Source organism: Castor canadensis, chromosome 3, assembly GCF_047511655.1.
Source record: "Castor canadensis chromosome 3, mCasCan1.hap1v2, whole genome shotgun sequence".
Lineage (NCBI taxonomy): Eukaryota > Metazoa > Chordata > Mammalia > Rodentia > Castoridae > Castor > Castor canadensis.
The window spans coordinates 15,382,964-15,489,439 of NC_133388.1; the positions used below are offsets into that span (position 1 = coordinate 15,382,964).

A 106,476-nucleotide genomic window follows, 5' to 3' on the forward strand; every position below is an offset into this window, starting at 1 on the left:
AATGCATCAGTGGCCCTTCCAACTCAGCCTGGACACCTACAACCCAGAGGATCCCCCATACACACACTGATAGAGTGACTGTCCAGGTTAACCATCTCTTACTGGTCAAAATGACATGGTTCTCCTGACTGCAGATAGTCCCAACTCCACAGCCTGTCTAGGGGGGCCTGCACAGAACACTCAGCTCCCACCCCTTCTTCCAGATGCACCTCCGAGCCTCCCCCAAGCTCACAGAGGTTGCTCATCCTTCCCAGGACACCCCACTTTTAAACATGTTTTAAGGCCAAAGTAAGGCCACTGTTCCCGTATGGAATGTCCTCTTCCCCAAATCCTTCCTGGACACTCCTATATACCTTCCAACACCCAGCTTAAAAGAGTTCCTCAGGGAAGCTTTTCCAAACACTCCCCACTCCCTCAATCTGCTGTGTTCCCAAAGTCCCTGGTCAGCCTCTTGTGCCTTGTCAACAGCTGAGCTGAGCTGACCTGGCTGGCCAACAGGCAGTGAGCACCAGGAGAGGGCAGACCCCTTGTCTTTCTCACCACTGCCCAGCACAGGTCCGACAAGGGTGCCCACTAGCGGCTTGTTTGACAAATGACAGAATAAAGCAAACGATCTTGTGGCTTTACTGCTCATGTCTGACACTCTCACTCTTTCCCAAACAGTAAATGCACTCGGAGTGACCCTGAGACTCTTGCTATTTGCAGCCCCTGTCCTCCCGGAGGTTTCCTCTTCTACCTGGGACCCTGTCCTCAGGCTAAGCCCAGTGACTCTGACACTAGAAGCAAGAAAGCTGTCAATCCCAAGGATATTCACACCTCACCATCACCCACACCACGCAGACTTAAGCAACATAATACAGGCTTAGCATGGTGCCTGGCATACAGTACGTGCTCAATAAATGTCATGTAAACAGAAGAGAACAAACCTGGGCAGGGCATGGTGGTGCATGTCTATGATACCCCAGCTACTGGGAGGCAAAGGCAAGAAGATCACAGCCAAAGGCCGGCTGAGGCAAAAGCAGGAGACCTTATCTGAAACACACTAAAAACAAAGCAGACTAGAGGCATGGCTCAAGTGGAAGAGCGTCTGCTGAGCAAGTGCAAGGCCCTTAGTTCAAACCCCAGGATTGCAAAAAGCAAAGAACAAACTACACAGTCACCAGCATTATCCCCATGACTCCAGCAGACATCCTATTTAGTGGGTGAATCACTAACACCCCCTCTCTCAGACCCCCTACCGTGAGCTCCCCAGGTGTGTGAGGTGAGTAGGTGCTTAGGGCCCAGCTGCCCAACTGCTGGTCTTGTGAGTTCAGGGCAGATGGAAGGGCGGCGCTGGTGGTCTCACTACACAGAACAAGGAACAGAAGTTGAGGTCCCAGTCCATACTGCCCTGGTGTGCTCTCAGCTACCCAGTGGTGGCCAGAGGGCATGCCAGCCTCTAACTCCCGGGTGACTGAACCCATCATTACCCAAGCTCCGGCCACTCCCTGGCAGCTGATGCAAAAACACCTGGGCCACCTTCCAGGAGCAGCAGAGCAGGTAAACCCTTGGGCACCAGAAAGAAGCAGGAAACTGGTGCTTCCAGCGGCTCCAGAGGCCCCCAGCTACACCCCAGCAGGAGGCTGGCTCATCTGGGACAGCCAGGCTGCCCAAGCCACGCTCAGCAGGTGTGACCAGGTCCCTGGCCCTGAAGCATCTGGCAGTGGCAACCCATTTCCTGCCCAGGCTTGGGAGGCCAAGCATGAAAAATCAGGCACCTGTGTACACCTGTTTTCAGGATTTGGTCATCACAGTAAAGGCCATGACACACACTGCCTCATGGGGTCCTCACAACAACCCACAGTTGTGCAAACAAGTCAAGAGGAGGCGAAACTGTTGAGCCCAGGGCTATAACCAGCAGCCCTTCCTGGTCTACGAGTTCCCTGGAGCCCCTGCAGGACAACTGACCCCATGGAAACCTGGAAGGTGGGGTGATGTAACACTGAGAGCACTGGACAGAAGCCTGGGTTCACGTCTCAGTCCGAGTACCATCACAATAGGCCCTTTTCTTGCCTGGGCTCAGTTTTCCCACCTGCCCAAGTCCAAGGTTTGGTGGAGCTTACAGGGTCTCCGGGGCCCTTTCTGCTCAGCTAGGACTGGGTTCGAGGTTCTTCTAGTGTGCTTTCCCTGGACCCCTAACTCAAGCGCCTTACAGCTGGAGGCTGCCTCTCCACGTGGTCCAGACTCCAAAGACCTGTTGACATCCATCCGGAGATGGAGTGAATGTCCAGTCGCCCACAGGGACGAGCGACCTGGCCGCCCACGCATGCCCTGGGTCCACTCCTGGGGCTGGGACAGAGGAGCAGGAAAGGGTGGTCTTTGATGGCCAAGCCCACGGTGGGTGGGGCCGTGCGCTGTAGACGAAGGGTTACTTAACAAAGAGGGGGAGACCCTAGTCCTGGAGGCTCCCCATCCCGCTCCCTGCCAGGAGCCTACCCGGCGGCTTCAAGGCGGTGCCCTCGGGAACAACTGGGTCGGACCCTGCGGGCGGGGGCCTCGCGTCGAGCTGGACCTCCCCGCTGGGCATCCCTTGAGGACAGCGGGGCGCGTCCAGGGTCCCCAGCACTCGCTCAGACTCAGCGATCCCGGGGGGTCGGAACACCGCGGGTGCGCTCTGGGGGCTGAGCCTCTCGCCTGACCCTGCGATCGCACATGCGCCCTGGCGGCGACCCCGCCCCCGCATCCCCTTTTCCGTTCCCTCTTTGCGTTTTCGCCTGAGACCACTGACCATAGTGACCGGAGCCGTCGGGCCACGTCCCGCCCCAGCGAGGAGCGATCCGGTGCAGGATGATGCCACGGGAGGCGCTGGTCGGCTCCACTGTTGGGTCGGGCGGCGGGGGCCTCGAGGGCGTGGGGGCGTGCGGAGAAAACACCCGACCGCTCCGCAAACCAAAGGTTAGACCTCCACTGTGTCCCAGCAAGACACACGCCCCGCGATTGACGTCGGAAGCGAGCAATCAGAAGCCGGGACGTAGGACGTCACAGAAAGTGGGTGGGACTTCACGCGCCTTCAACCTATGCTGTAGGGTCCATTTGACAGGATACCGCCCCCTCTTAAAGACACAGAAAGCATTTAACAAGCAAAGGAGTTAGCCCAACCCAGAAAGACAGGTCTTCGTTTGTAAAGGCCGAAGGGCTTTTAACTAAAACTGCAAATTGAAGTCTTCTGAAAGATTGGCTGGCCCTCGTTAATTTGTAAACGAGGGCACATAAGTATAGTTTGCTGTAGATCAGAGGACAGGCACTTAGGAAACACGTGTCCAGTAAAATTAAGTTACCCACCAACCCATGTGTAGCTACTGAATAATATTTTACCCCTTCCAACTCGTGAATCAGTAGGTTGCCACGCACCCAATTAATGTTTGTTGAGTGAATGAGTTTTCAGGATCGTTTACTCTGTGGCTTGGAATTGCACAGCCCGATAGAAGTTACAGACTGAGAACTAAGGGTAGGTGACTCATCTTGTGTACAAGCTCATTATTACTGGACATCAAACAAGGAATATTTATCACTCAAAAATTCAATCACCAGCCCTTCAACCGTGGAGGAGCTACTGGGGAGGAGTGGGGCTCTGATACCACTCTGTACCTCGCACACCCATTTCACTCACACAGCTGCTTATGTGTTTGTTTCCATTTACCACGGTGTGAAAGTGATAGCATTCAGTAGAAACCTTCCCTTTGAATTTTGATCTTTTCCTGGGCTGGTAATATTCTGTCCCGTTGCTCATCTCTCCTCTCTCTCTCTCTCTTTCTCTTTCTGTCTCTGTCTGTCTGAACAAAGGGCAGCAGCGAGGAGCCCACAGCTCCCAGTCAGCCCTGGAATCAGGAGGGAAACAACTGACACTCTACTGTCTGGTGTGTTGCTAAGCTTAGCTAAGGCATTTGGTAGTTTGGGGTGTTCAGTGTGTTCCATGCATAAGACAGGCTCCGCTTCTGATAGTTTTAATTTGTGATATGTTTGCCAGGTAATGCCATCATAAGTTGAGAAGCATCTGTATTAATACTTCTAAGTTCCTGTATTAAGCATTTCTCCTCCACACCCTCCCTTACTTCCTTCACCACCATCACCTCCTCTATCCTCCCACCCCCAGGCCCCAGGCTAGGCTCTTGGGCAGACCAATATCTGTATCTTCAAAGCATGTCTCATACACTGGAGAGTGCGGGGTCAATAGGGGTTCAGAGAGCAGTTGCAATAGCAGCTAACTGTTGACAGGTATACAGTTATGATGAGCACTTACTATCAGACACTCCAGAATTCTCAGCATGTATTTCCTTACACCCAGTTTATCCCTGTTACTATCCCTGCTTTATAGATGAGGACACTGCAGGTGTCTTCTTGCTCAGGTCTACACCACACACAAATAAATTCATTTGGTCCCAGGCAGCTTCACTCCAAAACTGGTTTAGAATTCACTCTGCTGAGAAGCCATACACCTGGTTGTATGGTCAATGGACTCCTATCTGCTTTTTTAAAGACAGAAAACTCTGTGTCTGTGCTTTCTTCCTTTTTTTGCTTTTGTTTTGTTTTGTTTTGAGACAGAGTCTCACTAGTAGCCAAGTCTGGCCTTGAAATCCTGGACTCAAGCCATACTCCTGCCTCAGCCTCCTGAGCAGCTGGGATGACAGGCTGCTGTTTGCTTTTTAGTCAGTGAAGCCAGAGAAGTGACCAGAGCAGCCCAGGACTGCTGAGATGGAAATGGACCCCATGGACTGGGTGGATTTTGGACTCCTCATCCAGTACTTGGTCCAGGATGTAGCCCCAGGTAGGGTGTGGATGCAGAGACTTGGCCAGTTGAGGTGCCTAAGAGCCCTTGAGAGGAGCTGTTTAATTGAGCCCTGAGCCCATGGCCCACCCTCCCCATTCCCAGGCCACAGCAGCTCCAAGCAAGCCAGCACTGGAAGTAGCACCAGGCTGGAGTCCTAAAGGAATCCCGGGCCTCAGGCTCTAGGCCTTGCCACTCACTTCTGTGTGTCCTCAGGCAACTCCCAGGTCCTTTTTCCTCATTCAGTGAGAAGGTTGGACAACCTGAGTGGTTTAAGAAAAGTTTTTTAAAATATATATTTAGTAGTGAGGCCTTTAAACAAAGACACCTGAATGGCAGTATGTGTGATGTAATCTTTCCTAACTGAAAGGAAGGGAAAAAATGCAATCTCTTCTGTCTGTAATGAATCAGGCTTCTCCCTGAACTCTGTAAAGGGAGATTAGTAGAGCAAAAAGTTTACAAAGCATCCACTCAGTTTGTGAACAGTGCACACGTTCTGTCTGGAATGAATTGCCCTCTCTTCCTGCACCTTCTACATGGTGTCCAGGTTTCTGGATGGGGAGGTCGGGGATGGCAACTGTAGCTTCCCAGGTTGAGGGAAGAGTGAGGCCTCCAGCAAAGGAACCAGGCACCTAGGTGTGGCCTTTGGGACTGGGTTCTGCTGCCCACATGACTGTGACTCAAGATCTGCCCTTCTCAGATTCGATGCAGAGTTCTCCCAGGCTGACCTCATCTCCACAATGCAACCCCACCCACATTTCCCCTTCTCTCTTCCTGACTTGCCACCTTTCCCAGTGCATGAGCTTAAGAAGATGGCTTCAAGGATTCAGAAACTTCTCCATGCTCCCCCACCTCGAAGAACCTCTGCCTCTCCTGGAATGCCCTTCTCATAGGCTCTGCTTATCAGATCATGTGGAGACTTCCTGGACTGCCCAGCTGGTCCTGAGGCCCTCTGAATAATTCTCACCCTCCTGTGCTGTGGATGTATGGATGCTGTAATGGGGGTGGGGGACGCAGGGTATGATAATTATGAGTGTGGCACTGGCTTTGAGCACATATGTGCCACACTTCCCATGGCATTGCTGTTGAACAGGCCATACCTCTCTGAGCCTCAGTTTCTTCATCTGTGAGGTAGGGCGTCATTCCAAACACAGAGACTTAAAGTGACATGGTCATGGGAGGAGCTTGATATCTAGTAAATGCCCAATAAATGTGGGCTTTGCATTGGTTACTTGGGGCCTGAGTCTTGTTCATCCTGCTATGACAAAGCCTAAAGGAGACAAGGTAATATTGAGGCCTGAGACACACCAGCTTCTGCTAGCTGTGTAGATCTGCATGTGGCAGGAAGGAGTCCCAAAGAGGTCCGTATCTGGTGCTTGAACGGGGGTGGTTACCATCTCCCTAGATCAATGAAGCAAGGCTGTGCCAATGGGTACAGGCAGGCCCTGCTTGGGCTGGCAGGAGCCACAGTGGTACAGGACCCCTCTCCTGGTGGCCTTTCCCCTGTGCAATTTCCTGCACTCAACAAAGCCTTTCCCCCCTCAAGCAGAGTGCAGGCCCTGTGTGAGCCTTGAGTTTCCACTGCTGAACACCAGTGCTATCTTTCTCCACCTCCTAGCAAAAACCTTGAGATCTAAACTCAGTCATTGCTTCTCTGCAGGGAATATAAGAAAGAAGAGCTGGAACTGGCCCCTTCACCTCCCCCCAATCCCAGTCCCATCTTGGGAGCAGAGTTGTTGGCCCACCCTAGACTCAGCAGCTACCTACCTGCCACCTCCAGTGGCAAGGATGAGAAAGACTTTCAGTTTTGAGAAAATATCTTGCTAAGAAGAACGATGGGACTTGGAGGATTGGAGAATGGGGAAGTCGAGCTGTCTGAAAAGGAGAACTTTCTAGAATCAGGAAAGTGTAGAAGTGGTGTCCTGGAAGAGAGGAGACTCCTGATGTAGAACAGGCTGCTCCTCACTCACATGTCACCTTCTGGACCCTCAGAGGAAAGGCTGAGCTGCCCCCAAGGAAGTCAGGCCCCTGGCCTGGGGAGGACCCTTCTGTCTCTGCCCTCATAATACCATGTGGTTTGGGCAGGGACTGTGGCACCAAGACTGAACATTCTAGTTTTTCTGTATGGAGGAAGTTGCCCAGGATGACACAACCCCAATAGCAAAGACAGGAGGGACTGAGACTTATTTTTCCAGTAGCCTGGAGTCATGGGACACATGAGTGTCTACCTGAGCATAGAAAAACAAGAGGTGCCCTTGGAGAGCCCCCTGGGGAGCCAGCCACGCAGCAGGTGCTCTGGCTTTTCACAGTGAGACAAGAAAATCTGGAAGAGAAATAATTGTTTGAGTCAGCCTTGCTCCCTATACGGTTTAAACATGACCCACAGCCCTGAAAAGATAACAAATGAGCCAGTTCTCCAGCTGACTGCCTCCCCTGGGCTCCCAGGGCTGGGTTCTGAAAGCTAGAGCTTCTAGAGTTCTGATAGCAAGTGTTGTGCCAGGCACATCTTCCTGAGCTGGGCAGGACACAGCTCTGACTGCTCTAGAAAGCTGAAGCCAGTGGGAGGTTCCAGGCTGACTGCCTACCCCACTCCTATCCTGGCTCCCCTGGGGTGGTGACAAAGATCCTGGCACCTAAAGACAGCTGAAACATGTCCTCAGGAAGGTCATGTGATATCTAAACGGCCTCCAGTGGCCCTCCTATTACCCATGTTCACACCCTTGGGGGACCCTGACCCTTGAGGGTGGGCTGGCCCAAGTGACTTGCTTCTAACCAACAGAGCACAATTATGGCTCAGTACCATATCAGCATAGCCTGCCTTGCCCACCCACTTTGCCTACCTCTCCAAACATATTTATCTGTAAGAACAGGACACATGGAGGTTCTCCACGATAATCAGCTAGAAGCAGCAGGGTCCAAGATGGCTTCCCAGACAACCTCTGATAGACTTCAGACTTCTCTATCATCTAATTTCCATGCTGAAGACATACCTACCGGCACCATGTCAGTTTACAGTCACCAGAGCAGCAACCAGGAAGAACCATGTAAGGAAAGACAGCAGACTGCCTGGATTCCTAGAAAAACCTGATGAATATTCCTCCCCCTAGTTTCTGCTGCCCCAGGTCTACAATTCCACAGTGCCATGGGTTGAAGAGTTGATTTGTAAAGTGGGTTCCCATGTCTCCATTCTTTGGCCATTCGGTGAATAAAACTTCTGAGGTGATGTTCAACTTCAGTTTTGTTATTGGCCTCACAAACTCAAACAGGAAAAGACCCTGTCTTGAGGGTCTCTTCCTCATAAAAGGGGCCAGCATTTCACTGATAACACAATCAAAATGATAACATGTCACTTCCAAAATTAGGATATCAAGATTCTGTCTTGCTTGGCTTCTCTCATCCTCTTGCTGGCCATGTGTGAGTGGACCCACAAGTAGGAGCTGAGCAAGACCCTCACTATTAGCTAGCAAACAAGAGATTCTCAAACAGTCTATGAGCATCACATCTACCAATAGTCACATGAGTGAGCAGCCAGAAGCTGAGTCTCTCCCAGCCAAGCCTTCAGGTGAGAACACAGCCCTGGCCAGCAGCTCAATTGAAGTTTATGGAGAGCCCTTGAACCAGAGGACTCAGCTGAGTTGTGCCCAGATCCCTGCCACTCAGGAATAATTGTTCTACTAAGCTTGAGGGCAATTTGTTATGCAACATTGGGTGACAAATACAGCTTCTCTTGCTGTGAGCCTTAGTCTGCTCTACTGTGCTGTAGGATTAATGAGAGCAGTTATGTGGATGGATGCAACTCTGGGCTCACTTCTCCAAGCTCCTATAGGAGGCAGCCTGAATGTTCAACTGCACATCCCTCACCACTGTAAGTTCAGCATCTCACACATGACTGAAGCTGCAGGAAACCGAAGCATCTGCCAGCAAGGGACCCATAAGCTTGGGCACCAAAGAGCACAGAAAGTCAAGGTCTTCTGGAGATCCTCCTAAGGCATGTAGGCAAGCAGATAGCAGAGACGTTTCCATGGAGTGCCATGAGTAGGCTGGCACTTATAGCTGCAGAGAAAAAGTCCACTACATGACCTGGACCTTTCTGAACTCAGAGCAGGGCTGGGCAGGACATTGGCCTCCAGTGAGAAAGGGTGAAAGGGACAGCAGGATTGCTCAGCACCTTTCCAGATGGGCCTGAAGAGGTTTCCTACAATCCCTGTCTGGCCAACCTCCCTACCTGGAGAACTGAACTCAGGACACCAAATGTCAAGTCTAGAGACCAGTGGAGACCATTCAGGAGCAGGGGCCCAAGTGATGCTGCAGGAGTCGGGAGAACTACAGGAACCAAAGGTGATGAATTTTAAGACAACATGCAGGAATCATATGCCTTGTCCTCAGAACCCTGAAGACAGTTGTGTGGGTGAAGGATGTGATGATTAAATTTATTCTTGGGGACAGTAAGGGTTAGGATCAGTGATATTCCAAAAAGAGTTGGCTTCTGATTTTTTTTGTTGTTGTTGTTGTTACTGGGGTTTGAACTCAGGGCCTTGCACGTGCTAGGCAGACATTCTGCCACTTGAGCCATTCTGCCAGCCCAGTTTCTTATTTTTTATTTGGTGCCAAATTTGTTACCATGGCAGGAAAGAGTCCTTCCCCACTTTTATATATCCCAGCTTTTCTAGGGGACACAATTAATGCCCATCAGGTGGACTGGGTCCCCACATGAGGCTGACTGTTGTGAATTTCCCAGAGAGATGTAAAAGAAACATCTGCCTCCAAATTCAGATGGCACCTATGGACCAAAGAACACGTGACCAAGTCCATCTTGATAAGTAAGTAAGTTTATTAGGGGTTACTTACAGAGCTCAGGACAGCTTCCAGGCAGCTGTACTCACAAACTCACTCACAACCTTCAGGCTACCAAGCTCCTACCTTACAGAGCTCTAAGTTTATGCAGTGCCCAGCAGAGGGCAGAAACAAACAGGACCTAGAGTGGATCTAGGGGAGTTGGATACTCTCTGTCCTTGTCTTTATCAGAAATTTTGAAGGTCTCAAACACCGTCAGACCATGGGAAGGATAGATTTATTTTGATGAAGTTTACAATGTACAGAATATTTAAAATCGTGGCCTGTTGCAAAATGGCAATACTTTGGCTAGGATTCAGAGGACTGTTTGCCCTGCTGTGACTCTTGGTTTGGAGTGAGCATGGAATTTAAACAAGTAGGCAGGTGTACCAGACAGCCTGACACTTTCACCAGCTTACACTCACATGCATTTATCGCTCACTCATGGGCCTGTGGCTTGGCTAAGGATTGAATGATATAGGCGGATCCAAGTTGTAGTTTGAGTCCGTGTCTACTTCACGGACTCATCCTCCTGGAACTAAGGGCTTCCTATAATTCCCAACACAGTTAAGCTCATGGGTGGCAAGCTGCACTATGAGCACGTCATAATCCACTAATATCTATTGGCCAGGGCAAGTCACATGACCAGCCCAAAGTCAAGAGATGGAAATGCACACTGTCCACAAGGGGATCTGACAAAAGTGTGGGTGGATGCTATGGACACAGCAGGGTGGCAACTTGGGACCAATAATTCAATTTACCAGCGAGGTGGCTCTAATGTTTGCTACTACTTCACAGGCCCTACCTTCTCACTCCTCAGTGGCTCTACGTTCGTGGGTTCTGCACCTGGACAGTCAACCAAATGCCTCTGGGAAACATCCAGGAAAAAATGTGCCATCTGCACTGGACCTTTACAGACTTCTCGTCATCGTTCCCTAAACAATACGATGTAGCTATTTACACAGCATTTACACTGTGTTAGGTAATGCATAAGTAATCTAAAGAAGGTTTAAAGAATAGAAGAAGTGTGTAGGTTATATGCAAATTCTGCACCATTTTATATAAAGGACTTGAGCATCCTCAGATTTAGATATCTGTGTGGGAGTCCTGGAACCCACCTCCCAAGATATCAAGGAACAACTTCCTTTCCAAATATATATACACATATATATGTGTGTGTGTATTCTCTCTCTATATATGGAATGTTTTATATATACACGTGGAATGTTTCCATTATATATATATATAATGTACATTATAATTTTTTTTACTAAATTTGGCTTATGTTCTTTTTTATCCTTTTTTCACTTAATTTTGTACCCTCTAAATAGTTTTCCTTATATTAAATATTTTTGAACTGGGTGCTGGTGACTCATGCCTGTAATCCTAGCTACTTGGAAGGATCTTGGTTCAAGGCCAGCCTGGGCAAATAGGTTGCAACACCCCATCTTCAAAATAACCAGAGTAAAATGGACTGGAGGTATAGCTCGAGTCGTAGGGTACCTGTTTTACATGCATGAAGCCCTGAGTTCAAACCCCAGTCCCACCAAAAAATATATTTATGTATTTATATGTGTGTACATATAATTTCAATAAATACATATTTGAAAAACATGTTATGTAATGGTTGCAGACTCAAAGTTTTGGCATGAGTCATTGAACTCTTCCTCCGAGATATTTAAGTCTGTCCTGTTCTGGCTACTATAAATAACAGTGTGGTGAACATCTTTGTACAGAACCTTTATGCACCTGTCACCAGCTCCCTCTGACAACAGCACCCTCATTTCTCTTTGGAGGGATCTTGTTCCCCTTATTTCAGTCCACGGAGTTCATATGGTATCCACCATTGGCTCCAGGGTAAGAGTTGCTAGTCATGAAAGGTATTCCAGCTAATCAAATCTCAAAAATTGGACCCAGGCCTAGTTACAGAGATTAGTTCAGGTATGGAAGTATAGCCTAGGTCTGGCCAATCATCGGCTGATCTAAAGGGAGGCACATGAGCCTCCTGGGATGATCTGATTGGTGGTGGCCCAATCAGAGTGAATCCTGGGAGTTGTTCAGGAGTCCTGGGAAAAGACGTTTTATCATCCTTTGACTTTGTCTTTAGAGGTTGCAGGGCCAAGACTGTCTATGCTGAGCCTAAGAATAAAGCCCCAGTGCAGGCTCATGGAGCTCAAAAGCAAAGAGAGAAGTTTTGACCTTATACTCTAGCTGGACCTTCAGCTAGAATCTCTGGTCTTTTCAGTATCATAAGCCAATGCATTACTTTTATTTTTTCTAAACCAAGTTGAGTTGGGTCATTAATTTGAACCAAATAGCTCTGGTTTTATTAAGTTTTTCAGCTGGACTTAATGAGACAAAGGACATTAAAAATCTTTTAATCCTCGAATCTCTCACCAAATTGCTTTCCAGAGAGTTTATACAAACAGTATCACAGTGTTAGAGAACCTGTCTTACAAGCATTTGTACTTTGGCTTAATTTTTTTTTTTGGCAGCACTAGGGTTTGAACTCAGGACCTCATGCTTGCTAGGCAGGTACTCTACCACTTGAGCCACTCCACCGACCCTGCTTTAATTTTTTGATACACAAAAGTTATATGGTTGAAACATTTTTCATGTTTATTTTGTGATTCGTCCAAAATATGAATGATCTGTGTCAGTTTTACTTTTTGCTCTGTAGGAGCTCTATAAATCTCAAAGAGCATTGATCCTTTCTCAAGTTCCTCACCATTTCTCTCCAGCTTACTACAGATATCTTGATGTGTCCTGACATAAATGCTATTCTTATCTTTCTGTGCTCAAATTGTGGCTGTCGTTCTGTTTTTATGCTTCCAAAGCCTTACCCTACTGAAAACCAGGTAAATATGGACCAGATTTTCTTTTCGGTGTTTAGATATGCAGTATTCCCCTCTCTGTGATTTGGCAGCCATACATCCTGAAACCACTGGGAGCTTGTTAAAAATCCACATCTGGTCCCCCTGAAGAAGCAAAACCTCTGACAAGAAGCCTAGGCACTCCATGTTCAGCAAATATCACAGGAAGTTTTAATGAATATTAAAGTGTGAAAATGACTATCCAAAGAAATTGGGATATATTACAGTGTATAGCACGGAAAAGGACAGTTGGATTTTTTCCCAAAGTAGCCAATTTTCCCAGCACCGGGCATTTGCTAAGCACCCAGCTCTCCCAGGATGGTCTGTGGGAAGAATGTTCTCACACTTTATGTTGCTTAAAGCTGGAATTCACTGGCAGGTAATGAGCTCTCTGTCTCAGAAACTGTCCAAACCAGAACCGGGGCGGGGGGGGGGGTGTGGTTGGAGGTCCCAGCTGGGAGGTCAGGTGAAATAACACGTGAACTATCTGCACTGCTGTTTTTTCCTCAAAAAACACTAGAGGGCCTTTGTCCAGCTAAGATGGAAAGCACTTTAAAGTGCAGAGGGAGCTGGGCGCCAGTGGCTCACACCTATAATCCTAGCTACTCAGGAGGCAAAGATCAGGAGAATCTTGGTTTGAAGCCAGCCCAGATAAATAGTTCACGAGACCCCCTCTTGAAAAAACCCTTCACAAAAAAGGGCTGGTGGGATGGCTTAAGGTGTAGGCCCCAAGTTCAAGCTTCTGTATCACAAAATAAATAAAATGCAGGGGCAGAGCAGAGAGGGCTTTCTGTTTAGCCGAATTCCCAGAAGGCACAAACCCTACGTGTTAGTCAAACCAGCCATCACACAGCACCTTCCCTGCTCTTAAAACCCATTCAAGCCAGTTTTCAGGACACAGGTACAAAATCCCAGGATGTGTTTTAAAATGAGCTCAAGGGTCTGGTGGAAACTGAAGAATGAGAACAGGGCCTTGTGCATCTAGACAGGAGGCGAGGAGTGCTGTCAACAACTGCAGGGTGGAACAGAGTATCGGAGAAACCAGAAACTCCCCAATTACAAAGTGTCTGCAGGTTCTATCTGTACCAGAGGGCACATAGCTGGGAAACAGACTTAAGCATGTCTCTCTCTTCTTTTTGGTCAACTTTCAACAAAACTCTTTTTGCAAAAACCCAGAGTATCAGTTTCTATGTGTGGCAGGCAGAGAGCCCTAGCTTCTGTCATCAGCTGCTTGGGACAGCACCCCTAAGCGCAGTGCTCTGCTCATCACTTTCAAGGCCCCAGCCTACCCAGGGGAGGGAGGAGACTCTAGGCTGCCCTCTACCACTTGAGCCAATGGCCCCAGCCCCTAGAAAGAGGTGCTTCTAAAAGAACCAGCTACCATCTGGGAATGTGAGTAGATAGCTGGACCAGTGTGATATGGGATTTGTTCACCACCCTCAGGAGTGTGACAAACATCTGAAGTAGACCTGTAAATACACAACAGGTGCACAGCCAGCAGATGACAAATGGACAGAAGGACAGCCAGCTCTCCATAGAGCCCCAGCAGGCACAGCTACGAATCCAGTCACACTCTGTGTGGAGTAGATGGTGTTCTGTCCAGCACCTTGCAGGAGACCAGATGGGTGGGGTGGCCCCATCATGCAGTAGAAAAACTGAAGATCAGGTGGGGGAGTTGTTGGCCAAGGTAGGGCAGGACCTGGCTTAGGCAGACAGGATTTGCTATTGTTCTAAAGTGACTGTTCTTACTTTGCGGTCTGAGGACGTGTTAGAAATGCACACAAAGGTTCACCTCAGGAGATGAGCACACCTCTGTGCTGTGACAAGCCCTCCTGACACATGTTCACATCTGAGAACCTGGCCCACCTCTTCACACCTGGGAAGCTGAAATGGACACATTCCTTAGATCTCTTCAGTAAGAATACCCTGGACCAAGTCTAAACCTTGTATGTAGCCTGGTCTTCCATGGCTGCCAGCTCACCTTCTTAGACTGCATGTTAGGATCTTGGGGCTCCAGTCCTCCTGGAAGTCCTACCCCTGGTGTTTTGTCACTTTTCTTCAGCCTTCCTCAACCTCTTCCTTCTGAAGTCTGCCTCAAGTCCTCCTTAAGATGCTATCTCCTCCCAAGGTCTGAGACATCAGAAACTCAAGACAACAGCTCCCTCCTTGTTTATCTAATCTTGACCTGACCAGACTCAACCTCCTTCCTTGTGTGTAACGTTCTGATTAAGTCAGGGACCAAGTCCACCCTTCTCCCTCGGCCTCTCCTTTCCTCCCAGTAGCCCCCAGTGTCCTTGACCAATGACAGCCCCATTCTACTGCTCCCTTCCCAAAGGGGAGGAAAGGAGCTTGTTCACTCCTTTCACAGCTCTTCAGCTGCTCTTAATTTTAACCTTCACCTAAACATGCTGATATCAGCAGACCTCCAGAGATAAACCATCTAGGACCACAGTGGTGACTGGCTGATTTTCCCTGGCCAGTGGCAGCAAAATAAAGCCAAGCCAGTGCCTTCTGTGTAGACTTGGCTTCTACAACCTTGACCTACAAATGTCAGGCCTGGGGGAGGCTCTCTTGGACATCCTCTCACCTGACATTACGGTTAGGAAAGCCAGCTCAGAGAGGGGCGTCACCTTGCCAGGTCCGCCTGAGAGTATTATCTGTTCCAAGCATCTCAAGGGCCTCAGGATGGGCAGTGGCACTGACCTGGTATTCATTCAGCTTCCCAGTGTCTCCCACAGATCTCAGACCTTCCTGGCTCCCTGGGTCACTGCCAGCCAGGCAGGCTCCCACATGACCTACGGCTGGGAGACTTTTTACAGACTCACTGTGATGTGGACACTATCAATAGCCATGCACCTGCTGGACCCACCTCAGGCTCAGAAGCCCACTGTGTCATTGAGCAATGCAGTCCCCCTTTTCCAGGATGCAAGTGCCAACCAGGAACTTCCTGTCCAGCTGCTGCCACCAACTACCTGCCCTAGGCAATCTCTTCCAATCTCCCTGAATGGATAGCAGCAACCCCCATTCCAGCTGGCCCAGACCCTACCCGCTCTCTCACTGCCCCAGATGTCTCCCATCCCATTGGGGAGGCAGCAGTAAGGAATGGAGGCAGAGTAGGAAGGAGCTGGTCATGATTCCTCTGGGCTGGCCAACCCAGGCCATCAGTACAGGCTGGCACATTCTGAAGTCTGGGCACTGGGAAAGGAGCCCCTGGGGAGCACGTCTTGGCGCCTCGGACATTTCCTGGAGGGTCTGGGGTGCCTTCTGATTCCCTTGTTCTTGAGGTTGTCCCCTGACCAGCACACTCTGGGCTTCAGGAGCAGCGAGCGACTTCTCATGGTCTTCATTTTGTCTAACATAAATTCCTAAGAAGGCAAATAAATCTCTCACTTAACTGCCCCTGGATACCCCTTCCCAGGACCAAAACACCATCAAAGGTTGACCCGTATCTCCTTTAACTTCACAAGGGCCCTTCAGAGGAGTGGCATCAATGCCACCTGACAATTGAGCAAACTGAGGCTCAGAGAGGTTAAGTAGCTTGCTTGAAGTTGCACAGTCTAGTAGTGGCAGAAATGGGTGATTAGGAGTTCAAATCTGCATGTGTTTTCCTGAATATGTCTGCCTCTTCTCACTGCTTCCTCCAAAGAGCCCACTCTGACTACCTCCAGGCTCCATCTCTGAGGACATTCATTGCTTAAGGACCAGGTAAGCTTTTATCCCTTGCCACCTCCAGCTCTGCTCTTAGCATGTTGCTGAGCACATTTGAGTGACTCAGTTATTGTTGAATGAGTGACAGATGTTGACCCAGAGGCCTGATGTGATAGTTGTGGGAGACACTTGGGACTGCCTGACATCATCATGCCATCTTTTTTTTCTTGGAAAGAAGATAAAATGAAGACACTGTGGCTACTTAGACAAACACGTCCTTCTCAGAATTGCATCATTCCTGTTGCAATGCTAAGGCGTTACAAGACTTCGAGTTGATGGTACACTGAGCCTTGGGTCACGCCATGCCTGAGATCCGCCCGGGCACCAGACTTCCACTAATGATACAACACATGCCCTGGTAGAAGAGCCAACAACCTTTGAGAAGGAAGAACAAAGCTGGAGGACTCACACTTCCCAACTTCAAACCTTCTACAAAGTTACATCAAGGCAGTGTGGTACTGGCATTAGAATAGACATATAGATCAATGGACTTGAATTGGATTCCCAAAACAAACTTCATGCTTATAGGTAATTGGTTTTTGACAGAGATATTGAGATAGTTCAATGAGGAAAGAATAGTTTTCTTAACAAATAATCTCATGAGAACTGGATATCCTCACGCAAAAATTTGAAGTTGAACCCCCTATCTCACACCATATATAAAAATTAACTACAAATAGATTTGCAGCCATCAACAGTAGTGTTATAGCCATTAGCTTCATTTGCTTTTAGTTGAGGCAGGTTCTCACTGTGTAGCTAAGGCTATTCTTGAACTCAAAATCTTCCTGCCTCTACTCCTGAGTGCTGGAATTACCAGTAAGCACAAATAACTAAGGTAAAAAATTGAATGTCATCAAAATATAAATTGTTGTGATTCAAAAGACACCATTAAAATAAAGACTAAAAAGAAGCCAGGCATGGTGGTTCATGTCTGTAATCCCAGTACTTGGGAGATGGAGGCAGGAGGATTACAAATTCCATGCCAGCCTGGGCTACATAGAAGGTTCCAGGTCAGTCTTGGCCACACAACAAGACCCTGTCTCCAAAAAAATAAAAGGTAAGAGATACAGAGTGGAAGAAAATATTTGCAAATCCTTATTTGATAAAGGAACTGTATCCAGAGAAAATAATTTTTACAACTCAACTACACGAGATAAGTAATCCAAGTTTTTAAATGTGCACAAGATTTGAATAGAAATGTCTCCAAAGGAGACAGACAGATGGCCAATAAGCACATACAAGTTCAACATCATTAGTCATCCAAGAAATGTGAATCAAAGCCACATGGTATGACACACTAGGATGGCTAAGTTACAAAAGCTAGACAGTACCGAGTGTTGACAAAGATGTGCAGAAATTGGTGTCCTCATCTGCAGTCCTGGCATTGTAGCCAGCTTGGCAGCTCCACACAATGTTCGACAGGACTGTCATTACCAGCAATCCCACTCCTAGACTTGTACCCAAGAGGACTGGAAACGTGTCCAAATAAAGACTTGGACACCAATGTTCACAGCAGAACTTTTCATAATAGCCAAAGAATAGAAACAGCTTAAATGCCCATCAACCGATCAAGGGACAAGCAAAACATGGATTCTCATACAAACAGATATTATTTGGTGAAGTACTGAGTCAAGCTACAACCATGGGTGAACTTTGAAAACATCATGTGAAGTGAAAGAAGCCAGATGCAAAGTACATCTTTTTGGCGTGATGAAAATATTCTAGAATTAGATAACGTGACTATTGTGCAATGCTAACAATGCTGATAACACTGAAGTGTATATACTCTTGAGGGGTAAGTGTTATTGTATGCAAATTATATCTCAACAAGGCTGTTATTTTCTTTAAGACAAGTTCTGTTATCAAAGCTAATCCGATCATGTTTTTCATTGCTGCAGTGACGGTGCCCTGACTGATAGGAGATTTGGTCCTAGGAGACAATGAGGAGAGGCAACACAGTGGACGTGACCAAGCACCTGACCTTGAAAAGCAGGACACTGTGCAGAAGGCTCCCTCAGCCCCTGGCATGCCCTCTCCAGCAAGCTCCTGTGTGCGTATCCTTGCGTTTGCAAGGTGGTGACTTTGTACTTATTTGCAGGTGCGCCTGTGTATGTTTCCTGTATATTATAGCATGCAGCAGGGCCCAAGGTGTAGACTGTGGGCCCTGGCCCTGACTCTGACAGGGAGACTGGGGCTCTATGGTGACCACAGCACATTCCTCAGGCCAGGAAAGGGCAGAGGCAAAGTGTTAAAGACTGGAAATCCCAGGTTCTGGACTTTGGCCCCATGCTAAGCACAGTTGGTTCATGACCAGGGAGACACAGGGTGCATGGTAACTCACCCAAGTGCCATGATTTCATTTCACCATAAGCATTGCATAAAACTTGACAAGGTTCCTCTCATCACGCCAGGACCTGGGACCAGGCTGGCGGGACCCTGCTCTGGTTTTTGTACCTCAGTGCTTAGCTATCTGTGGCTCAATTTTTCCATCTGTAAAGTTAACATCTGCCATCTTTGAGAAGCCCTATGAAAGCAAAGGGGTGCCCAGAAGGAGCAAGTGGTGTGTGTGCCTCTCTGTGTCTTTCCGCAGGTGTGTGCGTGGCTGTTTATGCATCGCTGTGTACCTCTGTGTATTTGTCTGTGTGTGTGTCTGTGTGCATGTCTGTGTCTATGAGTGTGCACTTGTATGTATATGGATGCGTGTGGCTGTGAGTTTGTTTCTGTGTGGCTCTGTATGTACAGCTGTCTGTGTGTGCATGCGTCTGTGTGTGTCTGTCTGTCTATTTGTGAATGTTGGGGTGACTCTGGTTGAAGAGGCAACAGACCCTCTGGCCCCCCATAGTAGACTGGGCTCACATTGTCATTGGCAGTATATGGGTGTGTGTTGAAGCTGGAGTCACTCTGGTAGGTAACACTGTGCTCCAGCTGTTGCCGCAGCCACTGCTTGTGGTGACACTTCTTCTGCAGCTGACACAGAAGGATCTTCAGGTTCTGGAGAGAGGGGCAAAGTCACCATGGGACGGCAGACGCCAGGCATCTGGTGGCTGGCTGGAGGAGCCCTGCCTGCTGTGGTCTGAGGGTTAGGTGCTCAAGGCCCCATTGGAGCAGGTGAGGGCCCATTCAGGGCCACTGCCCCTGGCCAGATCCAGAGCTGGCACACTGCCTGTCCAAGGCCTGGCTGGCTGGGCACACTGCCTTGTCAGGCCCGGGCTGTGAATTGAGAAGATGCAGTAAGTCACAAGTGACCTCACTTCTCCTCCTCACCTCCAAAATGGGAATAATAGCTTAGGCACAAAATTTAATGGGGACCAAAAAAACTCAGTAATTAAGATGAGTAGGACTTTCAGGCAATGCTCTTAAAACATGGGAATTAATGGCAGGGGGGGATCCATGAGAAACAAAACGTTGATTAAGAACAGGCTCCAACTTCACACTTGCACGATCACCTGGCTAACCTCTCCATAGTCCAAGCCCTGGGAATAAAATCTCCTGCCTCCAGGTGCTGGAGTGACATTTAAGTGAGACAAAGCAGGGAAAGCTTTGGTGGCAGGGAGGACACAGAAGCTGACCCACTCTCCAAAGGAGAAAAAGCTATGAGGTGATGCAGTTCTGCAGCACTGCCACTAGGGGCAGCAGCTTCCCAAACATCACTCAGCAGCCTTTTGCCATGACCCTAGGAAGAACCTGTCACCTTCCTTCTCTGTCACCTTCCTTCTCTGTCACCAGGTTCCCTGACAGTATGCATCATGGTGCCATGCCTTTGCCAGGCTGATTCCTTTTTGTTCACAAGCAGAGCAGTGAGAAACCACGAGTCAGCCATGAGAAGAAGGATAGAGGAAAGATCTGGAGGGACATCCCCGCTCCATCTCCCCTCTGCTCTGGGCCCGCCCCTGGTTCAGAGAAAGGGGCTCCCAGTGCTCTGGAACAAAGGGAGTGGTCCAGGCTGCAGGTAGCACTTACTGACACCAGAGCCCTGTGGCCTTCCTCTAGAGACTCTAGGCTCTGGTGGACAGTCTGGTTCATCTGAGAAAAGGCCTCCAGGTGCTTCTGGGCATCCTGGCAGGCTGTGAAGAGCTTCTCATAGTGCTCCATCATGGCCTCCAGCAGGGCCACCTCTGGCTCCTCTGGATCACTGCAGTCTGTGGAGATGAGGTGACATCATGGGTGACAGAATGTGTGGGTGTCCCCTGCAGTGGCAATACTAGCTAGGTGGATGGGCTTCTGCTGTGCCTAGGAATTCTGGCTGCAGCACTGGAGTTGAGAGGTTCCAGACCATCTATGCGAGCTTACTCCAAGACAGTAGAAAGGGGGCCTGTGGCTCCACCATCCACCTCCTACCTCCTCCAGAGAAGCCTGGGTCTGAAAAGTGACTGAGGACCTGGCTGCCCAGGCAGAGACAGCAGACTCAGGGAGGCCAAAGGAAGAGCATAGGACTATGTGTCCTGAGAGAGCAGGTCCCCAGGCCTGTTGGCTATGCATTCTGGGTGAGATAAATAGTGAATAGGGCTGAACTTCTGAATTAGGAAGGCACTGAACTTGAGGTCCCCTGAGCAGCTCTGGGTGCTGGGCCTGCTGCAAGCCCACACCTGACCTAGAGCCCCGCACCCTCTAAGGCACTAAGCCTTGCTGGCCACATCTCTCAGCAGCCACCGCAGCTCCAGCACAGGGCTCACACTCCAGACTTGCCTGCAGGGTGACAACTGGCCCGTGTGTGTGCATGTGCGTGTGCATGTGTGTGTGTGCATGTGCATGTGTGTATGCACATGTGTGTGCGTGTGCGTGTGTGTGTGCATGTGCGTGTGTGTGTGTATGTGTGTGTGTGTGTGTGCTCTGCACGCTCTCCCTCAGCCTATTCCTGTGCTGGACTTCATTTGAGTCCCATGAGCGGTCACCTCCTCTGTGAAGCCTTGTGTGACTACTGGGCAGTGTTGAGTGCCCCATAGCCCCATCCTGTACACTCAGTACCTTCCCTGTAACACTGAGCACAGTGGCTATGAAGTCACATCAGAGTCTGAGCCTCAGCCCCCACTTCCTGGCTGAGCAACCTTTGGCAAGGTCTTTACCTTCTCTGAGCCTGCACAATACAGCATCCCTGAAGCTCATAAGGAAGGAAGAAAAAGATTTATTACAGAGCTTAAGCATGGAGTAGATATTTAACAAATGGCATTCATTATTTTGCATTTTTGATGATGTTGAAATAATGATATAAATTTGTATTTTTGTATATATTTGTATGATGTAAATATGCATGACACAAATACACATTTTTGTCTTCCCTTTTTCTTTCTTTCTTTTTTTTAGCAGTACTGGGATTTGAACTGAGGGCCTAGCCTCTCCTCCAACCCATTTTGCCTTAGTTTGTTTTCAGATAGAGTCTTACACTTTTGCCTGGACCAGCCCCAGACTTCAATCCTCCTACTTCTGCCTCCCAAGCAGCTGGGATCACAATTGTGCAGCACCATGCCCAGCTTGTTTGCTGAGATAAGGTCTTAAAACCCCCTGCCTTGACCCCAGGCTGGCCTCAAATTGAGTCCTCCTCTCCCTTCCTTTTTCTAATAAACTTCCAGCCTTTATACCACTGGACTCTGGTACAAATCATAAGACAAAAGAAAACCAATAACACCCATTTCAAATGTCCATTCTTAATAATAGCCAAACAAACGGAAATAAATAAAACCAAAGATAAATAAAATCAAGTCTCTACAGGTGATTGGTTCCAGGACCCCCCGGACACCAAAATCCAAGAGTGTGCAAGTTCCTAATATGGAACAGTAGTGTCATGTTTGCACAGAACCTGCACACATCCTCCCGTAGACTTTAAGTTGTCTCTACATGAGTGTCTAACACAATGTCAATGCTATGTAAATAGTACACTGCATTGTTTGGGGAAAAAACAACAAGATATTCAGTACAGATATAATTTTTTTGCATATTTTTGATCCAAGGTGGCTTGAATCTGCAGATGTGGACCCCTGGGACAGGCTGATTAGGGCCGGCTATAATAACCAGCCTGGCTGACACTGGGATCCATGCTTAAGAGGATCATTTATTTAGTCCATATAACTATTGCCATTCCCAATGTACAGATAAAGAAATCAAGGCCTCCAGATCTTGCCAGAGGCCACACAGTTGCAAGGTAGGGCCTGGGTTGGGCCCAGCCAATCTGACTCAAGCACTTGTGCCCTTCTCAGCCATGGCTGCCCTGGCCTTTGTGTGTCCCCACTCTGTAGATGAGCAGCACAGGCTCAGTGAGGTCACACACTGTGTCCCAGCCACAGAAGGGACAAGCTATAAGGAAGCCACCTACCTTTGGGAATCTTCCCAAGGACCTTCCTCAGGTAGTCTTCAAAAAGCTTGTGCTCCTCCACCTCCTTCTCCAGCTTCCTGTGCCTGTACAGGTGCAAGAACACAGCATGGAGTCCCCAGATCCTGCCTGACCTTTCTCCAGGGCCACCCTGTGCGGATCTCTGCTCAGACCTGCACTGGGCTGACCACTGACTCGTGAGTCCCCTGTCTTCCCACTGAGCACAGTGAGCTGCAGACAGATCAAATGAACGCATGGCCAGGCAGCATAGAAGGGACATGGGGAGAGGGATGGCCAGGCTGCCTGGGACTGGGGTCTATGACACCCCTCCTGGAGGCAAAGCAGGTGGTGGCCAAGGCCCACCTGGGAGATAAGCTCCCCCTCCTAGGCAGTGACAGGGTCAGCTGCTTCACCTGTCTGTGTGCCTGGGTTGTTCACTGTCACAGGGGTGATGACAGACTCTCCCTGTGGCTGGATGGGATTACACCTGGATGCCCAGGTGACTTAGGAACCTTAAGGGAAATTCCTAAGCAAGACTAATATCAATAGGCTGCCTGCTCTGGAGTCAGAGGTCAAGAGTAGAGGGCCAACTGGGGGCCTGACCTGGCCTCAGCTGCGTACCCTCTACTCACTGTGCCCACAGGGGCTATGCTGGGATAGCTAATGACTGCTGAGTGCCCAGGAACAGCTATCTGTTTTCTTATTCTTTCCCACAAATACCTGCAGCTTGAGGCCCCAGGAGGGGGAGGACCAGGCTCCACCCAGAGCTAGGGTGGCAGTCTTGCAGAAGGACATTATGGGTCTGAGCTGACAGGTGGATAGGGATGGCCACTGCAGCCCCTCCTGCAACTGGACCAAGTTCTGAGGTCAAAGGGGAGCTGAGGTCAAAGGATGTAGTCACAGCTCCTCCCTCCTTACCCTGGGGTTTCCTCCCAGGCCTCACTCCTCTCCTGTGTCCTCCCTGGCCTGGCCTCCGCAGGGCAGTTTTGCTCTGTCCCAGCTTTTGGCCCTCCTGAGGGTGGCATGGGACTAGAGCAGGGCACAGCAGGGCCCAGGACACCTCGTACTTGGCCTGCAGATGGCAGAGCTCCTGCATTAGCACCTGCAGGTCCTCATCCTCCTGGCCAGGACTGCTCAAGTCAGCTCCCTGGTCTGTGTCCATGGCCGCCAGTAGTGGCCCTCACCACCTAGTCCAGACAGGAAGCAGACAGACCGAAATGGAACAATCACAGCAGCGGTTTCCTCTTTGGGTCCTCCCAACAGTCTTCAGAAGCCGGGGTTAGCATGCCCACTACATAGAAAAGGAAACAGAGGCTCAGAGAGGGGTGGTGACCAATTCAAGGTCACACAGAAGGACTGGGTCTGAACTCAGGGGTCACTGAATCTGAAGTCTAGGGCCTTTGAGATGTACCCCAGCTCTGGAGGGGCTGAAGGTGCCCCTCTGCAGTGCCATTTTTGCCCTCAATGCCCCATCAACGGTATAGCACCATCACCCAAAATTGTAGTTCCCAAGATCCAAGATGTCCAGGGGACTCCCAATAGGTGTTGGCTTCCTGTGAAATTCAAAAAAGAGTCACTGAGTCAGAGCAAGGGCTTGTAGAGAGCAGCTGGGAGAGGGAGGAGGGGTCTGCCTCATAGCTCCCTGCCCCCACCCCCAGGACTCTCATTCATCAGTGTCATGCACTTGGAGCCTGTGCAGGGCTTACAGAGCTGGGCTGGAGGCAGACACCAGGCAGGGACACCTGGAACAAGATTCTGGTGGCGCGTGGAAGATGGCTCAGCTCACAGGGATCTTAAGCCAGCCTTGCAAACAGTTCCTGGGCAGCTGGCCAGGGCTGGTTCCCACTAAGAGAGCATGACCCTGGCCATCTGCTGGCCAGCCCTGGTGCCTGGGGGAAGCAGAGGAGGAAAGTGAGGACTACCTGCTCAGCTATGAGCATCAGACAGGTTCAAGAGCACCAGAAAAGGAAGGATCCCAGCCAACTCACCCACAGCTCTGGACGCAAAGCCACAGCCAGGCAGTGACGTCACAATGCTGGCTTCTAGACTCGGCATGTCCATCATGCAGGATGCCCCTGCAGGTGGAGGACCAGATGTTCCACGGCCCTAGGACCTTCTCTGCCCCTGCCTGCCCCCAGTTCAGTTCCCAAAGGGAAGGGACAAGGAGGCTTAGGCTGTGTCATTTCTTTTGAAGACTGCCCACCTGAAGTTAAGGTGGGGTGGTTCTTCATGCCCTACCTTGCAAGCTGCCCAAACTCCCCTGACCTGGCTCTCTCCCTTCCTCCCCTCCCACCTGCTTTGGTGACTGCAGCTGGGGGAGCCCTAGAGGGATCATCTCCAACCATGGCCTGACTCAGAGCAGACTCCACTTGGGCAGAGGACCCAAGTGGAGAACCTGTCCCTGACTTACACACCCTATACCTGCTAGTGTAGCTGCTGGACCTGTGTCACTGGAGCAGGGGGGAACTGGGCTGGTGCCCACCTATATCCCACCCTATCCCATCCCACCTCATGCTCTACCCCTCTGGCAGACAGGCCTTGCTGTGAGAGCCACAGCAAGAGGTACAGAAGGGGAATGTGAAAGCAGGGGTGACTTGAGCAGAGGCTGAGAGGATTGGCAGCAACAGAAAGTGATGAGGCAGCTATGGGCAAAAAAGGAATATAGCTCAGTGGTAGAGCCAGCACCTGCCTGGAGTGCTCAAGGCCCTGGATTTGTCCCTAGCTCCATAATAAAACAAACAAACCGATGCAAGGCGGTAAGGAAGGCGAAGAATGCAGAGACAGCTGAAGACCCGGCTCAGGCCCATGAGCCCTAGGGGCAGACCTGCAGAGCCAGGCATCAGGGACTCAGGGGAACCCCCCCTAAAACAACACCCCCACCCCCTTCCCCGCATCCTCTCTATTCTCAGGAACCAAGAGAGCGCATCCAGTTGTCTGGGCCTCGACCATGTGCCCACCCCTTGGCTTGACAGTCCATCCTGAGAGCTGCCCTGGGGGCTGCAGGTTTCCCAGAGCCAACCAGGGCTGCTCTTGGGACCAAGGAACACTACACAGCCAAACTACATCCGCTTACATGTAGGCTATGAAGCAGGCTCAGGCTGTGCGGCTTACCTAGCAAGAGCAAAGCCTGGGGTTCATCTCTGGCATGATGAGAAAACATGGTTCCCTGAAGGCAACAGTCAGCTCCCCAGGGCGTCCCCGAGGAAATGGAGGGGGTTGGTCACCCTGGCGGTTCTGAGCAGGCTCCTTGGCTCAGTGGAGGGGAGTCAGGAGGCCAGCAGGACACTTGTGCAGCACACTTCCAAATACCCTCCATGTTGGGGACAATTGAATCTTCAGACAGGCCAGAGTTGTTCTTTCACAGAAGGGGAGCTGAGGCTCACAGAGATTTTAGTAGCTTGTCCAAAGTCTCACTGTTGGGAAACAGCTGAGGCATCAACCCAGGAAATTGGGGTCCAGAACCCTCCTGGGACCTGAGTTGCCAGGACTTAGAAATTGACCAATGAGGATTTATGAGCCCTGATATGGAGGGGGAAGCTGCTTGGAGGAAGGGCGGGGGACCACAGCACTGTGGCTTTCAAGGCCTTCATTCAGGAAGGGCAGATCGCTGACCCTACTCTGGTGTGGCAGATGCTGGAGCAGGATCACCAGCCCATGTCTCTACCTAGGCTCCAAAACCCCAGAACCTCCCTGTCCTGCTGCTGAAGGCCTAACCAGCTCAGCCCCAGAGGGCACAGGCTTGGGGTCTGGTTGCTGATGGAACTATCTGTTTCCCAGAGAGTCTACCTGTGGCCTGAAGTGTCCCTTAAAGTGTCCAGAGAGCTCACTCACAGATGAGGCTGGAAGGGACGCTGCAGCTGTGAGATGTTTCTCCCCCATCGGGCCCTGGAGAGTGATTGACAATTACCAGGGCCTGGCCCTGCTATAGCCTCACCACTGCCTGGCTCTTTACCTGGAGCCTCCTTGGATTCTCAGACAACCTCCAGGGCGGTGGCATTGGTGCTCTCTTTGCAGATGAGACCCGAGTGTCTGGGAGAAGCAGCTGCTCACAGTCACATGGTTAGTACCTGGTGGCAGGGCCAGTAACATCATTTGTGGGCCCCATGCAATCTGAAAATGCTGGGCTTTGGCTTCAAAAAGATTAAGAATTTCAAGATGCAGCCACAGACTAGGAACCTAAAAACCTGTGCAACGGTGCAGGACCCACACTGGGATCTGAATCCAGGCCCAGGGACTTCACTCCACCCGGATGCTTGCAACCTCAGAGCTGCCTCAGAGGCCTCTTCCTGCCCTAGTTCTTTCTCTTCCTCCCCTCCCCCAGTCAGCCACAGACCTGCCCTTCCCTGATTAGGGGAAGCATCAGGCACTTACACTGGGGTTGAAAAGAACTCTATTTCTTTACTTATTTTGCAAGACTGGGGATGAAACCCAGGGCTTCCAGCATGTTAGGCAAGTCTGAAAGGAACATTAGAGAGGAGAGCACAGCGCTGAGAGGCACAGGCTGCCGGGGTGCACAGCGGGGGAGAGCCAGTGTCATGCCCTGGGCCTTGGTGAGAGAGACCATGGTGAGACCATACCCAGGCAGTTCTGTCTGCTGTGCACAGCTGGGAGCTAGGGAGTTGGGAGCCCACTGGACAGGCAGAGCCACAGTTCAGTGGCAATAGACTCCTTTTCAAAGGCCTTCACAAGGACTGTGGGGTTGGGTTACTAGGCACAGCAGAAGGCAGGGCTGCATTGGGTTTCCTGCCTCAAGTCCCAACTCCATCTGCTCTGCAGCCTCAAATATCCCCGACAGGAGCAAAGGCAGCCGAACCCCAGCCAGAGAACGTTCAGGACACAGAGGCTGCCACCATGGAGCCAGCCAGTACTTTCAGGTGTGTGACTTTAGGAAAAGCCCATAAGCTCTCTGAGTTTTAGTTCAGGCAAGGCAAAGTGGGGACAATGACAGCACCCAGGATTTGATGAGGTACTCCCTGTGAAGGCTCACTTAGCAGCATTCTGCTTTTGTGAATCTGTGGTCTATGCGTGCCTGTGTGCCTGTGTGTGTGTGTGTGTGTGTGTGTGTGTGTGTAAGAAAGTCTGAAAGGATGTGAGTGAATCTTTCTGATCTTATCTTAGGGGCAAGGAAACGAATAGGTATATCTCTTTAAGAGTGTGTGTGTTCCCAGCTTCTAGGAAAGAGGGTGAGCCTGTGTGAGCCTGGCACACAGTAGGCATTCATCTTGGAGAAGTTTACTTCCTGCCCTTCCTTTCCCTCTCCAAGGATCACATAGCTGGTTCCCTAACACAAGGAGCTGGGGGTGGCTGAAGCACACAAGGGGGGTTCACTGGGGTTGGCTGGCAGAGGTGGCCACTGGGGAAGAAGGAGATGTGAAGCCTGGGGGAAGACTCTGCCTGAATCATGCTAAGACCTAGCATGATTATCTGCAACCGCTCACTGAGAGAGAATCTCAGTGGTCCCTACCCATCCCCTCCCTCCATGCCTGATGCAGAGGATCCAAAGCCCACAGCATCCAGTCCAGCTATGGCTCCTCCTGGGAGCCCCAGCCTGGTCCCTCCCTTCTCATTCCAGGCTTCCATCCCTGTCAATTCCTGCACCAGGGAGACCCCAGGTCCCAAGTCTAAGGGTTACCCAGACAGATCCTGAGATGTTAGAAGCTATCTCTGACCAAGTTTTCCTGTGGGAGGCCCTTCCTGGGTCGGAAAGCAGAGGTATTGGCCTTGGTCAAGGCTTCCTGAGGGGACAGGGCCTTTCAGTGTCATCTTGGCCCCTCATCCCTGTCCCCTGCAGTATCTTGGAGGAGCCACCCTCCTGAGAAGAGGTGTGAGAAGCTGTGCTCTGAGCACAGGGAGCTGGGGCTGAGGGTGGCTTGGATATCATGGCTCCTCTTGCCCCAGAACCTGAAAGAACCTTCTGGCAACTTGGGGCAGCAGTGAGGTGTGGGGAACAGGGGGATTTGGAAGCCCAGACCTGGGTTCTTGCTCAGGCTGCATCACCTATCTGAATTTCAGTAATGGAAGCTGCCTGAGCAAAACCACTGGCTCTGTCTCATGTCAGCAGTCCATGGCTTTTCTCTCCTACTCTCCTCTCTCCAGCCTGGACCAATACAGAGGCCTCCCCTGTTGGCCTTCCTGCTTCTGTACCCTCAACAGCAAGAGAGAGCACTTTTAAAAGGAAAAATTGAGTCTCCCTATCCCCCTGTCAACAACCAGTGATGTGCAGGTCAGTGTTTAACCATAGTTTGTGGCATTTGCCTATTTCCATGGTATAAATTCTCCCAATTTGAAGCTGCTAACGGTTCGACAGTCTGCTTGCAAAATGTCTGAACGTTTAACAGGTGTCTCTCTTGAGCTCCTAGGGATTGGCTGTAGCATGCCTGCTTTGAAGTTCAAATCCTGTCTAAGGGGGCCCTAACTGATCTGGCCCTACTTTTGTCATTCCTCTTGTGTTGGCTTTTGTGTTCCCCTTCCTGTTCCCCTTTCACTACCACAGGACCTTTGCACCTGTGGTTCCCTCTGCCCACTCTCTACAATGCTTTCTCCCTCTTGCTTTTTAGACCTCAGCTCAGAAGTCACCTCCTCAGAGTGGCCTTGCTTGACCATGGGGACGCCCCCCCACCCCCCCACCCCAGCCCTAGTATTACCTCACTCTGATGGATTTCTGTTTGCACACTCATCACTCTATGTGGTCTCCCTCCCCTGATGGAATGTGACCTCCAGGAGGGCAAGGACTGGGACTAGGCTGTCCCTGCTGGGGTCACTGTGTCTAGAAGAGTACTCAGTAGATGTGTGTTTACAAGCAGTGCTTTAGACAAACACAGCTCTTTTCTGGGGGGCAGGGGAGGTGGGACTGGGGTTTCAACTCAGGGCTTCATGATTGCACAGCAGTCACTCAACCTCTTGAGCCACACCTCCAGTCCATTTTGCTTTGGTTATTTTCGAGATGGGGGTCTCATAAGCTATTTGCCTGGGCTGGCCTCTGTTAGCGTGAACAAAAAGAAGCCACCTTAGGATCGGACCCCCCCCCCCACCCTTGCAGGCAGTTTACTGACACCCCACTCCCCACTGGAAGAACCACATCTAGCCTCAAGGAAATGACAAGTCACCACCTCGCCAGGGGGTCCGGAGTGCACTGAGCAACTTATCTACCTAATTACCACTTATCTCCTCTCACTTCCCAGTAGCCATGGTTGACTCCACTCCGGAAGAATTTTCCCACCCAGTGGGGTTTCCCCTGGAGACCACTCCCCTATATCTACTCCAAGTCTGTAAGCAGTTCTCCACTGTCACAGCCTGGAAAGCAATGGGTAGCAACAGCTCGTCCCAGGCTCACTCTCAGACCCATCCCTGCTGTCTCTCCCTTTTTTTTCCCACTGCTCTCCCGTCCTCTTATTTTATACTAAAAAATTGTTTTTGAATTAGAATTTGTATGACAGGCTAGGAAAAGGGCAGACTGCTGTGGTAAAAAGGATCAAATCTCCACTGAAACTGGTGACAGTAAGCATGGAAAAGGTAGAATGAATTTAGCCCCTCAAGAATTAATTTCAGGTAAGGGACCTAATGAAAAAAATCCACATGCCTTACTGAATCCGTAGCAGACCTCAATAAAGCTGCCCTTTTGCCTTTAGCTAATGTCATAACCTTGAAAACTGAGATTTTTAATTTTAAATACATGGGGCATTTTTAGACAGAAAATTGAAATTCTATCTTGGTCCTGCCAACCTGTGTGCATGTGAGGTGGAGGGCATGGGTCCATAATTTCTACCACTTGGTGCCTTGGCTAGGACAGCAAATGGGCCAGCCCAGGGTCACTGCCTGCAGCAATCTGGATGGGACCTGATCTCCGTCCTGGTCTTGACACGTCTACAATGGGAAAACCACCCACCTCAAAAGCAGGACTTAAAGGAGACAACTGTCAGTAGAGTGTGTAGGCAGACTTAGAGGCTTAGTTTTAGGTGGGAGACCAGGAGCCCAGGACAGAAGAGAACCTCTAACCATTAGCCACACCTTTTAGATTTCCAGTTGATTTTATGCTTGTAGTCCTTGATCGTCCTGATCTCAGCCTCCCAAGTAGTGAGGATTACAGACGTGAGTCACTGGCAGGCACCAGGTTCAGACACTGCTTTGGTTTGAGTCATGACTCCCCTCACTAAACAGTGTAGGAAGTATGAGTCACCAAGTCTCTGAGACTCAGTTTGCTCATCTGTAAACCGGGAACAACAGTGTCTGTGAGATGGTATAGGCTCAGAACACTGTCAGTGAGAGAGACCTCTTTCTTCATAGGCCTACATCTAGTGACAGCTACTCCCTCTCTTCCAAGGTGGCCCCATCAGCCTGTGGGCCACTCCCACCACTGGAACATCTTCAGCCTTTTCATGTATCAAGCCCAAACACATCCTCTGTAGTGCTCTGTGATCCTAGTCCAATATCCCTACAAGAAAGTTTCACACAATTGCATCTACTTTAAGAATGTTGGAACGTAGGTTGTGTTAGTTTTCTGTTACCATGACAAAATACTGGATACAATCAACTTACAAAGAGAAAAGGCTTATTTTGGCTCACACTTTTGGAGGATCCAGTCTGTGACCAGGTTGTGCTATTGCCTTTAGGCCAAGCCACCTGTTGAATGCTCTCTAGCCAAGCTGTCAAAAGGTAGAGTTCTGTCCTGGTCACCCAGTTCCCACTTTCATTGACAGTCCACAAGAGGGCGACTTGGTTCCTTCCAAAACCTCCCAAGGTGGTGGTGGTGGGGTGGTGGTGGGGGTCTTTCCCTCTGCTGAGCTGAGGGCAAGAGGTCCCCTGCGCCTGGGAAATAAGCTGTGAGCTGGAAGACGCCAGGCCACTGGGGTGGTTTCTGACATCTATGTGGGTGGTCCAACCCAGACCTCATTCTTATTATCATTTATTTAGGGATCCTTGTGTCCTTAAAATGCTGACATCAGTGGTGGAAGGAGGTCAAGTAGGATCTGCATTGAGGAAGGAGGGAAGCAACAGAGCAGAGTGTTCTGGAAACAAATTCTATGATGCCCCATGAGTCTCCCCAAAGTCCCTGGGCTGTGAATGTAATGAAGGATCGCACCTGTGCGTCTGTCCCTTTCATGGCAACAGGGGTTTTGCAGATGTAATTAAGTTGAAAATCAGTTGACCTTGAGGTAAGGAGATTACTCGGGTCTATCTGAACCATCCCAGTCCTTCAAAGGCAGAGCCTGGGAGACACACTAAGAATTCAAGGGGTAGCTCTTGGGGGCTCTGGCTGGCAGCAGGGAGTTGAAGTGTGAGGAGTCAGGGAACAGAGAATGGACTTTCTCCATGCTGACATGGGAGGAGTGGTGGGTAAAGACCAGAGAAACCTCGAGAGCTGAGAACAGTCCCTTGCCAACAGTCAGCTAGAAAGCAGGGACCGCAGTCCTATGACTGCAAAAAACTGAACTCTGCCAGCAGAGAGAGTTTAGAAGTGGATTCTCCCCAGAGCCTACAGATAGGAGACTAGACCATGACTTTGGCCTTGTGAGAACCCGGTGGAACTATGCAAGACTTCTGACCTTCAGCATATTTGATCCCGTCCAAGACAGATCCTGGGAGACACACTAAGAATTCAAGGCAGCTGGGTGCCAGTGGCTCAAACCTATAATCCTAGCTACTCAGGAGGCAGAGATCAGGAGGATTGCAGTTTGAGGTCAGCCAGGCAAATAGCTCATGAGACCCTATCTCGAAAATACCCAACACACAAAAAATAAAAGGGCTGGTGGAGTGACTCAAGTAGTAGAAAACCTGCCTAGTAAGCATGAGATCCTGAGTTCAAACCCCAGTACCAGTTGCTACCCAAAAAAAAGAAAGAATTCAAGAGCTAGATCTTGGAGACTCTAGGGACCAAGATGCATGAGAAACAAAGCCGAGGTGAGTTTCAAGGCCACCATTTGACCTGTCCTAGTTCCAGATATTCCAAAGCCAGGAGAACACGTGCATCTGGATAAAATCCTGAGGGCTTCCTGGGAGAGGCACAGGGCAGGAGGAGGCCATTCACATGGTCAGCCGAGTGTGCCTGGAGTACCAGGAGCTGCATGTATGGGAGCCCCACCCACTGAGCAGCATTCACCCTGGGGAGAGGCTTGGGACCCGGCAACTGGGTAGCGTGCTCCGGCCCCAACAGGCCTCCCATACTACATGTCACCATGTGCCACACAGCAGCCTGCCATTCTTCTCCAGTCTGGGCTTCCTACCCTAGATCCAAGGCCACCAAAACCTCTGATCTGGAACAGGGAACTAGGCCTCAGCTAAGGTCATGGGGCCAAATTTGAGAACAATCTCTCTAACTCCCCAGGGTCTACAGCAGCTACCAACTCTCTCAGCCACTCCAGCTGAGGGTGGGTACCATGTACAGGAGCTTTTTCCAACTCCCCCAGCCCTCAGTTCATCCCCATCTTCACAGAACCCTTTTACCAGGGGACCTCGTATCCATGGTGTCCCCTGCTCAGAGACCTTGCTTTTCATCATGCTTACTGCTGTTGCAGTATTGAGGCTCTTAATGCCTTCTGAGCAAGGGGCCTACACGCATTTTGCACCAGGTCCTACAAGTTGCAGAGGCCATCGCGACCTCCCCTCCTTCTCCCACAATCTCAGCAGAAGGGACCGCGTACAGTGTATAGACAGGAACCTGTGGGCACCTCCAACCTAGGGCGCCCCTGCACCTGTGTGTGGTGCAATGCTTGGTAAAGATTCCTTCAAAGAATCTTTATTTGCCCCCAGAGACTGGACTGGGAGTCCACCCACCCAGTTTCTGACAAACCAGAGCTGTAACTGCCTATACTGTGTCTGTGTCCTGTTTAAGCTGGGAGCCTCAGAGGTCTAGACCACAGCTCTGCTCAGCTCATTTTCAGTATCTCTAAGGGAGAGAAGATGATCGGCCGAGGTCAGCCAATATGCAGCAGACCTGGGCTCCAAGGGAGCTTAGTGGACTCCAATCAAGTGTTCACCCTTTGGTCACACAGTGACTTCCAAGCTCTGTGGCCCTGCTTCTGGGAGTCATGGGACCAGGGGCACAGGAGATGGACACAGACACAGGCCAGACCCTGATCTTTGGCCAGTTTCTTCATGGGACCAATCAAGACAGGGAATCAAGTGTCGCCTGCACATTTGATGAGTGTAGCAGACACTGGGTGCCCTGTCTCTGTCCCCTCACCCTGACCACTGGGGACAAACCTCCACTCTCTTAGCTTGCCTGACCTAGCTTCCTTCACCCCACCTAGAGGCCACAGGTGCCAGAGGGTAAGCACACTGTCAGGCACAGCCTTCAGCCAGCAGCTGGAGTACCAGTGCCCAGCTACCACCCGCTTCCTTTAGGGACAAGTGTGAGGCCCTAGTTCCATGTGGGCTCTCAGGCTTTCTCAGCAAGTGCCAGCATCCATAGCCCACAGTGTGGCTGGAGTTCACACTCTTGCTATCTGACTCCCCGCCCCCCCTTGGATCTGACTCTGGTTGGGTGTGGTTTGTTCCCAAGGGTTCATGTGTCAGTGGCTTGGTCCTCAGTGTAGCAGTACTGAAGTGGTAGAACCTTTAAGCAATGTGGCCTAGTGGGAGGTGGTTAGGTCATCGGGGATGCCGTCCTGGGAAGGGCTTAAAATAGCTCTCACAGGATCCAGGTTAGTTTCTTTGAGAGTGAGTTGTATAAGAGCAAGTCTGATCCTTGAATCTCTCTCTGGTTTTCTGTCTCACCACATACACACACTCTCTCTTGCCATCATGATACCATCTTCCACAATGTGAGTCATCCCAGAGGCTCTTACCAGAGGCCAATTCATGGGGTTGTTCACTCTTGGTCTTTCAGCCTCCAAAACTGTAAGCTAAATAAATTTTTTCTTTACAAATCACCCAACCTCGGGTGTCTTGTTATAGCAATGAAAGACAGACTAATACAAATCTCTTCCAAAATGCAGAATGAGAACTCAAGTCTCTGTATCAGGGTCTGTTTGTGGAGAGCCTACACTAAGACACTGCCTGTTTTTTCACCATCATGGTCTCATTTGGGGACCACCAGGAGTGTTCTCCTTCTGGGGTCTCGTTGCTTGAACACTTCCTTGGGTGCTGTTAGTGGTGTCAGTTCCTGACACAAGGTCCAGTGTTGTCCACCAAATCCATTGCTCCTTCTTCCTGGAAACTGAGCCTGTCTGAAGTTAGAAGTGCCAGTGACAAGTTCAAGGCCAGGGGATGTGAGGGTCAGTGAAATCGACCAGGGCCAAGCCCAGGAGATGAAAACTGCCATGCCCACCACATTCTTCTTCAACTGAGCACACATGAATGCTGCAACCTTGGCAGACACACATTTGTGAGATGACAGAGCCACCCAAGACATGGGCTGGGCCCTGGCTCACTGGGAGGAGGCCATTTCCCGATGGAGAACACTGGCTTTCATTGATTGAATCCAAGAGAAAGGACAAACCTCCTGTCCTTGCGTCATTGCATGTTTTGAGATTCATTTGTTACAGCAGCAAATCAAGGTGAATTCAGAGAGCAGAAGATTGCCTCTGGGACTTATTATCTGAGTGCCATGAGCAGCCTGAGCAGGTCTCCTAATCTCACTTCAGAGTGCTCATATTACAGACGAGGAAACTGAGGCCCAGAGTCACATGGTTAAAAGGGAATTCCATGTGACTCCAAAGCCAGCTTACTGTTCACAGGGCTCCAGACCTTTCTAATTTTTTCTCCAAATGTCCTTATTCTGAATCCCAACCCTTCAGGGCTATGTCATACCACCACCAATGACCAGGTCTTATTTATGATCTTCCCACTGTCCCAACCCAAAAAAGAAGCAGCTCTGAATTCTGCCTCTGTGTGGCCAGGGTTGGGGCTTCCAAATCCACATAGTCAGTAGTCAGTGGCTGGAAATGCCCCTGAGCTAAGGGACACACTAGTCATCAGTCAGGGGCCCTGAAAGTAGGACTGTCAGATTTAGAAAGAAAAATGCAAGACACCTGATAGATGTGAATTTCAGATAAGCAGGGAGTAATCATTAGCGTAAGTATATGCCAGGCAATATTTGGGATATACTTATGCTAAAATACTATTTGTTGATTATCTGAAATTCAAATTTCACTAGGCATTCTATATTTTATCTGGTGAGCCTATCTGCAAGACACCGCCAGCCCACGTGAAAGAAGAGAAGTTACTGAAGGGACAGAGATTTGGGCAGGGTCAAGGGTACCAAAAATGTTACCACCCCAGGCCCAAAAGGGAGGGGAGGAAGTGGTGACCACCAGGGAGCTTGGTGAGAATGTGCCCAACATGCACGGCAGCCCATGGAGAAGCCTGTTAGAACTAGAGGAGCCAGACAGAAAGGATCCGCCCTGTCTCTTGTCCTGCCCACCTGTGCCTCCCCTTGGCTGGACCCAGACAGAAGGCAGAACACAAGGCAGCCTGCCAATGTCCTGAGGGCTGGGCAGAGCCTGTTGGGGGGGCGGGACACACCTGGCATAGCCAGCATAGCCTGGAAGAGGGAGCCAGGCATTCTTAATCCCCGGTGGGCTCTGTCCTCTTGGAGATACTTACAGAGGACTGTCCCTGCCAGGCCAGGTGTGGACAGGGGTAGGGGAAGAGTTCCACTCACAGGTTCCAGGGCCTCCAGCTGCCTCTGCTTTGCAAGAGGCACTAGGTCAAGTCAAGGCCTGGAAGATGTGGCCAGATATTAAGGGTGCCTGTGATGCTTTAAGGTCTTGCTCCAGTTAGCTGTAAGGTCGTCAGGTTTCTGGCTCCTCTGCATCAGGAGCCTCTCCTAGGATTCCTACCTACTCCCGGGTTCTTCTTCCCTTGTCTGAGTCCCTGCTCCAGCCACTATATCTCCACACAGACTGTCCTGATCCCATGGACTCCAAACATTTACCCAAGACTTTCCCAACAGACAAGTCTAGACTGTAGAAAGAAAGAAAAGAGGTTCTTAATTCTAACTGCTTAAAACTCTCCCCTTGCCTACCCTAAGACACAGCCTAAGCATCAGGCATGACAAGCCGAGTCCTCTGACCCAGCAGCCAACTTCCCCAGCCCAAGTCAGGTCCTTCCCTGCTCCCTGCACTCTGGCTAAGACCAACTCCTGTGAGTTCTCAGGGGCCACACGCTGCAGTGCCACAGGCAAGTGTTGGCTTGGCTTGTCTGGTGCCCTCGGCAGTCTGCCAAGACTCAGGGTAACCTGCATCTCCTCTGCAGGGGCCCTCCCCTTCCCCGTTCCCATCTGTCCTCCCTGTCTTCCTCAGTCCCCTATCCCTCCTCCCTACCCCTCCTCCCTGGTCTCGCCCCCTTCCTCTCTGCCCCAACCCCTGCTGTCTGTGGGGTAGCCCCTCCTGTGGGCAGGGGGTACATCCCAGCAGCTGACATTGCTTCTGGCTCTTAGGAGGGCTCATGGCATTTAATTTGTGCTTTGAGGATAAAAATAATACCAGTTCCATTTATTGGGCACTTGCTGGAGCTGCTTCTACCCTGGACTTACTCGGCAGGCCAATCAACAATAAGGGCAGGCAGCCGAGCAAGGGAGGGGCGAGGGGCAATCAGGCTGACCCAGAGGCCTCGGAGGACCAACGGCAGCCTGTTTTCGTGCTCATAAGACCAGCCTTTTCCTCAGGGAGCACAGCAGTCCTTGTGCCTGACAGACACCTGGGTCAGAAACCAGGCCACTGGGCACTTCAGCCTGGAAATTATCCCCAGACTTGTGGCACAACAGACACTTGATACTGTTGGGCCAGAAGTGACACTAAACATGGGGCAGGGCAAAGACTGGGAGGCCAGCTGGCCAGCCAGGAGCACCCAGAACTGGCCCTGTATCAACACCCATCAGCCTTGGTCCCAGGAGTATCCTGGCAGCGCCTTGAAGATAGCAGGACAGCCACCCACGGAGCACGTCCTAGCTGTATGGCGGCCAGGATCTGGGTGTCCCTGTCACACACTCTGCAGGGCCAGGCCAGGGACTATGACAGTGCAGTTTGCAGGGGACTGGTCGGCTACAGTGGGGAGTATAGGAGGAAGGGAAGGAAGGGAGAAAGACATTTTAAAAGTCCAGACCCTGCATGAGCCGAAGGACCTTGGAACAGTCCAGGAGGCAGAGCCTTTGAGCTTCCATCTCATTAGCTGTGACGTGCAGACCACCACCTCTGCCCAGAACAGCAAACAGCAAATACCCTCCTCACCCAGCGTCCGCTCACACCCCGGGCCTCTCAGGGAGTGGGAGTGCGTGGGAGAGGCCCACACTGCTGAATGTGCACTGTTCAAAGTAGCTATTGTGAAATTATGTGTGATAAGTTTGGATTCCAGGATGCACAAAATAATTATCTTCCAACAAATTTTTCCCATTTGTTTATTTCTGTTTTCAAAATACTTAAGTGCCCTTGATTTGAATTCCAACTGATTTACAACCAGAATTTTTGTTTTCAGAGAACAAAGCCACAAGGTCCCAGAAGCTAGCAGCTGCTCGGCTGGTTGGAGATGCTGGGTTTGTGGTATTTTACTGAACGGCTCTGCAGTACTGTCCACCATTCCTCCATTTTTCAGGGCTCCAGAGAGGGTAAAAGGTTGCACAGAGTCATGCAGAACTTTCCAGAAGGGCTAAGACCAGCTAGGTAGGCTAGGCCCAGGTCCTTTCCCCTGCACCAGATGCTTCTTCTTCTGCTTGTGTAGTTGTTGGCTTACACATCCCACATGTGCACACACATGCACATTCAAGAGCCCCACACATGTGCATCAAGAAAGAAGGGAGAACTACATTTTTAGAAAACAAGAGACTTAATCAGATGCTTAACACTTTCGTAAGATTCACTCATTCATCTGCTCTTCTGTCAACTGGTGGCCTCAGCCCCCCTTTTCTTCACCTGAAAAAGATAAAATGTGTATGTGAGATGTGTACACAGTGGGGTCCATTGCCACTTGTGTACATGCATCAGCTGCTACAAAAGATCTGGTCCTAACAGAGCTGAGACACATCTAGGCCCTCTCCTGTTTAAAGAAGAACCCCCAAGCTTCGTGGTGATCACTGTGGTGGGTCCTTCTGCCTCGCACTAACCATGGCTGCATTTCCCTTGCCGGTGACCTTCAGCCTGTTCTGCAAGCCTGTGGATAAGCCATCCCATTATGTAATGGTCACAAGGCACTGGAAACACAAACACTCAGCTCTCCGCATGGCAGGGACTCCCATCATCCTCCAGGAGCAGACAGGCCCATCCCTGCCCCCATCTCGGCTCAGTGCAGACCTCTTTCTACCACCCACTCCCCAGCTAAGCTCCTTGGACACCATGCCAGGGTATTTGGGTCCCTGATTCCATGGTTGGGGGTATTGGCAGCACCCCCAGCCTCTGCCCACCAGATGCACACCTGCCCATCCCCCAATTGTAGCAATCAAAAATGTCTCCAGAGATCGTCGACTGTCCACCAGGGGAGTGTTCCCTGTGAAGAACCACACCCCTTCTGTCTGTATTAGAAAGTTTAAGCTAATAACATCCTCTTACATTCGTCTTTATTTTAAGGGATACGCATAGACACATACATACATATATATTTTATACATATATAAAATTATGTATTATAATAAAATAAATTATACATATGTATATATGAATAATATATGTACACATGGTATGCATGTGCATATACATATGTGCATATATGTATATATGTACACTTTATTATATATACATAATGCATATGTAAATTTTAACACTGAAGCTTTCCTATGAACTATGGTTAGTCTCCTTTTTTCCCTATTTCATAGATGAGGGAATCAAGGTTTAGAGGTTAAGTGAATCATCCAAGATCACACAGCTAGCAAGTGGTGGCTGTGTCAGATAACTCCAGAGTCTGGGCTCTTAGACAATGGGTTCCACAGAGAGATCAGGAATAGTCACCTTACAAGTGATTTTGTACTGAAAGTGGCCCCCAACCTGCCCTCCTGTGGGTGGGAAACAGCAGGACACAATGACAACAACCCAAATAGCTTCAAGGCTCCATCCAGTCACTGGGGCTTATGCTCTGTTGCAAACTGCAACTTCCCCACCCCCAATCATTCCTGGGTCTCCATTATGGAAGTCCAACCTGTCTTTCAGGCCTGGCCCCAAGTGCAGTGAGGTCCCTGCCACTTGCCACCTTGGGTTTTAGAGTCCATGGCAGGATGTGACAATCATCCTCTAAGACAACACTGCAGGTGTGGGAGGGAGCAGGGCACAGAAGGCTGGGGCCATCTCTCCTATCAAGCCCTGGCCAGCTCCTCTTACACTCCAAACTCAGTTTCCCCTTTCATGGCGTGTGGAGTGTGAGGCTCCTTCCAGCCTTGACAGTCTTAGCTGCCCTGCTCTCTCTGTTCCCTGTGGGACAGAGGCTGTGTAGCTAGGGGCTCACAGTCATTCTGTCTGGGCAGGTCCCATGAGGGCCTTGGTTCCTCTCTGTGACATTGGAATAATAATGCCTCTCTTCCAGGACCAGCAGGGGGCTAGAAATGGGAGCCCCCTGCCCATTCCCTTCTCACTTGTAGGAAAAAGATCAAACAGCCTGCCTTCAGGATACTGAGACCCTTGCTCACACCAGAACCCTGGCCTCTTCCACCAAGCAAGCTCAGGGCCTTCCTTGGAGCACCAGGTCTATAGGGTCACATTGCTGGCCCCTTGGATTCCCTGAGGAGCAAGGCTGAGGGTGGAAGCTGAAGCCAAGAGCAGTTGCCCTATGGCTGGCTGTCCCTATGGAGGTGCCAAAGGGTGACAACTGAGTGTCTGGAGTCTGTTCCCTGCAAACCTGACACCAGGGTGATTAGGACAGGACAACATCTTCCTACCCCCCTCTCCAAATGAGTTCAGATGGAGGAGACAGGCCCAGATTGCTAGAAGCTGTGGGATGTAGAGGGTCCACGGAGCCTAGCCATGCCCCAGGGAAGGGACTAAGCCTGATGGGCTGGGGGGCCTCTCCCTCCAGCTGCAGGGCAGTAGAGGGCTCCCAGCTCAGCTCAGAATGTATTTCTGTTTATGGAAAACCTGTCGCCAGCAGCTAACTTGGGCCTGCAGGCTGCTTAGGGTTTAGTTTTGCTCTTGAGTTCCCAAGTGTGACTCAGGCATAGTGAGATCAAGTCTTGGAGGAAGCACAGTGGCCTGGCCAGCCAATAGAGCCAGTGGCCTCTGCATGGCCCCAGACCCACAGGCTGCCTATGCCTTTCCAACTCTGATCAGTAGTGATGTGTCTCTTCTACAGAGGCTGCAGGCAGGAGGAAGCAAGGGAATGAGGGCTGCTTGCTGGCCCTGGTGGCAGTTGGTGTTCTCAGCTCCCATTGATTCCTGGACAACTGTGGGAGCCATCATGCCCCTATTGTCTGAAGAGGAAACAGCTTGGAGACTCAGGGCTGCAGGGTGCCCATCAGGTGAGGACTGGGCTGGGGTGGCACACAGTAGCCTCTGCAGCAGGCAAGGTCCCCATGCAAACTCCTGAGACACGATTCACTTTGCTGCCAGTTGGGAGACACCTTCTCTCCCTGGAGTTCACCTTGGCCCCTGAGGTTCAGCTCGTTCCAGGGGGAGGGTCCCAGTGCTCCAAAGAGAGGAAAGACATTTTGGAGACAGGAGGAAGGGGCGTCTTGTTCCCTTGTCCTCTTGCTCCTTCTACCCTCCCAGGACTGGGCCTTTTTCTGCCCTTTCCCCACCATCTCCTAAATGCTGCCCAGGACAAGGCAGGAACTCTTGTCTGTCCTTCATCTGGTCATATGAAACCAAAATAAATGATACAGAGAGGGGCCAGGGCTGGTCATCAGGATCCCCAGCAGTGCTTAATTCAGAGGTGCTCTTCCATGGCTGGGCCCAGCAGTCCCAAGGCTGAGCATTAACCACAACCCAGCTTTCAGACTCTTGGCCAGCCCTTCCCCCTCTCAGGCTGCCTCCTTCCCTCCTCCTGGAAGAGGGGTCACTGTCAAAGGACATGTGCTGCTCTTCACTCCCCCTCTGGGCCATACTGGCCTGGGGCTCTCTGAATTGCCTCCCCAACATTCATATACACACACACAACACTTACATGTATGCACGCACACACGAACACACACCATTATTCATGGGAATTCACATTCTAATAAATATATCCGTATGGATGAAAGCGTTTTTTTCTTTTTCAATTTCTATTTTATTCATATGTGTATACAATGTTTGGGTCATTTCTCCCCCCTTCCCCCACTCCCTCGCTCTCCCCCGCTACCCCCTCGCTACCTGGCAGAAACTATTTTGCCCTTATTTCTAATTTTGTTGTAGAGAGAGTATAAGCAATAACAGGAAGGAACAAGGGTTTTTGCTGGTTGAGATAAGGATAGCTACACAGGGAGTTGACTCGCATAGATTTCCTGTGCATGTGTGTTACCTTCTAGGTTAATTCTTTTTGATCTAACCTTTTCTCCAGTTCCTGGTCCCCTTCTTCTGTTGGCCTCAGTTGCTTTAAAGTATCTTCTTTAGTTTCTCTGCGTTGAGGGATGGATGGAAGTCTTCAGGAGAGGCCTGGTGAGTGTAGGGGTGTGTGTGTGTGTGTGTGTATGTGTCTAGGACCCTCCCAACTTTGCCAGGGGCTGTGTGGCTTGAGTGTGAGGAAATACAATTATTGAATGAACCCCTACTGTGGGCTAGGCACCATTGTGGGTACCAAAACAGTATACAGAAAGATGAAGTGTCCTTCCTCTCAGGTAATAAACACATGGCAAGTAGACACCTAGAAGGTAAGCGGGTGGTGAACTGCTGCAGAGAAAGGAAAAGCCAGGGAGGTGCCAGGGGTGATGGGAAAGACCCTCCTGGCAGTGTGTGCAGGTCCTGGGGCCTCATCCTGTCGTGACCATGTCCTGCTTCCCGCCCCTCTGCAGGTTGACCAGTCATATGGTTTCTGTCTCTGCATCTGCCGCCTTCTGCTCTTTTTTGTCCCTGCGGAAGCCTTCCTGAAAGACTGTTGCAGGACCATCACTGGATCTTGTGCAAAGTTGGGGATCCTGGAGGGGTTCCAGAATTTGCTAGGGCCAGGGACATGTAAACTCATGCGCTGTAGCAAAACACCACTAATACCCTCAAAACGGACAATACAAACAAGGGTGGAAAATTCAAATGTTGGTGAGGTACGAAGCAAACTGGACTGTTACTGTGGGGAGTGGAGTGTGAGAAACCTATGAGAACTTGACATGAGCAGAGCTGGGATCGGCACAGCCCCCAGCTGCAGGAGTGAGCGAGAGCAAAATGCAACACAGCTGCTTTGCGTAGGAACAAGGATGTCTACACCACGACCAGTACGTGCGGAAAGTATCGATCGCAGGTCCCCCTGTTTCCGATACCTACAAGGTCACACCCCTCCACCCCACCCCCCCGAGAACTGGTGCTCTGCTGGCTTTGCTATCCCACTTCCTCGTTTGCCGCTGTATATAATAAACTCGCTGGAGGTGGTGGAGGCTGTTGTGCGTCTCCACCAGAGCGCCCAGCCCACCTGACCCCAGCTTTTTTGCACTTTTGTCTTTTGTCCTTTCTCAATCTCCCGTCACTCCCACTTAGGTTCCTTAGGACAAGCTTGTGCAGGTCACGAGAGTTACACATGGCATACAAGTCAGCACAACTTTGGAAAACTGTGTGACAGTGTACTAAACTGCCAATGAACATATCCCTAAGCTCGGACCCAGTGATTCCAGTCCTAAGTGTGCATCTAACAGAAATGGGTAGGAATGATCACTAAAGACATACATTAGAGTGTTCACAGCTACTCTCCCTCATTGCCCAGAAGTGGGAGCTGCTCAAATATCCACAAATAGTAAATAGAAATGGGTACATTAGATAGATGATAGATAGATAGACAGATAAAGAGCTAGAGATAGAGATGAGGAAACTATTACACAGCAATGAGAAGGAACCATTCAGCTCCATAGGGCTCTCTGAGAAGCCCTCACAGAGTACTGTTGAGTGAAAAAAGAAACAATGGTTCCATTCACACGCATTCAAAACAACCTATGCAGCTGGCAGTCAGGAGAATCCTTGGAGGAGGTGAGAGAGGGGAGTGTAAACTGAAAAGCACAAAGGGAACTATCAGAATGTTCTTTTTTGGATTCAGATGCTGGGTTTGTCTGCTTTGTGAAAGTGTATGAAAGGTGTACTTTTTTTATTTATGAAAGGCATACATTTCTGTGGGTATACGACACTTCAATAAAATAATTCAAAATCAATGCAGTTTACGCCTCAACTCAGATGAAGTGTATCTGCATCTGAGGGAGAGGAGGAGTAGGCCTGGGTACGGACTGGGATCCACCCTAAAGGCTTGACCTTATTTTGGAGGTGAGCAGCCAAGACCCAGAGAGAAAGGAGATGGGTTATGGTCAGAGAAGAAGCCACCCATGGCCCAGACCCTGAGCCCAGCACAGTTCTTACAGAACCACACTGCCTGCCTTCCACATTGAGTCAGGTGCCCAAACCCTGTCCTTACCCACGTCACAGGACAGCTTCCACTTTGGGACATTGGCATGTAATCACACCGATCATGGTTTCTACCGGCACAATTTTCAGTGTGAATTATTCTGCCCTGATTTGCTGGATGACCTCAGAGAATTCACAGCACCTCTCTGGGCCTTCTCTGGGAAATGAGGGCTCGGACACCACAATAGCCAAGAACTCCTCCAGGTTAGAGGGGTCATAACATTCCCTAAGACATATTCTCAGGCTAGGGAGCTTATGGTCTGATAAACCCAAGAACTGGGAAGTGACTTAGAATTACATTCTTCCATAAACAAGGGAAAATTAGATTGAATCCTCTTAAAAAAGACAAGTGTGCAAACTTGGGGAGAAGCCTCTGCTCTAGCACCCTGCTGCCCCTCAGGAGACCCTTTGAGAAGCACTCAGGACTGGCAGCTGGTTTCTCAGTGATGTTTAATGACAGTTCTGCCTGACTATCATGGCATAGCAAACAGCCCAGTCCTTGGAGCATAAAAAGACCGTTTTATTACATTGCATGACTTTGTGGGTCTGGAAAGCACAAAGAATCCCACTGGGTGGTTTCTCTCTGGTCCACGTGGCATCAACTGGAGTAACTGACTGGGGAGAACCCATTTCCAGGACAGGTCCTCCTCACTCACATGTCTGTGGCTCTCCCACCCCATCTGCCAGGGCCCTGGGTGTTCCTGAACATCCTCCCAGCATGGTGCCAGCCCTGGAGATCTCTACATGTCACTTCCTCTGCCTTTTATTGGTCACTAAGACCACCTGCTTCCCCCTCCCCCCAGTACTTAACTCATTCCAGTCCTAGGGAGCTTGCCACTGCCAGTAAAGTTTCACAAAACCTGAGGCCAAGACAGCATTGGCCTGTCCATTGACATCACAGAAGGAATGACCAAAATGGACCCCAGGCAGATACCCCGGGAATAGGGGTCCATCTTTGGGAGAGCTGGGCCCTACAACCAACCACACACTAAATCCAGTCAATCACTTGAATGGTCTTTTTCTACATTTCTATTGCTAAAAATTTTGAAAACACAGAGATAACTTTTATTCACCTGTTACATTTCCTTCCAGATGCTTTTCTGTGCACAACTAAGAAGAGAGGAGATTTGATTTTTTCCACCTGTTGTGATTGTTTCCCTGCATATTTCATTTTAATTTAGTAAGCACTTTGCTGTTTCTCCCCAGGTTTTGTTCCAATCTACTCATTTTAGGAAACCCCTGCATCATTTTGGGTACAGCTGTGATTCACTAGGGATTTGGAGAGGCCACAACTGGGAAAGGTGTGACCTGTGGTTAGATAAGCTGGTGAACCACATTCCTTCACACTGGAGTGGGCTTTAGGGTCCTGGATCTTGGGCGATGCTGGTCAGGGTTCAGAGACCCACCAGAACCTCTCAGGGGTCTGTGTGCTTTGAAAAGGCTTAGGTGAAAGAGGTGGGGCTAGGGGTAAGGGCCACTGGATTAGGCCTTGGCTGTGCTCCCATGGCAAACTGGTTATGCTCACTTACACACTACCACCTGATAGCAGGTCATCTAAGTCTCAGGTGAGGAGAAGGAAACAGGCCTACTTCCTCATGCTTGAAAGGCTGGCCAGTGCTGGTGATTCTGAGCAGGGTTAGGCCAAGAGAGAGAGAATGTGGTTCTGCTAGATTCCATGGCATGGGGTGGGGCGGAGGGAGCACTGTCCCCAGTCTGCAGGGCCTCACATATGTGTGACCCTATTCACGCATGTTCTTCTCCCAAAGGAGCCGTGATGTAGCAATCCGGCAGTTTAGAACTTTTCTGTACTGCCTGTGTGTTTACTCATTTTGCCATGATATTTACCGTCCCCTGACCCCCTTACAGGCTGTGGCTTAACACATTGGCCTTTGTGTCAGAGACACCTGGTTCAGATTGCTAAACCATCACATATGCATTGTGGGATTATGGACAATCTACCCACCCTTTCTGGGTCTCGGTTTCCTTCTCTATGAAATGGGGTGATGACAGCACTGCTTGGAAGGTTGCCATGTGTAGGGCAGAATGATATTTCCATGTGTCCATCAAAGGGCATCTGTCCAGCCCCCTGCCTTGTATCCATCCCAAGGCATTTCTTGTATCCTGGGACTCTCCATTCACAATTTGGGTTCTTGGGTTTCAAAAACTGAGGACAGCCATATGGCAACAGGATGTCAACACTGAATTTCTCTAATTCTTGACTACTGAGGTTTGTCTGGACTGAGTAGGCAATTGGGGGCAACCAAGGAAGGGTCTTAGGGATGCTCAGAGCCCCCTTCTTCAGCCAGATCTGCAGAGCGGGTGGGTGGTAGTTTGCAAGCACAGCTCCTGCAGAGGATCCCAGAAAAGCTGCAAGACCCCAGGGAGCTGCGTCACAGTCTGCTAGGCTCTCTTCCTGCCAAGAAAAGTATCCAGACAGTAAAGGGCATCAGACAGCTGGGTGCAGCGGCTCAGGCCTGTGATCCCAGCTACTCAGGAGGTGGAGGTAGGAGAATGGTGGTCTGAGTCCCTCCCAGGCAAAAGCAAGAGACCCTATCTAAAAAGAAATAACTGAAGCCTAAAGGGCTGGGGGGTGTGGCTTAAGTGGTGGATCCCTTGCCTACCAAGCACAAGGTCTTGAGTTAAATTCTCAGTAATTCCTCCCCTCCAAAAAAAGAGCATTCTACAGTCCCTCTCTACCATTCTCCACACCCTTACTGTGACTCATGGGGCTGGAAGGGGCAGAGCTTAGGATAACTTGAGGCCACCCAGTGGCAGTGGCCTGGGAAGACTGTCCCAGATAGGGGGATGCCCAACTTGGCCAGTGTCACAGTAGCTGGGAGACATCGGGGAACAATGATGTCCCTCCCACCCTCAGCACATGTCAGACCCCCCTCTAAAGCTTTGACCCACCCCCACCCCCACCCCAGGGCACCTTGTGTTCTCCAAGCTTTATTTCCTGGTAGAATAGTGGAAGTGAGTATCAAAGCATCCTGAGACCTCCCAAGCTTAAGCTCAGAAATCACACTATGGTAATCCTAAATCCAAACTTCGCAAGAAGTAATGGGCCTTTGGAAAAACCATGGAAATTATTCTCCATTTAGAGGAAAGGACCCAGTGACATTTTCCTGGGCCTGAGATCTGACATACACAAGGGCATGTGAACACGTGGCAGTGTTCCAGGCACCTCCTGGATGTGCTGCAAACACGTGCTGTCGTTTTCCGGAAACGAGGACACTCCTCCCTAGACCAGGAGGAGGGTCTGTTCTCCTGGGGTCTCTGCCCAGGACTTGCTCCATGCTTGTGTGCTTGGTGGCTGGTTGAATTGCACCCCACCCTTTGTACCCCATTCTGCCCTACAGCATCCAGGGCTGGACATCTAGTGTCTCCAAATGTCAGGCTGGGCCACCTTCTGTTGTCACTGCTGAGCCTTGATTTCCCTAAAGGCCTTTCACACTGAGTCCTTCACCTCTCCCATCCCATTCTCTTTCCTTCAGACCACCTCCCTCCTGCCTTCCCTTTCTGTCTTTTCTTCTCACTGTCCACTCTCTTTCTCTTCTTTCTTTTCCAATTCTGTGCCTCTCAGTTCTCCTCTGTTTCTCTGCATCTCTCTCCTCTCTCGCTCCCCCCCGGGTAGCTCCAGAAACATACCCATATATGGCCTCCATGTCAAGGATCACAAATGATGACATCACGTGAGGGCCAAAGCCTGAGATGCTCTCTGAAGCGAGTCTGTCTCTTGTGCACCCAGAGGAAGAGAAGGAGGGACCACGGCTTGCTCTGTGCAGTCTTCAAGCAGGAAATCTGAGATTCCCAGTATCTTATAGTTTGGCTTGTCATCGTTGTCATGCGGTGGGCCCGAAATAAACTCCCTGCTTCAAAGGAGAGCATTTCAGAACTGCCTGGCACAGCGACCAGAAGATCAGGGCCAGGGCAGAGGGAGAACGCAGGGAGCCCATTCTGAATTCAGACACTCTCAAGCAAATCCTTCCTCTCACCCCTGAACCGTGCCCACGTTGCAGAGCCTGACAGGTATGCACACTTTCAGCTTCCTTACGCAGACCTTGAAAAAGAATCGCCTGGCTGCCTGGGACTTGTGTTTCAGGACTCACTGGAAACCTCTCCCTCTCCTCCTGTCCTCTGGAGTTCTGCAGCCCGCAGGACACTTTCACTTTGGGTTTGGGGACAACTTGCATGTGCTTGTGCACTCTTCCGGAGGACTCTTGCTTAGAGTAATCCTGCCGGGCACTTCTAAAAATGGAAACGTGAAGGGAGCGATCCACAATGCTATTGGAGTGTCTCTAGGTCTTGGGTAGTATCTGTGGCAGACAGTTGACTTTCCGGAATGCTTTCAGGTCGGGCAAACGCAGACATTAGCATGCATGGGAGTCAATTTAATGCAGTGTTTACAGACGGCTGCAAGTGCACAGTGTCACGTGGTAAATCACAGCTAAGGTACCAGGGACTCTGTCTGCCACTTCTTGGGTCTTAGGAGAGGAAATAGACTGAGAAAGGTTACCTGTGGAATAGAAATGCAAAAATACCTCATGTGTAGGTGTGCATGTACATGAGGACACATTCAAGAAGGCAATGACCTTCAAAAAGACAAGTGGGCCAGGTGCCAGAGGCTCAAGCCTGTAGTCCAAGCTACTCAGGAGGTAACGATCAGGAAGATCATGGTTCAAAGACAGCCCCAGCAAATAGTTGGTGAGACCCTATCTCAAAATACCTAACACACACAAAAAAAGGGCTGGTGGAGTGGCTCAAGGTTTAGGCCATGAGTTCAAAAACACAATACCGCAAAAAAAAAAAAAAAGGGATGCTGTTAGGGTAGGGCAAGGGGCCTCCAGGTGAAGGATCAGCTGGGATAAAGGCAGAAACATCGGGTGGCCAGGGGTGATGACTGAAAAAGCAATGAGGCCTCAGGGGCAACAGTCCATGGAGTGAATGGTGGGGGTGAAGCTGGATGGGAGACTGGAGAAGGAGTGGCTCATTCCAGGCCAAGGGAGAAGATGGAACTTCTGAAAGTGTCTGAGCAGAGGACAGCCAGGTAGGATTTTACTTCAGGTGGCTCCTTGGGAAGCCAGGGGGCTAGATGGGAAAGAGGAAGGAAGGAGGTAGCCATGCTGAGGACAGGAAAGCGAGGAAGACCTGAAGCAGGGCAGAGGCAGAGCCCCTGCCCAAGGTAAGAGAACCCTCCTCAAAACAAAAAGCCCCTCTCATGAGGCAAGGGTTTGAGGGAATTCAAAGGGGCTCAGACAAGCAGGTGAGCACCCAGCCTCAGTCTGACCTCTGCCACGAGAGGCCTGGGGAAGTGACACAGTGAGACGGTCAGAAGCAGATGCTCCAGTTACTTGCAAAACAGTCCAGGCCTGTGCCCACAGCTCCTCTGGGGCCTGGCATTGACTTCCATCCATGCCATCTGGTTTGCATCATCCTTTCTTGCATAAGTAGGCCAAGTGTGAGTGCCAGCTTCATGGCAGTAATGGGGGGCACCCTCTTCGTCCTCCCTGGAGTGGAAGCCTGCTATGATCCACCTTAGTGGCCCTACACTGAGTAGCACAGTGGATTCCACGGAGCGCTCACTGAGCACTTACTGGATAATGTCCATTATCAACCCCTCTTAAGACTACTGAGTTAGTCTCATGTTGGTTGTTACTCCCATTTTCCAGATTTGGAAATTGAGTGTAGGTGAGGTTAAGGGTCTTGCCTGAGGCTGAGCAGCTACAAGGTACCAGAGTTAGGAATCAAACCTTAGCCTCCAGGCCTCAGGGCCCATGTTGGAAGCCACAGCCTCCTGTGGTCCCCCTGGGGCTGGGCAGTGGTAATCAGCACCCAACAGAAATAAATGTCCCTGGCAACACCAGGGCATTGTAAGGTGCCATATATTGTGCACAGGCCAGATCCAAGAGTTGTCCCAAAGGAGGCACAAAAATACCTCTGGGCCTGTTCTATGGCCTCCATGTCTGAGATGCAAAGGACACTGTCACCAGAGAGCTGTGTCTCTAGTTCTCTTCCTTGGTCCCCTTTTCCAGAATAATCAATGCTCAGGAACAGAATGGAAGTTGTTAAGAGCTTTGGGGCAGAGAGGAATGGCTTGGGGAGGTGGTGGATAAGAAAAAGCAAATAGATTCCAACCTGCTTGGCTTTTGTCTCTTGGTTTTTAAAGTAAGGGACATAGAGGAGAGAAGTGCAAAAGAAAGAAGGAGACAGGGAGAGCAAACAGGAGAAGAAAGGGTTTAATAAAGACAGGAGAGAAGAAAAGATAAACCCAGAAGGAGAAAGGGGAAAGAAAAAAGGAGGACCCTGGTGATTGGGGTGGATCTAAGTTAAAAGATTCCCAGCCAGCCCCACAGTGGAGGGGGGCTGGAAGAGCACCTCTGGATTTAGTGTTTCCAGAACCCCATGTATTCTGCAACCCAGGACCAGGTTGGGGGTACATGGCCAGATAGGGCTGCCTTTGTTTGGGGCTCTGGGAAGGGGTGGAGGCGGCTTCCACTAGAGGATCAGAGGTGTATAGGCCAGTCCCCCACCCATCACAATCACCCCAGGCCACTGGCATAGATGGCAGAGCCTGGCATTCCTAGAACCCTGGCAAAAACTCGGCCAGGGGCCTGGAATTCTGTGTCCAGAACTGTGTGTGGCTAAGCCACACTGATGGGCCTGGCTGCAGTCAGAGAGCAGGGCCTGGGACCTGGGCCAGTCTTTGCAGGGCCAGGAGGCAGGGAAGGGACCCCCTTGATCCAGGAGGTTGGGATGAGCCTAGAGACACAACAGCTTGGGGATCCAGAGGAATAAGAGGAAACTTGGCATTCATTGATGGCTTTTTAGGAGCTGCTTCTCTGGGGCTATGCAGAACTTATGCTTCTCTTTGGAACAGAATATTTACCACAAAGAAGCAAAAAGGGAGCTGGGCACTGTGGTTTACACCTATAATTCTGGCTACCCTGACATGTTGTATCAGTATCTCCATCACACCACGAGAAGCTATACTCCCCTGGGCACTTGGAAGGACAAAAGATCCCATGTGTGACAGTGCCCAGGACCCACAGCGCCAGCATGTGTGTTGCTATTTAGACTTTAGGGCAACAGGGCCCAGGAAAGGGGTCCTTTCATGTCTCTGGCTATAAGCCCCCAGCTGGGAGTATCCCCGTTTCCTAGGGCCCATCTGGACTCTGGAGGATGGTGGAGTAGGTAATGCACTGTGTTTTCACAGCAGGTGGGGGAATGAACAAGAACAGCCATGAGCCCCCCACCTCCTCCTGTGTTCCGAGCAGCCCAAGCAGCCATTTTTCAGGGTTGTCATAGGCTAAGGGGCCTATGACATTTGGGAGACCCTGAATCTTTTTGGAATTGGCTGGTAAATGCTCTGTACACATGGGTATGCTACTTACAGTTGTCCTTTGGTGTAGTGGTGGTGGAGGGAGTCCAGGAGACTCCACGAACACCAAAATCAGCAGGTGCTCAAGGTCCTTATACAAAATGGTGCAGTGTTTGTGTATCACCTATGCACATCCTCCTTTAGAGGATGAGCTCTAGGTGACTTAGGATACCTACTACAAAGTCACTGCTATGCAAATATTTATTATACTGTATTGTTTAGGAATAATGATAGGGAAAACATCTATTCATGCTCCAGAATGATTTGAACACTTTTTTCTGGAAATTTCAATCCATGGTTGATTGGATCCATGGATGTAGAACCCATAGACAGAGACAGTTCAAGCTATAAACATATGTGAAAGCATAAGTTAATCACATATGTATCTGACAGATGTATATACACAGCCCTTTAACAAATATGTACAGTCTCTATATATAGTCTTCAGTTTGACTCCAGCCTCTCCTCAAATCTTAAAACCTAGCAGGAGGCTGCTGTTGGTTACACAAGGTGAGAGCTTGCTGTGGTGCACATGCACCTCTAGTCTCTCTCTTGTCACTTTCTCCTGGGCATGCCTCAGTTTCTCCATCTGCAGGAGAAGAACAATGTCCTTGTCTCCAACACAGCACAAGTGAGTGTGTGAATTGCTGCACGGAAGGGCACTGTGGTTGGGGTTCTCCTGTGGTCAGGAGTGAGCTGAGAATGACAAATGGCTCTGCACAGTAGGGCTTACTAAGACCTACATCGATCGGCCCACACTCCATTCACCCTCAAGTGACCCAAGCTGAAACCCAAATGGCACTCACCCTGTGCCTTGCACTGTAAATGAATGAAGTGTTCACTTAACAGTCACTCTGTCATCTGCAGGTGGTCACCTCCTATAGAGAGTCAAGAAGGATTGAGAGGGGTCGGTGGACTGGGCTGTGGGACCTTCCGAAGTTCCAGAACACAAGAGCTGTGAGCAGGAAGGCAGAGAGGCAGGAAAGGCACTGGGCTGGAGAATGTGGACTGAGTGGGCCGAATCCACCCTGCCCCCAGGCTGGTTTGGGGCAGGGCGTGGAGCTCTCTCTCTTTCCCAGGGTCTGTCTCCATCTTTGACCCATGGCTGGCTCAGCAGTGTTCAAGGACAGCCTGGGAGCTGACAGTCAGCTGTCCCCAGAAGGCTGGCTTGGGACTGCTTTTACTTTCACCCTCCCTCATTCTAAATGAGGAGGACTAGAGACAATCTGCTCTCAGACAGCCTCCCTGCAAACTGCCAACCAGGAGTAAGTCCCCAGGGAGCACCCTCCGGGCAGGAATGGGTCAGGGCCGCCTCTGGGGTCAGAACAGAGTATCAGTGTCTTGGAGTCCTTGAGTTACACAGCAGATTTTTATATTCCACTGGGTGCTGTTCTCCATGTTTGCACAGCTACCTCACTTCAGCTGACACCACTGCCATAGGCCACATGCTATGATCATCTCCCTTAGGTGGATGGGCAGAGAGAGGGCTAGAGTGAGTGAGCTGCTCTCCCTCACACGGCCAGCAGGTGGCAGAGCCTAACCAAATGCAGGCCATGGGGCACGGAGGCTATACTCTGTCCTGCCCTGGTCTTTATGCACCTGGGCTTCCTATGAATTGAAGCCTTATGTGGCCCTATTCCTAATTCACCTGTCTATGCAGCACTTATTAAACACCTCCTGTGTCCTGGCCTTGGGTTAGGTCCTGGGGTTATGACACACATGTGACACGGTCCTGCTCCTTGGAAGTTTCTGGACTCTTCAGTGAGGCAGGCCCCTTGCTGTCTGTCAGTCAGGACAGCTGAGAATAGGCAGGCTGAGGAGTGGGGTCACTGGCTCCATCTACAAACCCAGCATGTGTGTCCCCCCACTCCTGACCCAGACCCCTGCCCAAAGGGGCTCAAGTGTGGAAGGATGGGTGCAGTGCACACTCTCGCCCTGCCCTTCCTGCCATGCCCTCTTCTTTCCTGCTTTGTGATAGGACATCAGGGAGTGACCTCTTTGCCCTGTAGTCCCCCAGTGTCGCCCCCCTCCCCCCCATCAACAGAAGCCTGGCCCATGCCAGTGCCTGGGGCACTAAAAGGACCATTGTTCAAATGCTAGTTTTCATCAGCAGCATGACCCTGCCAGGGACCATGCTCCCTCGCCCATTTCCCAGGTTTGAGACTGACTCCCACTTGAAGTGCACAGGCTGTGGACGACCTGGGTACTGTTTGGAGCCCTCTAGATGGGCTAATTCAAGTCACCCGGCACAACCACTTCCCCATTTTACAGAGAACGCCTGAGAGGGGATTCCCTGGAGCTGATATTTAGGGTATTGCAAAGAGGGCAACCAGGAGTCCTGGAGGCCCAGGGATGCCCACTTTCCTGTATCAAGCAGGGCTGCTAGGCCAGCCCTGGTCTAGCAGGTCAAGGCCCACTGGACCCTGTTGTCTCTGAGAAAGGGGTATTTTTATCCCCATCTGCCTCCCAGGGGGCCTTGGGGCCTCTGGCCTCCCTCCAGGACTTGGCTGGCGATATTACCCATGCCTGCTCAGGGCCCACTGTCTGAGCAACCGGTCCACTGTTCTGGAATTGCCAGAAAGATGTCAGATCTGAGGTTGGAAGTTCAGGCTTTGAATTCCAGTTTTCCAGCTGTCTGTCCTGAGGCAAACCCATCCCACACCTCTGAACCTCAATTTCTCTGTCTGTAAAATGGGACCAGTAAGGTAGAGGCAATGAGTTCCTTTTTACTTTATTCTATTCTTTTTTGCAGTGCTGGGGATGGAACCCAGGGCCCTGCACATGCTAGGCAAGCACTCCTCACTGAGCTGAGCCTCCTGGAGTTGTTTTGGAAGGAGCCGGGCTTGGGAGAATGAATTTGAGTCAGCGAGAAAGTGTCTTCCCTGGTGGGGCAGTTGTGAGGGCAGCGATGGGCGATGACTGAACTTGAAGTCTCTGGATAGTGTCCAACCAGGGCAGAGGCTCAGGAGGGCCCATGAGTCTGGAAGCAGCTGCAGGATTGTTGATTCCAGGTGACTGCTCCAGGAAGGCATGCAATCCAGGGCTACCCAGAGCCTCCACTGGCCACTACCAGGTTGCAGGACCAGCCACTGCCCGGAGGTGAGGGCTGCAGGGCTTCCTGTCATAACAGCCTTGCCCTCTTTGAAGTGACTCACATGGCCTTGGACACAGAGGGCTCCCTGGGTTGTGGAGGTGGCTCCTCTCCTCATTCCTATTTTACTGATAAGGAACTGGGACCCAAAAAGGGGAAATGACTTGTCCTAGGTCATACAGTGTGTGAGCTGCAGAAGGCAGATCTGGGACAACCCATACCTGGCAGGGACCTCATCCCAGGGGCTGGGTCCCACTAGCTGGTACAGAGAAAGCAAGGACAAACTAGCTGTGGTTCTCAACCCTGAATGCAGATGGAAATGCTCAGAGACAGGTGGGGCATGTAGTGTTCCCACCCCAGTTCCAGGGAGAACTTTAACATTGACTTCAGCCCCAAAGATCTCCAGTCCTCCTCCTCCTCCTCCTCCTCCTCCCCATCTTCAGCCTTGAATTTTCAGTCTTTACCTAACAAGTAGGCTAGGGTAGGCAGACTCAGCATTTGTTCAGCATCTCAATAATATAATGAAGAACCCAGAAGACCTATCATTACTTCTGTCAAACTCATTGGAGCATTCACTGTCAAACTCATTATATCAACCTATCATTTACTGTCAAACTCATGTTCAAAAGATGGTGGCCACTGCTCCAAGCATCAAGTCTTCTAAGCACAAAGCAGGAGCTTGGGTAAGAAGTCATCTTCTTCAATACTCTCTCTTTTAGCAGGAAGAAAGTTCTTCTTTGGAACATCCCAGCAGTATTTCTGTAGTATCTCTTTAGACAAAAGTAGGCTACATGCCTGCCCCTAGACTAGATTGTCCCAACTATCTTGGAATAGTCATGATTCATCCACAGGACAGGGCACACTATTGCCCAGACAAAGCCATGTTCTGCTGTCAGAGAAGATGGTCATCACAGGATCTACCCACTCTGTGGTAATGGAGTTGTGTGCTCAGCCCTACAGTGAACTTTAACCTCCTCACATAAGGCACTGGCTTTGGAAAGGGGGTCTAGGGTCAAGTTCACACCTAAACCACTGACCACAGCCCAGAAGGAATCTGGGTAGAGGTCCCAGAAGAGGGGCACTTGCTCAGGGCCTTGTGGAGTGAGGAGGAGTTTAAAGAGTGCAGAAAAGAAGGAAGTGTGTCAGGCACAGCCTAAGCAAGGGCACTGGGGCAGGACCCTCACGTTTGTTGGAAGAAAATGTGTCATTCATCTTGGCTGGAAGGTCAGATGTGTGGAGGAGGATCATGAAGAGGTGTGAGAATCAGATTTCAAAAGGTAGAAAGCCAGGGCAAGAGCTCTGCTCTGTCAGGCAGAGGAGGAACTTGCTGAGGTCTGGGAATGGGGCATCAGTCAGAGCAAAGAGTGCAGGATGGGGGACCTGGGAAATCACCATGGAGGCCATGTCCAAGGCCATGCAGGAGGAAACGAAGGCCTGAGCTGGGCAGGGTAGAGTCAGGTGCTGGGAGATGATACCAGGAAGGCCCTCAGCACAGGACAAACTCAGCGTCCCCACTGCCTTTCCACTGTCCCCAGGGTCCACAGCCCCCACCAGCTGTGTTTGGAAGAGTGCGGAGTTGTTCAGTAATCGCTCTCATGAACTGGGGCTTGAAAGCAATAGGGCTGCTGCAGAGATTGAACCAAGGAGTTACTCTAAGGGGCTCGTCAGTGGCCCCCACCTCCCACATGTGTCTGTCTGTCTGTCCCCGTGCAATCCTACTTCTTTCCTGAGGGATCTCCCACCTCTCCCTGTGCTTTCAAGGCCCTCATTCTGCAAAGTGGCAGTTACCAGTCACCTGGACAGCTCTCTGAATGAGTCTAACACCTGGGCTAACTCCCTGGGACTCTGAGGAGGGGTCCGAGAACTTTCTGAAATGGATTTTCTATACTTTTTAAGTATAAAGTTACTGCAGCAGAATGTACTCACATGGAAGTGCACACACCCCAGGTGAACGGTGCCAGCGACTCTGACAGATAACCACACCATGTGACCCTGGGTTGAAGGAACACAGCCCAGGCCTCCAATGCACCCCTGCCAGCACAACCTCTCAGGGGCGGCTTTCCTGACTGCTCTCACTGTGGGCACTTTGGCCTGTTTTGAGTTTTACATAAATTCTTTCGTGTCTGGCTTGTTGGCTCAGTACTGTGTGAGATTCATCTTTACTGTAGACGATCATGGTACTGTGTTCATGGTACACACAGCTGTCACACCGCCACACCACAACAAGTACATGGGTCCTTTCAAATGCTGGTGGACATAGGTCCTTTCCAGTTGGGTTTATTATGAGCAACACTGGCTGAATATTCTTGTCCTTGTCCCATAATTCTTTGGGACATAGAGCAAGGAGGGGAAATTTTAGCTTATAGGACTTGTGTATGGTCCGCATTAGCAAACACCAAGGCGGCTTTACCATTTTATACTCCTCCCCATGTTGGGGAGAATTCTGGTTGCTCCACCCCTCCCCAACACTTGGCATTTTCCACCTTTTTCATTTGAGCCATGCTGGTGAGCGTAGAGTAGTATTGCTTGGGATTTTCATTTGAATTTTCCCAAAGCACTAACGAAGTGAAATACCTTTCCTCTTGGCCAATGGCCATTTGGATGTTCTCTCTGTGAGGTGCCAGGCTAGCTTTGGGGGTAGCATTTAACTAGAACCACAAGAGCACTGCCTACGGAGCACCTCATATCAGCATCCCACCCGTGCTCTGAATGTGCAGGCCCCACAGATCATCTCCGCCTCCAGCCCAGCTGGGAGACTCAGCTGCAGGCTGCAGGCCCTGCAGGGCAGGGTTCTCTGGGAAGGACAACTCAGCGCCCAGGAGGCCTCTCTCTGGGGCCCTGGTTGCAAGGCTGCAGCTCCCGTGGGAAGCTCTTCCTTCTCCAAGAAGACCAAGAGCAAACCCCGTCACACAACGTGTCACGTGTCTGGTTGTGTCATGTCCAACAACACTCACTGGCCAGAGCAAGTGCCATGGACTTGGGCCCAGTATCAATGGGGGAGGGAGGGGAAGGTCTTGGGGGTGACATGCACATTTGCTGAGCAAGCCAGAGTATAGTGTTGGCGTCCGGGGTGTTTTTAAGAGACCTAAATGACTCAAGTGTTCAGTTAGGGCTAAGAGCCATTGATCTGCAGTCACACTACAAGTCAGCCAGACAAAACAAACATCAGGCTGAGTTGATTTTATTTCATCTCTTAAAAGCCATTCACTTGACCAGCTTTTTCTCTTCGAGGCATTCTTTTAGAGGTGGTTGCTGTAATTAACACGGCAAGCTATTGTAATGATTGATTTTAACCAGATCGTGCAATCTCAAATAGTGAGCCTGAGTCTGGCTCATCGCTAGTATTCTCAGCCCTCCCGCAGGGAAGAGGAGCGGAGAGATGCCACAGTGGGAGGCTGGTGGTAACTGGAAGGAAGGAATGTAACACTGCTGTGTAAGCTCCACCAGGGCGGGAGTTTTGGCTGTAGGATGGTGGTTGTATCACCAGTGTTGCATCCCCAGAAGAGCACCTGATGCAGAGTAGTTGCTCAATAAATAATCTTTCAGCTGATATATGTATAGAGAGGCTGTCTGGAAGGGAAAATGAATGGTGGGTGAATGGATATTTGGATCTATAGATGTATAAGTGAGGGATGAGAGGGTGGATAGATAAATGGACAGATAGAAAAGAAGACAGATATTGGAGAGATGGATGTTTGGTTGTATAGATGGATGATTGGAAGGTTAGAATCAAGTAACTAGTTATGGATGGGAGAGTAGATGGATAAGTGGTTGAGTGGATGGGCAGACAGATGGATAGGAGGATGAATAGATGGGTAGGTGTTTGGATGTTTGGATATGAGGGTGGATAGGAGAATGGCTGGGTGGATGGATGGGGATGTGAGTGGGTGGGTAGACAGATGTATGAGAGGATGAACAAATGTGTGGATGGCTTGAGGGATGGGTTGATTGAATAGAAGCGTGAGGGAATGGATGGGTGGTTGAGTGGATCATTTGGCCAAATGAGCGAATAATTGACTGTACGATTGCTAGAAAAAAGTACAGCCTTGCATGTAAACACAGCTGTCTTATAAAACATTTAGTGATCAGGCCAGCTCTGGTCTCCTCGCAGGGCTTTCTGATCTGCTGTTTCCTTCTCCCTGCTAAGTGTCTCCTCTGGAGGCGGGGAGGTGAGAGGTGGAAGAGATGGCGACTGAGATCAGTGCTCGGGGCAGACCAGCCATCGGACAAGAGGAATACAGCCTGTACAGCAGCCTGAGTGAGGAGGAGCTGGTCCAGATGGCCATCGAGCAGAGCCTGGCAGACAAGACGCGGAGCCCCACTACTGCCGAGGCCACTATGTCGACACGGGCCACCCCCCAACCCTCCCACTTCCACCCATGGACCAGGTGAGCCAGGCAAGGCAGATGAGAGGAACTGGGCTTCCATAAGCTGCGGATCACAAACACTGTTAACTCCTGAACCAAACTACCCTGGGCTGTAGGATGCCTTCTAACGCCTTAACTCGCTAAGTTCAAACACTGCTGCTTGCCCTTGGTATCCAAGGGAGTCTAGGACAGGACAGTCCATGGATACCAAAGCCCACGGATGCTCAGGTTGCTTATGTAAGATGTCATAGAGTTTACATATAACTTATGCAATCCTGTCAGATACTTTACAGCATCTCTAGGTTACTTGTAACACCTAATGCAATGCAAATACTGTGCAAATAATTGTGATATTGTGTTGCTCAGAGAACAATGACAAGAAAAAAAGTCTATACATGTTCAGTACAGTTCCAGATATTTTTGATCTGAAGTTGGCTGATTCTGGGAATGCAAAATCTAGCATACTGAGAGTGGACTGTGAACTTAGCTTCATTTAAACCTCTCAAGGACCTTCTAGGAAGTCTCTATGCTATAGTCCCATTTCAGCTGAGTAACTGGTCCAGGGCCACACAGTGAGGAGGTGTTACTGTGGAGATGAGAATGGTCCAGCTCTGGAGCCCAGGCCCTGACCGTGCACCTCTGGCTTTACACTTGCATGCAGGGGAACAGACACTCTGAGTCAAGCCAGCACTTCCAGCCCTATCTGTAGTCCCAGGAAAACACATCCAGGAAGCAAAGAGCATATGCCCAGCAAAGCAGTCCTGCCCTGCATCCTGGTTCTGGCTCCCCTATCTCAGCACCACCTCCTCATCCCAGCCACTAGGCCATATAAGAGTAGCACCACCCAGTGCAATATGAAGTGAGCCATAAACAAGATCTGCAGTGCTATTTTATATATTCAAGAGTTACATTTAAAAAAATAGAGAAGACAGGGCACAGTGGCTCACTGCTGTACTCCCAGCTACTCAGGAGGATCAAAAGGTTGGAGGCCAGCCCAGGCAAAAAGTTAGCAAGAGCCTCACCTTGACCAAATAAACTGGATGTAGTGAGTCACTCCTGTAACCCCAGCTACTTGGGAGGCATAGGTAGGAAGATCACAGTCCAAGGCTGGCCCAGGCAAAAAATGTGAGACCCTATCTGAAAAAAAAAAAAAAAAACTAAAGACTGGGGACAAGTAGTAGAGCACTTGTGCAAAACCCTGAGTTCAGTCCCCAGCACCACCAAAAGAATAAGGAAAGAAAGAAAGAGGTGAAGTTAATTCACAATTTTGTTTCTAAGACATCATTTCCATTTCATCAGTATAAAAATTATGAATGAAGTTTTTGCCTTCCTTTCTTCCCACCAAGTCTTTGAAGTACAGTGTGTATTTTACCCTCCCAGCCTGGTTCAGTTCAAATCAGCAATATTGCAAGTCCTCACAGCCAGTCACACGTGGCCAAAGGCCACCATATTGGACAATGCAGATCTAGGGGACCCCTTCTTTGTAGGATGTGGGAGCCGGAGAGAGGAGTGAGCTCAAACATTTGATCTTCGAATGCTTTTAGAAAAGAAATATATAAAAATGCTTTTGCTCCACCCACCGCTACCAGCCAAGGTCAGTGTATATTTGGAGGTGGGAGATGGGAGTTGTAACTGGACAAGGTGTGTCTGTGCGACTGTGGAATGTGGGCCTCAAATCTCATTGTCTCAGAAGCTGGCTATGTGACCTTGGACAAGTCTCTTAACCTCTTAGAAACCCTGCTTCCTTCTCTACAACATCCTTAATGAATAGATTTTTCTAGTGTGCAAGGGTCGAAGATAGAAGATGCGGTGTCTCAGCCCTGTCTCCAATGGCACCTACCAGGGCTCTCCATCAAGTGACTTTGGCCTTTGTGGAGGCTGGTCCACCCCCATCAGGCTGGCTGGGTCAACACCTAGATGCCCACCACTGAGGAGCCCCTTCTGAAGGAGAGGGTGGGCAAGCAGCTCAGGCAGCTGGAAGGAGGACGAGGATTCCAGGTTCCTGAACTGGCCCAGAGGACATCCCAGAAACTGTGTATGGGGGAGGGGTTGTTGGGGGACCCAGTCACAAAAACAGAAACCCCAAATCAGGCTTGGTTCATCATAGCCAGGCTCAAGGAGGCCCTGGTTCCTGCTCTGGCTGGTTCCGCTGAAGCCAGACCACAGGTTCCTCTTTCTCAGGAGGGGAGCAGGTAGAGATAGGGTAGCCTCCCCCGAGAGACAGGCTGCACAAGGCCACATGTCCCTGGCGCCTGCAGCCTGCTCTCCAGCTGCCCTATGGAAGTCCTGGGACACCTAGAAACAGGAGAACTGAGGGGGCCCTAAGCTCCAGACCCAGGCCCCTCCTCCACCTCCTGGGAAAAGAGGTCTCACACGGAAGTGAAAGTCCAAGGTCAGGCAGCCTCATCTGAGATCCAGCCCACGCAACCAGCAGAGGCAGTCCAACTGTGTGCTCATTGTCCCTGGGCCTGAACCCTGCTAGGCTCATTTCTGCTCCTTTGTCTGGAAGGAGGCTAGGTCTGGGCCTTGTTGGGGAAGAAAAAGTCCCTTAACCTGGTGTTTAACACATCCTCCTCATCCCCTATGTGTACTGAGCTCTTCTGGGTGCCAGCACACACCAGTGCCCTTCTCAGTGCCTGGTTAATAGATGGGAAGCCCAAGCACCGTGGGGCAGGGACTGAGCCTGTCTGTGGCTCTGAAGTTCAAACACATAGTCAGGCTCTGCCGATTCTGCAGAGGCCTCTCTGATTCCTCACCCTCCTCCACCTGGAAGTGGGGTTTAGTCTCATTACATCTGCCTCCCACCCCCAGAGGTTCAAGGTCCCCCAAACACACACACACACACACACACACACACACACACACACACACACACACACACACACACACACACACACACACACACACACACACACCTGTGCTCACACCTGACTCACATTACGGAGTGCAGGACCCAGCGCCTGATCACTTAAGTTTCATCAGATAGATCCAGGTCAAGCTTAGGAACAAGAAGTCACACATGTTCTCAGCAGCTCCTTCTCATTCAGATTAAATGTCACCTCCTCATCAAGTCCTGCCTTGACCACCTCCCAATTCAGGTAGGTCACTGGGGCTTACTTGTTGTCTTGGCTGTTCCTGCATGATCCTGACTACAACGTACAATTCTTAAGTCCTTCTTCTTCCCTTGTGAGGCCTGGGCCTGACCCATGGCAAGGATCAAATAGCTCCCTATGAGTTAATGGCTGTGTTCATGAAGGACTGAATGGAGAGCCAGTGGGAAAAGGTGAGTTTGGAGGTTCAGATCCTACTTTTGTCACTTACTAGCTATACAACCTTAAGCAAGTTACTTTCTCTTTCTGAGAAAGTAATGGCTTTTCTTAGAGTAAGGCCCAATGGCCTTATCTTTAAAATGACTACCAAAGCTTGCTTGGCTCATCTTGCAGCTATAGGAGCCTCCCCACACCCAAGGCTTGCATTGCTTCTTCTTTACTCCCCCCTCATCCTCCCCACACCCTTTCCCCCCCACCCCAAACACCTGGGACACCAACCTCATGAACCTGGCTTCCCACACCAGGTTCTGAGACACCCTGGAAAGGTCTCCAGAGCATTTCTCCAACTCCACTGTGATATCTCAAGGACAAGGAACAAATACTGTTTACTTGTGTGTCATTAGTGCCCAGCAAAGAGCATGCAGCCTTGTAGGGGCCTAATAAATGTTTTTAGGCAAGTCCATACACTCCAAAGCCAATCAAATGCTCTGGGAATACAATTTATTATTGTAATCTTGGGATCAAAATAGCAGTCAAATGAATCTTGGGGGTCCTAGAAAAGAAAGTCAGGCCAAAGGCATTTTAAAATCCCTTTTTAAAGCCATCTTCCAATTTGCTCCCTCACCCCCCATCATGAAAAGGGATGAAGTTGAAAAGATTACAAGCATCATTTACCAAACTTTGACCCATCCAGGGCTCCCTGAGGGGCAGACCTAGCTCCTGGTCACATGGAGAAGTGGGGTCCATGTGCCCATGAAGTGGGGAGCCCCAGGTTGCTATGGACGGGCCAGCCAGAGGGGTCAGGAAACTGACTCTTCATGTCCTTGAAACTTCTGCATTTTATTTAAGGTCACATTTCTCAGAACACAAAGGAGGAAAACTCAAAAAAAGAACTTGCTTGAGCTGATGCATGCACAGCTGCAGACAAGTCAAATCAAGCCACCCCCACTTACCATGTGCTTATCATAAGTCAGGTCCTTTCTGGCACCTGGGTATGCCCTCCCGAAGCCCGAAGTCTAAGGAGGGCAGAGACCGAGTGGTACATGGTGGCCCAGCGGGGAGAATGCAGCCATGGACTTCCTGGGCTTAGAGGGAAGCCGGCGGGCCCTGGGTGGCTTCTTCCAGGACATGACCTGTTGTCACATCCTGCGAGACCCAGGTGTCTCTCACCTTTGATGACTCAGCCCAGCAGTTTGCTCTGCTGGGAATTCCCCTGTCCCAGGCACAAAGGAAGTGAAGCCTCCAGCCTTGGTCCAAGACAGCACAAAACCCCTCTCTGTTGAGTGGTACTTAGTTTGCCTGTCTCCTCACCAGCAAAATGGGAACAGTGCACCTGCCTCCATCATACGTGGTGAGAGGATAGAATGAGACAATGCTTGATGACTTCCAGAACATTTGTCCTGCAAGACGGAGTTGGGTGTCACCCTCACCCTGTCACTACACCCACATCAGCCTTAGCTCCCTATCTCGGTCACCCTCCTCAGTATTAACGCTATGCAAAGACAGGTCCTACTTTTAGGTCAGTGTGGCAAGTTTTTATCAGCGTGTATCATCCTTCTAAAAATATTCTATTAACTGTAAACGATTAGAGGCCACACTCAGCCCAAGGATGCCCAGGGTTTTGTGGAGACCATAGGGCTGCTGACTACAGAGGGGGCCTGGCCTTGGCTATCTTCCACCTGCCCAGTACCCACCCCTTCTCTGGGCCAGGAGTGAGCACAGAGAGCACCTGGCCAGCGGCTTTTAAGATCTATACGGAGGGTCTCTGACAGGCTAGCCTGTGCACATCCTGTCCAGGGACAGCAGCTCTTGGATCTGTTTCACACCCAGTTTCTCCACACTGTATGAGTGGTGAGGAGTCCTGAGTCTGGTTCTGCCCCCAATTTTACAAATGAGGAAATTGAGGCACAAAGAGAGATGGGCCTTGATCAAAGGCACAGAGCAACCAGTTGGAGGCCTTAGAACAGAAGGGACGATGAGGAGGCAGGAAAAGAGCAGACATTTGGAGGAGGAGCCATGTTAGGGGCTGGTCTGAACCTTGGTTCCACTTGCTTATCTGCTTATGTGATCGTGGGTAACTACCTGCCCTCTCATGGCCTCGGTTTTCTCATCTGTAAATGGTGGTGACATTGGCACCCACCTCTCTGGTTAATGAATGGGAACCAGTGAATGAACACATGCAGGAGGCATCACACACAGCTGGATGAGTCACAGTGAAGGCAGTGAGGATCAGGAGGCAGAGAAGGAAGGCAGAGGCAATAACAAAGGTAAGCAGAATGAAGGCGGCTTTACAGGCTCCCCTGTACCGTGGCCTTCTTGTCAAGGGATCCACAGAATCTTCAGGTTCTGCACTGTCTTGGAACAGTGGGGTCCTTCTCAGGGTCCCCATTCAGCTCCCATGCCCCATAGAGTGCCAGTCACAGAGTGATGTCCTCCCAGTTCCCCAGACAGTCCCTCCCCACCACCCCCAGTGTCTGGGCAGCAAGGTGGGCCTGCTAGGGTATGCAGAGTGCCAGGGTTGACCTACCTCGAGAGGGACAAGTAGGGGCCACCTCTCCCATTCTCACTGCAACCCCAGCCAACTCAGGTGTGGAGTAGCTGCCACATCTCCTTTCCACCCTCCCACCTTCCTGATAGGGTATGTGGGTGGGGGGTGGAATTGAGCCTCAGCAGGGCAAAATAATAAAATTAATGTTGAGCCCTCTCTGGGCCTGGCATTCTGCTAACATGTAAGTCAGCTTTCTGTTACTGTAACAAAATACCTGAGAGAAATTAATTTAAAGAAGGAAAGTTCTATTTTGACTCATGGTTTCAAAGTGGATGGTTGGCTGGCTTCATTGCTTTGGGCCCCAAAAGCCCAAAGCAAGACAGAGCTTGCACCCAAGGCAAGACAGAGCATCATGCTGACAGGAGCATGTGTCAGAGAGGCTACTTACCTTGTGGCAGCCAGGAAGCAGAGAGAGAGGGTGGAGGGAAGAGAAAGAGAAAAAGGAAGTGGAAGAGGAAGAGGCAGAAGCCAGGGATAAGACAGAGCTCCAATGGCAAACCCCTAAGGACCCATTCCCTTCAACTGGGTCCCACCTCCTAACTTTCCATCACCTCCCAGCAAATTCTGAGCCCATCAGTGGATTCATGCATGGATGAAGTGAGAGCTTTCATGATCTTGTCACTTGCCAAAAGTCCCAGCTCTGAATCCTTCTACGTTGGGGATCAAGCTTCAGCTTATGAACCTTTGAAAGACATCCTAGATCTAAACCGTAACAGCTAAGCATTTCACACTTTGCCCATTCAGGCCTTACTTGTCTCGAAACTGGGGCTGCTCTCGTACCACCTTACAGGTGGGGAAAATAGGCACAGAGAAAGTGAACCTGTCCCAACTAGCCCAGCTAAGCAGTGTCTGAATTTGAACCTGTGTCTCTCTGACTCCAAGTCCTGGCCCTATGGTCTTCCTTTTGCATCCTTCTGCTGTGATCTCTAGACTGTTAGGTCCCAACCATAGGGCACAATCCTCTCAAGAGAACCAGTGAAGTACAGTGGGATGGTGGGGGATGCACCAGGCTCGAAGCCTGGCTGCACTGTCCCCCCAGCTTCCCTGTGAATATTTTGTCCAGCCTCATTGGGACCTGTGTAGCATTTCATCCTGGGACCTGCCTCTGACCACTTCTCACATCCTCCCGGGTGAAGAATGTCACCTTGCTCGTATCTGTTGCCCTTGTGGTTGGCTGGGGAGTGGGGCAGCAGGGGCGGGGGTGAGGTTAACCTCATTGTTGTCTTATATGGTCATTTAAATCTCCCAGGGCTTCCTCCAAGGGCCAAAAATAATCCAGAGACACAGCAGCTGTGTCCAGCACACAGAGAGGACCTGGCCATCTGGTTTGGTTCAGAGCCCTGTGTCTATCTGTCACTCAGTCTCTCTCTCCCCGGCTCTCCCTCCATTCTCATTCCTGCCTCCCACCATGACCCGCTTTTCCTATGCAGAGTACTTCTCTCTCTTTCACTCCTGCTCTGCACCCTCCAGGTCCACAGCACCTCCTGAGAGCCCACCGGCCCGGGCCCCCATGGGCTTGTTCCAAGGGGTCCTGCAGAAATACAGCAGCAGCTTGTTCAAGACCTCCCAGATGGCGTAAGTGACCCCCACCTGGCCCCCAGGACTATCACCACACTTATACCCCCAACATGGTGGCAGGGAGGGTAGGGTAAAGAGCAGATCCTCAGTCCTCAGGATGGAGGGGGGCACCAATGAGGCTCCTCCCAAGCAAAGCCCTTCTAGGTATGTTCTCTAGACCCTGCTGAGCTGGGCTCAGTAGCCACAAACCATGGTCCTCTGGAAACAGCATCCAGGCTGGGCTTGGAACTGAGCCTTTGGATGTCCCTCGCTGGGAACCATGTGCTGGGAGCCCCACGGGGCTTTGAATCTGGGGGCCCAGCAGGAGGGAGACTGGGGAGACAGCCTTAGAACCCCCAAGGCCCAGAGGAGCTGGGACATGAGTTGCTGGCCACACTTTCTGTTTGTCCTCCTTTCTTAAGACCCCACCCCACCCTCTGTGTCCATTTGAGCACATCCGGAATCCCCACATCCATAGCTTGTGTTTGGCTTTGTTGCTTTCATGTAAGTACCAGGTGCCAAAATCCAGAAACAATCCAAACTGCCAGAGGGATTCTGTCTGCTTGGCACTCAGGCACTTGACTATTGAGATCCTTGGAAGATAGTTGTCTTCCTCCCTTCTCTGCACCCTGGAGCAACCCAAGAAGCTGCTGAAAGCAAAAGAGGGCCCCACCACTGGCACCCCATTTCCGTGCTCAGCCATGCTGCAGAGAGAGGAGGGGGCAGCTGGCCAATGCTTTGCTTCTCCTCCCAGCCTTTCCAAGCCCTGCTGCCACCACAGCCTTGGTGCCGAGAGGTGTTGACAGTCTGGAAAAGAGACCCAGTTTTGGTCTCAGCACAACTGCCACTTCCTGCATGACTGCCTGAGAGGGGCTGTCCCCTCTGAATTTCCCCTCTGTACGACAGGATTGGAGAGGATAGAGTAGCCTCCAGGTGGCCTGAGACACCCAGCAGCCTCTGCCTCCCTCCCCCAAACCCCAGGGCTGTGACTCTGAGCTCATGAAGAAGCCATCACTATGTGGCACTAAGGGCCACAGCTAGAGACTCACGTTGACTGCAGGTCCTGAATGCGTTCATACGGTGCTCCCTCAGTAAGGCATGAGACCAGCCACACCTCCCTTCACTTCAGCAATGTCCACGTACCCTCCTGGGGCTTCTCCTGAAGCCAACAGGGGCTGCTCTGCTGCTCCTAAGTGGAACTCTTGCAGGTGGCAATGACTGTGTTGATGGGCCTTTCAGGACTTATCTGGTCAAGTCTTCATCCTTGCTGAATCTGTGGCTTCATGGGTATCTGTGCTCTCTTGCTATTAAGAACTGGGAGGCTGAAAGTCAGGAGGAAGTGCTGCTGGTGCCTGGAGGAAGCAGCTGAGGGTGTGGGGGTTGGGACTGGAGACTCACAGAGCCCATCCTAGCTCCCAATGCAGAGGGGACTTGGGTACAGGCCTGCCTCCAGCCTTGCCTCTCTATCTGAGGAATGGGTTGTTCATGCAGACCCTCCCCAGAAGTGCATCTAGAAGTCACAACCATTGTGGCCCTCATTGACTTTCCAAGGAAGGGGTAGGGAGGGAGTTTAGTGAGCAAAAGAATGAATGAAAAATGAAGTGATTTTAACAAACCAAACAAAGATATCCTTCACATTAGCTCAGAAATCTTCTTGACATTTTCAAGTTTTTAGGTTTCAAATTTATTAATCTTTCAAAGATTTACATTTTCCAGCAGTTTGATGTACTGGGAGTGAGGATAAGGGATGGGGAAAAAGAGGGGAGTGGGGAAGACCCTGAGAGATGCTCACAGTAAGGAAAAGGAGCTCCTCCCTCCAGGGGTCTGTGCCTCTAGGAGCCCTCGCGGTAAGACACCCCTACAGGTGGACATGCGTGGTACCCACTGGATCATCCTACTTGACAAAGGCATTTAGCTGTTGCAGACTCCCCTCATGGGATGTCAGTCATCCCACTGGAGTCTGGTGCTCTCAGCCTGAATCCTCTTGGTAGAATGCTGGCTGCAGCCACGGAAGCTGTAGGGATGGAGGGGGCCCCCAAGTCTTTTGTGGCCACTGGGCTGTAGGGCTGAGCACTTGTCCCAAAGCCAGCTGGGACAAGCAAGACTGGGGAATCCCACAGCCAGCACTGGCTCCTGACCACCAGCAGGCTGCTTGCCCTTGGTACAGAGGCTACCTGGCTCAGCCGCTGCTTTAGCCTGAGGTCTGGCTGCTTCTTGCTCTCACAGTGTCACGGACCCTGTGCTGAAGGCCATCAAAGAAGGCGATGAAGAGGCCTTGAAAGTTATGATCAAGGATGGGAAGAATCTTGCAGAACCCAACAAGGAGGGCTGGCTGCCGCTCCATGAGGCTGCCTACTATGGCCAGCTGGGCTGCCTGAAGGTCCTGCAGAGAGGTGAGGGGCTGCTCTCTGGGCCAGCAGTGAGGAAGGAGGCCCTTCCCAGCAAGGAGGGCAGCCAAGGTTATCGTCCACATGGACAGCTGAAGTCTCAAAGTAGAGGGAGGAGCGTCTGGTTCCCACCCACTGCTGCCCTCTCTCCGGGCCTCCTAGGCTGGACACCACATTCCTAGAAACGGAAGGAGGGAGGCCTGACTTTTGGGACAGCCACTGCCAGCTTGTCCCAGAATGTTCCAGGGGCTGATTTGGTGTGGAAAATACTGCAGCTGTGCCTGTGCCCTGCCAAGGCTGTCCCCACCAGCTGTGGGACCCTGAGTTAGTCATGCCTCCTCTGTGAGCCACGACCTCCCTTCCCATCTTCCTCCTCAGCCACATTTGGATAGGTAGCACCTGCAAGCAGGTGTCACATGGGTCCTCAAGCAGCCAGACCCCACCACATGAGGAAGAAACAGCTTTCTGAGACATGGTGTTTCTATCAGTGATTAGTGGAAATGCCAAAGAAGACAGGCACGTGCTGGGCTTGGGGCGTCACTATGGAAGACTTCCCAGAGGAGGAGGTGCTCAAGTCACACTTCCACAACTGGGAACCTGAAATAGCTCTGTGATAGGACAAGGCAAAGGTAGTCTGAGGTTGTTAGATATCAAAGGATGCCATTACACATCGTCTTTGGAATTGGGAGGAAGTTAGAACACCTCTGTGTTGGGAGGGTGGCTGTCTTCCTTTTTTATGGAGTTTCTGGCCTCCTTCCAGCATACCCAAACACCATTGACCAGCGCACTCTACAGGAGGAGACAGCCCTGTACCTGGCAACATGCAGGGAGCACCTGGACTGCCTCCTCTCACTGCTCCAGGCTGGAGCGGAGCCTGACATCTCCAACAAGTCAAGAGAGACGCCACTCTACAAAGGTGACTCCCTGGGGTGGGCTTCTCCAGGGAAGAGTTGAGAAGGTAGCTGGGCAACCTAGGATCATTGCTCCCATGAGTGCCTGCCCCCAAAGTGGTCTACTTGGCAGGGTTAGGGCTCTCTCAGCTGCATAAGTTTTGTTATTGAATCATCTATGCATGCATGGCATGACTGATGTTCCCCACACTGGGCACGCTGAGGGACACCAGAGCTCAATGAGGAAAAGATGTAGTCCATGTCTGTACTTTCCCAGGCAGGGGCACCCACTCAGACAACAGCAATGAGAGGCCTGTGGGAATATGGAGGAGAGGCTCTGACGTGAGGAGGGATGCCCAGAGGATCTGAGCTGAAACAGGCCAAGCTGGGGACAGCATAGGCAAAGGCCAGGAGGTAGGAGAGCCAGTGTACCTCTGTGATGTTTAAGAAAAATAAGACCTGGTTTGCTTAGTACATCATTCAAAGATATCCACTGGCTTCCCTAGAAGGGCCCCATGTCAAAGTCTGAATAATTACAATAGTTGGTACTTACTGAGTCAGGCACTGTGATTTTCTTGAGCCCTCATATCCAACTACATAGGAGGTAGGTATTACTAGTACCCCATTTTACAGATAAGGACCTGAGGCACAGAGATATAAACCAAGTTGCCTGGGATCACACAGCCAACAAGGGGTAGGCTTCGGATCTCAGCTCAGGGAGCTGGAACCTGGCACCACTCTCTGACCCCCTGCATTCTGGAGCATCTTGCTCATACCGTCTCATTAGCAATCATCTAAGGCTTGCAGAGATGCTAGGGAGAGTCACAGCCAGTAGCATGGTCCTGGCTCTAGTATGCTCCAAGTCCTATGCCTTGCATGCATGGTCTTCCTGGTGTGTCCTTCCCAGCATCCTCTCTGGATGAGAGAGGCTCTGGTCTCATTGGAAACACTGCAAGGCAGCCTCCCTGCCCCCTGCTCCCCTCCCCCGTGACACTGACACAGAGGCTTCAGGAAGGTTAATGTGGACATGTGCCCTGGAGTTCACACCACAGGCAGCTCCCAGGTGAGAACTCTGGGCCAGAGCCAAGGTTGGGTGTAGAAACAAAGGCACCATGAGCAAGGCTTGAGCAGGCTGAAAAAAATGAGCTATACTCAGAAAACATATTTTACCCCAAATTACCCCAAAGCAGCCTTTGGGGGTCATGGTGGGGTTTGACCAGGAATATGATTCTGTCCACTAGTCATCTAGAAGATTCTTCCAAGTTTGCTGATGTGGAGGACTGAAGCAGGTAGCACTGGAGGGGAAGATAAGTTGGGACATTCTGGAACACTCCAGGGGACAGAGACTCTGGACCCGATCCCCGGGTTTGAATCCCAGTGTACTACTTAACTATCTCTGTGACCTGGGGCAAGTGACTCACCCTTTCTGTGCCTCAACTTCCTCTCTGTGAAAGGGGGTGATAGCACTATATTCTTTAAAGATGGTTGGAAGGATTAAACTAGTTAATCATGTAAAGTGACTAACAGAGTGTGAGGCAGAGCCCAGTACTATTATAATTGTACATCCTATGTCGAGGAGCAAGGACTGCAGCTTAGTACAGACCCAGTGGACAGTTGTTGAATGAGTGACTGATGGATGAATGAGTGACTGGACAAACAAGCAAATAAACACTTTCTGGGCAGGTCTTGCCAGGGTCCCACTGACCATCTTACTTCTCTGTGGCACAGCCTGTGAGCGCAAGAACGCAGAGGCGGTGAGGATGCTGGTTCAGTACAACACGGATGTTAACCATCGCTGCAACCGGGGCTGGACAGCGCTGCACGAGTCCGTCTCGCGCAACGATCTGGAAGTCATGGAGATCCTGGTGGGTGGTGGGGCCAAGGTGGAGGCCAAGAACGCCTACGGCATCACCCCCTTGTTCGTGGCCGCCCAAAGCGGGCAGCTGGAGGCCCTGAGGTTCCTGGCCAAGCATGGTGAGTGGCTAAGGGTTTGGAGACCTCTGAGAACACATCTGGGGAGGACCTCGGAGGTCAGCTGGAAGGCAAGGGAGTGTAGGGGTCATCTGGTGGCTTACTCTGACCCAGCAATATCGTCTCCATGGAGCACTGTGTTGGGAAGGATTCTGAGGCTGTGTCTGGCTCAGTGCAATCTGCTAATGATGTCCACACTTAGGCACAAACATCTTTCCATCTCTGCCAGAGTCCAGCATCCTCATTTTACAAATGAGAAACCTGCGGCCCACAAAGGAGAAACGACTTGTCTATGGTCACGTAGCAGAATTAGTTGTAGAACTAGCTAGATTCTTAGCCTCTTGACACCCCGACTACTACTCTTTATACTATGTCACTTTAGGGCCAAGGGAACCTCCTCATTTTGCCAGTGATGACACCAACGACCAGAATGGGAAGGAGATTTGTCCACGGTCACCCAGCAAATTGGAGGCAGAGTTGGGATTTGAACTCGAGTCTTTGCCCTCTTTGTGAAAAGTCTAAACAGAAATGAAAACAATATTGCCTATGATCTGATATCCCAGTAGCAGAGACCCTGAGACCATGACAGGCAGTCTTTTGGTTAAAGAGCAGGGTATTACAATCATACCCCAAAGCACATGTGATTTCTTTTTCCTCTCCATGGACAGGAACTCTCCCTCTCCAGCACCAGAAATGGTGGGAACTACACAGTCCCCAGGCTTCACTGGAATGACTTGGGAGCACAGTTTGCATGCCAGACATCCTGCTAAACAAAAGCATGCACTGGATCACTTGAGTCTTCCCCAGAGCAAAGCAGTGTCCTTACCCCCATTTTAATGCACAAGGAGACTGAGGCTCAGAGGTTAATTGACCCAGCAGAGCCTGGATTCTGGCCATTTCCATCTGACCCACACTGCACCCTGCTTGCACTCTACCATAGCCCCACTCTACCCAGACCCACAGGCCTGGGTCAGACAAGTGTCCACATCCTCAGCGCATGCCTGAGCAATTGGGAAAACAGACATCAGGCACTTCCCCTGCAGCCAGGGACAAATCTGGGCTGACCAGCGTGAGAACAAAGAGACCTAGGCAGGGTCCTGGGAGCCCAGGCCAGGCAGCTGGGCAGAGGGCAGGGTACACAGCGGGCGAGGCTAAGCCCGCCAACTCCAAACATCTGCTTGATCTCCTGTGGACACAGAGTCAGGGGCTGTTCCCTTCAGGGGCTGCTTTTCAAACCCAAATATTTTCCTTGTGTGAGCAGGCAGTGCTGGTGAGTCCCTGCCTTCCAGGAAGCCTGACTTTGAGGGACCACGGTGTGTTAGAGCAGCCAGGTGGCTCTACCTCAGTGGGGTGGGCAGGACCAGCCTCTGCCCAGAGCTGCCTCCTGGACAGCTGGCACTGGCTGAGCCCTATCTCTGTGGGAGGCATTGTGCAGAGAAATTTACATACATTGTCTTAGTTATGATGTGGTCACCCTGAGAGGTTAGGGACTATGGTTCCTGGTGAACAGAAGGGTAAACTGAGACTACCAGGCCATAGAATTTAGAAGCTACCAAACAGAAACTTCAGCAGATCTTCGTCTGTCACCAAAACCTAAACTCTTTCCACTAAGCAGAAACCTGTCCCAGCATTGTTGAAAATAAAATTACCAGGAAGCCTGAGATAAGCAGAACGCTCTGAGATCAGCTGTGGTTAACACGTACCTTTGATTTCAGCCCTTACTATCTCAGCTCCATCTTCTTCCGGAGCAGGAGGGACTGTGACCCCTCTCTTTGCAGAGAAATTACAGGCACAGCAGTTCTCTCCCACACCCAGGAGATGCAGAGATGTATGAGATAGAGCTGAACGCTTTCTGTCACCAGGCTCCATTCCTCCCTACCAGCACAGCTCAGTGATTTTTCAGAGAGGATAGGAAGTAATTTCTCTCTTGTTTCTGGCAGAGAAACAACAAATCCCAATTAATAAAGTTATTGGGGTTTTCCTTTATGGAGAGCTGTGTGGCCGCTCACGGGGAAGCACCCAGGCCTCTTACACAGAGGAAAGCGAAGGGCATGACCTCTGCCCTCAGTCCCCCTGGGTTCAACTTTGGCTCTACATTTATGTATCTGGTGGTCTGGACAAGCTGCCTGAGTTCTGTAAGCTGCTCATCTGTGCTGTAGAGCTAAGAGCAGTACTGATATCCCAGGGTTACGCTGCACATTCAGAGAGGAAGTGCAGGTTCAGCTAGGCACCCCGCACATAGTAGGTGTTCAGTAAAGACCAGCATCATTGCACATGGCTACTGTTAGCCCCTGGGTCTCGAAGTCACCTGAGGGAGCCAGGGGTAGGTGGCCCCAGGTAGATTCCTGCTTCCTAATGGTTGCAGTTGGGCTCTATAGTCATGCAGTGCCTAGTACAAAGTGACACTACTTCTAGACAGGGGCCATTTATCACACGTGGCTCTGCTTCTCCCTCCCCAGGCGCTGACATCAACACGCAGGCCAGTGACAATGCATCGGCCCTGTACGAGGCATGCAAGAATGAGCATGAGGACGTGGTGGAGTTCCTGCTGTCTCAGGGCGCCGACGCCAACAAGGCTAACAAGGACGGCTTGCTCCCGCTGCACATCGCTTCCAAGAAGGGCAACTACAGGTCAGCCCACGCCACTGCCCACTCACACAGCACAGCTGTCCCAGGATGGTTGGGGAAGAAGGGAATTCCTGCTCAGAGTCTGTCCCGAGGGCCAGGAAAGCCTGGGAGCAGTCAGTGTGGAGGGCATGTGTCCAGTGGAAGGAGGGAGCTTTTTGGCTGTGAGCAAGCGTGCAGTGACTTCCTGTCAGTCACCAGTAATTTACTTCATAAACTTGTTTGATCCTCTCAGTGACTCCAAGGGGCGGATGCTATTACTGTCTCCGCTTTCCACATGAGGAAGCTAAGACAAAAAAGTCTGGATGACTTATCCAAGGTCACACAGCTTGTAGGTGGTCCAAATGTCCCAGTTACAGGAATTCCACTCCGGGAGGCAGGTAGCAGTCTGAACTTGTGACTATTTCCAGGGGAGATACCAAGATAACCTGCCAGGCAACTAGCAGCCACACAGCAGGGAACATCCACAGCAATATGGACTGTAGGTACTGATGCTAAGAGCTAGTAGTCACTGAACACTTACTGTGTGCCGGCCACTTCCAGTGAGATGAAAAACTTTGAGTTCTCACGGAGCAATCTGGTAGGAGGGAAGATGAACACACATACTCTCTCTCACACACACACACACACACACACACACACAAAGCATGAATTTGTGCATGATGAAAGAGTCCATGGAGGTCCTAGTGAATACTGGAACAGAGGAATGCTAAATCAGCTTTCACCAGCTTATGAAAGCTGACTGCTTGTACATCTTCCCAAGTTCAAGTTCATTGACCTCTCATTAGTAGCAGAATTTAACCATGGTGGAAGTTTTTAAACCACAAACATTGGCAGATAATTACAAATCACTTCGCTCCTCCCTGTGCCCAGGTGTTAAACATTTACTAGCAATTCTGCTAGTGGGGAAAGATGTCCCAGGGAAGCGTAGGGGTCTCCAGCATCCCTTGAAGGGCAGACAGGGCTTGGTCATTTCAAAGTGTGGCTTATCTATTTCCCTTGTGGCCTCACCACCATACTATGGGTAGGCAGGTCAACTTTGATCACTATTGCAGGATTGGAAACTGAGGCCCAGGTAGTGAAGAGCCTATCCCTAGCAAGCCAGGACTTAAACCTGAGGGATCAGATGTTTTCTGCTGCATCAGTGTTTCCCAAACTTTGGCCCTTCATAGCCTTTCTTCTTGATTTTAGATGTGTTCCCCTTGCCTAGTATTTCCCTGGAAATAAATGTTTACTTAACATGAATTTATTTTAAAGGGAAACATTTGTCATACTGGTAAAATGTTAGGATAATCGGTTCACAATGGATAGAAAACTTCCCCCCCAAAGCCCATCTTCTATGCTCTGGGAAACATCCTCTTGGCCTTCAAGGCAGGGAGGAAAACGAGAAAATATGGCATTTTCTGTCCTCACTGAGGCAGAGGGGATGGGGGCGGGGATGACATCGAAACATGAAGTGAAGCAAGGCCCTAGCAGCCACACTGGCCCTTAGACACCATCTTCTCTGCAGGCTTCCTGCACATGTGACCAGCTTTCTGACAGGTGCCCAGTGAAGGGTTAATGCTGGGTACCCAGCAGCTCCTGCCACCTGGTAGGGCCATGGCCAACAAGCCCCAGCTCTTCTCTCACACCCTGGGCCTGAGGCACAGATGCCCCTTCCATGCTGACCTCCCATAGGCAGCCGAGGGATTTGGTGTGTCATTCCATAGGCATTCTGAATTAGCCACCTACCCAAACACCCTGCCTGTCCATTGTCCCTTGCCTGGAATGCTGCACCAGGAACCCACAGCTGTTGTTGGTCAGATGTGCCTGCTCTTCAGCACACTGCGGGGCAGGGAGTAACATGAGGGCGTGGCTAAGAGAGTTGCTGTATTACCCCATGTCTCAGCCACCTCAAACAACTATCTCCAGATTTTCTATTTTGACAAAGGGGCCTTATGAAATTAAAGATCAACACCACAGATAGATTTATTATAAAGTTATCTGAAAAGATAAGAGCAGATGCCCCAAAGATAGCCCTGAAAGCAGTGGTCCCCAACTTTGGCTGCACACTGGAACTGCTGGATGGCTGAGCACCCTGATGCCCAGGCTCCGCCCTGAGAGATGCAGATGGAACTGGCTGGGCTATGGCGGCCTTCAGGGTTCCTAAACACTGCCTGCCCTAGTGTGGCAACAGAGATAACCAGGATCATAGTAGTGTTTCTTTCGTGGCCAACAGAAAGTAAGACTTGCATTTTAGGCGTCATTTCTGATCCTCTCGTTTTTTAAATATTCTTTCTTTTGCACACATATATGCATGCACACATGCACACACAAGGTAGGGTTGACAGAGTGGCTCAGAAGAGTTGGTGACAGAGCTGTCTGTGGGGCAATAGTAACCATGTGAAAGCCAAGTTCACCCGTCACATTTCCACTGAGCACTAACAAAGGTCAGACAATCATGGCCTGGTGATCCAGAACTCCTGTGGGTTTGTTGTGGCAAGGACAGGGGCTGCTGTCACCGTGGCACTTAGGAAACCAACAGCCAGTTTGTTGACTGCACTGATCAGACTAGAGTGTGAGATCCCATTTTTGTCCTCTAAGAGCAGCCTTGGTGAGAGTAGTTAAGGAGCTGTGTTTTGTAATCTGGGTATAGCAATTCTACCTTGCTGGGGGATTTTAGGACAAAAGAAGAAAATGTGAAACACACTATAAGTGATGCCTGACACATAATAAGTGCTCAGCAGTGTAGTAATTTGACTTTTATTTATTTTTTTTATTGTTGTGCTGGGTGGGGATACATTGTGGCATTTACAAAAGTTTTACAATTTATCAAATATATCATACTTGAATTCATCCCCTCCATCATTCTCCTTTATCCCCTCCCCCCATTCCTGGAATAGTTTCAACAGGCCCTATTTTTCAATTTACATACATATGTACACAGTATTTGTACCATATTCACCCTCCCACACCCTTTCCCCACCTCCTTACACCTCCTCCTGGTACCAACCCCCCCCCCTCCAGGCAGGACCTGTTCTGCCCTCCTGTTCTCTGATTTTGTAAAAGAAAAAAAATGACATTTTTGTTTGTTTAAAATAGCTACATGGGGAGTGTCCTGTGGCAAGTCATGTATGTATATATTATGACCCAAATTAATTCATCTCCTCTATTTTTCTTCTTTCTGTCTTAGTCCCCTTCTTATGATGGTTTCAACAGATTTAAAAATTTTATATTCATTTTTGTATAGAGAGTATATCAACCATATTCACCTTCTTAACTTCCTTCTTTCACCCTCCCCTCTCTTATGTGACCTCCTCTTAGTGTGACCCGTTTTTCATAATATTGCTGTATTTGTATTAGGTCTATATTCCACATATGAGAGAAAACATGCAGCTTTTGGCCTTCTGAGCCTCACTAACTTCACCAGGTTCAGAAGGTCAAAATCATGACAAGTGTTCACAGCCTTGGGGGCTCCATAAAGGGTACTATAGCTGTCACCATCATTGTCATCGTTACTCTTCTGATCAAGTGCCTGATACAGGTGTAGTTCAGAGAGATTAAGTGGTGTGCCTGGGACAGTCCAGTGCTAAGAGAAAAAGCAGGTTTTGTTGCCCATGTCCTGCTGACTCTAAGCCTCCCAGTTTCCTCACCCCCATGGGAGGCTAAGTTCAGCCTGCTTTAGCTCAGAGCCCTTGCCTAGGCCCTGCTCCTGGGCTGATTCAGTCAAGACATCAGAGACAGGATCAGGCAGCAGGGCAGTGTTAAGGAACTAGAACCCTCAGCAGAGAGCCGGGCCCTGGGGCAAGGTCAGTGGGATTCTGTTTCTAGAATGGGATCCCCAGGAACAAGGCAGTTTGTCTGGACAAGGTCCCAAGACAGAGACAGCCCAGCCACCACCATAGCTGCGAATTTGCTGTGCTGGGTGGGTGTCCAGAATATAACCCTGACCTGGGTCTACTCTTCTCTCCAGGCCTGAGAGGCAAAGCTGAGCTGGGAAGTACAGCCCCTGCCTGGGGGAGTGAGGGAGCCAAGCCTCCCAGACTCCCAGGTCCTACAGGACCTCTGTTCCTTTTCATAGCCACTATGAGCAGCAACAGCAACCTAACCCCAGACCTGCCTCTGGGAGAAGTGATGACCCCTGCCTGTATCAGCGTTATCCCCTGACTTCCTGCCCTCTGTTCCCCAAAATGGGCTGGAAGAGAGGAGCGATGACATCCAATGGGCTGCCAGCATGCTCACTCATGGTTACAAGTGAGGCACTGTGGAAAGGCACAGCCCTTCTCATCAGACACCTCCATTCTGCCCTCCACCTTCTGTGCAACCCAAGACTGGGCCTCAGTTTCAGTTTCACCCTCCATGAAATGGAAGGGCTAGACCCAATGCTCTTAGACCTGCCTAACTACACATTTTCTCTTTGGCTGGCAGAGTCTAGAAGTATGTAGCAATCCCATGATTCACCGTGGTTTGGGGGGCCAAGGCAGCCACCATCAAGTTCCCACATTGTTGCTGCTTTCCTTCAGTTCAACAGGGGATTGTTGGAGACCAGCTGTGGCTGGCCTGCCAAAGATCCCAGCCCCAGCAGGCCAGCTGCCCAGGGCAGCCCCTGGCCCTGTACTTTCCCGTGCTTGGGCATGTTACGGCTGTTATAGAGTATTTGTTGGCCGTGGCCACAGTCCAGGGTGAGGCCCCAGCCTTGCCTTTGACCAGCACCTCTGCAGAGTGAGGTCAGGCCTCCAGTGCCTGCACAAATAGAAATTAGGAGGCAATTAGCCCCCCTGGGTGTGTGAATTTCCTTTTGAGGTTTTAAAGGCGGATTTTAGCCAAACACAGAGTCACTAACAATAACAATGCGGTCCACCAGAGACCCTAGCAGGAGGTTGCTGGCATCTGATTTCCAGGAAGTCAGAGGGAACTGGAGTGCCAGGAGGGAGAGGCGTGGGAACTAGCCTGGTGGCACCTGCTTCCCTCCAACACGGCCACCTCCCTGGAGCCCCACAGGAGGCTGTGCAGTCACCTGCCAGCAGGATTGCATGACTGGACTTTGGACTCCCATCAGTGGGAGGCTCTTGTTCTTGTAGGCAGCAGGGGTCTACAGGAACAGAACCAAAACAAGGGGATCTGGGCTGACCCCCTGGAGTTTCTCTGTGACCTTTGATCTGTCACTACAGCTTTCTGAGCCACATCTATTAAAAAGAAGGTCACAGACTGCTCTGGCTACCCCACAGGGCTGCAGTGAAGGTAAAATGGGGCAGGCAAGTCTACCACTATGAGGATTGCAAAACCCAGTGACATATCCATGGGCACCCTGATTGCTACACAGAAGCAGGCAAGTGTGATCTCAGGAACCTGACAGCCTGACTTAAAATTTTTCTGACTCTATCACTTCCTGGCTGTGTATCCTTGGGGATGTCTCATGTTCTCTCTGGGCTTCTGTTTCGTCGTCTGTAAAATGACGATTATACAAGTACCATCTCAAAGGGCTATTGGAAGAATTTAGCGGATTAATATAGGCAGGGTGCTGACTGCTCAGTGGTTGAGTCAGCAGGAGACAGGCGCTGGGGATTGTGGGAGCTCCAACCTTAGCAGCGCCAACTGACCACTCCATGTCAAAAGTGGGCAGAAGGCCTGGGAGAAGCTGGAGCCTACCTTCAGGGAAGGAAACATTGAGTCTCTCAGGAGATGGGCACAGTGGGTTAAATGGAGCTGGTCAGGATTAGTTGGGACCAGATATGTTTGTCTCCTCCTGCCCCCCAGGACCTGGTGCCTCTACCAGGACCCTAGGGCAGCAAGAAAGGGATGCAGGACAGCTCAGCCCTGACCACAAGGGGGCACAAATCCTGGTTTACCTCTCCTGACTGTTTAGTCCCACCAAGCCCCTTAACCTTTCGGAGCCTGAGTGTCCACATCTTCAGAATAAGAACCATGTGACGTGCTTTATAGGTTCTTGTAAAGACTAAACCAAATTCTCAGACCAGGGTCTGACTCCAAACGTCACCAATAGGCTGTACTCCCTTCTACAGGGAGCAGCTTGGACTTTCTCTGGGTTTGCGACCCTTCCAGACTATTGAGGTAGGGTGGAGCAATAGGAATGAGTCAGTGGGAGGTTCTTAAAGCCACTGTCCAACCTGACTGAGGTTTTTAGGAGCTCAAAATTGAGTTTGCAGCCCAGCTCCACCCCTTTCTGGCTATGTGACTTTGGAAAGGTGGATGGAGCTCTCTGAGCCTGTTTCCTTATCTGTGAAGTGGGGACGGAGGGAGATCTCCCTTTACCCCGGCGGGCCCCTGCTGGCGGGGTTGCCCGCGTGCCGGCCGCCTGGTGACCCGCGCGTGTCGCGTCCGCAGGATCGTGCAGACGCTGCTGCCGGTGACCAGCCGCACGCGCGTGCGCCGCAGCGGCATCAGCCCGCTGCACCTGGCGGCAGAGCGCAACCACGACGCGGTGCTGGAGGCGCTGCTGGGCGCGCGCTTCGACGTGAACGCGCCGCTGGCGCCCGAGCGCGCGCGTCTCTACGAGGATCGCCGCAGCTCTGTGCTCTACTTCGCGGTGGTCAACAACAACGTGTATGCCACCGAGCTGCTGCTCCTGGCCGGCGCGAACCCCAACAGCGATGTCATCAGCCCGCTGCTCGTCGCCATCCGCCACGGCTGTCTGCGCACCATGCAGCTGCTGCTGGACCACGGCGCCAACATCGACGCCTACATCGCCACGCACCCCACCGCCTTTCCCGCCACCATCATGTTCGCCATGAAGTGCCTGTCGCTGCTCAAGTTCCTCATGGACCTGGGCTGCGATGGCGAACCCTGCTTCTCGTGTCTGTACGGCAACGGCCCGCACCCGCCCGCCCCGCAGCGCTCAGGCAGGTTCAACGATGCGCCCACAGACAACAAGGCGCCCAGCGTGGTCCAGGTGCGAGGGCGTCGAGGAGGTGGACGGGAGGGGGCAGACCAGGTATCAGGGTGCATTCGGTGCGGTGTAGACTGGTAGTTAGCACACTTTGGCCAGAGTGTGCACGGCTTTGGAGGCAGCAGAGCGCGGTAATGAGTGAACTTCCGAAGCAGTGTGGACTAGTGGTTAGTGCTCTTGGGCTGGAGTGTGTACTAGTGGTGAAAGCGCTTTGGAGAGAACTGTAGAGTAGTAGTTAGCCACTTTGGGAGCAATGGAACCTTCAGAAGCGGCAGGGCTTCATGGTTCACATGAACAACAAAATCCTATTTCAATCTATGGGGTTGGGGATTTAAGAACCAACAGAGAGGGGGATTGGTGGGGCTCATTACTTGTGGCAAACCTACACCTGCGATGTCATGTTCAATGGTCAGGACTCAAAGGGAACAGCTAGAATAGGCGGGCTATAAAACTAGGGGAGGGGCAGAAAGCCAGTCCTGTTCATGGTGTTGCTTTAAAAGTCAGCACTTAAAAGGAAAGCAAAGCGAGAAACACCCTTCTCCTGGAGAGCATTGCCACTGCTGATAGCCAGCACCTATGCGCGGCCTGATGTGTGCAAAGAAGTTTGTGTACCTGTTACCTTAATTCTCATTTTCAAAAAAAATTGCTTTAAAGTGGGAGTCATATGGCCATTTTACAGACAAGGAAGCTGAGGCTCAGGGAGGCGGTGGGACCTGCCCAAGCTGCCCAGCTTGCAGTTTGAACAGCAGAGGCCTATGTTGAGAGAGGTCTGTGCTGATGGATGAGTTTGTAGAAGTGGACCTAGCCAGGTGCGCCCTGTGTCTGTCTTCATCACCTTCCCTGCCTCCTTGGCCTCACCTGGAGGATGATGTGGTCCCTTTCAGTTCTGCGAGTTCCTGTCGGCCCCAGAGGTGAGCCGCTGGGCAGGGCCCATCATCGACGTCCTCCTGGACTACGTGGGCAATGTGCAGCTGTGCTCGAGGCTGAAGGAACACATCGACAGCTTTGAGGACTGGGCTGTGGTCAAGGAGAAGGCAGGTATGGCTGCGACTGCCCTCAGGCAGAAGCTGAGCCTCGGGCAGGTGACGGCAGGCAGCGCCAGGTTCTGCTGTGCTGCGTCCCATACAGTACCTGCTTGAATAATAAATGAGGACACTGAACCTCAGAGAACATGTCACCCAGGCCAAAGTCACAAAGTCACACAGCTTGGTAGTGGCGGAGCTGGGACTCTTAACTCAGGTCTGACAATGTCTGCTAGTCTGCCACCACGTCTTTCCATGGTGTTTGAAACAGTTCCACTCTCGGGGGGTCGTAGAGTCTGCTGCCCATGCTTTGGGTACCCTGAGCGGAAGTGTGACATGTGGAGGAGAGGTGACACCAGGCATCTCCACAGGAGAGCACTCACAAAGCGACCAGGCCTTTGTACAAAGGCATTTTCTGGCTCAGTGGCCTGAGCTTCCATGTACACCTGTGCCACTGCTCCACAGACCACTGGAGCTCTGAGCCAGCCTTGCCAGGGACACACAGGGTGGCCATCGGCAGGGCACCTCCCCACCTGGTCAGAGGAGGATGGGCAGGCTTGTGGTCCAGCCCCATGACAGCTAGCTCTGCCAACCTCAGGTAGGTGTGCACTGGTGTATGCAGTGCAGATGGGGCAGCCAAGCTAATTCAGGCCAAGGAGGCCAGAATCCTTGTTAGGCATAGAACTCACCTGGCAGGTGGGGAATCAGGAGCAGTTACGGTGACAGCAGTGGTTATCTGTACAGAGGGGTTCCAGCTACCCCAGGGCTTGCCCTGGCAAACGGCAGCAGGAGGATGACATTCACCTGCCGCTCACTAGGATGCAGCTCTGATGTACAATAAACCTTCATTGAACTATTGAGTAACTGGCTACTGTCATTGCCATCCTTGGCCACTAGAGGGTGGAGCATGCCTATGTGTGGATCCCAAAGGGTCTGTCCCTGCTGCTCCCTTCCCTGAAGAGTGGTCATCTCGCACAACTAAACTCCATCCCAGAGAAACTTTACTGTGTTGCCAACATTCATAAGCAAGTGTAATGAACGGTTCTGAACTTTAAAGTCCACCTCCCACCTGTAAAATGCTCTCCAGCTGCTTTTTTGCGTTTGGTGCTTTGATGTTGACTTCATTATTCTGGATAGAAGGCACACTGAGCCTCTGAGAAGTGACAGGCAGCCTCACGGCTCCATGTTCTGTGCCCCCCAGCAGCCTCTGCTTCCCTCCCCACAGAAAAGGTGCTGCCTTCCCTATACTGAGACCAGAGGGCAGTGGATGGGTCAGAAACACCACCACACTGGTGCATAGACTCCTGGCTAGGAGCGCTCCGGCCTCAATGTCCTCCACCCTCCACACTCCTCCCCCTTTTCATCCCGTGTCTTGCCATGACCTCCTGTGCTTGACACTTGCCGTCCAAATAAATTACCACTACCAGATGCTTGGCCTCTGCTCCTGCCTCTCTGCACCCCTACTTCCCAGCTGAGCGAACTCCACTTCATGAGGCCTTCCAGGATGGGGGATGGAAGGTGGGGGATGGAGGGCAGCCGAGTGGGATTCTGGGTCCTGTAGGGAGCTGCCTGGCCCTTCCCCGAGCCCTGGTCTCTCAGTACTGGCAGGATCCCAGAGTTGAATTCCATGCGTGGGAGCACCCCAAAAGTAAAAGTCTCTGGCCCCTTTGCAGAGGCTATTTTGGGGGGGTCCAGGTTGTGAATAAAGAGGAAAGGGACTAGCATGAAGGAGATTCAAACATTGGGCCCAGAGCATCCCAGGCAAGGCCTGCAACCTCACTAAGCCTCTCATTCCTCACCTGTGAAATGGCTGTGGAAATCGATGGAGGATGACAACAGGAAGGTGCTTTGCCAGGCTTTTCAGCTACAGGGACTGGGGTTACCAGTAGCAGGCACCCCACTCATACCCTGCCACACCAGCCAGGCACCTCCCACAGGTCAAGGTCATAGGCCACACACCTTGCTGGGTACAAACAACAGTCAGCATCTCTCTTTCTCTCCTTTTTCCAGAACCTCCAAGACCTCTGGCCCATCTTTGCCGGCTGCGTGTTCGAAAGGCCATTGGAAAATACCGTATAAAGCTTCTTGACACGTTACCTCTCCCAGGAAGGCTGATTAGATACCTGAAGTACGAGAACACCCAGTAACGGGCCTCAGAGAGAAGGAGTGGCCCTTAAGACTGTTTCCACGAAGTCTCAGGACAGTGGTGTCCTGCATGCAAGGGCACCTGGGGACAGAACAAGGCTGCAGGCTGCCTTCCTCCCAGCCAGGGGAAGTGACCATGATGTCGCCGGATCTCTGCACCAGAGCTCTGCCCAGAGTACAGTGTGTCAAGTAGGAGAAGAATCGTTCATTTCAAACTGTCAAACAGATCCCATTCCCAATGGCAGAGACCTCCGTGGTGGGGCCAGGGCAGAACTCGAGGTAGTCTGGAAATGACAGGCCCAGCAGGGACCCACAACCTCCACCTGGACTGTGGCTGGAGAACTTCTAGAGAAGAAATGAGTTTGCCTGTCTAGGATGACCTTGCTTCCTCATGCCACCCTCCTGCTCTGGGAACCCGTCTGCAGAGCTGAAAGCTCTGGGAACCCGTCTGCGGAGCTGAACTTTCTCCCTGAAGGCAGGGCTCAGGGAGGGGCGGGAGACCCTGGGTCTGATTTGGGGGATTCTTTGAGTACAATAAATGTTGCACAGAGATGCCCTGCCCAGCCAAGTCCCTTTCATCAGACTCCCTCAGAAGTGGAATTTGGGCAGGGGGGCAGGGACAGAGGACACAGACCTCTGAATGTGTCATCTTTCATGGGCTCCTTCATTTCCTCTCCTGGTTCAGTCACTGCAGAAATGGGAGCTTCATCACAAGCAGGGTGTCCATGCCCACTGGTCTCCCCACACCATGGATTTCTTGCACATTTTTTTTTCCTTTTTCTTTTATTATTCATATGTGCATACAAGGCTTGGGTCATTTCTCCCCCCTGCCCCCACCCCCTCCCTTACCACCCACTCTGCCCCCTCCCTCTCCCCCGCCCCAATACCCAGCAGAAACTATTTTGCCCTTATTTCTAATTTTGTTGCAGAGAGAGTATAAGCAATAATAGGAAGGAACAAGGGTTTTTGCTGGTTGAGATAAGGATAGCTATACAGGGCATTGACTCACATTGATTTCCTGTTCTTGCACATTTTTTGACACTCCTGCTCACCCCTAAATTGAGAGAGTAAGAAAAAGTCAGTCCTGGCTGCTGTGAGTAATGGAGGTAAGAGGATCAGCTGGGACTGACCCAAGAATACGCAAAGTGCTGCTCCTCGTGCAGTCAGGCCCCCAGCCAGGCAGAAGTGGTCACCCCATGTTCGGGTGGTGAGAGCTGAGGTTTATCACAGCCATATCACTTGCTTGTAGGCTTGTTGGTCTCCGGATGTGATGGGCTGAGAGCTCGCATGCACTGTGTCCGTGGAAGTTGCAGGAACTCACATAGTGTCCCTCCTTGCACACACGATTGAAGTGTGGTTCTGAACCCACACCAGAGCAGGCTGCCCTGTGGAGAGCCTGCACCCAGCACAGCCTTACCCCGGGGTCTGGAAAGGCCTTCGGCAAGATTGGGGGAAAGTAAGCAGCTAGGCTGGTAGGGAAGCACTGGCTCTAGGCCTAGCTCTGCCTTTGGCTTGTCCTCTGGGGCCTCAGTTCTCTCATCTGTACAGTGGGCCGTGGTGACTCCTAGTGGCCTTGCTGGCTCTGAAACACTGGGTTGTCATGGCATCAGTAAATCCCAGTGTGTGGACGAAGAGCAAAATTCTTCCAAGCAGCACTTTGGAGCCTCAGATCAGAGGGGGCTCAGCCACACCTTGCTTATACCCTCCCATTACTGACAGAGACAGGCCCAGGAGGGGAAGAGGTGTCTAGGCACACACAGCAAGTCCCTGAGGTCCCAGTTTCCTGCCACAGTGCCATGCTGTCTTGCTTTGAAGGATATCCTACAGGAGGCCTGAGTCCTCTCCCCTGGGGCTGCTCAGTCATGGGGTCCTGAGTAAAGGAGGCCTTTACTGGCCCTGCCCCAGAAAGATATATAACCTCAGGTGACTGCTGACCAAAAGCTCCCAGAAGGGTGGTAGGAGTGAGCTGTGGATTTGTCTGGGAGCTGTGGGGTGATGGATGGCTGGGCAGGAGGGCTATGACCGGCAGTGGCATCATCTTGCTGAGAAGCCCAGGTGCTGGGCAAGGCAGGGGCTGGTCTGAGGGAGGGCCCAGGAGGAGATGGGTCTGAAGAGGTTGTGGGGAGAGGCTCAGCCACCACATTCAATGGTTACCATTCATAGGGTGATACCCTCTCTTTCCCTGCCTGGGAGGGCCAGTGCCACATTAGGATCTGAGGATGTGGTTGTGAAGTCCCCATACTGTGGATCATAGCCCCCTCCCAAATTTCCTGCCTAGTCTTTGCCTTCTTAAGGCCTTGCTTCCCCCCACCAGCTCAACAGCTGAGCCTGGCCTGAGCCCTGTGCCGGTGGGCCAGTATTGATTATTTGGCACTCAGGGTGTTCCATATTCTTACCGTCACTCCTGTCCAGAGAACTTGCATCTACCACCCTCTGCAGAGGCTGCCACTCCTGACTGCCATGTGACCCAGCCCCAAGAGGGCTGCCGGCCTCAGGAAGCATCACAGCATCACAGGTCCCGGACGTGATTGCCTTTCCTGAGCAAGAGCGTGTTTGCCCTAGCGGAGGGACCTGGAGACTGGAGACTGCCTAGATGGAGGTCCCCAGGATGACTCTGGGTTTTACTTTGAACAAACACGATGCTTTTTGGTTGGGGTGGAGCTGCTGCTGGTGCTGGTGGCTATACCAAAGTTCCCCAGTTGTGCATGTCTTTTCCCCAGCTAGTTTCCACATGGGGGAACCATGGAACCATGGGCTTCTGTCAGGTCATGTCTTAGTAAAGGTTCATGCTTTGAAATGAAGCCTCCTGGCTTTTGAATGAGTGGATCTCCAAGTGTTCTGGAGTAAATGAGCCCCAGCAGGGACAGGCTGATGTCGGGTGAGGGCCCATCCTCATGGGTTCGGCAGTCCCCTCAGAAAACATGTCTCTGGAGGTCGGCTCCTTCTCTCAGCAGTGTGCTGGTTGGATGGTGCAGGCACCCATGGCCATAGGTAGTACCGTCTATAGACATTCTTAAACTAGCAGCACAGCAAGATCCATAGACACAGGCAACTGTGAGAGGTGATTTCTGGTTGATGCAGCTGCTAAGCATTTGGGTGGTACAGCATACCAGGCACTCACATGTACATCAACAACCCACGCTTCAGGTCTCTGATCACATTTTTCTGGATGAGGAAATTTTGGCACACAGAAGTTAAGTCACTTGCCCAAGACCACATGGCTGGTAGGTGGCAGGGCTGGGATGCAAGCTTTTAATTCCTTGCCGTACAGTTTGGGAGGCAGGGGCTGAGGCCCATTAAAATGGATTTGGAGAGCCTGTGTGATAATGCTCACTGGCCCTGGTCACTCTTTAAGCCTAGGCTGTCTAGGGCTGAAGGTCTAGGCTGAAACCCTGCCCTATCCCACGTGCCAGATAAGTCACTCAGAACATCTCTGCTTGTGTCAGGCCAGCATCCAGGACTCTATTTCTAATGCCATCAGACATGAGTCCCCAGAAACTTGCCTGCTTCCCTGTGGCAAGCTGCCTGTCCAGTGGTCTCCCTGCTCTCTTGGATCCTGGGAGGAGCAAAAAGGCCCCGTGCAGCCCTTAATCCTGAGTCTGTATTAGCTAAGAAGGATTCAGAGGCACATCCAGACCAAGAAGGAAAGAGTGATTCCAAGGGCAGCAGAGCTCAATGGTCAGTACACTGCTGTAGTCCTGCATGCTGCAGTTGAGGACACTGAGGCTCGGAGGGGGGGGTTAACACCCAGAATCTTGCTGCAGCACAGGGCACAGTTGCCCGCCAGGACTGCGTTGTTCACGGCTGTGAGGGCACAGGATTGATCAGCTGTGTAGCTCAGCAGCTCAGCAGCCCTGGCCTCATGACAGGAGAGCATCCCCGGGCCAGTGAGCAGACAGAGGCCTCTCCAGCAGCTTTGCTAGCTGGGCATTATCAGGACAACCCTGCTGTTTGCCACCAGTGCCTTCTCAGTGCACTGTCACAGGCAGAAGCCTTGTCATTCTGTTGACAGGTACCTGGAATGTGCCAGGGGCTGAGAGCAATCAGCAGATAACCTGGGAATCTAGATTAGCTAGAAATTATTGATAACTTTGGCATTTGGGGTTTTGGGGTATTTTGTTTTGCCATGAACATAGAACCAAAGATTATGGTTAAAAAGGGAGAGTTTGGCAGAAACACCCCCAAAGGATTGGAATCCTGTTTGGCCTGGTTTTCAAGGCTGGGCATGACCACCTTGTTACAGCTTCTTCCATAGGCTGTCACACAGCAGAGCTGGAACTCTCCTGGACCCAGACCAGCATAGATCCTTTAGGGTTCAGGCCTCTCTGGCCTCTGACTTCTGAAATGTGGACCAGAGTACCCTTTCCTGGTGCTCCGCTCCCCACCGCCATCCTTTGAATTGAGCTGTGACACCCCTGCCCCATCCTGATCTCCAGACATCTTAGAGATAATTATGGGCCATTCCCATTCCCCCATAGTCAGCACCTCCATGTCAGCCCTCTGCCTGGGCACAGTCAGTACTTCCTAGGCTGGGACCATCCCATGTCACAACCCTCACGATGTGGAAACTGCAAAAGAAATGTCTTTATTTTTTTAACCTTCTTAATATTTACAAAGAACAACAACAACAAAAATCTGAATGGGCTCACACAGTGGGTGGCAGCTGAACAGGGGTGTAACTGGGTCTGGGGTGGCTGGTGGGTGAGGGATGAGCCCCCCTACCCATGGTCTGTGCAGGGGCAGGGAGATGAACTGCTGGGCTCTGGCCTGCTTGGGAGTAGGTCAACTATGCCCAGCCTCACAGCTCCCAAAGCTGCAAGGGCTAAACGAGTGACTTCCCAAGAGCCCAGCCCTGGTGCTGCCCTCTCCCCCACACAAAAGGCAAGGGGCACTGGGAATGCCCAAGAGGCCATGCCACTGCCCAGCCCCTTCTTCAAAGGAGAGCTCATCAGGGCCCCCGTCCTGCAGGCTGGAGGAGGGGGCTGAGGCCCTCCCCACCCTGCTAGAGGTAGCCAAAGACATTGAAGATGGGCGAGGGGACAGCCGGCTTGGTGGGGATGGGCTTCAGAACCACGGGTCTGCACACCTTCTGCCCTGGGTCATCCATATCCCTGCAGAAGTGGGCCAGTTCACCTGGCAAAGCGGGGCTTTTTCTCCACAGGCCCAGGCTGGGCACTGGGCTCTGAGGCAGGGCCCCTGGAGGGCAGGGGAAGATGGGCTGTCCATGGTACTGGAAGGGGCAACAGCTCCAGGCATCCACACGGCCCACCAGGGACATCCCAGGCATCTTGAGTGACTCCTTGTCAGCCAGTACCCTCGGGGACATGGATACTGGGGCAATCTCAGGCCCCAGGGACTCCAAGCCCTTGCAATTTTTCTTACTCTCGAAAGGAGGTCCCTCCCTGGGGCCCAGTCGCCCATCCAGCCGCATGGAGTAGTTGTGCGTGGGCCTGGGCTCTTCCCAGAAGGACGCGGGCAGCTGTCTTTTCCTCATGGGCACCTGGCCAGGCTTGGCAGCTTCTAGACTCTGCCCCTGCAGGGTTGGCTCCTTGGAAAGACATTCCTCCCTGAAGGGGTTCCCCAAAGCCTTCTCCTTGCAGCCCCCACCCCCGCCGGGGCTGGAATCGGAGGTGGCGTGGAGAGGCAGCCTCCCAGGCTGGTCCTCGGGCCCTCTTTTCAGGTCGGGCTCAGCCACCCTGCCGGGAAGGCCCCTCGGGAGTCGGGAGCACCTCTGGGAGAAGCGTTTGAGCTGCTTCTGCAGGTACTTGCGGTGGTCCACAGAACGGCGGCAGGGTGCAGACTTGTCCAGGGCTGCCTTGATGTCACTGGACGCCAGGTTCACAAAGTTCAGCAGCATCTTCACATCACTGTCGGCTGCCATCACCAGGGGGCCACTGCACAGGGCTTTCCATGAAGAGGGTGAGCTCTGGTAGGGGCCAGCAGCTCCAAGGAGGATGCAGAGCTGACCTGGGGGACACCACAGGCTGTTGGAGTCTCTCTGGAATAGCCACACCCCCATGCCCTCCCCAAGGCCAACAAACCTGGATGCAAACAATATCCCTACCCTGGCACCACTTCGCTCTAAACAGAGCCTGGGTAGTGGGATGCGTGTTAAATATCTACTGATTATCTGAGCTGGAGTAGGTGCTAACGGTCTCATTTAGCTTCCTTGGGTCTGTTGCCCTCTTCTTGCAACTGAGGCTCAGAGAGGTCAAGCAACTTGCCCAAGGTGACCCAGCTATCAGCAGCATTGCTGAGGCTACACTCCTAGCCTGCAGCATCTCCCGCATGCTGCACTTCCAAAGTGCATGACTTGCCAGAGAAAAGTTTTTATTTTCTGGGCTGAGGCAACTGCTCCACTTTAAAAAAGGCCAAGCCCCCTTCCTTCCTGGTGGCGGCCTCCCCCTCCTGCCACCCCGCCTTCTCCACAGTCCCCACGCTCCACCCCCAGGTCTCAGGCAGGACCAGGCAGGACCCCTGTCTAGCACTTAATCGAGACCTGCCTTGAGGGCTGATCTTAGGCTGTGGACAGCAGGGACTCTCGGGTAAGAACATCTGCAGCAATTTCATGCCTCCTGGCCACCACCCACAGCTCTGTGCCCCTCCCCCAGACCCCATGCCTCCCCGCCCCCCACCCAACAGGGCCAGAACCTCTGGGCCTCCACACTGACCGAAGGTGCGGGCCGGGCCCTGCCAACGTGGCCCGGCAGGTTCCCCCCGCAGACCTGGGCAGGCCCGGGGCAGGCGCGCAGCGAGCTCCGAGCGGAGCCGAGGAGCGGTTGTGCAGTCCTTGAGTGGACTGAATGGAGGACAAGTCGGAGCTGGGGGGCCCTCAGGCCAATCAGGAGCGCCTCTCCAGATACAAAGCATCCCAATCAGGCAGCAGCGCCCCGTTCCCACATTCTTTGCCGTCACAAATTGTCACCATGGGGACCATCACAAAAAAGACAGCTCCAAATGCAATCATTTCCCGGTAAATTTCTACCCTTCAGTCCCACTTCTGCTCAGCCTCCACACCCCTCCTCCCCTTGACCTCGGTTCCCCGGTTCCTCGAGGGGGTGGTGTGTGTGTGTGCATACATTCGTGTGTGTGTGTGTGTGTGTGTGTATGTGTGTGTGAAATGTCCTGATTGAGGAGGGGCTGGGGCACAGGAGAAGGGCTTGCAAATCTCCCCCCCAAGACTGCAGGCGGACAGATGCCATGCTCCAGTGCAGACAGACAATCAGACAGGGTAAGCCAGGGCAGGCTGCTTTCCCCGCTGCCCTTGAGTGTTGAGTGGCTCTTTCTGTCTCTGCCTTTGCCCCTCTCTCTCCACCACGCTTTCTCCAGACATCCCCCAGGGATGGGGTGCTGGAGGCCCCACGAGGCCAGGCAGTGCACCCGATGTGGGGAAAGGTAGCTGGGAAGAGCTCACTAACGGGGTGCTGGAATATCCATGGGAAGGGAGCCGGGGCTCTCAGGAATCTTGTCTTTATGTTTGCTTCCTCAATTGAGCTGCACAAAGCCTGAATTGCCCATTCAGCGCGGCCGGACAAAAGGTTGGCGTTGCACGGTCCCCCTGCATTTGTAGTCAAACAGTTAGGGACTTAAATCGAGTCGTCATGATGGAGAAAGAGGTGGACAAAGCCCATAGAATTGCCATCAGCAAACATTTTCCTGTGTCATATTAGTCAGTCTCCATGGCTCCCCCTGGCCTGGGGACAATGGCACAAGTTTACACACTTGGCTACTGTCACCGTGCCAACGCCGGCAGGGCTGCAAGCAGGGCCACTCGCTTGGAGCAAGCAAGGGAGCCCAGGCACACTGGCCCTGCCCACCAACTGGTCAGAGGGAAGGTGAGGCCGGTGGATGGACTGCGAGGAAGGCTGCCCAGGAAATGCTAATGGGCGAGGCAAAGCCTCTGTGCCAGCCAGCTCAGTGGGCCTTGCGTGCCTCTTCCTCCCCTCTTCTCCTCTCCCCTTTCTTCTGCTGCCTTCTCCTGGCCCCCTGGTCAGGCAACAGAGCTGGTGGTCTGCACACCAGCCCTTCCCTTTGTACCGCAGCCTAGATGTCAAGGTTCCTCTCTGGGGTCTTCCTACCTAGACAGGAGGCACTGGCAGAGCAGTGAGGGTCCCACCCCTTCCCACAGGCCAACAGACAGCTGCTATAAGCATGAGGCCCCTGCCACAGCGGCCGACTTCAAGCACCTCCCATGTGGCCTGAGGATCTCTCCTATGGAGGAGATGGCCCAGTGCTGGTGAGACACAGAAGAGCCTGTGGCACTCTGCAGGCCCTGCCCCTGTCGTAGGGGCTGGGGAACGAGAGATTGAGCTGCAGGTGCACGGGATGGAGCATCCATCACATGCTCTGGACAGTTGCCCCCATCTGCAGGATGAGAGCTGAACCATTGTTGTTTTAAACCCCAGGGACTTGGGTGCTACGTGTTTCTGCAGAACATGCCGGCCCACCTTGACTGGTAGGCACTATCGTACACTCTGCTGGAAAGATGACCCACGCTCCATGCACTTACCCTGTGTGTGCAGCGGGTAAAAGCTCCTGAAAACATCTTTCTTCCAAGAACACAAGAAATTCTCCATTGGCTACTCGGATCTCAACTTTCTGTGAAACCAGGTCACGCCTGCAACCTTTCAGCCCTTCATGGTGCACCTGTCTTGTAAAACTGTCTCCTCATTTCCTAGCCAGTGACAAACCTCCCCACCCGGTCAGTGGGCTCTGTGGGAGTCAAATCAGTGTCTTAACTTTCCAGGCTGCAGATGTAGCTCAATGGTGGAGCACTTGCCTAGCGTGTGGGAGGTTCAAACCCCAGCACAACAACAAAAAAGTCTATCCATAGTCCTCTGGGCTTTCTGATGGGCCATAAGGATTCAATTTTGTCTTGCTCTGCAGAGCCCTTCCAGCCTTCCTCTCATTCTGTCCTTCTCTGGGAAGGGAGGAGTTATTTTCTATTTACAGTGACCAATACACCCAGTAACAAGCTTCAAACCTCTGATTCTTGGGCTTAACTCAGCCAACCCTGGCCTTCTTTTAGAGGTCCAGCGCAAACACCCTCTCTTCCAGGAAGTGTCCTGCCAACTCCAGTATAATTAATGACAACGTGACCTTATGTTCATAGAGTCAAAGGTGAAATCAAACCTCTGTAGCTAAACACAGAAGACCCTTTGTAATCTGACCCCCTACCAGGGCCTGGTACAGGGCAGCTTCTTAATAAGTGCTTCATGAACAAAATACTACACCCATTCCACTAAATAGCATCCGTCCTGTGTACTGGAAAAGGCTGCTACCTGTCTTGTTGATTTGTTGGTTTGTCATTTGTCCCCCCAACTCTGTCCAGGCAAGCCTCATCAGGGGAGAAAGTTTGGCCATAGGTCCATCTCTGTATCCCCAGTGACTAGAAGGACACTTGTAGCCACAATGACTGTACTTGATGGCAAATTGTGCTTTTCCAGGCCAATGGTGCTTAAAGGTGGAGGCACATTTCCTGGCTGCACCTGGCCTCGGGGCAAGGTTCCATAAAGTTGTTAGGCTAGGTGAGCAGGCAGCTGAGATCAGACTCCAGGCTGGGGTCTCCGGCTTCCAGCTCTGCTCTTCTGATAGCTGATGGCAGCAGTGTAAGATTCTGCTCAATCTGAGCACAGAGCAGGTAGGTTCATTTGCTGTCCCCAGATGCTGAGATTACTGTCTTTAATGAAGAGGGAAGCAGAGGTGCAAATCGGCTAGGAAACTTGCCCTGGTCCTATGGTCCGTGAGCGACAGACAGAGCACAGATCAGATGCTGGCAGTGAAACCCAAGCCCCACCCCCGTACCCAGTTGTGACATCGGGAGGAGCTGCTCCCCAGGGTCCTTGCGAGCCCAGTGCCCCTGCCATTCCAGTCCTGGGCAGCCAGGCCTGACCTCCCTGACTTGGAGGACATGCAAAGGCTACACGGAGGCACAGCAGCCTACCGGCACCTCCGGGGATGTGGGTCAAGGACATCACAGCATGATTTATGTAACCCCCTTATGTAATGGCAGCCTGCAGCACGCTGTCAACCACAATCAGAGAGGACATCAGGTGGAAGTAAACCTCTTTGGTCACTGGGCCGAGGGCTTCCCTCCCCAGCAACCCAACCTCCCAGCCGAGGCCTCCCAGCTGAACCCCGTGATGCGCTGGAGAAGTCTCAACCTAGCTCCGCTGGTCTCTGCACCCCCGGCTGCAGTCACACTACAGTGACAGAGGCAACTGCCTGCCATCAAGTCCCGTGTTGAAAATGATTTTGGCCACATCATTGTAACACTGAGTGGAAGGCTGGCTTTGAAGATGAGGTCGTTCATCTCTGTCCCGGCCTGGCTGTGTGCTCTTGGGCCACTCACTCCCTGTCTCTGGGTCTCATTTTCCTGCTGGATGACATCAGCACCTCTCAATCTGCTTGTTGCAGACATGAAGATTTATGGGCGACTAGTGTGTTATAAGACAGTGTAACTTCTGAGTCCCAAGCTTGATGACTGATTTAATTTGCCCTGATAAAAACTGGAGCAGACAGACAAGGGACTGATAACCAGAATATACAGGGAACTTAAAAAACTAAATTCTCCCAAAACTAATGAAACAATAAAGAAATGGGCAGGTGAACTAAACAGAACTTTCTCAAAAGAAGAAATTCAAATGGCCAGAAAACACATGAAAAAATGCTCACCATCTCTAGCAATAAAGGAAATGCAAATTAAAACCACACTAAGATTCCACCTCACCCCTGTTAGAATAGCCATCATCAGCAACACCACCAACGACAGGTGTTGGCGAGGATGCGGGGAAAAAGGAACCCTCTTACACTGTTGGTGGGAATGTAGACTAGTACAACCACTCTGGAAAAAAATTTGGAGGCTACTTAAAAAGCTGGACATCGATCTACCATTTGATCCAGCAATACCACTCTTGGGGATATACCCAAAAGACTGTTACTCCAGAGGCACCTGCACATCCATGTTTATTGCGGCACTATTCACAATAGCCAAGTTATGGAAACAGCCAAGATGCCCCAGCACTGACGAATGGATTAAGAAAATGTGGTATCTATACACAATGGAATTTTATGCAGCCATGAAGAAGAACGAAATGTTATCATTCGCTGGTAAATGGATGGAATTGGAGAACATCATTCTGAGTGAGGTTAGCCTGGCTCAAAAGACCAAAAATCGTATGTTCTCCCTCATATGTGGACATTAGATCAAGGGCAAACACAACAAGGGGATTGGACTATGAGCACATGATAAAAGCGAGAGCACACAAGGGAGGGGTGAGGATAGGTAAGACACCTAAAAAACTAGCTAGCATTTGTTGCCCTTAATGCAGAGAAACTAAAGCAGATACCTTAAAGCAACTGAGGCCAATAGGAAAAGGAGACCAGGAACTAGAGAAAAGGTTAGATGAAAAAGAATTAACCTAGAAGGTAACACCCACGCACAGGAAATCAATGTGAGTCAATGCCCTGTATAGCTATCCTTATCTCAACCAGCAAAACCCCTTGTTCCTTTCTATTATTGCTTATACTCTCTCTACAACAAAATTAGAGATAAGGGCAAAATAGTTTCTGCTGGGTATTGAGGGGGGGAGCGGGAGGGGGTGGAGTGGGTGGTAAGGGAGGGGGTGGGGGCAGGGGGGAGAAATAAACCAAGCCTTGTATGCACATATGAATAATAAAAGAAAAATGAAAAAAAATAAAATAAAAAAATAAATAAAAACTGGAGCAGAATCAATAGCAGGATCAGGTGTCCTTACTTGAACTTCTGGTCAGGGAGCCCAAGGACAGGAGCAATCAGGAGGAGAGAAGTTCACTGGATCCTAGTGCATTTCAGGTGGACTAAAATTCTTCAGGGAAAGAATGTGGTGTGGAGAGCGAGATCCTCTTGTCCACTTCCGGCCCGTGGAGGGAAGCAGTCGGGCTGTCATAAGCGAGGTTTTGTAGAAGCTCTTTAGCACGCCGAAGATGCTCCCTCACGTCCTAATTTGCTTGTTTTTGTTATGAATTTGGGGATTGAATTTTGTCACATGACTTTTCTGCAGCCATCACTATGATCATATGGTTTTTTCCTTGTTTTGCCTACTTCAGTTTTTTATTCTGCCAAGATACAAGTCACATCACAAAACAGAATGCTTTAGCCATTTTAAGTGTCTGTGTAGTTCTGTGGCAGGGAGAACAGTCACATTGTGCCACCATCACTGTCCATTTCCATCATCCCATAGAGAAACTCTGCCCTCATTGAGCAATGGCTCCCCCGCCCACCCCCCAGCCCCTCTTAACCACCATTCTACTTCTTGTCTCTGTGTATTTGACTGGTCTATGGACCTTGTATCTGTGGAGTCATGTTTGGTGTCTGGGTTATTTCACTTAGCATAATATCTTCAAGGTTCACCCACGTTGTAGCATGTGACGGAATTTCATGCCTTCTAAAAGTTGAGTAATATAAACAACTACATTTACATATATTCATATATGCGCACACCACATTTTGTTTGTCAATTGATATATGGGGTTATTTCATCTGTTATCCTGTAACAAATTCAATTAAAAAGTAGTTACAGGATTACTCCAGGTCTTTATTTCATTTTGGATGAGTTTTGTTATTTTATGGTCTTTGAGGAATTGATCCATTTCATCTAAGTTGTTGAGTTTATGTTCATAGAGTTGTTCATGCTGTTCCCTTGTTTTCCTGATGTCTGTCAGGTCTATATTAATCTCTCATTTTCTTTCTGATTTGCTAATCAGTGTCTTCACTTTTTCTGTGTGACTTAGGTTATCAAGATTTCATTGATCATTTCAAAGAACTAGCTTCGTTTTTCATTGATTTTTTTCTGTTTTCAATTTCATTGATTTTTGCTTCTGTCTTTGCTATTTCCTTTCTCTTTCTTTTGATTTGGGTTTATTTTACTTTTATCTTTTGGCTTCTTGAGGTGGGAGCTTCCATTATTGAGACCTTTCTTGCTTTTTGGTATAGGCATCTTAGTGCTATCAAATTTCCTCTCAGCCCTGTTTTAGCTGCTTCTCACAAACTCACTATGCTATGCTTGTGGTTTTATTTGGCTCAATAATTTTGCAATTTCCCTTCAGACGTCCTTTTTGACACATGGATTATTATACATCACACTTTTTTTTTTTGATGGTACTTGGGTTTGAACTTGGGGCTTCACACTGGAGTTATATCTCCAGTTCAAGAGGGATATTGACATTCAAAAGTGGTGTTGAAGTCCCCAACTATAATCACAGATTTGTCTATTTCTCCTATCAGGTCCATCCATTTTTGCTTATACTCCAAATCCTGTACTCATGGGCTGAGCAGTGGATAAGACTGAAGTATATTAAGAAAAATGTAGAGCATGAAGCCCCCAGGAAGGCAGAGGGTGGGAGGAGCTCAGGGTCCAGGTGCACTGGGGTGGAAACTGGTCATCCCTTCCTAGCCCTCTGTGATTTGGAGAGGTCACCTTGTCTCACTGAGCTTCAGTTTCTTACCCACGGCTCAGCAACTAGAAAAGCCATGCAGGACCCTCTAAGGAGTAGATAATGCACACAGGTTCAGTCCCAGTGTGTTTAATGAGCACCTGCTATGTGCAGGGCATACTTTAAGATACAAGGATAATGGATTGAATAGGATTCCTGTGCTGGTAGCCATGAAAATAGTTAACTAACCTCTTGTTAAGTGCTAGGTGATACCCATGTTTATTGCAGCACTATTCACAATAGCCAAGTTATGGAAACAGCCAAGATGCCCCACCACTGACAAATGGATTAAGAAAATGTGGTATCTATGCACAATGGAATTTTATGCAGCCATGAAGAAGAACGAAATGTTATCATTCGCTGGTAAATGGATGGAATTGGAGAACATCATTCTGAGTGAGGTTAGCCTGGCCCAAAAGACCAAAAATTGTATGTTCTCCCTCATATGTGGACATTAGATCAAGGGCAAACACAACAATGGGATTAGACTATGAGCACATGATAAAAGAGAGAGCACACAAGGGAGGGGTGAAAATAGGTAAAACACTTAAAAAACTAGCTAGCATTTGTTGCCCTTAACGCAGAGAAACTAAAGCAGATACCTTAAAAGCAACTGAGGCCAATAGGAAAAGGGGACCAGGAACTAGAGAAAGGATAGATCAAAAAGAATTAACTTAGAAGGTAACACACACACACAGGAAATCAATGTGAGTCAACGCCCTGTATAGCTATCCTTATCTCAACCAGCAAAAACCCTTGTTCCTTCCTATATGGCTTATACTCTCTCTTCAACAAAATTAGAAATAAGGGCAAAATAGTTTCTGCTGGGTATTGAGGGGGTGGGGGGGAGAGGGAGGGGGCGGAGTGGGGGGTAAGGGAGGGGGTGGGGGCAGGGGGGAGAAATGAACCAAGCCTTGTATGCACATATGAATAATAAAAGAAAAAGGGAAAAATAAATAAATAAATAAATAGATAAATACTGTGAAAAAAAAAAAGTGCTAGGTGATGTTCCTAAACTTCCTCTGTATTAACTCCCCTGTGGGCTGAGGATGGCTGTGTCCCCTACTCTATGAGGACACTGAGTCTAGACTGATGACTTGCTCAAGGAGAGAAGCTGGAGTCTCCCAAGCTGTTGTGGTGGTTTTTTGATTAGTCACCATGATCAAAAAGCTCTGTGTCTCAGTTCCCCACCCTTGCAGTAGAGTGAACCATAGCTCCCTGACAGGGTGGATACAAGGACCAAGAGGTCACCTATGCCCGCGCATAGTCAGTGCCCTTCCCTTTCCTGTGCTTGTCTGACTGGCTAGACCTAAAGATGTCATCCAGGTGAATCCATCCTAGGCACATCTCTCCCTGGGAAGAGGGCCCCTGTGCAGTGTCTCTCCTGGACCATGGCCCCACAGTCCTGCCACTGCCTGGACCTCTTCCCCCAACCTGCCACACGCCCTTCACCTCGTCTGTATCCTCCAGTGCCTGTCTGATGCGTCTCTTCACTCTGCTCAGCAGGGCAGCTAGGAATGAAAAGTCCGTTTAATTTCAACTGCCAGCTCGGATTTGATTGGTGATGGCTGGCAGGTGCCTCATGGAAAGGTTCTGAGCACCCCCTCCCTCCACCTATAGCTCAGTGCTCAGAATGCTCTGATCAGCCAGTGATGTCTGCCCTGGGGGTAGATGGAGATGAGGGCAGTGGTGTCCCTGAATCCAGCATAACATCACAGGATGAGAAGCTTGACATTCTGATAATCCAGCCCCCATGAGAAGGGCAGTGACTTATCGAAGTAAACATTCCTTTAACCAAGATTCAATCTCCCACCTCCCAGGCCAGAGTTCATCAGTTCAACTTAGTAGACACTTTGGATTTTTTGAGACAAGTTCTCACCAGATAGCCCAGACTGGCTTTGAACTCACAATCCTCCTGCCTTAGCCTCTGGAGTTGCTGGGATTATAGGCACGTACCACCACATCATCTAGCAATGGACATTTATAATCTTCAACTCCAGGCCAGGCTTTAACCACAGTAGACATCTTATGTGTCTGATGGCGTTTCATTCCCACAACCCTCTGTGATAGATCTTAATATTCTAGCCATTTGGCAGAGAAGGAAACTGAGGTTCTGGGTGGTCAAAGCAACTTCACAGCTAATGAGGGCGGAGCCAAAGATCAAGTCCACACATCCCTGACTCGAGATCTTGACAGGGGTCTTGCTAGCTTGCTGCTTTGTTTCAGGGATAAGAGGTGGCACTGTGGCGATAGTCACAGCCTGAGGAAAGGGCCCAGACAGGGTGTTGGTACTTTGGGAGCGGAGACCCTGAGTTTAGTGGAATAAGGACCAGGGCGGGGTGGGAGGGTACACAGAGACTGAGCTAAGACTAGGGCAAGATAAGGCTAGGAAGAAAGGCTGAGGTCTTCCATCTCCACATTTTTGCATGCTGTAGGCACATAAATGCTGATGGCTGAGTGAAGGAATCAAGAAGACAGATCATGGAATAATGGTGGGCTGGCTCTGGGCCATTTTCATGGCCAAGAGCAAAACCATCTGTGGACAACAGATGCATCATCATATCAGACTTGGACCCTGCCACCCCTGTCCTCAGCTGCACACACAGACACATGACCTCAGCACCAGGAATCCTACAGCCTGGGACTAGGATCTCTGAAGAGAACGGTGACAGGGCCTCCTCTCAAACACTGCCATGTAATGAGAGTTACACACTCGTCACCTCATTAAATTCTTAGCAATCAAAAGAAGAAATAAAATTTTCTGAGGGGTGGAGTGTGCTTCCCACATGACAGCTTAGGAAACCGAGGACCAAGGAGATAGAAGAACTCTTCAGCATGTGCCTACACCACTGTGCCCCTCAGGGAAGAGGGGCTCAGGTGGGTGGACATTGTCCCCTCTTGCATTCCAAATTTCCACCCCCGCACCGCTGCAACAGCCTTTCCCACTTCAGTAACATACAGGATATTCCTCTTCATTGCACATTTCTGTTTTCTTTTCTGGCAGTACTGGGATTTGAACGCAGGGCCTTACACTTGCTGGGCAGGTACTGTACCACTTGAGCCCCAGTTCCTTTTGCTTTAGTTATTTTTGGTATAGGGTCTCACATTTATGCCTGGGCCTGCCTGGACTGCAATTCTTCTATTTACATTTCCCACATAGCTGGGATGACAGGCACATGCCACCACACTCAGCTTTTATTGATCTACATGGAGTCTCACGAACTTTTTGCTCCAGATGAATTGGAGCTGAGATTCTCCTGATTGCCACCTCCCGGGTAGCTGGGATTATAGGTGTGAGCTACTCCCCCCAGCTTCTGTGTTCCTTTTTGTAGTGCTGGGGATGAAACACAGGCCCTCGCGCATGCTGGGTAAGTGCTCTATCTGGGAGCTACACCCCCAGCCCCAGCATTATTTCTTGGCTTTTGATCACAATTCTGACTATCCCAAATGCACACCGAAGAAAAATATCTGAACATATAGTCTTGCCATGGGACAGGGACATTTGCAGAATGGCCAAATGGGCCATTCTTGCCTGCCTTGGGCCTTCCATTCCCAAGCTCCCAGCAAGGTCCTGCCTAGGTATTCAGGGTCTATGGACGGTGATGGTCGTGAAAGCTGGAGCCACCTCAACTCATCATCAGTGCTGGGGCTGAGCTCTCCCAGGCTGACATTGTCCCCATGGGTGGCACTCAGTGCTTAGCCAGTATAAGGCAACCCTCAAAGCATGTTGTCACTTACAGAGGTAATGTGTTACCTTGGGAGTCAGACAACTGCCTTCCAGGTCTGCCTGTGCTCACCCGGGCAGGCGATCTCACGTCTCTGAGCCTCACTTTTCTCATCTGTAAAGTGGGGGAAATTCTGAGCACTCTGCTATGCCCATAGAGACCAGGAAGGGTCTCTAGGATGACCTGAGTCTGGCCAGGTTATTAAACTGTCCAAGGGATGAGGGGAGGAGAAGTGCAAGCACTGCTCAAGGATTTGAACGTGACCAGTCCCAAGTTCAAAAGCATCGTGTCCTGTCAGGCTGTCAGTGACAGTTCCAATCAGGTGAGAACCAGCAGTTCTGGTGATAAACTTGATGGGAAGTCCTGACTCCACAGATCACTGCCCAGCAAACTCAGGGAGGAGCAGGCTGTTCTGGTTCTGTTGGGGTGAAATGGAGGGGTTGTAAGAAGCAGAGCGTGTGGGCAGAGGATTTGCTGAGGAAGTGTCAGACTTAGGGTAGATGGATGCCAGCCACTCCTAGGGACAGAGCTCCTGCTGATTTTCAATAGGTCCCAGCCAGTTCTGCCCAGAGCAGGATGCACGACTGCAAACATGGCTTGGTGTGTGTCCAACGGAGCCCCAAGTTGGGTCTATGACCGCATTTTCAGGATCAGTGTCCCCTGAATACATCTTGAGCAGGTGAAAAGGGCTTCTTCTTTCCTGCCTTTCACTGCCTCCTCCTCAGTTATCTCTTCAAATATTTCCCCTGATCATCTCCCTCTCCAGTTATACTCTTCCCCTTGCTGTTCCTCTCACACCAGATACATGCCACCCCAGGGCCTTTGCATTTGCTATTTCTTCTTCCTGGAATTCTCTTGCCTTAGATCAATGGCCAGTAAACCACAGCCCATCACCTGTTTGTATAAATAAAGTTTTATTGTAATGACAACTACACTTATCCATTGATACTTTGTCTATGATACTTTTGCCCTACATCAACCAAGGGTTGAGGGTCCCAAAGGGCAAGCAAAGCCTAAAGCATTTGCTATCTGGTCTTCAGCAGGAAAATGTTGGCACCTCCTGTTCTGAATATTTGCATAGTTCATCCTTTCATCTCTTCCATGTCATAACCATCTTCCTATTGAGGATTCCCACCGCCATCCCAAGCTTCTCCCGGGCACAGCACCATGACACACCACAGAGGTCACTCACCATCTCTGTTTGTACCTACCTCACTGCAGGGTCAGCCATGGAGGGCAGAGACACAGATGCTCCTTGCACTTGCATCTCTGGGCCCATAACCCAGTAGGGGCTCAGAAAGAAAGTTCCCAGTGACTAATTGCTTCCTGCACTCCTAGGGGTTGACTCTGCCCATACCTTGGGGCCTCTGCCTCAGTTTCCCTTGCTAGAAGCTGGACCCTGGCAGATTTCTGGCCAGGTCTCTCCCCAAGGACGTTGAATCTTGTCATGAATGGACGCAGTCTCCACAGGCACCCAGCCTGCACTCAGGCACATACCTCCGCTTTATGAGGGTCTCGTGATATTGAAAAATGAACAGCACATTCTAAATCAGTCATGCAGAGCGGTGGTGTTTTCAGCGTCTCTGCGTAACAGAACAATACTTGTCACGCGCAAAGCACTGCAGGCACTAGTGCCGTGCACAACATCGCTACAGGGTTGATTCTCAATAGTAATTAATTGAATTCAGTTAACAGAATTAATTCATTAAAATGACTGGAGCATTGTGAAAATAATTAATTTAAGAATAATTAAGGTTCATGTTAACTATTAATGAACGGTAACCAAGAGGACACAAGAGAAAGTTGAAGAGTCACTCTTTCTTTTTTCTTTCAATCCTGTCAAATGATGTCATTTAGAGGGAATGTCCTAGGTGCAGTCCCCAGAATAATCCAAAATCTCCACACTGGGACAGAGGATTCTGATTCCTGTTCAGAGTACCCTTAGATGGTGGATGGTGTACCCTCTGCCCTCTTCAAAACCAGCTGGGTTCTTTGGTAACGAGCCTGCTGCTCACAGGCACTGGAGGCTAGCCACAAGCCAGTTCAAGTCAACCCCAGGGTTGACCCTTGGTCATTTGACCCCCCCAAGCCCTCAGGCATGTCCAAATGCTGCAGTAGCCAAGGAGGGCCAAAGTAGGGCTCCCATGATGTCTAGGAGGCAGGTTCCATAGGTCAGACACGGGGCACGAGGGAGAGGAAGAGTGAAGCCCCCTCCCACCCACAGCAGATGGGCCACATGCTTCCAATGGGAGGGAGCTTGCTGTCTCTGGAGGCAATCAAGCAGGAACTGGACTGCCACTTCCAGGGAAGACACCACTTACATCCAAGTACCTACCGTATGTGCGTTGGGGAAGTCAACCTAGGTGCTCTTGAAGCTTAAAGGCTCAGAGTCAAAGGTCCTGGGGTGCTGGGGCTCACCTAGAATTAGGAGACTCCCAGAAGAGTCCACAGGGAGAAGGGTCTATTCCAGTCATCTCTCTCTCTCTCTCTCTCTGTCCCCCGCACTCTCTCTCCCTTTCTCATCCCCATTTTGGCCTGGGATGTTGGGTCAGGGTAGGACTTCAAGGCATAGCTAGCCAGCCCTGGATCTTCAGAGCAGGACTCCTGGAGCTTAGATGCGCAAAAGGACAATGGCCAGCCTCCATAGGAAACAGGCACCCAGTCTCTGCAGCAAGTAGCCCAGAAAGCAGAAGCACAACCCACAGCAAGGGGCCCAAAACCACAGGCTTCGCAGACAGTCATGGCCTGGTCCACTTCCAACTCCACACCAACCAGAAGGTCCAGTGTGCTTTGTCACATACGATGCCCTGCTTCTGCTTCACCTACCTCCAGCATTCCCATGCACAACATCCAGCCCTTGGCGCCCCCCTTCTTTCTCTGTAGAGCTCCCTCCACAACCAAGCCTGCCTTCAAGTCTCTGTCAAGTTCAAATGATGGGTGCTGTCCCCCTTGCTACAGCAAGCTCAGAACAACTGGGCTCTGTTGGTCTGATCCGAGTGGTTTATTTCCATAACACAGAGACCCAGAAAAGGAGAGGGAATTGTTCAAGATCATATCACACGTTGGGGAGAAAACCCAAGTCATTCTTCGCTGCTTCTGTAGGGCTTTCCTTCCCTGCATCCCTCCACCATGCTAGCAGGACTGCCTATTCCTTCACCATGCTCTTCAGTTCCTGCACGCCTGGGCTCAGTTCCTTCCACACGTGTGCTGGTGGCACAGCAGGTCCTCCTGCCCAGGAGTGGATCCTAAGTCCCGCCCCTCGATCTGGAGTTAGTGACTCTCTTCTAATGAATTCCTATTGGTAGAAAGGAGAATGACTGTTGACCTGAGAGGCTGGGTCATAAGAGGCACGCAGCTGCTTCCTTGGTCTCTTGTATCACTCCCTCCAGAAGATGCCAGTCATCATGTTGTAAGGACACTCAAGAAGCTCTGAGGAGAAGCCCAGGTGAAGAGGAACTGAGAGGACTTGGCCAACAGTGAAAAACTGTCACAGCCACATGAGTGAGATGTCCTGGACGCAGATCCTCCAGCCCCAGTCCTAACTACAGTCTCATGACGGGCTTAGAGGCAGAACTAACCGAACCACTTCCAGGCTCCTAACCCACAGATATACAGTGTGAAGCAATAAGTGCTTGGTGTTTCAAGCACTAAACAACATATAGCAATGGAGAACACAGCACATTTTGGCATTTATTCAAAGACACATATCTAAGACCCATTTACTAGGAGTTCCTGAGAGTAAGGCACCACTAGCTCAGGGCTCAGCAACGTTTGAAGAAGGGGTAGGTGAATGGATGGATAGACAGACGGGTAGATGGATGGGTGGATGGATGTCCAGATGAATGTCTGAATGGATGAATAGATGGATGGATAGATGAGTGGGTAATTAAATAAGTGGGCAAATGGATGGATGAGTGGAGGGGTACAGAGGTACATGGATGGGTGGGTAGGTGTTGGATGGATAGATAGGTAAATGGATAGGGAGATAAATGGATGGGTGAAGGGGGGTAGGTGGATGGATGAATGGGCAGATGGATGAACAGATAGGGAGGGTGGATGGATAGATGGGTAAATAGGTGAATGGATGGATGAATGGTTGGGTGGATATTTGAGAACTTCCGAGCTGCTCAGAGGTAGCAAGTTTGGAGTGGTCGGGTACAAGGTTAACAAACATCGATGTTTCTGTTGACACGTTTTCAACTTTGACTTCCTTTGCTGTTTGGTAGGCAGTTGGCCCAGAGAACTTTGCTTTGATTGATAATTGAATGGTAGCCATGATTTCTTTACCTGCAAAGACTATTTTTGTTTATAAGGTTGCTCTGCACCTGAATGTCTTGTCAATTGACCCTTTAATTCCTGTCGCATATACCCACCAGCACCCCAATGTCTGCTTTTTTCTCCTTTCTCCAGCAGACACCTCTAAGACCATGAGAAACACCACTGGGTAGGAGAAAGAGAGGCTCTAGGATCACAAACTTGGCTTCAGTTTCCAGTCCTTACCCTCATTAGCTGGGTAGCCAAGGGTAGGGCACTTGACCTCTCTGTTTCTTCCTCTGTCAGGTAGCACCTGTCTGTCATGCCCTTGGAGGTGGCTAAGGTGACACGTGCAGAGCACGTAGGCAGAACTAGCCCAGGTCTGCTCTGCCATCTATGAGAGCCTTCATCTCATCTACGCCCTTATTCATCAGATGAGGAAACGGAGGCTGAGAGGTGTGAGAGCTTGCTCAAAGCAACTTGGCAAATTGTTGTTGGTGTGGTCAGAACTGGAATCCTGACTCCAAAACCAGTGCTCCTCCCCTTGCTTCTGAACCACTTTCTGCCCCTGTCTAAGAGAGGACAATGCTGGATTCTCCTCCGAGTATTCAGCCTCAGCCTCAAATCGCCACAAGAGGGCGCTCGCAGAACTGCTCAGAGTCTCCATGCTCTGAACAAATAGATTTGCTACCCTTCTGCCAAACTCACAGCCTCCCAGGCCAGCAGCCCTTCTCTGCCCCTTTATAGAACCCAGCACTTTCAAGATATTCCAGAGCCGTCCTCATTCTCCTTCCCTACCTTTACCTCCACCCCCACCCCAGGATTATCTAGTCTCTTCCTGAGCAGAGCTGGGATCCTCAGACACCCTACATGCCCTTTCTTACCATGGCTTCAGGACTCACCTCTGCCTATTCTATCTACACCACTGTGCACCTGCTGGGTAG

The 106,476-nt window shown here is 50.8% G+C and overlaps 4 protein-coding genes and 2 long non-coding RNA genes across 11 annotated transcripts in view; 2 read left to right on the forward strand and 4 right to left on the reverse strand.

The window, feature by feature from the left end:
* Otub2 (OTU deubiquitinase, ubiquitin aldehyde binding 2) overlaps positions 1-3,145 on the reverse strand; it is a 19,965-nt gene extending 16,820 nt beyond the window's left edge. The window contains exon 1 of the mRNA XM_020181596.2: positions 2,768-3,145. Within this exon, the coding sequence (XP_020037185.2) occupies positions 2,768-2,770 (3 nt within the window). The 5' untranslated portion in view covers positions 2,771-3,145. The remainder of the gene's footprint in view (positions 1-2,767) is intronic.
* Positions 3,146-15,671: 12,526 nt separating this feature from the next.
* Positions 15,672-24,867, reverse strand: Ccdc197 (coiled-coil domain containing 197). The gene is made up of 8 exons (XM_074066956.1): positions 24,816-24,867; positions 24,511-24,597; positions 23,590-23,701; positions 22,526-22,608; positions 21,163-21,183; positions 20,179-20,342; positions 18,919-19,209; positions 15,672-15,875 (listed from the first exon to the last, which is right to left on the reverse strand). Exons 1-8 carry the CDS (start codon positions 24,865-24,867, stop codon positions 15,672-15,674), a joined length of 1,014 nt encoding a protein of 337 aa, XP_073923057.1.
* A 12,987-nt stretch (positions 24,868-37,854) lies between these two features.
* LOC141421496 (uncharacterized) lies at positions 37,855-67,483 on the reverse strand. 2 transcript variants are annotated; one of them, XR_012446051.1, is made up of 3 exons: positions 67,204-67,483; positions 47,593-48,460; positions 37,855-38,367 (listed from the first exon to the last, which is right to left on the reverse strand). It is a non-coding gene; the product is annotated as an uncharacterized lncRNA (long non-coding RNA). The 2 variants fall into 2 exon arrangements; XR_012446050.1 differs by lacking the exon at positions 37,855-38,367 and adding an exon at positions 44,390-46,357.
* LOC141421264 (uncharacterized) lies at positions 40,291-42,928 on the forward strand. Of its 2 annotated transcripts, none has more exons than XR_012445871.1 (3): positions 40,291-40,892; positions 41,880-42,009; positions 42,363-42,928. It is a non-coding gene; the product is annotated as an uncharacterized lncRNA (long non-coding RNA). The 2 variants fall into 2 exon arrangements; XR_012445872.1 differs by having other exon boundaries at positions 40,294-40,892; positions 41,912-42,009.
* Positions 47,834-84,633, forward strand: Asb2 (ankyrin repeat and SOCS box containing 2). Of its 4 annotated transcripts, none has more exons than XM_074067240.1 (11): positions 47,834-47,973; positions 58,561-58,801; positions 61,828-61,878; positions 66,068-66,172; positions 68,381-68,547; positions 69,302-69,457; positions 71,160-71,405; positions 73,862-74,033; positions 80,352-80,916; positions 81,798-81,951; positions 83,946-84,633. In XM_074067240.1, the coding sequence occupies exons 2-11, from the start codon at positions 58,599-58,601 to the stop codon at positions 84,080-84,082; spliced, it is 1,956 nt and encodes a 651-aa protein (XP_073923341.1). In that variant the 5' UTR covers positions 47,834-47,973; positions 58,561-58,598; the 3' UTR covers positions 84,083-84,633. The 4 variants fall into 4 exon arrangements, with proteins under 4 accessions (XP_073923341.1, XP_073923343.1, XP_073923342.1 ...); XM_074067241.1 differs by having other exon boundaries at positions 47,839-47,973; positions 58,525-58,801; XM_074067242.1 differs by lacking the exon at positions 61,828-61,878.
* Positions 84,634-88,682: 4,049 nt separating this feature from the next.
* On the reverse strand, positions 88,683-90,867 carry Fam181a (family with sequence similarity 181 member A). The gene is made up of 2 exons (XM_074066921.1): positions 90,752-90,867; positions 88,683-90,047 (listed from the first exon to the last, which is right to left on the reverse strand). Exon 2 carries the CDS (start codon positions 89,959-89,961, stop codon positions 89,083-89,085), a length of 879 nt encoding a protein of 292 aa, XP_073923022.1. The 5' UTR covers positions 89,962-90,047; positions 90,752-90,867; the 3' UTR covers positions 88,683-89,082.
* Positions 90,868-106,476: the final 15,609 nt, after the last annotated feature.

What these genes read in the sequence shown, in the direction of transcription:
- Fam181a (XM_074066921.1), bottom strand. Translation starts at nt 89,961, where the DNA reads ATGGCAGCCGACAGTGATGTGAAGATGCTGCTGAACTTTGTGAACCTG.
- Asb2 (XM_074067240.1), top strand. Translation starts at nt 58,599, where the DNA reads ATGGCGACTGAGATCAGTGCTCGGGGCAGACCAGCCATCGGACAAGAG. An exon ending in TTCAAGACCTCCCAGATGGC is followed by an intron (nt 66,173 to 68,380) that starts GTAAGTGACCCC and finishes TTGCTCTCACAG; the next exon opens with TGTCACGGACCCTGTGCTGA. An exon ending in TCCAAGAAGGGCAACTACAG is followed by an intron (nt 74,034 to 80,351) that starts GTCAGCCCACGC and finishes TCGCGTCCGCAG; the next exon opens with GATCGTGCAGACGCTGCTGC.
- Ccdc197 (XM_074066956.1), bottom strand. Translation starts at nt 24,867, where the DNA reads ATGGTTGGAGATGATCCCTCTAGGGCTCCCCCAGCTGCAGTCACCAAA. An exon ending in CTTTGCGTCCAGAGCTGTGG is followed by an intron (nt 23,702 to 24,510) that starts GTGAGTTGGCTG and finishes CTAGGTGGTGAG; the next exon opens with GGCCACTACTGGCGGCCATG. An exon ending in GCCACAGGGCTCTGGTGTCA is followed by an intron (nt 19,210 to 20,178) that starts GTAAGTGCTACC and finishes CCCTCTCTCCAG; the next exon opens with AACCTGAAGATCCTTCTGTG.